Source organism: Macaca mulatta, chromosome 12 (genome assembly GCF_049350105.2).
Source record: "Macaca mulatta isolate MMU2019108-1 chromosome 12, T2T-MMU8v2.0, whole genome shotgun sequence".
NCBI lineage: Eukaryota > Metazoa > Chordata > Mammalia > Primates > Cercopithecidae > Macaca > Macaca mulatta.
Window position 1 is genome coordinate 11,428,184 of NC_133417.1, and position 144,179 is coordinate 11,572,362.

General features: G+C 37.5%; 1 pseudogene across 1 annotated transcript; it reads left to right on the forward strand.

The window, feature by feature from the left end:
* Positions 1–12,246: 12,246 nt before the first annotated feature.
* Positions 12,247–121,225, forward strand: LOC144333263 (uncharacterized; annotated as a pseudogene). The gene is made up of 2 exons (XR_013401822.1): positions 12,247–12,354; positions 116,667–121,225. The product of XR_013401822.1 is annotated as an uncharacterized LOC144333263 (transcript).
* The last annotated feature ends 22,954 nt before the right edge of the window (positions 121,226–144,179 follow it).

The window sequence follows — 144,179 nt, forward strand, 5'->3', positions numbered from 1 at the left end:
AATTTGAAGTACTGCAAGTCTAAACATTTTTTTTTGCCCTGCAGTATTTGTTTATTTAATGAATGAAACTTTATTGGGTATAACTGTGTGCAAGACACTGTTTTAGGAATTGAGGATACAGCAAAGAAGAAAAATGATGAAATTATTTGCTCTTCTGGCATTTACATTTGAATTGTCAATGAAAACAATTAAACAAATGTAACATTTAACAGGAAAGACATAGACAAATCCAGTGGAGCCCAGACAGCTACAGGGCTCAGGGAGTGTTGAGGTGGGCTTCAAACATGGTGGCGTGCTGCTGAGAAGTGAGCATTGGGCAAGTGTCTTCAGGCGATAGGAGAGGGGGTCACTAACATCTGTGAATGCAATGTCCTGAAGGAGAAGAGCAAGTGCGAAGGCCTCGTTCCAAGTGAGGACCACTTGGTATGTGGAGTGATACCAAGGAAGCTGCTGGCCTAGAAGGCCAGGAGCATGAGGAAGAGTGATGGGCAGTGATGACGAGGGGCGGTAGGCACTGGGGCGGGAGCATGTGGAGTCATGCAGGTCATGGTAAGTTCCTTAGCTTCCACTTTGAATGAAACGAGAAGCAAAGGGGTAGGTATGAGCAGAGGAAGGGCATGCTCTGGCTTATATTTTATGGGATGTCTCTGCCTAGCAAATGGAGAACAGAGAGAAAGAATACAAAGCAGCTAGCAAGAGACCAGGTAAGAGGCCCTGCAATCATCTGGAAGAGAAACATTCGCTTGATCATGGTGGTAGCTGTGGAGGTCGTAAAAATGGTAAGATTCTAAATCCATTTTGAAGATAGAGAAGACAGAAGTTTCTGGCTCATTGGATATAAATTGTGTGAGAAAGTGAGAAGTCAAAGATAACTCCAAAAATTGGGTCTTGTGACTAACTGAGGAATTAAGTTGTTATTAACTGTGAGTTGGCAGGCTTTTAGGAAAGAGCATTTGTTCAGCATTGATATATTTTGTTTGAAATACCTATTGGATATCCAAGTAGAATACAGTCAAATATACAGCACGATACATAAGACTGGAGCTCAGGGCCAATTTTCTTACTGGCCAGACTATAATTCATGGTTTACAGTCTTTTTTTCTCCAGAATCTATAGATATTGACATTTTCTTCTCACTTGTAGCTCTGCGATTAATGCCCCATAAAGTTAGTAACAGATTAAAAAACAAAAACAAAAGCTCTACAACATTTAGTGCACATCTGGAAAAAAAGAGCTATTAAATAACATTTAATAACAATTGTATATTCCTTTTAAAAAAATCTTAGTTACAAACCACTTTCTCAAATTACATTTATATTATGTGAGTGTGGGTTTCTAAACCTTCCTCAGATTTAAAGCATATTCAGAGTTTTAGAAGTATTTCTAAACCTTCTTCAGATTCAGTGTTTTGTGAAATCATAACAGATACAGGTTATTGGAAGTCATTCTCAGGGAGAAGATAACACTTTACTCTTCTAAATATAGACAAAGGATCTCGATCTCCTTTAATACTGTTGGCATGGACAAGCTTATATTAGAGGACTGTTGTAGAACTTTTGACTTTCGATATCTTATTTGATAAAATTTGTTTCATTTTCCTTTTTAATTAAATTGTATATTGCAAGATATCAATTTACTTTGAAAGTCACATGAAAAGCATTTGTCAGATACATATCTGGCGCGCGGTCATAGGTTCTTTTCAGTTTATCAGTCAGTTACAACTATTCCTGGAGTCACATAGTCTATGCTAGCGCCCTAGACATTTGACCAAATTTGCATATCATCAAGCAAAGACGTCATCACACAATCTTCTCCATCTATTGGTTTTCACGTTGACATGGATTCTAGAATTGTTCTCTTGCACGACAATCCTTCTCTGCATCTCTAACTCAATTTTTTGTCATGTCAATTCTGCCCTTCTTTTTCGAATAGTTGTCAATTTCTTACCAGTATTATTTTCCTAACTTAAAAAAAAAAACTCAGCTGGCTTCAAATTTATCTCAATTTGTTGTACTATCTCATTAATCATCAAGATGATGTTTCTTTGATGCAAATGCAAAGCAGTGTTTGTGTAAACTGTTACTATGATTTATGGAGCTAATTTCCATGAGTCCTTTTCACCTGTCTCTTACATGCTGTATTTATTTTTTCTTCTTTTATGCTGTAAACATTTTTTACAAGAATCATGCTTTTGTTTTATTTACTCAAACTCCCATTGCCCAGATATAACAAAATCTACTGTTTGCTTCAAAACAATGTTTGAGTTCTTCTTGAATCCCCTCCCTTTCTGTTTTCCTGAGCACTGAGGGTCCTTCATTACGAATTTAATGTGGAGTCCTAGATAAGTTAGATCTATATTATTGATTAAGAAAATGGGTAATGGCATTGGATCATGAGTTGTTACACAAAGTAACTTTGTTTCTGTATTTTTCTTTGGTTTCCTGGAAAGTCCATTAGCCAACCAGTTTTCTGTTGGGTAAATATGGGCTCATTGTCTGTACTATCATCAGTTGACAGAGGTGAACATGACTCCAAGCACAGAAGGATTCTTGTCTCTCCAATGTTCTGTCTGTTCTTGGTCCACTAGATTAGAAAATGTTCCTCATTATGGTTAGTACATTCTGTCCATGTATTAAAGAATCCTAGGGAAAAATATATACATATATATAGCTTCGTTAAATATCTCGTCTTTTGTTCCAAGTGAAATGATGTTAATATATGGTAATTTCCATGTCTTGTTCTGTACTTGCCCTTCCCAATTAGAGATAATGAGTTCTTAGTTTCCCACATTCCATTACAGTATATTGCCCTTTCAGTGATAATAGTTGTGTCTTATAATCTTGGGATCTTCTTTAAAATAAGAGAATTTCAATGGAAAGAATTTTAGGATCGTCTTTCAATTTTCATGCACCTCCACCACATTTGGGCAAACACAATTTTTGAATTTTGAGGATGTGTGCATGCATCAGGGTATTCATTTGGTATATTCTCTATTCCCCCAAATGGTCTCATATTCTTCAGGCCTGTGGTTTTCCAATATAATAGAATCCTGTTTTCTAGTTGACTATCTGAGTTGATTTGGCTAATGAAACAAAAATAAAATTAATATTAGTTTGGTAAGTTTCTCAGTAACATTTCTGAGCATATGTTTTAGGAGTTATGATGAGATCTTTTTTTCTCTCACTTTTTTCCTCTTGTCTCCTCAGATGTGAATCCTCATCTACAAGTAAAAATGAAATGAAGCAGAGCCACCCTAAACTGCAGACAATATTTGGTTTTTGCTTGTTTTGTTTTGTGTTTTATGTTTAGAGACAGGGTTTCAATCTGTCACCCAGGATGGAGTATGGTGATGCAACCATAGCTCACTGTAACTTTGAACTCCTGGGCTCCCGAGATCCTGCCTCAGCCCGCAGAACTGAGGGTACAGGTGAGCACTACCATTCCTGGCTTTTGTTTTTCTTTTTTCTTTTTTTGCACAGATTGGGGTCCTGCTATGTTTCCCAGGCTAGTCTCAAACTACTGGCTTCAAGTGATCCTCCTACCTGGTCCTTTCAAAGTTTTGGGATTACATGTGTGAGCCACCATGCCTGGTCTGCAGGCAATATTTAATATGAATGAAAGCTTACTTATTTGTTGTAAGCCATTGAGATTTGGGTGTTACTTGTTAAGTCAGTCTAATCCGACTGATACAAAATCAGTACTGATAGGAATTTTCCACATTTGTTTATTTTGGTTACTCAGTTGTTTCAGGAGTTTAGGAAGATTCTCTACGCTACCATTTTCCCCTATGATTACATTTAATTTAATTTAATTCAATAATTGAATTGAATTGAAAGACATTATTAAATTTAGCACATGCCTGTCAATACGTATACTCCATGCGCTGTGAGATAAATAGATTATTTTTGATTTCTGCCTATGTCTAATTTCACTTGGTATTTTCGCATTACATTTTTGAGCACTGTTAGAGATGAAAAATCTGCAAAACTCATATGCCTACTCTCAGATGTGACCGATAATTACCTCTAACTATGTGCCAGTCACAAAGCTTACCAATCACCAATCAGCACACATAACAGAGTCTTTGAGTTTGGTATCTATATGGCTCTTTATAGATAGTAAATCAACTGGTTTAGTAACTTTCACTAGTTTAAATTACCAGTAAGCTGGACAATTAAGATTCTAACCCAATTTTCTTCTGACTCCAAATCAAGTGCTTGTTCTGCAACAATGATGAGTTTCCTCTATATTCCTGTTTCAAAAATAAGGCTTGCACACATATTTAAAGAATAATATACATAATGTATGCATTATGTTAAATTGTAAATCTAAAATACATCATACTACATAAGCGTTGTACATCATCAAAAAGAGAATTGATCAGCATTGACCAGAACTGTCAAGCCAACCTGAAGTGAGATGGTGAGGAAATCAGTCAGCTGGTAGCAGAAAACATACTCATCTGTCTTTGGGGATCTGGGACTCTGTTTTTACTGTAAAGTGCACCAGGTATCAAATCTTGACAAGTAAGGAGAGACCGAATAATGCCAGATTTTTTGAATTGGTGACTACTGTCATTGGGAAGGCTATGTAACTACTTTGTAATAGAGAAAGTCATAAATGCTCTTTTTCTTATACATGTACACACATTACAGACACACAATACATGTATATGTATATACACACGCATACACACACACACACACACAGACAATACAAGGTGTTTCTGGAAGGATTATTTCCATTCTTAGTGAATGCGCAACTGCCTCTGACACCCACATTTCAGATAAAGAGGATCAAGTCACCGGTTAGAAATATCTGCATCCTCAACTTTTACCTTAATTGTACGTAGATTAAAAAAGCTCATGCCTTTGGGCATTTATATGTTACCTTTCTGACTGAATGTCTTCATCATTCTACATCATTGGCAAACTCCTTCTCATCTATTAAGGCTTATTTTGGGCTACATTAGGCAAACTCTTTTGTGTAACAACTGTATTTTCACAAAACGACTGGCTTTTTTAAGGAGTTGTTACATTCTGGTTTCAGAACTCCTTCAGAACTCTTAGTAGGCACTGAGTGAATATTTACTGAATGAGTGAAAGTTAGAGGAATAGAAAGAAGAATATTTTAGCTGCTTTGACTCCAATAGTAATTCAATTTGGTAAAGTCACAAACTGGGTTGACTTTCATCTTAAAAGAATTAATGAGATATCATTACAAACCAAGTAAATTTACCAAAATTTTTTTAAAAGACAATATTAAATGCTGGTGAATAAGCAGAGTAGCTGGAACTCTCACACACTGGTGATGTGAGGGCCAAAGGGTACAGCCACCTTGGCGTGCAGTTTCACAGTTTCTTACAAAGTTAAATGTAGAATCATCTCAAGACTGAGTGAACCTATCCCTAGGAATTTATCAAATAGAAATTAAAACACATTTCTCAAAAGACCTGTACATAGGTGTTTATAGCGATCTTATTGAAAATAGCCAAAAACCACCTAAACAACAATTAGTTGGAAACAATTTTGAGGTCCATCTACTGGTGAATGGAACCCATATAATGCAATATTCTCAGGAATAAAAAATGGATGAACTATTAATACGTGCATCAATAGAGATGAATTTCAAAACATTATCTTAAGTGAAAGAAATTAGAAAACACTGCATATTACATGATTTCATTTATATATTTTAGAAACGGCAAAAAAAAATCATTTTGCCAGGGGCCTTTCCTCTGGTGGAGGGAAAGGACTGATTAAAAAGGGACATTAAGTAATTGTTTTGGTATATGGGGCTGTTTTTTATTTTGATTATGATACTGGATAAATGACTATAAATTTGCCCAACTGAACTGTTTACCCTAACACAGTGAATATTACTATATGGAATTTATCAAAAAATATGAAAAAAGTTTCAATACGTGATGTTCTTGCCTCCCTAAATAAAGTGCAATTTTGTACGCATTTGTTACTTATATGCAAGTTACAAAGTTTGAATTACCAAATATATATCATAAAATTTTCAGCAATTGAAGAAAAAGCACATGTTGAAATGTGCCAGCATCTTGCAGTATTCTTTACCATACTCCTGATCCTTTAAACACCATGAGTTATAATTCCTGTTCTGCACCATGAGTTATAATTCCTGTTCTACGGAGAGGAGATCCAAAACCACTTAAATGCCTCACAAAAGGCAACCATTGGTACTGGAGCTCCTAATCAGATCCACCTGACTCTAAGTCTTCTGTGCTAAACACATGTGGTCATGGCTGTTTGACAGGCAAATTGTCATTCCAAGTATTCATTGTCACATATAAATAAGGCCCTGTTATTCTCCTGTCTAAAGCCTTTCCACTCATTTTCATTGCACACTGGAAAATATTCACACCCCTCATCCTTGCCTCTAAATTCCACGTGTGCAAGTCCCTGGCAAACTTTCCAGTAGTCTGCATTCCACACTTCCCATGCTCCACCAGGCTCCAGACAAGCACAGCTCTTCCCAGACAAAGGCATTTTCACATATTACTTCTAACTCTTGGAAATCCCTACATTCTACACTTTCTATAAAGTGTTGTTTTCCTTCTTCAGGTCTCAGCCTAAAGTCTATTCATCAGAGGTATCTTCCTGCACCACATGATAGAAGGGTATCTTCTCCCTTCCTATTATTTGTGTATCATCATTTTTCCCCAACAAACAAACTTGATATGTCTCTTGGAACTTATTAAATACTCAATCAACACTTTGAATAAATGAATTAATAAATTAATGAATTCAGATTAGGCTGCCAGCATCAGGCACAAAGGGAAAATCATTAAAACCTGGTGTAAAACGAAAGATCACCCAAAAGGAGAACTTTTGGCTAGCAAAGCTGTAATCCGGGGTCTGCATGTATTAACGAACATCAATAAATAGCAGTAGGCTTGCTAGAAAGACAGGAGCTGGGATTAAATCAATTAAGAATGTTGTCTCTATGTAAATTAGAAGCATCAACTAAATTAAACTGCTGAAAATGGAAGATTAAAAGAGTATTAATGAGCTGACAGAAACTTGATAAAATTTCCAAAACAGTTTGTTTGTGTGTTTGTTTGAATTCAGTGATGACCAAATACGGGAAAAGGGCATTTTGAATGTGCTGTCTGCCTTCTTAATGTCTCGCAAGCACTGTTTGCTGAAGAACAGTGCCTGAGGATCTTCATCAGCCAAGTCAAAATAAAAGGCTGAGTTGTTTTTGTCTTCTGCTCACATCAAGAATTAAATAGGAAACTTTCAAAGATTACTGTATGCCCCTGTACAAATGTCTCATGTTGACCTTATCTTTTTAATTTTAATTTTAATTTTTATTGTTTTGAGACAGAGTCTCACTCTTGTCACCCAGGCTAGAGTGCAGTGGTGCAATCTCGGCTCACTGCAACCTCTGCCTCCCGGGTTGAAGCAATTCTCCTCCCTTCTCCCTCCCTAGCAGCTAGGATTATGGGCACCTGTCACCACGCCCTGCTAATTTTTGTAGTTTTAGTAGAGATGGGGTTTCACCATCTTGGCCAGGCTAGATGAAACTCCTGACCTCAGGTGATCCATCCACTTCAGCCTCCCAAAGGACTGGGATTACAGGCATGAGCCATCGCACCCAGCCTTGACCTTATTTTTGAGGTACATATTTTACTATGATAGGCACTACAAAATATGGTACCCAAAGCCAACACCAGCAAGACGGAATGGTTCCGGAGAACTCTCCACTCCTCCGCAGGGTCTCATCTCCCTAGCGACAGAAACAGTTCCAAGCAGGAGGTGAAACAGCTGAAAACATTTTCTTATTTTCAGCTACTGTGGCTGATTCTCAACTCACAATACCCCTTGCCACCCCAACAAACATTTGCTCACACACATATTCTTAGGATGAATCCACTCATATCCTTCATCTGCGTTATCTCAGAGAACACATCAAATCCATGCTTCTTTGTCCTCTGCACAGGGATGTACACCCCCTAATTGGGTCCATTATGCCTCTCTCCCAATTCCCCTAAAATTTCTATTTTGTTTTCCAGAGCTTAGGGTCTGTCTTGAGCAATAGCTCCTGTTTCTTCAGCCTCTTCACCTTCTTGCTCTAACGTAAGTCTAGCTGACTCTCAAGATTCTACACTCACTAAAAAGAGGCTGTTCATTCTTTCTGGAGCCTCTCCTTTTTTACTAGCCTTGGAACTACAAGGTTCTTTAACAGTCTTTCCAAATAATTATCTATCCTTAAACCCTAACAGCCTTTCCTTTTAATGTATTTTCCTAGAAAACAAAACAAAACAAAACAAAAAACTCTTTGGTTAAACTTCCTCTGTGCTTCCTATGTGCCTTTATCAGGGCAGCTGATCATGTCTGTCAACACTAACATAAAACCAAAAAAATCAGGAGGCTGAGGCAGGAGAATCGCTTGAACCTGGGAGGCGGAGGCTGCAGTGAGTCGAGATCATGCCACTGCATGCCAGCCTAGCCATTTTGGGCAACAAGAACGAAACTCCGTCTTAAAAAAAAATGCCAACTGCTGTCATGTAAAGTATTTGATGTGATAAGTGGGCTCTCAGATTGCCCAACAAGCCTGATATATGTATCTCTTCTCCAAGCACTGTCAGGTTACTGAAAGACTATTTATGCTATATACAACTCTTCAAACTACCACCACCTATGGCCCTTTCTCTTTTTCAGCTACTGACTTTGTTCCTTTTTCACTGAAAAAAATGAAAGCAATTAGAAAATAACTTCACCCCCTTCAGTGAATCTTTCCCGACTTTCATGTCTATATGTTCTTTATTTTTCCTGTTGAAATGGATGCACTGCCCCATCACTACTGCTCCATTTCTCTGCTCACGTCCTCATGCCAACATTATCTAAAAACTCAGTCAATATAGACTACCTCCACTGGCTCACCCACATTTCCTCTGGGACAGTGGCTTCTACCACTATTCTGAGCAAGCTCTGATAAGAGGCACTAACTGCCTCAACAATGGCAAATGTAATGGTGAACTCTCTGTACTTACCTCCCATCACTTCAGAGCCAGTATTTTATGCCATTGATCATACTCTTTTTTCAAACAGTTCCTTCATTTGTCTGGCATGTCATTCCACCTTCCTCTTTTTACCTCTCCCCTCTTAGGCTTTTTGTGTGATGTTCTCTCCTCTCAATTGGCTTTCACTTTCTAGGTGATATCTATTAAGTCTGTGAAGTTAAAGGCCAGCTGATAGCCCCCGGATTTGTACCTTATCCATAGTGTCTTCCACGATTTTCAAGTTCATATAAGCAACTACACCTCACATTTCCCTGGGATATTTAATTGATGTTTTATGTTTGCCAACCTTTTCATGTCCATTTCAAACCTGGTTTGCCCTCAGTGTTCCCTGACTCACTAAATGACAGCAATATTCAACCCAATGCGTAGGCACTTCCTAACATTTTTCTTTTACAAACTTTGTGCATCACTTGCATATTCATTTGCTTATTGCTGCATGATAAACTACCCTGAATTGAATGGCTTAAAACAAATATTTATTTAGTGTCTCACAATGTCTGCGGGTGACACATCAAACTGCACCTGAGTTGTGGGATTCTTGCTCAAGGTCTGTCATGAGGTTGCAGTTAAGCTGTCATCCAGGGCTGCAGTTGTCTCCAGACTCAAGTGGGATGAAAGAATCTGCATCCAGGCTCACCTGTGTCATTTTCAGAAGGATTCCACTCCTCACAGACTGTTGGATGGAAGATCTCATATCCTCGCCTTGTCATTTGGGGCTCTCCATGGGACCGCTTCCTCTCCCCATGGCCGAGTGATCTCACAGAGAAGACACCAAAGGTGTAAAGATAGAGCCAGGAGAGAACAAGAGTGTGTACCCAAGACATAAGCCACAGTCTTTTAAAATAGGTGATATCAACAACTCTTCACAGATGAGGAAGTTCACAGAGTTCTAAGAGCAGAGATTTGGTTAGCTGAAACTCAAACTTATGTCTCTGTGGCTCCAAGGTCCAAGGCCATTGTCTTCATTTACAATTCCCTTCCTCTGTGAAGTCATCTGTGACTTCCGATAGTGAGGGAACACTTCCCCAAAAGCCTTGGATTGCACAGAGCAGAAGACACATGCACAAATGGAATCATCAGTTGACTTCACTGTCATCAAGAAACTGACCAGTTTCTTGAGGGTAAGGGTGGCATATCATTTACCATCTTATTCCCAATGTTTTGGATAATATTTGACACACAGGAGGGATACAATGCGCTATTATTGAATGATTCCATTTATTCATAATTGTCAAATGCATGAACCAATGAATGGATGAACACAATGCTGACTCCCCAGTGGAAAATATAGTTCATGAGGAAAATGCTGGAGGTTATTGATCATGAAAGTAGAATAAACAAATAATGGCAAAATTTTGTTACATTTAAGAAAATGTACAAATCATGATACAGAATTTGAAATTTCAAGGATATGGTATTATGTCTCTTTAAGACATAATATTTTGTGGAGCAAAATTTGTTCTGGTTATAAAGTTTTATTTTTGAAAATAAGTTGGGCTTCTCCATTTTAATCCTAATTTTCCTATGTTTGAAATCAGGCACATTCTTATCACTGTGAATAGATCGAGGGCTGGATGAGGGAGAATTCAAAGGATCAAATAAAGAGAGCTCAGTTAAAAAGAATGGAGACAGCACCATGTGTTAAGAGCAAAGCAGAAATCAATTCAATACATTAGTATTAAAAGTGCTTATTGAAAGAAAAGTTGTTTATAGAAATCTGTGGGTAAAGACTTTTGGGTAAATTCTTCATATATATAAAAGAGAGAATAATGGAAAATTCATTTATAAGCCCCTTGATCCAAGAAAAACATAATCTTAGTAAATAATTCAATGTTGATGGTAATGGGGGTGGGGGATAAGGAGATCTTATGGTTAGCAGTTTTAGGGGTCATATTGAGGGTCTAAACAAAATAAATGATTCAAGAAAAATCTTCAACAGACATGGGGAGACTTGCCATGTTTTTGTTTTGCTTTTTAATCTATATTCTTAGCGAGAAGAAGGAGCAAATTGATATGAGATTTTACAATAGATTTTTCATATATATGAATATCTTGAATCCCTTCATAATAAACACAGAGTGACTGATGTTACATTGTTAATGATGTAGTGAGATGATTTCTTTTGAGTAGTGGTTCTGCCATATAAAATCGAACCAGTTAATTACCTCTCTGGGCCACAACTTTCCTCATCTACAGAAGAAGGGATAATAATACATGGGAGGTTGATAAAGTATCTTGCACATTTTAAGTGCCTTTTAACAGAGATACATAACAATATTATTATTGTAAAATCACTAATTAAATTCAAATATTCATTTGGATATTTTGTATTTGATGAATGAACACTGTCTAAATTTACATTTCCTTTAAATTCTTTAAGTTTCATGGTTCTGAAAAGAAACATACAGAGTAAAATTTGGGGGTTTTTTGCTATGAAATTTACCTTTGGGAAAAAATAATTAAAACACTGAGATTTAAAAATTTGGCATCTCTCTTCCCATTCTCAGGTGACACGTAGCAAAATGAATTTTTCTCAGCTCTAAAGCTAAGTAGAAATACTTTTTAAAAATTAATTAACAAACATCAATATTTGCAAAATCATCTAATAATCAAATCCACAGGGTAACAACTAAATCTTCTTTGAAGAGGAATGGATATACTGGTTGCCTTCAAAGGCCTCAATTTAGAAACATGCAGAAAGACATATAAGGAAATGTGCCACTTGTCTTCTCTAGCACAGAAAAAGGTCTGGGATGTAGCAAGATAATGTTTGCTTTTCACTAGTGTTTTAAATCACATTTTGCTTTAAAGCACCTAAAGGGGAGGGCTGAATCTGGAGAAAATTAAAATACATGTCTTTGAGAGTTTAGGGGCTTGTCACAGAGCCCTGGCCTGTGACACAAGACATGGCACTGGCCATTCGGTCGTTGGCTGTGATCAGGGCATCCACACACTGCTCTCCACTTTTCCCACTTCTTAAGCCCATTCTCTTGTCTTTTCCATTATCATGTGCTACCTTCCCTTTCACAGGTGATTCATTTGTCATCTTCGTGCCTTAGAGAATTCCTTAAAGGCCAGGATGCTGTTTATGTGTCTCTGTGTTTATGTGTCCACCAAATGTTCTGTCAACGAGTCTTTTAATCAGCAGACATTAAGTAAGTTAATCACTTCCAAGGGAAGTTTAGTTGATGATGGTAAAGAATGCCAGTGTGGCCCTGGGCCAGAGGAGAGCACACTGCTCTAAGCCTGGAGCAGTGGAGGTCAAGAGGAGAGATTCCTCTGCTTCTCGAAAGGGGAAGGTAGGGTAAGAAGGACTTTTTCTTGTGTCTCCGGTGCCAGTTCAGCCACAGTACAATAGAGCACAAGAGCACAAGATAGATTCCTAAGATTTCTGACTCTGGGTCCTAGCTCCCAGATGGTATCTGGACCTGCCCAGGGCTAAAGGGAACTCACTATCCTGTAGGGAAAGATATAAGCCTGACTTCCTTTACCACATACTGATTGTAGAGCTCTAGGGCCTTGAGTGAACATACATAGTAGCCAGGCAATGGTGAACATGGAACTTGAATGACACCCATTGCTGTGCTGGTTTCAAGTCTGATTCAGCGTAGTCCCAGTGGTGGTGACTATAGGAGTGTGTGTGTGACCCCTCCCCTAGCTCCAGTTAGCTCAGCACAGAGAGACATTTCAATTGTTTGGAGGAAAGTAAGGGAAGAGAACTAAAGCTGCTGTCTGGCAATCCAGAGAATTTTTCCAGATCTTATACAAGACCACCAAGGTACTACTTCTATGATTCTGCAAAAGCCACAGTGTTACTGGGATTGAGGTTCCCCAAATGCACATAATGCTGCAGTGATTACCTTTCAAAAAATGACAGGTACAAACAAGTCCAGAATGCAAAGACTACAGTAAATAACTCTTCAATGCCCAGGCACCAAAGAACATCGGCAAGCATCAAGAGCATCCAGGGAAACATGACTTCACCAAACTAAATAAGGCACAAGAGACCAACCCTGGGGAAGTAGATATATGTGGCCTTTCAGAAAAGAATTCAAAATACCTGTTTTAAGGAAACTCAAAGACACTCATGATACCACAGAGAAAATTCAGAATACTACTGGATAAATTTAACAAACCGATTGAAATAATTAAAAGAAATAAAGTAGCCATTCTAGAGTTGAAAATTGCAATTGACATACTGAAAAATGCATGCGAGAGTTTCTTAACAGCAGAATTGATAAAGCAGAATAAAGAATAAGTGAGCTTGAAGACAGACTATTTGTATACACAGGCAGAGTAGACAAAAGAAAAAAAGAAAGAAAAAGATTGAAGCATGCCTACAAGATCTAGAAAATCGCCTACAAATGGCATATCTAAAGTTATTGACTTTAAAGAGGAGGTAGAGAGAGGGACAGGGGTAGAAAGCTTATTCAAAAGGATAAAGACAGAGAATTCCCAAAACCTGCAGAAAGATATCAATGTTCAAGTACAAGAATGTTATTGAACACTAAGCAGATTTAAACCAAGTAAGATTAAGACATTTAATAATCAAACTTCCAAAGGTCAAGCATAAAGACTTCTAAAAACAGCAAAAACTACAAACCAAAAAACAAATAAGACACATTGGAGCTCCAAAATGTGGGGCAGGAGACTTCTTAGTGGAAACCTTACAGGCTAGTAGAGAGTGGGATGATATATTTAAAGTGCTGAAGCGGGGTGGGGTAGGGGGTGGGGAGTGTGGAAAGCTTTTATCACAGAATAGTATATCCAGAGAAAATATCCTTCAATCCTGAAGGAGAAACAAACGCTGATGGATTTCAACACCACCACACTTGTCCTACAAAAAAATGCTAAAGAACGTGCTTCAGCCTGAAAGAACAGGATGTTAACGAGCAATAAAAAATCATCTAAAGGTGCAAAACTCACTGATAATAATAAGCACAAAGAAAAACATGGAATATTATGACACTATAAGTGTGGTATGTAAACCACTATTAATTAGAAAGACTAAAAGATGAACCCATTAAAATAATAACTACGACAACTTTTCAAGACAGTACGAGAAATAAAAGGAAACAATAAAAAGCTAAAAAGCTGAGGGAGGAACTTAAAAGTGTAGTTTTTATTATTTTTCTATTGGCTTGTTTGTTTGTTTCTGTAATCAGTGCTAAGTTGTAATCAGTTTTGAACAACGGGTTATTAGATGGTATTTGCAAGCCTCATGGTGACCTCAAAGCAAAAAACATACAACAGATACACAAAAGATAAAAATCAAGAAATTAAAAGATACCACCAGAGAAAATCACCTTCACCAAAAGGAAGACAAGAAAGAAGAAACGAAGGAAAAGAAGACCATAAAACAACCAGATTTTTTTTTAAATTGCAGGAGTAAGTCCTTGTTAATCAATAACAACATTGAATATAAATGAACTAAAATCTACAATCAAAAGACACACAGTGGCTGAATAGGGGAAAAAATAAATAAGACACAACAATATATTACCTATAAGAAACACATTTTACCTCTAAAGAAACACATATACTGAAAATAAAGGGATAGAAAAATATATTTCATGCAAATGGAGACCGAAAATGAGCAGAAGTACCTATATTTATAATAGACAAAATAGATTTCAAGACAAAAACTATGAGAAGAGAAAAAATGTCACTATATAATGATAATGGGGTTATTCAAGAGAATATAACAATTATAAATGTATATTCACCCAACACTGGAGCACCCAGATATCTATAGCAAATATTTTTAGAGAGAAAGAGAGAGAGAGACCTCCATACAGTAATAGCTAGAGACTTCAACATCCCACTTTCAGCTTTGGACAGATCTTCCAGACAGAATATCAGCAAAGAAACATTGGACTTATTATGCACTATAAACCGAGTAGACCTAAGAGATATTTACAGAACACTTTACCCAGCATATAGAATACTCATACTTTTCTTCAGCACATGGCTCATTCTCAAGGCTAGACCATAGGTCAGGTCATAAAACAAGTCTTAAAACAGAAAACCAAGAAAAAACACTAATAGTAGCAGAAAGGTAATAATAAAGATCAGAGCAGAAATGAATGAATTGAAACAAAGAAATTACAAGAGATCAACAAAACCAAAGGTATGCTTTTTGAAAAGATAAGCAAAATTTTTAAACCGTTAGCCAGACTAAGTAAAAAGGAAAGAAGACCAAAATAAATAAAATCAGAAATGAACAAGCTGATATCACAGCTGCTACTGCAGAAATTCAAAGGATCATCAAGGGCTACTCTGAACAACTATGTACTGGTAAATTGGAAAACCTAGATGAAATGGATAAATTCCTAGACATATACGACCTACCACAATTGAACCATGAAGAAATAAAACACCTGAAAATACCAATATCAAGTAATGAGATAGAAGCCATAATGAAAAGTCTCCCATCAAACCAAAGCACAGTACCTGATGACTTTACTGATAAATTCTACCAAACATTTAAAGAATACCAATTCTCAAACTATTCACAAAAATAGAAGAGGGACTTTTTTCTTTTTTTCTTCTTTTTTTTTTTTTGAGACGGAGTCTCACTCTGTGGCCCAGGCTGGAGTGCAGTGGTGCGATCTCAGCTCACTGCAAGCTCCGCCTCCTGGGTTCACGCCATTCTCCTGCCTCAGCCTCCCGAGTAGCTGGGACTACAGGCGCCCGCCACCTCGCCCGGCTAATTTTTTTGTAGTTTTAGTAGAGACAGCGTTTCACCGTGTTAGCCAGGATGGTCTCGATCTCCTGACCTCGTGATCCGCCCGCCTCGGCCTCCCAAAGTGCTGGGATTACAGGCGTGAGCCACCACGCCCGGCTGAGAAGGGACTATTTTCAATCTAATTCTACAAGGCCAGTCTCAACCTGATACCACTACCAAAGACAGATTAAAAAGAGAAAACTACAGACCCAAATGCCTGATGAACATTCGTGCAAAATCTTCAACAAAATACTAGCACACTGCATTCAACAACACACTTAAAAGATCACTCACCATGACTAAGTGGGAAATGTGCCAGGGATACAAGGAGGGTCAACATATGCAAATCAATCAATGTGATACATTATGTAAACAGAATTAAAGACAAAAATCATAAAACCATTTCCATTAATGCTGAAAAGTATTTGATAAAATTCAACATTCCTTTATGATAAAACCTCTCAAAAAACAGCTATAGAAGGAGCATAACTCAACATTATAAAAGCCATATACAACAGAACCTCAGCTAGTATCACACTGAATGGAGAAAAATAAAAAGTCTTTAAGATCTGGAACACTACAGAGATGACCACTTTTACCCCGGTTATTCAACATAGTACTGAAAGTCCTAGATAGAGCAATCAGACAAGAGAGAAAAATAATAGGCATTTAACTGGAAAGGAAGAAATCAAATTATCCTTGCTTGCAGGTAGTATGATCTTATATTTGGAAAAAACCTAAAGACTCCACCTAAATACTCTTAGAACTATTAAGGAAATTCAGAAAAGTTGCAGGATTCAAAATCGACATACAAAAATTAGTAACATTTCTATATGTCAAAAGTGAACAATCTGAAAAGGACATAAAGCAATCCCATTCATAATAGCTAAAAATAAAATAAAATACCTACATATTAATTTAGCCAAAGAAGTTAAAGATCTGTCCAATGAAAACTATAAAACATTGAAGAAAAATTGAAGAGAATAAAAGAAAAATTTAAATATATCCCATGTTTATATGGACTAAAAGAATCAGTAGAATTAAAATGTTCATACTATGTAAAGCAGTCTACAGATTCAACACAATCTCTATCAAAACACCAATAACATTCTTCACAAAAATAGAAAAAAATTCTAAATTTACATGGAGCCACAAAAGGCACAGAATAGCCAAAGCCATCCTGAGCAAAAAGAACCAAACTGGAGGAATCATATAGCATGACAACAAACTATACTATAAAGCCATGATAACCAAAACTATATGATACTGGCATAAAAACAAACATATAGACCAATGGAACAGAATAGAGAAACCAGAAACAAATCTATACATGTAAAATGAAGTCATTTTGACAAGTGTGCCAAAAACATACATTAGGGAAAGGACAGTTAGTTCAATAAATGGTGCTTGGAGAGGTCTTTCACTTCCTTGGTTAGGTATATTGCTAAATATTTTATTTATTTATTTATTTGCAGCTATTATAAAAGGGGTTGAGTTCTTCATTTGATTTTCAGCTTGATCGCTGTTGGTGTATAGTAGTTCTACTGATTTGTATACATTGATTCAAACACTGCTGAAAGAAATCACAGGACACAAAACAAGTGGAAACACATCCCATGCTCATGGATGAATAGAATCAATATTGTGAAAATGACCATACTGCCAAAAGCAATCTACAAATGTAATGCAATTCTCACCAAAATATCATCATCATTCTTCACAGAACTAGAAAAAAATTCCTAAAATTTATATGGAGGCAAAAGAGAGCCACACAGCCAAAGCAACAGTAAGCAGAAAGAACAAATCTGGAGGCATGACATTACCTGACTTCAAATTATACTATAAGGCTATAGTCACCAAAACAGCATGGTATTGGCATAAAAATAGTCACATAGACCAAAGAAATGTAACAGAAAACCCAGGAATAAAGCCAAATACTTACAGCCAACTGATCTTTGACAAGGCAAATGAAAACATAAAGTGGGGAAAGAGCAGCCTATTCAACAAATGGTGCTGGGAAAATTGGAAAACCATACAGAAGGATGAAACTGGATCCTCATTTCTCACCTTATACAAAAATCAATTCAAGATAAATAAAAGACTTAAATCTAGGACCTGAAACCACAAAACCACTGGAAGATAACATTAGAAAAAGCCTTCTAGACATTGGCTTAGGCATAGACTTCATGACCAGAACCCCAAAGTAAATGCAACAAAAACAAAAGTAAATAGATGTGACTTAAACTATACAGCTTCTGCACAGCAAAAGAAATAATCAGCACAGTAAACAGACAACCCATAGGGTGGGAGAAAATATTTTCAAACTACGCATTCAACAAAGGACTAGTATTCGGAACCTATACGCAACTCAAACAAATCAACAATAACAACAACAAAGAAAGTGAAAAGAGCAAATAATTCCATCAAAAAGTGGGTTAAGGACATGAATAGACAATTCTCTAAAGAAGATATACAAAAGGCCAACAAATATATGAAAAAATGTTCAACATCACTAATGATCAGGGAAATGCAAATCAGAAGCACAATCTGATACCACCTTACACCTGCAAGAATGGTCATTAAAAATTTAAAGAAATAGATATTGGTGTGGTTGTGGTGAAAAGGGAACAATTTTACATTTCTGGTGAGAATGTAAACTACTACAACCACTAAGAAAACCTGTGTGGAGATTCCTTAAAGAACTAATAGTAGATTTATCATTTGATCCAGCAATCCTGTTACTGGGTATCCACCCAGAGGAAATAAAGTCATTATGTGAAAAATACACTTGTACACTCATGTTTATGGCAGCACAATTTGCAACTGCAAAAATACAGAACTAGCCCAAATGCCCATCAATCAATGAGTGGATAAAAAAATGGCATATAGAGATATCCATATACACCATGGAATACTACTCAAACATGAAAGGGAATGAAATAATGGCATTCACAGCAACCTGGATGGAATTAGAGATCATTATTCTAAGTGAAGCAACTCAGTAATGCAAAACCAAACATTGTATATTCTCACTTATAAGTGGGAGCTAAACTATGAGGATGTAAAGGCATAAGTCTTGACATGAGTCTTGGGGACTTGGAGAGGAAGGATGAGAGGGGAATGAGGGATAAAAGACTACACATTGGGTACAGTGTACACTGATCAGGTGATGGGTGCACCAAAATCTCAGAAATCACCCCTAAAATCCTTATCCATGTAACCAAATGCCACCTGTTCCCCCAAAGCCTATTAAAATAAATAAATAGTGTTTGGAAAATCAGATATCCATATGCAGAAGAATGAAACTATATCCCTGTCTCTCTCCATGTATAAAAATCATACCTAAATAGTTTAAAGACTTAAATCTAAGACCTCAGACAATAAAACTACTACAAAAAATTGGGAAAACTCTCCAGGACGTTGGACTGGGCAAAGATCTTTTGAGTAATAGCCTACAAACAAAGGAAACTAAAACAAAAATAGACAAGTCTGATTACATAAAGTTAAAGGTATCTGAACAGCAAAGGAAACAATGAACTAAGTGCAGAGATAACCCACAGAATGGGAGAAAATTTGCAACTACCCAACTGACAAGGGATTAACAACCAGAATATATAAAGGATGCAAACAACTCTATAGGAAAATATCTAAGAATCTAATAAAAAATGGGCAAAATGTCTGAATAGACATTTCTCAAAAGAAGACACACAAATGGCAAACAGCTACAAGAAAAGGTGTTCAATATCATTGCTATCAGAGAAATGTACATCAAAACCACAATGATATCTGGGTGAGATGTCACCCAGTTAAAATGGCTTTTATCCAAAAGTCAGGCAATAATAAATGTTGGCAAGGATGTGGAGAAAAGGGAACCCTTGTACACTGTTGATGGGCATGTAAATTAGTACAACCACTATGGAGAATAGTCTGGAGATTACTCAAAAAACTGAAAATAGAATTAACATTCAATTCAGCATTCCCAATCCTAGGTGTAGCCCCAAAAGAAAGGACATCAGTAGATCCAATAAATATCTTCACTCACGTAATTTTTGCAGTACTATTCATTCGTAGCCAAGATTTAGAAGCAAACTAAGTGTCCATCAACAGATGAATGGATGAAGAAAATGTGGTACTTATAGACAATGTAGTATGTTCAGCCATAAAGAAATAATCAGGTCTTGTCATTTGCAACAACATGGATGGAACTGGAGGTCATTATGTTAAGTGAAATAAGTCGGGCACAGGAAGACAAATATCTCATGTTCTCCCTTACTGGTTTGAGCTAAAAATTAAAACAATTGAACGAATGGAAATAGAGAATTGAATAACGGTTAACTGAGGCTGGGCAGGGTAACCCATCCTGGCAAGGTTGAGGGAGTGGGGATGGTTAATGGGTATAAAAATATAGTTAGAAAGAATGAGTAAGCTCTACTATTTGATAGAGTAATAGGGTGATTATAGTCAACATTAATTTATTTCTACATCTAAAAACAACTAAAAGAGTATAACTGAATTGTTTGTAACACAAAGGATAAATGCTTGAGGTGACGGCTACTCCATTTACCTTGATGTAATTATTATGCATTATATGCCTGTATCAAAATATCTCATGTACTTAATAAATATATACACCTACCATGTACTCGGAAAATTTTAAACAAAAATGAATACCAGTGTGTAATAACATAAGACAAATAAAAAGAGCTGGATGCCTTTCTGTACATTTTGCTGTTAAAGTGGTCATCTTTTACATAATGATAAAGGAGGATAATAGCCTCTCTTCCTTCCTTCCCTCCCTCCCTCCCTCCCTCCCTTCCTCCCTTCCTCCCTTCCTTCCCTCCTTCCTCCCTTCCTTCCAGTGTTTCTCACCATGTTTCCCAGGCTGGAGCACAGTGGTTACATACAGGCACAATCAAAGCACACTACAGTCTCCAACTCCTGACCTCAAGCAATCCTCAGCCTCTTGACTAGCTGACTACAGACATGCAGCACTGAGTTCAGCTAAGACCCACTGATTTAGTAGAAAAAGCATTGACTTCAGAGTTAGATTGCAGCTCAAAGCCTGAAACTGCCATTTGATATTTAAATAACAGATATTTTTATATGGCATATAACTAGCAACTAGTCTCTGTGACTTGCAGGAAATACTGTGAAGCACAAGATAAAGACTCCTACGTTGGAATCCTAGATCCTTCACTTATTAGCACGGTGACCTTGGGCTAGTTACTTAACCTTTCTGTGCTTTGTGTAAAAGGAAAGTATTAATAATATGTTTTGGTTATTGAGACTGAGTTAAATGTTCTTAAATTAGTGATGTCAGAATGTAAGTGTAACAAGTTCTTCCTATTATAATTATTAATTTATGTTAATATAGGAAGATTTAATGGTATTATGGAATTTTGGAATCACAGACTTTGAAACCAGATATATCTGAATTTGATTCCACTGTAACTATACATAGTTATAATACAGTATCTAATCTGAAAACTATTATAAGGATTAAGCCATGTAAAACACATAACTTTTAATAAAAATATGCATGTGTATGTGTGTAGATGTATATACATATATATGGATACTTGCATATAATATGTACGTAATCAAGCTGTCAATGGAGGTCTTCCGGCTACTTTTCAGAATTAGGATCATCTCCTCAGCGGATGCTGCATTCACTCAAACGGACAACTCAAGTCCTTAATGGATATCATTTAAAAATAATCACAAGATAGATTTGATGACTAAAAAGCAATACGAGCCACTTCAAATGAATCATTTGATCACTTAAAATTAAAAATCCCTCTGCAATTTTACTGTAGAATTATCTTTGTCTTCTTCAATTTAGTTTTTCCTCTGACTTGATTCTCATTGTTTATTTTTCTCTCATCTCTTCTCTCTCCTATTCAGAAACAAAATAAAAGAGCTCACCTTTCATGCAAAATAATATGGGTGACTTTTATTGTCTTAGATAATTCTGACATTAGATATAAATATAATACATGTCTTAGAGAACTAAAATCATATTTCTCTGTTAATGTCTTTTTATTATTATCCCATGAAATGAGAACGGGTAATGACATCTAACTATTTGGGCTGGAATATTTAGAAAAACATGACAAAATTTTTTTAAAAATTAATTTTTTATATAAATAACTTTAGGAAGCTTCAGGGAATACTTAGGTTTTTTTAATTTTTTCTGGATATTAAGACATATAACAATTTTAAGAACTGATTTTAGAACTTTACATTTTTAAAAAATGTGTGCTATAATTTTATGAGTGGCAAACTGCTATCAGATGATAGATTATTTCATTTTTCTATTGTGGATACACATCAGAAATGGCAAGAGACCAACTGCGACCCCAAATATGAACATCAGCAAGAGCTGAAAATTAGAATCTTGAATGTCTCCAAGTGGTGTGACAATGAAGAGCTACATGAGAATAAGCCTTTTATTTTTCTCACCATGCAGAACATAAGCTAACCTAACCACTGTGGCTGTTAGGAAAATGCAAACTCTTGCAAGTGTAAATATCACTTAAGGGCAATGTGGGAAAAACCGTACACTAAAAGGGACAGGCAGCCCTCTTTCAGAACTTAATTTTGGTTGAAATTAAAACATATATTACTGAACCGCAGGTCAGTCTTCTATAAGAGGAGAGAACAGTACCACCTTGCAGGATGGCCATGAGTATTACGGGAGGTAACAAACCAGCCACAGGGAATGGGCTGGCATATTGTGCTTGACCAGTTTCTCATCATTGCTCTGGGGTTTTCTTCCCCTGTTTTCTTTGCATTTATTTTTCAAGGGCCATTTTCAACCCTCTAATGGAACGTTCCATGTTAATGGTCTTTTGCTCCAGAGAGGAAGTTAAACACGTGGATCTTCTATTGCTGTTGTCACGGCTGAAAAAATTACTTACTCCATACCTTGCCAATCCTGTCCCTCGTGTCCCTTTTTGATCCTTTGGTGTTTGGTAACTTGTTCCCCATTGTTTACACCCGAGGGCCCATCACGGTCACATCTTTGAAAAAAAAAGTCTAATTGAACAAAGGAAATAGCTTTGCAGTTTTTTCCTTGAATTTATTGTTACTGAACACATTCTGCCATGCCTAAGGAAAGCAACAGTTTAACAGAAAACTTTTTGTTGTACATTTTTAAGAGTCAAAAAGAGCCCTTTTGAAAGTGCTCAGTCTTCCTGAATGACGAGTTCTGCCAGTAGCTTTTGAGAGTAAACACTGGAGGTTTTCCACTGCCAGGGAAAGGCCATTTGTGAAGGCATGACCTCCAGGGCCTAATTGAAGTTCAGGATATCAGCTCATTTCCACCCGTCTGGTCTTTGGCAAAAGGTTGAGCCAGACTTCAGAAACATTTGAAATCAAGGTATAAATAAATACTAACCCCAAGGGAAGCATCCATTTCAAAAGCTCACAGGTATTTACTTGGTCCTGGAGCCTGACTGCATGTCAAGTCCTTTCAAGGACAGATGGAGCTTCCCAGCTAGTGGTGCTGTCTGATTTACTTTGTTGGAAGACATGGTCTTATCATTATTCTAATGCCCTTGCTGCCTAGTAACAGACATGGATTGATTGCTGCTGCCTTTGATTCACAAATTTGCATTTGCCTGGAGGATGCCAAAGCTGACCAAGGCTCATCCATCATTTTCCCAGACATGGTTTACAAATACACTGTAAGCCAGGTGCACAAAGCCAAGGAATGCATTTTGAGTGGGTATGGTGATGACTTTTAGATATGTTGCCCACTTTGGTTTCTTAGAAACAAAAATAGACTGGGAAGTAATAAATGATAGTTGTGATATGGACATTCTTATTCTTTTCAGGTTGTGTATTTATAATGCCATTTAATCAAAACATCTTACCTACAACATACATTCATGGATGTTCCCACTGTGAAGGAAGGCTTTCCGCAGCTTTTGCTTTTTGTCCCCTTTCTCTTTTTAAGCATATTGCTGGTTTACATGTTTTTTTCTAGATGGACCAAACACTCTTAAATTCTTTCTCAGAGGAAACAAAGGCAAAGCAAACTTTCTCTTAACTGTATTATATATCTCCTTTATATCCCCATAAAGCGCAGTGCTAAGATGCTCTTTCATCCCAACACCTGCGTTTTATGATTCTTATGATAGAATATATTTTATTTGTGACTCCTTAAAGTGGATTGAAATGCAAACAAAAGAAATGGGATTCATTTAAAATGAAAGGCAGATTGGCAATATGTTTATCTAGACTAATATTTTTAAATACCTTTCAACCCAGAAAAGATTAATATAAGCTCTAACAGATAAATCTTATCTGCCATTTATTTACCACTCATTCTTTTTATTACTGTTCAGAATTGCAAAGATTTAACCAACTATATATTGGCCTTTTAAATGGTAGATATTATAACATTCAAAAGGGAGAAATACCTGCCAAAAATCAAACAAAAACTATTGAATTCCCAACTCAGGTTCACTGCAATTGGACAATTGCCAATCAAGATAACAAGAAAATGCCTAATGGAAGTTGATTGCAATAACTCTCTTGTAATTTTTGCATAATGACAACATCAAAAGTGAATCTTCACAATGAGTTTCTCTCTCTCTCTCCCCCTCCTCTCTTTTGCTATGGGAGATAGAATCAGGAACAGAAACCTTAGTAGAGACAGTTTGCAGTCTAGCCTTAGGGCACAGAAGAATGTCAAAGGGGAAAATATATAAAATACATATATAAAAATATATAAAAAGAAACTAGTATTTTTTAAACAAAAGGTTTGGGCCAGGCATTGTGGCTTACACCTGTAACCCCAGCATGTTGGGAGGCCAGGAGTTCAAGACCAGCCTGGTCAACATGGTGAAACCCTGTCTCTACTAAAAACACAAAAATTAGCCAGGCATGGTGGCAGGTGCCTGTAATCCCAGCTACTTGGGAGGCTGAGGCAAGAGAATCGCTTGAACCCGGGAGGCAAAGGCGGCAGTGAGCCAAGATTGTGCCACTAGATTCCAGCCTAGGTGGCAGAGTGAGACTCCGTTTCAGGAAAAAAAAAAAAAAAAAAGGTTTGCCAAAAACTATACTTCTAATTAAATTACAAGACTACTTGAAGGAAAATTATCCCTTTGACCCACTAACCCTTCAGAATAATTCAGAACTGGATGTAGGTACAAGAATGGTGGTAATTGGCCAGGATTCACCTTTAAACATGATGGTCTTTATTTTTATATTTTTATAATTATAGCCAGGAAAGGAGAAACTATGTAATGTAGCCAAAGATAACCTATCGCTGTACTTTATGTTGTAAAACATTCTATCCTTACAAGATTGTGCTTTCGAGGTTCATTATTTGTAAAACACCATAAAGGAAATTTCTCCAAATAAAGAAGCCCCACATTTACATTTGGGGTTCAGTCTTATCTTAGAGGTATTATGCCTTTAACCAACATCTTATCTCTAAAGCCCAGGAAACCCATTTGGAAGATGGACATGAAAAATAAATCTAACTTATGAGGTCATTTGGTGAATAAAATATCAAAGTCCCTCATAAAACACTGCTGTTATGTTCTGGACTAGCTAGGAAGGTACACTGGCCTATTTCCTTATTAAAAAGAATAAAGGCTTATTTTTTGCAGGGAAGGGGTCCAGTGCATGATGGTGATAGTCTTTACGCTAAGAGTCAGTGGCCATTCAATCAGCACCACACTTGCTCAATGCAAGTGTTTAAAATGGCTCCTTTTCCCTTCTTCTTTCTCCTACGTTCCTTTGCCGCCCTCTCCACTCTGTCTCTGGCATCTCCATGCCCTTGGGTAGAATTTTATCTGGGACTACACATTTTTCAGTGTGGGACAACTGCACATACATAGGTCCTTGTTTTGTCTCTCTTGCTGATATAGATTACCTCTCTTGGCACTCTCAGGTGAAGGAGGCTGGAAGACAGGTGTTGGTAGAGATGAAACATCTTACCTGACTGATGAGGACAGGGAAGAACAAACGAGGGAGGTAAAGAAGACCTCACCTGGTTTCAAATCTCTGATCCACACTTGCTAACTCTGTGACTTTGGGAAAGTCACTTAACTCTCAGTGACTCCATTTCCTCATCTGTAAAATGGGTGGTATTTTAAGAATGCTATAGCAACAAGACGCTTAGAAACACTAAATGAGTTAATATTTATCAAGCACTTAGAATAGTACCTATAAGGGCTATGAAAATGTGGGTAAGAAAAATCAGATTATCTTTATTATGTATGCCATTTTCCCCTAGTTAAATTTGGCTTGAACTTTCAATAGGAGTTGGATTTCTGTAACCAGCCATTTTAAAATTGATTTGATTGCTGCCAGCTTTATCACAGTGAGCGCACAAATGGCTGATAAGATTCCATCCCTTTGATGACCTAATTAAAAAGAAACAAAAAAGCAACAAGAACAAATAATCCATCCTCTCACATTTCATTCACTTAGAAGGACCCCTTGGAGTGACCATTTGATATGAAATTAAGTTGCTGATGCATTGACCACAGGTAGGTATTAGATCCACGTAGTCACAGAAGCACATCTGAAGTTTCACAGACAAAAGCCACCTGCTCATTCTGGGGAAGCCCTGAGGACGAGACCAACACAGACTTGGGGGAGTTGCACATGGAAATTCACAAAAACATGGGAAGACACCAGCCACTTCAGGGCAGGAATCCTTAAGAGAAGACCAAACCTCATCTTTCAAACAGATAGAATACACTTTTTATTCTTTTCAAAGAGAGTGTTCTGGCCTCCACCCACTCAAAGCAAAAATGAAATTGGCATTTTCAGACTGCATTTTGTCTTCCTTTGAACAACGGTATGAGTTAAACTTTGTTTATTCCTTTCATTTGCTTCTAAGTAATCAGATTCTGAATAAAATGTATGTTTCACCTGTAGAATCGTAACAGTAAGAGAGTTCCATCTAATTTTGAAAGAGATTCATTTAGAGCAAATTGAAATGTGATGTGACCAGGCAAATAAAGAACAGGAGCCTTGGCCCTAGACAGGAACCTTTCTGCGATTCCCTTGGGAAACCTGGCCCTGCCCTCTGTGTGGCATTTTCTGTCTCCTGGCCTCTGTGGGCTCGCCTGCCAGATGATAGCACAAAGAGGTGCGGGAAAGATTAGGGGACATGTGTCATGCAAAGCACCTGTGATTAGACCTGACATTTAGTAGGTACTTAAAATATTTATTTCTTTCTCTTTACTACCATAAAAGGAAGGCAGAATATGTAAGTATCAAGTGCTAGAAAAAACTTAGTAAGTGCTTGTTAAAATTAGCTTTTAATGTTTTGGGTGCATGCATCTTGACTAATTTCATACGATTGTAGGTGGGCACCCTTCCCACTTGCCCCAGTAAACTATGGAAATTATCCTTAAAAAGTACTGAAGATAGAATTTTGGATTGAGTGAACTATCAGATTTTCAACTGTCCTCATTGATATACATCAATGAGGTATATCATTTTTAAAAATCTCTACGTCCTCACTATTCTGTAAGTCAGAAACCATATTAAGCTTTGGTATTTAGATGGAATCACACAACCTTTAGACATACCCCACTTTTATATTTGCAGATTTAATTAAGGCTGAGTGAGTAGAAAACTCTGCTTCAAAACTGCCAACCTACTAAAAAATGAGGAAATACATAAAGGGAGGGATTTGTATTCTGTGATCAAATTCATGGAAAACCTGCTGAAGTGGGAGATGTATAATGTCTCTCAGGATGAGCACTGTTCTACTTAATGGATTATCAAGCACTTATTAGTAAAAAAAGAAATACTGAATTTAAGCAGTGACTTCCTTTCAGGAATGAAGATGTAGTCTAAGATCACACAGACAGCAAGAGGGTGGTTCACGATGCCACCACCTGGCACCCTTGCAAGGAGCCAGGACATCATTCTGAACTCTTATTTTCAAATATTCTTCATCCTTTGTTACCTAACCCCACCCCCAGATAGGAGCCATGTCTTATCAATTCTGCTTTCTTAATTTCCTCCCTTCTAGGAGAAGGTAATCGATGAAGGCTTTTTTCCCTCAACTATTTCAACAGCCCTGTTCCGCCAGGCTCAGGCTGTGCCCACCAATCCCTCCCTGCACTGCCGTAATCTTGGGCCATCTGAAATGGCCTCCAAGGCCCTACTGAAAGTTCTTTAGTGCCTGGATCTTGGCTTGAGGTTGAAGTGTCAGCTCCAAGACAGCACTCAATGCTTCTATCTGGAGCCTTCAGTTCAGGCATCTCTCCTCCTAGCCATTCTTCCCCTGCTCTGTGCTCTGAATGTCCCATTTAACACGTGAGTGTGCCCCCACTCCTCCTGTTTGCTGACCAGTGTTGTTTCTTGAATGTCCTTTCCCTCCCTTTCTTCTTTTCTTTTACAAGCTCCTACACTGTCGCCTCCCCCATCCATCCCTGCCCCCTGCCAAAGAAACATGTCCACTACTCACTTCTTTATAAAGCTTTCTCTGGTGGCACTCCCAAGCATACTGCTCTTTGATTCGCACACACTTTCTCCTAAAAAACACTACAAAGACCCTTCTGCACACTAATGTATGTACATGTTTATTTCCTTGATGAGACCATAAGTGCTACTGAAGGAGGAAAGACTCAGATATAGCTGGGCATAAGGAATCTCTAGAATACAAATTGCACCAGAAATGCCCCATCTTGAGAAAAGGGGACCTAATTTTTGCATCCCAGGTTTAGTCACTGGCTGAGGTTAAGTAGGTATATTATTTCTTTTTGCATTCTCAGGACTCAGCACATTGAATATTTGTACTTTAAAGCAAATGAACAAACGAATAAAATAACACTTGGGAAATAGTTGAAATAAACTAATAATTGAGAAAATGAATGAATGGGTAAGTGGGTGAGTGAATACAAGAATGTGAATACAAGAATAGGAGATAAGCCTATAATGCCACTCTCTATGTGATTTTTATGTTTGCATGGCCCAGACTTTAATCTAGACACAACTATTGCATATTGCTGACTTTAGGTAACTGTGGATATGGGAGCTGATTACACAGATGAAGCTGGGTATGGAGAGTCCTAGAATGTGAATTGCACCAGGACCGTCCCAGTTTAAGAAAAGGGGGCCTAATTTTTGCAGTCCATGGCTAGTCTCTGACTGAGGTCTACCCCCATGGTAAGGAAGGGTGGTGTTAAAGCGACAGCTGTGAATTGTTACCAGACAATACCCACAGCAGCTGGGAGATGGGGGCTCTGACTGATAAAACTTTTCAATAACATATTATTCTTTAACCATAAGGAATGAGATACATGTACTGTATCTCATTTAATAAGGAAAAGAGATACATGTACTGAGATGCATGGTATTCCCTGGGATAGAACCCTATTAGGAATATCCTTGTCATTGCCCCACTGAAGCACCAGATTCAGCTCTCGGGGCTTTTCTTTCTACTTTGCATCATCTCCGTCTACATGTCCATACACAGACACAGGTACCATCATTCTTGAAGTTTTAAAACATGTTTTTATTAAGTGGAACAATTGTGAGTAGAAAGTGCTAAAGCCATGACATCAGTATTGAAGCTCTGATTGGAATCCTGGAGGCATCACTAACTGATATGCAGATTCTGCCACCGTGGTTAAATTACTGAGATTATGAGAATCTCAATTTTTCCATCTGTATGGTGGAAATAAAAATGCCTTATTATTTTTAATTAATAATTTATCACAGAGGATTTAACACATGTTTAAACATTTTTATCATCTTATTATTGCTGTTTTTGGGGTGTCTTTCTTTGGGGGCTTTTATTAATTTTATTTTATTTTACTTTAAGTTCTGTGATACATGTGCTGAACGTGTAGGTTTATTATACAGGTATACGCGTGCCATGGTGGTTTGTTTCACCTATCAACCCATTATCTAGGTTTTGAGCCCCACATGCATTAGGTATTTGTCCTAATGCTCTCACTCCCCTTGCCCTCCACCCCCCGACAGGCCCCGGTGTGTGATGTTCCCCTCCCTGTGTCCATGTGTTCTCATTGTTCAGCTCCCAGGTATGAATGAGAACATGCAGTATTTGGTTTTCTGTTCCTGTGTTTGTTTGCTGAGGCTGATTGTTTCCAGCTTCATCCATGTCCCTGAAAAGGACATGAACGCATTCTTTTTTATGGCTGCATTATTGTTCTTTTTATTCCATCTATGCTAACCTTATTTAAGACTAAATGTTCTTGAAAAATAGCATATTGTCTTCTGAACTCCCTGCAGATTTGCCCTGGAACACACTAATTCTGAAGGTGTGGGTATATATAATATATACATTATCATGTTAAAATTTAATACATTGGCTGAGATAAATTCTAGGAAAAGCAAGCCAGTTGAGCTGACGTCACCTTTACAGGATAAATCAGTAATTGTTAACCATCGCTATTTACTATTTTTCATTTACTTCTAATTGTGATGCCTCAAGGGAAATTTTGCATACTATAAAAACATTTTTAGTAGTTAAATATACTTCTTCAGAAATTGTTTAATTTTTTATCCTGTTCTTTTTTCAGATTATTACAACTGCATTGGTTTATTTGAAAAAGTGAAAATTGGGAAGAAACATATGAATGAAACAATAAGGATTCATTAAGTAAATTAAGGTATTTTCTGGAATACAAAGTATATATTCTAAAATTATGCTGTTGTATAAAATGATATTGAATGGCATGAAAAAATGTTTACAATATTTTAAGGAAAAGGGTATAGCTTATGACATAGTATATTAAGACTGATGTCATGCTTTTGACCAATTCATGGGGTGGAGGGAAAGATTCTGAAAAGATACACATCAGAGCAGTGTATAAGGCTGTAAATCTCTGATAACTTTTATTTTCATCCTTTTTGCCATTTCTTATTTTCTAAATTACATTCATCAAATGTATTATTTAATACAAAATGTTAAAATGTGGGAGACAGTTTGTGAGCATTGATTTTCAATGCACTGACTAATGAAAGCCTTTCCCAACAAGCAAAACTAATTCAAACTAAGTTAAAGTACACAAACTGGAAAGATTCTAGCGTCTTCCTTTAGTAGTTACTTTTAGGTTATATTTCTGCCACATTTCTTTCTAAGTACTCCTCAATGATGTAACCTGACCATTTCGAACTCGTCTACCACACAAATGTGTCACCCATTTCTATTTTTCTGCCTTCTATCAAGACCTATCATAAATCCCAGAACTCTTTTTTTTCTTCTTTATTATACTTTAAGTTTAGGGAACATGTGCATAACGTGCAGGTTTGTTACATATGTATACATGTGCCATGTTGGTGTGCTGCACCCATTAACTCGTCATTTACATTAGGTATATCTCCTAATGCTATCCCTCCCCACTATCCTCACCCCACAACAGGCCCCAGTGTGTAATGTTCCCCTTCCTGTGTTCAAGTGATCTCATTGTTCAATTCCCACCTATGAGTGAGAATATGCAGTGTTTGGTATAGTTTGCTGAGAATGATGGTTTCACTCTTGTATGGCACTATCCCTGGTCCTCCAGGCTAAAAGTGATCTCCTTTTACTTCTAATTCCTGAGTCACCAGCCATGGCCTCTTTGAAGGACTTGCAGCCAATCAGACTCCAATTCAGAGTTTAAATTCCAGATATGCCACAGAGTTACCTTCTGAGCATGGATAGGTTTATTTCTCTGAGACAGTTTTCTGACTAATAAAAATTGAATCATAGTTGCATTTGCCTTCTAGAATAGTCATAGGAATAATAAGATAATGAGATTACATGTTTCCCAGGGTGATTCTTTGCATATCCTGGGTGCTCATTAAATTTCTGTTACTTCCTTGTCCCCCCATTACCCTTGGCCTCATGCTCAGCAGTTAATCTGTTAGCATATTATTTATAGCTATTTTTAACATGTTATCCTTTCTGTTGTTTATGGCTTTATGGCTCTTTTTTAAATGAAAAGTTCAGTTCTGTTTTATTGGGATAGGTAAGTATACAGTCATTGTAAGTGATAAATCTACTCAAAAGCACATGGAGAAAGACTTAAGCGCAGACCCTCATGAAACAACCAAGGAAGTCATCCCCATGAAGTCTTGAGTGTGCCTTCTCAACTTCCCCCAAGCACAAATGAAATTACACACATCTAGCACATTTGCTACTGTTTTTGTTTCTCTTTTACAATTTGCTTTTCTCAATTTATATGAAAGCACAAAGGTATACACTTTTCAATCATTTTATAACATTTAATTCTATGTCTATATCTTTACCACTTTAATCATTAGCTCTTTGGTAAGCATTTCGTTTCTCATTTATGGCACTTCTGATTGACTAAAGTGCAAGTTCTCCCTTTCTTCACTTTTAACAATAACCCAATTGTGCAGCGAGGGGAGCAGCCTTCATCTAAGAGAATGTAGCTCCTTTTCTTTCAGTGGATGAGTTATGATTGCTCAAAATTAGTACTAGCTGCTTAATTCTCTTCTGACAGCAATGGGTCCAAGGATGGGAATGTGACTAGGTTCTTTCCAGTGAAAGATAAGAGAAAGTATAGTGGGCACTTCCTTTTCCAGATTAAAAAGCCACAGATTTGGTGAAGAAAACATGGTGGCCCCGTTTCTTCCTCAAACTGGCACACCATCATATGTGGCTTCTGACCATGAGGAAACCAGGCCTCAGCGAGCTATTACATCAACCATGAGGCTATCGAGCGTCAAATTTCCTGTTAATTAAACAATAAACAGCCTCAGGATGTAAAATTCTGTTAATTTAGCATTCTCTTAATTCCAATCAAAAGCCTATAACAGATACACATATTGTAGACAGTTGTAAGTGTGAATATTTCTGTCGCTCAGTTGAATGTATGAAGCTTACATACGAAAATCTGGTGACAGCTGCCTTCTTTATTTCTGTTGTCACTTGGCCTTTTGCAGTCAATGAAGCCCTGCTCCTTGGGATCATCCAACACATAACTGAGCATTGTGGATCCATAATTCACAGATTTGCAATCTCATACAATCCGTTGATAAAGCTAAACAGACACTCCTCAAAGCAAACTTGGAAATTAACACTTGGTATAGCATACATGCTATTGATAAAGTGGCTTTGGAAACTCATCTTAAAATACTGGTTATTATGCCTTAAGACATATTTTAATTACTTCCCCCTTTTTTCCTCATGAGCCAGGGTTGAGGCCCATCTTTGTTGAGGATCTTGATGAAATACAATAATGGACAGGCAAGAGTTCAGTGATTGTTAAATTAATGGTTTCAGGAACAATCCCATGCCAAGTGACCCTGGAGAAAGGGTCATTGCATAATAAAGAAGGATGAATGAGGTCATATAAATTGTTGTTTAATCTGTACAGTTTCTTTTTCTCTGGATCTGGCCAAAGAAACTCTTCTATTCTAATTTTAAATTATAATACAGCTTTGAGTTTATTTCTCTCTCTAGACATGGTATATTTTATTTTCTCAGGGGTAGAAGGGGATCTGTCACCTTTTGGTTTGAGGTGAACCTCCATAATGTATTGCTCCTGCTGAAGCAAAACATTTTAGAGGAATTGAAACAAAACCTTCACATCCCTATGGTTGGGGGGGTGCTCATGGAAGCTGAGCCCTTGCAAAGCGCACTGTGAGTATAATTCCTCGGGTCTACCAGGAATCATAGGTGGCAAATAATCATGGTCACAGCTCAAGGATCCCAGTGAGACTTGAGACAGTCTCTGAAAGTAGAATGGAAAAACATAAAGGAATGTAAGTGAAAGTCAGAAAAACAGACCATGGCAACCATTGCCCTTTCTCCCTCTGTAAGTGGTAATGTTAAACAAATGCCTTCCGAATTTGTGGGACAAGAACAGACAATGAGAAAATAGAAAATACTTTGCAGTTTTTGAAGAATAGAGAGCCTTTTCCTGAAAAGATCTGTCTGTAGGTAAAAAGTCTCTAGTTACGTACATTCATCTGTTCTTTTGTTTCTTCATGAATTGTCCTATTGTTTTTTTTACTTCAAGAAAACCTTATTGATGGGGGACTATAACATACACTGATAAAACAAGGCAATGTTTCTGTCCTTAATATACTGTCAATTAAATCTTTATTTTTCAATCAAATATTAACTTTAGTAATTCTTATAGAGTACTTATTTTTGGGAGAATGCCGTTATCTGCTGATAATATAAACAGATGTTAAAACAGTCCTTTTTGAATTCACTTAACTATTCCTTTAGGATTTTGTGATTTGCCTTTTGCCAGATTCTGACATCAAGTGTTGGCTCAGAAGTTGAAGAATTTATAGAGCTTATAGGAAAAGGGGGCAGTATTACTAAACTGGGATGTGCGAAGGAAGTGAAAAATGGGATGGGGGGTGTACTTTAGGCAAGAAAAAATGCATCAGCAAGCCACAGAACTGGAAAGGCACGAATCCTACATTGGCAAATAGAAGGAGGAGAGTTTGCAAGGCCAAGGCTGAGTCTGGTATGAACATTGAACACTTGGAAAAGCAGCTGTGCCATCACGTCTTGGTTTCTTCCATTTGATTGTTATATAAGTAAAGACCAAAGAAGAAATTCAAGCCCAAAGGGTCTTTTCAGCTGTGGCATGACTTGGTGGCAAGGAACTCTTAAAAACTAAGAGGGAAGAAACTTCTCTGAAAGGGAGAAACATAAATGTATCCATCCACCATTTATGTTAAACGCATTTAAGAGATGTGCAATGTAGCAGAAACACAGTGTGTAAATATGAATGACATCATCCTCTCCCCTTTCTCCAAAAGGTGACAGTCCACTGAAGAAGCATGGTCAACAAATGTGAAGGGGAATCACCAAGAGAAAAGTAAAGGAAGTAGCCACCTATTGAGAGGCCTCTCCTGTCATGAGTGTGGCTGATTTTGGGTGGTCCACTGCCAAGATTTTTAATGTGATTAGATGGTGAGTTATATAGAGAGCTGGCTCAGCAAACTACAGCGGATAGACCAAATCCAGGTCACCACCTGTTTTTGTATGGTCCTCAAGCTAAGCATAGGTTTTACATTTTTAAATGGTCCAAAAATATCAAAAGAAAAATAATTTTTCATGGCACAAAAATTTAATGTCTATTAAGTTTCATTGGAGCATAGATAGGCTCATTTGTTTATGGGATATCTCTGGTTGCTTTTGCATTAAAATGCAGAGCTTGGTAGTTGCAACTAAGATTACATGGCCTGCAAAGCCTGAAACACTTATCACCTGGTCCTTAACAGAAAATGTTTGCCCATCTCTAAAAGAGAATAATCACCAGCTAGCTGGTTTGGGCTTGAAGTGTCTGGGGTGGCTGCCCAGAAAGGAGTGAGGGAAGGGTACTGCCTTCCCTGGCCACCGTGCTGTGTAGACCCAGTGACCCTGTGCATCCCAAATCATGGTTCCAGCTGTGACTCTTCATTGCCGGCCTCCTGCTTTGTTCCTCACTCAGATGAAAGCCCAGGCTAACTTGGCCTTCTGGAGAGGACTTTCACTATTTCAAAGGAAAGATAAATTTTTACCCCTCTGTTAAAAGTGTTTCATCACAGGGGTGCTTTAGAATCAATGCATTACACTCAAGTGGGTCCCTGACCCCTGAGCAGCCTAACTGGGAGACATCCCCCACTAGGGGCAGTCTGACACCCCACACCTCACAGGGTGGAGTACACCCCTGAGAGGAAGCTTCCAAAGCAAGAATCAGACAGGTACACTCGCTGTTCAGAAATATTCTATCTTCTGCAGCCTCTGCTGCTGATACCCAGGCAAACAGGGTCTGGAGTGGACCTCAAGCAATCTCCAACAGACCTACAGCTGAAGGTCCTGACTGTTAGAAGGAAAACTATCAAACAGGAAGGACACCTACACCAAAACCCCATCAGTACATCACCATCATCAAAGACCAGAGGCAGATAAAACCACAAAGATGGGGAAAAAGCAGGGCAGAAAAGCTGGAAATTCAAAAAATAAGAGCGCATCTCCCCCGGCAAAGGAGTGCAGCTCATCGCCAGCAACGGATCAAAGCTGGACGGAGAATGACTTTGACGAGATGAGAGAAGAAGGCTTCAGTCCATCAAATTTCTCAGAGCTAAAGGAGGAATTACCTACCCAGCGCAAAGAAACTAAAAATCTTGAAAAAAAAGTGGAAGAATTGATGGCTAGAGTAATTAATGCAGAGAAGGTCATAAACGAAATGAAAGAGATGAAAACCATGACACAAGAAATACGTGACAAATGCACAAGCTTCAGTAACCGACTCGATCAACTGGAAGAAAGAGTATCAGCGATTGAGGATCAAATGAATGAAATGAAGCGAGAAGAGAAACCAAAAGAAAAAAGAAGAAAAAGAAATGAACAAAGCCTGCAAGAAGTATGGGATTAGGGAAAAAGACCAAATCTACGTCTGATTGGGGTGCCTGAAAGTGAGGGGGAAAATGGAACCAAGTTGGAAAACACTCTTCAGGATATCATCCAGGAGAACTTCCCCAACCTAGTAGGGCAGGCCAACATTCAAATCCAGGAAATACAGAGAACGCCACAAAGATACTCCTCGAGAAGAGCAACTCCAAGACACATAATTGCCAGATTCACCAAAGTTGAAATGAAGGAAAAAATCTTAAGGGCAGCCAGAGAGAAAGGTCAGGTTACCCTCAAAGGGAAGCCCATCAGACTAACAGCAGATCTCTCAGCAGAAACTCTCCAAGCCAGAAGAGAGTGGGGGCCAATATTCAACATTCTTAAAGAAAAGAATTTTAAACCCAGAATTTCATATCCAGCCAAACTAGTTTCATAAGTGAAGGAGAAATAAAATCCTTTACAGATAAGAAAATGCTTAGAGATTTTGTCACCACTAGGCCTGCCTTACAAGAGACCCTGAAGGAAGCACTAAACATGGAAAGGAACAACCGGTACCAGCCATTGCAAAAACATGCCAAAATGTAAAGACCATCGAGGCAAGGAAGAAACTGCATCCACTAACGAGCAAAATAACCAGTTAATATCATAATGGCAGGATCAAGTTCACACATAACAATATTAACCTTAAATGTAAATGGACTAAATGCTCCAATTAAAAGACACAGACTGGCAAACTGGATAAAGAGTCAAGACCCATCAGTCTGCTATATTCAAGAGACCCATCTCACACGCAGAGACATACATAGGCTCAAAATAAAGGGATGGAGGAAGATTTACCAAGCAAATGGAGAACAAAAAAAAGCGGGGGTTGCAATACTAGTCTCTGATAAAACAGACTTTAAACCATCAAAGATCAAAAGAGACAAAGAAGGCCATTACATAATGGTAAAGGGATCAATTCAACAGGAAGAGCTAACTATCCTAAATATATATGCACCCAATACAGGAGCACCCAGATTCATCAAGCAAGTCCTTAGAGACTTACAAAGAGACTTAGACTCCCATACAATAATAATGGGAGACTTCAACACTCCACTGTCAACATTAGACAGATCAACGAGACAGAAAGTTAACAAGGATATCCAGGAATTGAACTCATCTCTGCAGCAAGCAGACCTAATAGACATCTATAGAACTCTCCACCCCAAATCAACAGAATATACATTCTTCTCAGCACCACATCGTACTTACTCCAAAATTGACCACGTAATTGGAAGTAAAGCACTCCTCAGCAAATGTACAAGAACAGAAATTATAACAAACTGTCTCTCAGACCACAGTGCAATCAAATTAGAACTCAGGACTAAGAAACTCAATCAAAACCGCTCAACTACATGGAAACTGAACAACCTGCTCCTGAATGACTACTGGGTACATAACAAAATGAAGGCAGAAATAAAGATGTTCTTTGAAACCAATGAGAACAAAGATACAACATACCAGAATCTCTGGGACACATTTAAAGCAGTGTGTAGAGGGGAATTTATAGCACTAAATGCCCACAAGAGAAAGCAGGAAAGATCTAAAATTGACACTCTAACATCGCAATTAAAAGAACTAGAGAAGCAAGAGCAAACACATTCGAAAGCTAGCAGAAGGCTAGAAATAACTAAGATCAGAGCAGAACTGAAGGAGATAGAAACATAAAAAACCCTCCAAAAAATCAATGAATCCAGGAGTTGGTTTTTTGAAAAGATCAACAAAATTGACAGACCACTAGCAAGACTAATAAAGAAGAAAAGAGAGAAGAATCAAATCGACGCAATTAAAAATGATAAAGGGGATATCACCACCGACCCCACAGAAATACAAACTACCATCAGAGAATACTATAAACACCTCTGCGCAAATAAACTGGAAAATCTAGAAGAAATGGATAATTTCCTGGACACTTACACTCTTCCAAGACTAAACCAGGAAGAAGTTGAATCCCTGAATAGACCAATAGCAGGCTCTGAAATTGAGGCAATAATTAATAGCCTACCAACCAAAAAAAGTCCAGGACCAGATGGATTCACAGCTGAATTCTACCAGAGGTACAAGGAGGAGTTGGTACCATTCCTTCTGAAACTATTCCAATCAATAGAAAAAGAGGGAACCCTCCCTAACTCATTTTATGAGGCCAACATCATCCTGATACCAAAGCCTGGCAGAGACACAACAAAAAAAGAGAATTTTAGACCAATATCCCTGATGAACATCGATGCAAAAATCCTCAATAAAATACTGGCAAACCGGATTCAGCAACACATCAAAAAGCTTATCCACCATGATCAAGTGGGCTTCATCCCTGGGATGCAAGGCTGGTTCAACATTCGCAAATCAATAAACATAATCCAGCATATAAACAGAACCAAAGACAAGAACCACATGATTATCTCAATAGATGCAGAAAAGGCTTTTGACAAAATTCAACAGCCCTTCATGCTAAAAATGCTCAATAAATTCGGTATTGATGGAACGTACCTCAAAATAATAAGAGCTATCTATGACAAACCCACAGCCAATATCATACTGATTGGGCAAAAACTGGAAAAATTCCCTTTGAAAACTGGCACAAGACAGGGATGCCCTCTCTCACCACTCCTATTCAACATAGTGTTGGAAGTTCTGGCTAGGGCAATTAGGCAAGAGAAAGAAATCAAGGGTATTCAGTTAGGAAAAGGAGAAGTCAAATTGTCCCTGTTTGCAGATGACATGATTGTATATTTAGAAAACCCCATCATCTCAGCCCAAAATCTCCTTAACCTGATAAGCAACTTCAGCAAAGTCTCAGGATACAAAATTAATGTGCAAAAATCACAAGCATTCTTATACACCAGTAACAGACAAACAGAGAGCCAAATCAGGAATGAACTTCCATTCACAATTGCTTCAAAGAGAATAAAATATCTAGGAATCCAACTGACAAGGGATGTAAAGGACCTCTACAAGGAGAACTACAAACCACTGCTCAGTGAAATAAAAGAGGACACAAACAAATGGAAGAACATACCATGCTCATGGATAGGAAGAATCAATATCGTGAAAATGGCCATACTGCCCAAGGTAATTTATAGATTCAATGCCATCCCCATCAAGCTACCAATGAGTTTCTTCACAGAATTGGAAAAAACTGCTTTAAAGTTCATATGGAACCAAAAAAGGGCCCGCATCTCCAAGACAATCCTAAGTCAAAAGAACAAAGCTGGAGGCATCATGCTACCTGACTTCAAACTATACTACAAGGCTACAGTAACCAAAACAGCATGGTACTGGTACCAAAACAGAGATATAGACCAATGGAACAGAACAGAGTCCTCAGAAATAATACCACACATCTACAGCCATCTGATCTTTGACAAACCTGAGAGAAACAAGAAATGGGGAAAGGATTCCCTATTTAATAAATGGTGCTGGGAAAAATGGCTAGCCATAAGTAGAAAGCTGAAACTGGATCCTTTCCTTACTCCTTATACAAAAATTAATTCAAGATGGATTAGAGACTTAAATGTTAGACCTAATACCATAAAAATCCTAGAGGAAAACCTAGGTAGTACCATTCAGGACATAGGCATGGGCAAAGACTTCATGTCTAAAACACCAAAAGCAACAGCAGCAAAAGCCAAAATTGACAAATGGGATCTCATTAAACTCAAGAGCTTCTGCACAGCAAAAGAAACTACCATCAGAGTGAACATGCAACCTACAGAATGGGAGAAAATGTTTGCAATCTACTCATCTGACAAAGCGCTAATATCCAGAACCTACAAAGAACTCAAACAAATTTACAAGAAAAAAACAAACAACCCCATCAAAAAGTGGGCAAAGGATATGAACAGACATTTCTCAAAAGAAGACATTCATACAGCCAACAGACACATGAAAAAATGCTCATCATCACTGGCCATCAGAGAAATGCAAATCAAAACCACAATGAGATACCATCTCACGCCAGTTAGAATGGCGATCATTAAAAAGTCAGGAAACAACAGGTGCTGGAGAGGATGTGGAGAAATAGGAACACTTTTACACTGTTGGTGGGATTGTAAACTAGTTCAACCATTATGGAAAACAGTATGGCGATTCCTTGAGGATCTAGAACTAGATGTACCATATGACCCAGCCATCCCATTACTGGGTATATACCCAAAGCATTATAAATTATGCTGCTATAAAGACACATGCACACGTATGTTTATTGTGGCACTATTCACAATAGCAAAGACTTGGAATCAACCCAAATGTCCATCAGTGACAGATTGGATTAAGAAAATGTGGCACATATACACCATGGAATACTATGCAGCCATAAAAAAGGATGAGTTTGTGTCCTTTGTAGGGACATGGATGCAGCTGGAAACCATCATTCTTAGCAAACTATCACAAGAACAGAAAACCAAACACCGCATGTTCTCACTCATAGGTGGGAACTGAACAATGAGATCACTTGGACTCAGGAAGGGGAACATCACACACCGGGGCCTATCATGGGGAGGAGGGAGTGGGGAGGGGGGAGGGATTGCATTGGGAGTTATACCTGATGTAAATGACGAGTTGATGGGTGCAGCACACCAACAAGGCACAAGTATACATATGTAACAAACCTGCACGTTATGCACATGTACCCTACAACTTAAAGTATAATAATAATAAATAAATTTTAAAAAAAATAATAAAAAAAAATAAAACCAGAAAAAAAAAATCAATGCATTACAAATTGAAGAAAAATTATTGCTTTACATCTCAGTGTGCTTATATAAGCTGGGTAACTGCGATGACCTGGTGGGGATGGATAAATAAAATCCCTGATTCTCTTCCAGAATCACTATGGCCAAACCTCTGGCCTGTTTCTGAATTCAACTCATTCTTCCAATTCAAACTCTTTCTTTCTTCTGGGAGACTTCTCCCTCAGATCAGCCCCTCTTTGCAAGTGCCCTATTGTTGGGAGGGATGCCTGTCTCCTGCCTTCTTTTACTCATGTGCCAGTGGCTTTTCACTATGCACACAGCTCGGGCCATTTGCCCAGGAGCTTCCCGAGGCTCCCACTCACCAAGAAAACACAAATACAAGAAAGATGAAGTCTCCTACCATCATTTCTAGATAATATAAGCAACTTTGCTTTTTAGAGTTGGAAACTTTAAAAAAAAGTCAAAGCATGTATTTCTTTTAAAAACATAGATCTTTTTTAAAATCCTACACAAAAACAGAAGAAAATTAAGTGTAGTTTTTATAGGAAAGAAAAGAACAACATGTTTCATGAGCAATCGTTTCCTCCAATAAAGGTCGAAGTGATCTATGGCCAGTCTGACTCTTTCAGGAGCAGTTTATATTTGAAAAGACACGAGATAATTATAACCCTTTGCTCACAGACACAATTGTGCTAAGCAAATTTTACTCAAGCAATGGCTAAAATAATATGGCTTGACACTAATAATAAATTTCACAAATTCCTGCAACCTTCATCATTCTTATTTTGTATGAGATGTCATTCTCTTTGATAGGTATGGATGAATGGCTCAAGATGATGGATAGCGTGGATGGCTGTCCACTAGCAGAGTCTGTTACCGCATGCTTCAGTTCTCGAGGCTGGATCTTGGAAATTGTATCTTCCTGTTGCTTAAAAGGCATGTAGGAAAGGCAGCTTTGATTTTGCTATGCTGCCCATTTGTTCTTGTTTGGATTCTGTGTATTCCAGAATGAGTATTTACTTCCATTCTGGTGTTTCTACCCTCTTTATTACCCACGATTACATTTCAAATCAACGTGAAGTTTTTACTATTTGAAACATCGTTCTCCTAAGGATTTCTCATTGTGAAGGGAAACTGTTCTCAGAGTAGTTGGAACCGTATCATGGCTCTGCTACACCGTCAGACCTGAAGGAAACAGATTTTTAAAATATTTGTTACTTTCAACCAGTGCTATTGTAGTAAGAGAAGAAAGGATGTGGATACCCTGCATCTCAGTTCTGCTGGTGAAGTAAGCTTTGGAAAGGTTTCGCAGATCATTCCACTCAAGCAGTCAGGTTTTGTGGGGATGCAGAGTCCATCGGCAGCTAGCACTATGCCACACGCCACGCGGGGCTTTGTAGACATTGTCTCTTTACACATTTAATCCACTTGGTAAGGAAAGTACTGTTAGCTGCCTTTTAGCTACATAAAGCGTTCAGAGATGTAGGTGGCTTGCCTTGAGTCACGGAGCTTGCAGAAACCTGAGGCAGGGGTTCATCTTCCCATAGAGGGTTTTCTGCTACATGGCCACTACATTTGCCCTGGAAGGAGGAGCAGAGATGAACAGTGTATTCGGCTGTTCCTGGATCACTATAAAGAAATACCCGAGACTGAGAAATTTATGAAGAAAAGAGGTTTTACAGGCCCATGGTTCTGCGGGCTGTATAGGAAGCACGGTGTTGGCATTTGCTCAGCTTCTGAGGGGGCTTCAGGGAGCTTTTACTCATGACAGAAGGCGAAGTGGGAGCAGGCGTGCCACATGGTGAAACAGGGACAAGAGAGAGAGTGGGAAATGTTGTAAAGTGCCACACTTTACAACAACCAGATATGGCAAGAACTCACTATCATGAGGACAGCGCCAAACCAGAAGGGATCTGTCCCTATGACCCCAACACCTCCCTCCAGGCCCCACCTCCAACATTGAGGATTACATTTCTTCTTCTTTCTTCTAAAAAAATGAAAAAATAAAAATAAAAGGACACGTGCAGGTTTGTTACACAGGGATACGTGTGCCATGGTGGTTTGCTGCACCTATTGACCCGTCCTCTAAGTTCTCTCCCCTCACTCCCTGCTCCCCAACAGGCCCTGATGTGTGTTGTTCTGCCTCTGTGTCCATGTATTCTCAATGTTCAACTCCTACTTACGAGTGAGAACATGTGGTGTTTGATTTTCTGTTCCTGTGTTAGTTTGCTGAGAATGATGGCTTCCAGCTTCATCCATGTCCCCGCAAAAGACATGATTTCATTCCTTTTTATGGCTGCATAGTATTCCATGGTGTATATGTACCACATTTTCTCTATCCAGTCTATCATTGACAGGCATTTGGGTTGGTTCCATGTCTTTGGTATTGTAAATACTGCTGCAATAAACATACGTGACATATGTGTGGAGGGTTACATTTCAACAGGAAATTTGGTGGAATCATATATTCAAACCATATCAAACAGTAAACGGCCAGGCCCTCTGCAGAAGCATCACCTCCAGCACTGACTTCACCCTATAGCAACCCTGGAATAGAAGTGCCAAAGGTCCATGGACCTCCCAAAGCAAGGGAAGAACAAGTCCTCTCAGGGCTGCCACATATCTCACTTTCTAAGAGTCCACCTCTCAAGAGTGCCTGAGACTCACTCCCAGACACACACTGCTGAGTTACCTACTTCATAGCACTTTCCAATCTTTAATTTTACCTTAGGTTCTCATCTGCCCTCCTATAGAAAGTTTTTCTATTTGCCTCATAATAACTTTCCTATTTGCTTTCTAACTAAAGCTTAGAAAAGTAATTCAGTTCACACAATATATTGGTTATAACCTAACCTCTTAAATTCACCCTTCCTTGTTATCGAATCAGACCCTGTCTACCACCCAGGAAAATTCCCTAAAGGGCTACGTCTTCAGTAATGGAGATAATGAATCTTCCAGGAGACACATGAAGGGCAGGGGCCCCAGCCTTCTTTGTCCACTTCTGATCAGTATCCACCGAGCATTTGCTATGCTTTACCCTGTAACGCGTTCTCAGGGCACACTGAGATTATGACCGGATCTCTGTCCTCCAGATATGTGGAATGGGAAGAATAAAATCACCCCATGGGATTTTTGTGAAATTTAAATTTAAATAAGGTAATGTAAATTAAATTCCTAGGTCAGGCTATGCAGGCACGTTGCCAGCATTTTAATAGTCTTCAGGCTCCAGTTCCTCACGGGGGTACACACAGCTAAGCCTTCCGTATCTCTGGTCTGAGTGATGTCTCCTTTGGAATTCACGATCATCGAATCTTTGCTCGTAAGCTGCCGGGTCCCTCCTTCACTGTCTTCCCCCACAGAAGAAAACCTCGGCTCCCAGGTTTTCTCCTCACAGCCTGCTCCTTGAACCTCATGACCTTATCGCTATCAGAGTCCTAGCCAGAGACTGTGAGATTTCCACATTAAAATTATTAAAGAGGTTTAGCTATAAAGGTTTCGTTTTAAAGTTATGTAATGATAAAATTATTAAAGAGGTTTAGTTACAAAGTTACAAAGACGTTTCAGGTGTACACTGAAAAAGTTTCTTTTACTCAAAATAAACTACTGAAAAGGGTGTGGTTTCAGGCATGACTTTTCATACCTTTGCTTCTACCCCTGAATAAAAGGAAAAGGCAGACATAATCGATTACCTGCTGTCACCCTCCCCCGTGGTGTGGCCTCCTTGATCCCAAAGGCCCAGTTCCTTAATGGCCAACGGGACCTCACAGGCCAGCTATGATCTCACTCCCCCTTTCCTCTTCTTAGATGGCTGTTTTCTTTACTAACACCTATAACAAATTCTGCTAGCTGCATTCCCTCAGAGGTGTCAGTGATAAGCCATACATGATGATTTTCTATGGGGTATCTGTCTTTCATCAAGGGATATATACAGATTCCACGGGCATCTCTAAATAAGTCACTGCAGTAAGTTACTGTAAGTGACTACTGGGCAGGGGGAGAGCATCAAAGCATGTTTCTTACTCCTGAACTTCTCCTACCCAAGAGACCCCATTTCTGACTCCATCCAAGCTCAACCTCAGTTAACTCTTTTGTCTTTGGACAAAAGCATGACATTGGCATCTCTGTTCCTTTTTATTAGACTGTATGTTTCAAGATGATATGTTTAGAACATTACAAAAAAGCCTTGTGGGAACATGTACCAATTCACTTATTTTCATTTCCTTAGGATCTGGTGGGGAGGGGAGACTCTGTGAGCCTGGATTCTCTGGTTAATGAGAAGAGATGATTTGAAATAATTAAAGCTGACTGTGATCTTCATTCATTCATTCAGCACAAGTTTATCCAGGACAACTTTGGATATGGAGAACAATGGAGAACAAGACGAAAAAATCACACCCAGAGGGAATCTATATTATAGACAAGAAGACAGAAAATAAACAAATATGCAAATCAGTTAATGTCACACAGTAAAAAATATACTGAAGGAGTAAAGCTGGATGGCAGGGGAACAGAAACTCAGGTATTTTTGGAGTAGGAGGAGGAGATTGGTAAGCTTTGCTTTAGCAAGGTCTCAATGGAAAAACGACATTTGAACTGAAGCCGAATAAGAGTCAGACAATTAAAGTTCTGGGGGAAGTACAAATGGGGTAGGGGGCACAGCAAGGACACAAGGGGGCACAGCAAGGACACAGCTGAGAAGGATGTTCTTTTCCAATCTGAGGAAGGGAGAAGGTGTGGCTTCAGTGGGGTAAGCATCAGGTAATCTGGCATGAAAGGAGGCCAAGGCAGCAGAGGCCTACTCATTTAGAAAAACTAGTAAGAAACAATGAACCAAAAGGAAGAGAACTTTTCCTCAATCTTCAAGACCCCTTGCTATTGGAAACTGAGCTCTCCATCGACCTGCTCCCATCACCCCTTCTTCACACACGCTGAAAGTCTCAGAGAGCTGGAATACGTCAAAGTAGAAAGAGCTGTTTGCAATGGAGGGTAGGGTTGCTTCTCCATCCTGAGCTGATAAGCTCCACATACAACACAATCTTCCAATCTTATTGGAGAACTGACCTTTTTTCAACCTTCTAATTTCAACTAGGGTTCTCTGTACCCTTGCCAGTGATTTCACAGGAATGAAATCATTTCTTCACTGTTCCACAGACAATATTTCACTTACCCCTTAGCTGAAATGCCAGCTCTTTTGTGAAATCGACCCAATCTGTAGAATCATATTCAGTGCCTGTACCCACATTATAGCTCTGAATTCCCTTTATTAGTATCCCTGTACTCAACTTACTCTCATTATAGTTATGCATCTCTATCTTTGTTCCATTTAACTATGAATCTGGGAGTCCTGAGACTTCATAGCACCAACGTGATTTTCCGCAGTTTCTCCAAAAAACCTCTCGTGAACCCCCGAGGTGGGAGGAGTCCAGAGTACCCACTTTTGCACCAGAGAACTTGACAGTCTGTACTGCAATTGCTGATTTGCTTTTCTGCCTTTTGCTCATTTGAGAGAACTGAACTTGGCCTTCATCTTATTGATATCTACATGCCTAAGGCCCAACTGAATTTCTCATGACATGTAAATGCTTAATAAATAAGTAAATAATAAATGCATGAATGAATACAGGTTAGGGCTTAATAAAACTTTATTGGCTGAGTTTAATTTGAAAATTCAGTTAAAGTCAAGAGACATTTTTAAATATCTAGTTTGTACAAAACTTTATTAGACACTAAAAGCTAGGAATAATGTATTATTATGTTCTTACTTTCTGCAATAGGTTATTATGGAAGCTTTTATTATCTCTTCCCCAAATGCTTAAGGTTTGATTTCCCCCACCAAAGAAATGAGATTCCACTTGAATATAGAAAGGTCTTCTCTGATCTTAATGTTTATGCCAGCTTTTTAAATAAACAATAAAATGGATAATACTAGACTATTACATATAATTTATACTGTTTTTTTTATACTTGCTTAAAGCTGTATGATACTTTTATTTTTGTTCAATGAAAGTATTTTACAGATAAATGATATTAAAGTATTGGTATGTAGGATAATCAACAAATTATTGGTTGACTTTAGGACATAAAAATGCAATTGCGTCAGACTTACAATGAAAGGATTGTTGGTGGTTGGCTAAACCTGAAAATAATTTTGAGTCGGAAATGAAATATCAGAGCTGGGGAGTATAGCTAAGTGTTGATGACAACTCAAGAAGGAAAGTGACACTTCCCAGCGACAGGCGTGATGAGTTTGCTCAGGAATAACAACATCACGGCAGGCGGAAGTGGGTGCAGATGTATCATCACTACGAAATACAGGAGGTGTTTGTTGGGTGTACCTCTTAGTCTGCCTCAGCATTATTCTGTGTAGGATGCGCACTGTTATCCTTCCCCTGCCACCTTGATTTAAATCACTGGAAATGGTTATTTCCGATGCTCTGCCAAAGGACAGAATATGTGTTTGCTTCACAGTCTCATTTGCCCTCCGGCTGTTCCACATGCACCCTGTTTGCCACCTTACACTTGCAAATCCTGTTATAGAAGAAGGAGAGTCCCAGTTGCAACTCCCAGAGAAAGGTACTAGACACTGAAGGCAGAAAGACGTGTCGCTTCAGTGGGCATAGTACTGCCAGTAGCCAGCCATTGTCTCTCCCTCCTTCATCTGCATTTCCCTGGCAAAGTAATGGATAGATATCTGTGAATCTGTTTTTATTCTTTAAAATATTCAGCTCATAATGTATAATAAAAATATGTTCGCGGTTTCCCTCTGTAAGATTAAACTGTTCTCTTCACCTTTCTTTACAGAAAACACATTTCAGACTCAATGGAAAAGGCTTCTCCAATTCCTCTCATAGCTCAAAAAAGCCATATTGAAAACACTGATCCATTTATAATACAATACACTTTATATAATGCGATATGAATCATATTTTTTGTACCAAGTAGAAAGAGATTTGACAGTCTGAGATGGATTCCTCAAAACTGATGTTCAGGAAATTTCTGTAAAAAGAAATATGTTTCCTTAATCACTTCTCTTATAGTACTGGGGATGTGCTTCCACTGTAAAAATGTTAAGAGTCAACAGAATTGAAATTGAGCTAAGAGTGGAGTGGAGCTTGCTCTTGGCATGGGGGATATTATGGTAATGAGGGACTTTATTGCTTTTTTTTTCTCACATTGTGAATCTTTCTTCTCTGTCATTTTTCCCACATGAAATTTGCAAATGAAATTCCATTTCTCTCTCCTGTCACACCTGCGCAAGACTCCATATTTATACTCACAACTCCTAGAACTTTGTCTATCTGGAGAAGTAGTCACAAAAACCAAACCTGTCTAATAAAACCACAGCTTATATTTCAGGATTTGATCTGGTTTTTTTGTTATTTGTTTTTGTTTTTTTAATAACAGGTCAAAATTTTGATTTATCAAGTAACTGAAGCTATATTTTGTATACAGGAACATGGTCACGGATTTGGGAACTCAAGAGGCCATTATATTACATCTTAGAGCTATGCGGGGAAACCATATAGCTGAATTTTGGCACAATAACTCCCACTCAGTTTCTTTGTGACCTTGGATAAGTCACTAGAAATCTCTGCACCGGTTCCCTTGAATCTGAAATGAAGGGATGGTGTTAGATACAGAACACTCTATCCCTGGTATAAAATCATGGATTCCAAGTGAATGTTGAGGTTTGGAAAAGAATTTAATAATTCTGTTAACCTGATCAAGGTAGCACCCAAAAAACATGCTGCTATCATGTCAGTTTTGAAAATGTCCCAGTGGAATGGGAGGACATTAACAACTGTTGAGAGTATAGCCCTGTTAGAATGAGGAATCCTCCTTCATAGATGCAGCAGAGGTAAAGAGGCAGTTTGCAGAACACATTATCATAAGTTATTTCCCATTCCTATATCGAAGTCAGCCATTAAAAAGATTCCAACCACTCAACAATTGAGGAGAGTAGAGGTAATTGTAAAAATAGTTCCTAATATTTCCTTTTACTTGCACGTGCATATGAGCGCACTAAGCTTACGATTGAATAGTTCGCAGATTGCTTTTAAAGAAAAATTTAATGGCTTGGCAATCTTTATTAAAACAACAAGAAGAAACTCTTGAATTTTCTTAGGTGCTTCCACTGCTTAAAAAAAGACACATATTTTCAAACTCCACTTTTATGACCAGGCAGCTGTTCATGCTGCATATTGTAAAACATATTCTACATACTTCTGTTTTACTGCTGATGTTTATCAGTAAAATTCCAAGATATGTTTCAAAGCAACCAGCCTCCTACTTATTTTTTCTCCTTCAAAGTCAACAAAAATGGGCCAGATGCAGTGGCTCTCGCCTGTAATCCCAGCACTTTGGGAGGTTGAGGTGGGTAGATCACTTGAGGTCAGGAGTTTGAGACCAGCCTGGCCAATAAGGCGAAATCCGTCTCTACTAAAAATACAAAAATTAGCCAGGCATGGTGGTGCAGCTACTCTGGAGGCGGAGACAGGAGAATTGCTTGAACTCAGGAGGTGGAACTTGTAGTGAGCCGAGACTGGGCCACTGCACTCCAGCCTGGGTGACAGAGTGACACTCCATCCCCCTCCCACAAAAAAGAAAAAACAAAAAGAAGAAAAAGTCAACAAAAATGTTTCTTAGTCAATGGGTCAGGGATGAATAATAAGAATGATTTGCCTGGATAATTACTCCTATTGTCTTCTCATTTTGACAAGTTTAAGTAGTCACTGGAACTATTACCATTCTATGCAACCACTGATTTAAAAATGTGTACGCTATATCAACTTTCTAGTCTGCAATGCTTGAAGTTTTCCTGAGCTCCAGTAGTGACTCCTCTAATTCCTGTTGACTGATTTCTTTAAATCCCAGATTAACAGGAATTGAGGATTACAATGATAGTAAAACTACAGAACATGACTCACACATTGGAAGACGCAACGAAAAATTGTAATCTATTTGAACTTTTGCATTTATGCCTTTGTGGAATTTGAAGAAGAGTAGCTCAAGGCAAATCAGATGAAACAAAATCTGCATTTATAAGAAAATAAATAATTAAAAAAAATAACGCTTGTAGATGGTCCGATTATTATGAGAGAGAGGAAGCTCCCAAATATACAGAAAAAAACATTAATCAATCTGGCAGTGAGAGGCTGCTGATGACAGGGATTAAAGGAAGAGGTGGAGAGTCCTGTTGAGAGAAAAGTCAGTGTTTAGAAGGAATGAGGAAGCCAGTAAGAAGCTGAGGTCAGATTGCAGCTGATCACAGCCTTCCTGAAGAGCATGACCTCCAAAGCTAAGAGTCAACAGTGGCTTCTTGTGTGAACCCCAGATCACCCAACAGACCACTGAGTTTCAACAAATATTCCCACCAACCTTTACTGATTTTTGTTAACATGTCTTGTTACATTAAGTCTTACCTATTTGTGTTATGCTTTTTTCAGCCAAAAAGACTGAAACAAACATAAAATTTAGATAAAAATAAACATTAACATGTTACATCTAGCCATCTAATGAATATGTTTACTTTAAAATGTTGTAATTAATTTCTGTATCCCATTTTATTGTCAAGAGATATAAGGTTCATAAATCTTTCATTTTCAAATTAAATATCTTTGAAATCCAAAACCACCCTCTGCAAGAGTGCTTTTCTTCCTTCCTTGAAATCCTCGCTCTGATATAAAATATCTGGCATATGGGAGTCTGATCTAGGACTCAGCCCTGGCCAGTGGGCATGAAAGAAAGGCACAGGAACGCCACCTTCACCCTATGGCTGAGCCTGCCTAATTGCAACTGCTCTCCCTACCACTAGGTAAATGTGAGCTACAAGCCATCCAGCCCTGGTGGGTCCTGGTCACCTGGACTGTGGTCACACAGCTCTTCACCACTGCAGATTTAACTTCTGCAACCTGACTTGAACACTTCCCCACGTGAGCCCTCAGGACCAGTCAGTCTTCTGTTACCCGGACTGAAGGAAAGTGTTTTGCAGAGGCAGAGCAGTCTCCACCTTGCAGAAAGACATCATGTCTCTTTTTTCTGCTTCATCATATTCCCTGGGGGTCCCAGGTAGTCATGTCAAACTGATTAATTAACAACAATTATTATCATATTAGGTTTGTGCAAAAGTAGGTGGGTGCGAAAGTAATTGTGGTTTTTGCCATTGAAAGTAATGGCAAAACTGGAATTACTTTTGCAACCACCGAACTGATTATTATACAATGTTTATTACATAATAGAGAGCATTTAATACAATTTTCATGTTAGTTCTCACAGTTGTGTGGGGTTACTCTCATGGCCCTCATTGCACAGATAAGGAAACTATGAGAGAAAGAGAAGAGCAGTTTGCCTGCAGTGACACATCTGCAAGCACAATGGCTGGAATTTGACCAGATAACCTTACATTTGTGACTGTGCATTTACCCACACAAGGTAGTTCTTTTGTTTGGTATGCATGCATTTCTCCCAAGGTTGGATGCCGGCTGAATGGGTGTGGAAGGGTTCCTGATTCTCTCTCACTGACTGTCCTTAGTAAAGCCTGAGTATCAGTTATCTGGCAGACTCAGGAAGAAAGCCAGAAGGGACCTCACAACCATAAACAAGTGAGAAAATGAGGAAGCAGGGATTTACTAGGGCTAGGAGGAGAGAAACTAGGTAAACAGAAAGGCTGTCCTTTGACAAATATAGCTAATACAGTGCTCAGAGGCCAGAGCTGCCATGGGACTTGAATGAAGCCATGGGACTTGAAGGAACATATACAAGGCCTTTGATCTGACGAGTAGGGCCTGGAGTTTCTTGACCATGAGACAACCCTCTAATTTTCATTACATCTAAGACCACTTGAGAAGGGGACTGCCACGATACTTATCTATGAATGATCAACCCAGGTGGAAAATGGACTCCAGTGGCAGCCAAGGGAGCAGCGCTCTCTGTACATTGAACAGAGATAGACATGAGGTTTCCCTCTTCCCCAGTGCATTCAGATCCAGGGGTTTCCTCTTCATTTTAAAATCAATTATGAGATTCATTAACATAGGAGAAAATTATACAAAACACATCAGATTATATACATTGTTCTCTGCTTTAAAAAAACAATTATTTACCTTGCATATTGGCTACATTGGAACAGTTTAATAGCATTTCATCATATTTATGTGCCATAATTTCAGGAGCCTATTGATTCAAAATTTAATAGTTTTCAGGTTTTGCTCTGACACACCATGCGATAAGGAACATCTTTTAGATATTACATTGATAATATTCTGTATAGCAAATTGGAAATATGAATGCTTAGCAGTAAGATTGCTGGATAAAAATTTATGTGCATTTTTAATAGTCATGGCCAAATTGCCCTCCAGAAATTTTGCACCAACTCACGCCCCCATCAGCTGTATGAGAGGCCCTGTCTCCCCACACACTTGCTGGTAGAGGGAATCATTAAGATTTTTTTCTTTTTAATTTTTTTGATAAGATAAAAATTCTTATTTTATTGCTGTTATGATTTGCATTTTTTTTGGAGGCAGGTGATGCAGAACATCTTTTCATATGCTTATTGGTCATTGTTCTGAAAATGGTAAACTGCCTGTTTACAACTTTTGACCATTTTTCTTAGCTTGTTCATACTTTTCCTTATGAATTTGTATAAGTTATTTTAACTTAAGGAAATTAGGCTTTTATCTATTATTAAGTTATGATTACAACTTCCCACTTTGCTGTTAGTCTTTTGAATTTGTTTGGTGCCATATAAAATATTTGACAGGTAATAGTCTGAGTTATAGCTCTATTTTACCAGCACTATCATCTTGCACAAGTTATTTAACCTATGTGTGCCTCGATTTTTTCATCTTTAAAATGTGTATAATAAAAAACTCATAGGGTTTGATGAGGATAAACAATTTTATATACAGAAAATTGTATCATGTAGAACTTATAGTACTTGTATGTTAGCTCTTATTTTATTCTTCCATTATCAAATTTATCAGTCTTTTCCTTTATAGATTGAGTTTTTAATTCTTCTTGAAAATCAGATAATTTTTAATACATAAACTCTAAATTTGTCTGAAAAGAAAGTAATAGGAAAAAAACTACTCTCAGATTATTTAATTTATACTCTTATCTAAAGCTAATTTATTAAAAGTCTGAATCCTTTGTGAGGCTCTTTGATGTCCCAGCAATTTGGAATGTTTCAGACTTTGCACTCTTAGTAAAGAAAAATGCAGAAATTCTCAACATTCAGAAGTCACAGTCACGGTGATTTCTGTGCTGAGGCTTACTTTTCCTAAACCGGGCCTGAAATTTGTAAGAGACCTTCTTGCCCATGGTGGTTTTCTCGTGATGTTCTTCTCAAATAATAGGCAAAAAGGGACTAGACTTTCCTGCAGAGGACCTTGTTGCCTTTCCTTCCATTAAGCAAGTATTGTCTGGACACGCCCTTTACCTCTGTCACACTCTCGAATGTGGCAGCTGAAGCCATGCAGTTGGGTTGTTTTATTTAAGACACAATGAAGGGCAAAAATCTCCCACCGGTGCTGAGCGTGTCTAGGAAAAGCAATACCTGAGTTGCAGACACAGTGCAAATCTGTCTGGCAGGGCACTGAAGTAGGTGCTCCAGTGTCCAGAGTGGAGAAGCATCGCATGAATAGTGGAATCTGGATAGTTTCTCACTGGACACACTATACCTGGTGGTATAAATTGAGGCTTTTAAAGCATTTCCTACACAAATAATGATTGGGTTCATGAAAAGGGGAAAGACTGAATGTATTGTCAGTGTGGCTGTACACAGACAGACTTTTAAATTCTGTAAAAGTCCTAAAAGGGAAGCAGGAACTCTTCTATCCACCCTCCTCCACCCCAAGTGTTTCTCTGGAAACACTGGACTGGAAAACAAAAATAGAAGTGGACTCAATTTCTGCTCCTATCATTTAACATTTAGATTTATTTCCTTTAAATGTAGGTGTTGATATGAAACATCCAGCATTATTAACAGAATTAAATTACAGAAGAAACACATGTAAATGAAGTAGCCCATCCTCTGCCTACTAGAGTTTGTATTGTGGTTGTCCTTGTTAGTCGCCCTGTGCAACATCAAGAAAAGATCACGTCACAGATGCAAAAGGAGACTTAGTCCTCATGGCATATTTTTAAAAATGTTTTGAAAGGGCAGTGCCAATGTCAAAGGACTCTTACGGAGAGAGTCCACATGCCATTGTTGTCTTCAGGGACATCAAAAAAAAATGCTCCAGCAGGGAGAGGGAGGCAGGAGGGTATGACAAGCTTTTCTGAATCCTAACACCAATGGAATCCTCTGCTATCAGCCCACCCTTTTCCACAACAGCAAATTAAGTCTTGTTAAGTCAGGTGCCTTGACACTGTTATTTTCAACCTTTCAAATAGTAAACTCAGAGAGCACCTCCCGGGAGGTTTTAGAGTGACACAGTGAAAGAATACGGAAACGGAGATGGCCAGTGTTTACGTCAAATCTCAGCACTTTTCATCATTGATTAGCAAATATGTTTGGAACGTGTATTATGTGCGTGGCTCAGTGCTAACATGGCTCAGTGACTTTTACAAAGTTAGCAAATGAGAAAATTAAATATTTTAACTATACACAGGATTATAACAATTATATTAAATTAGATTATGTGCTAGAGAGTCCCTCGTGGTGCCCGTCATAGAGTAGGTGTGCGCCGAGTGTCAAGCAAATGTCATTGACAACATCTGCAATAAAACATATAATATATTTTAAGGCATTTAGTGTTGAGTTTGCCTACCATATCTGTTACATATAAATTTGTTGAAAATTAGTGGTTCATCAACCTTCTACATGGCAGAAACTTCAAAGGTGACAAAGGCCTTATATACAAAGAAATCTCCTTTTTATCATGGCAAAGTACTGAAAAGCTTCAGCGAATAGTTATTCTCCATTCACTACCATTCACTCTCCTTAAATATTGCAGCCTTAGAGGACACGTAAGAGAAGCATTTGATAAGAATATTGAAAAAATGAAATTCTATGAGAAAAGACCAAATAAAAAGAACTATTATTTATTTAAATGACTCTTCCAGGCATGTATTAAGATATTTGCATACTTGACTCTCAATAAAAACCTCATAAAATGGATAATATCTCTATTTTCCAAAAGAAAAATTGAAGCTTGGATAGGTTGTATACATTGCCCAACATTACCCAGCTAATAAGAGACATGACTGGAATCTGAAATCAGATCTTTAATTTAAAAACCAACAAGCAGGGAAAATAGTATTTTCAGGATGAGAGAAGGTGGTTATGGGGGGTGAGGATGGATAGGATGTTTTCTGCCTTTAGAGTGTGGCACTGTTAAAATATTTACTTATATTAGAATCAGAGCTCCCTAGAAGTGTGTCATGCATAAAAATAATTGATGGGAAAATAGATCAATGGCAAAACCACATGGCATAGAGGATACTGGAAAAAGCAAAGAATAATAAAAGCCAGGCAGTGTGTGAAGGAGCAAGTGACTGGCAGGCAGCAGGCTGCTGAGTGTAACTGGGTGACTGAGGTGCATTTCCTATAAGAAGCCTAGGTAGAAGCCACTCTCCGTCTCACAAACGAATATTGGAAGGAGCTCTTCTGGTGCCAGATTTGGCTGGGAGTCACTGTGGTGTACAACACTGAACAGGACTCTCATCTATTTGCAGGAAGGGTGGAGGAGGCCTGGGAGGTGAATGGGGACAGTGCTCCAGGCAAGGGCCACAGACCCTCACCAGCAGAGGTTGCAGGGGACCATGGCAGCACTTCACTCTGAAGGCTCTGCAGGGAACTGAAGAAAAAGGAGACCAGGAAGAAGATCAAGGCAAACTTGACGAGTAAACCTTCCAGCATTAGGAATCATGCCCGTCAAAAAATCTGGACATAAATGTGTATAGCAGCTTTACTTATAATCCCCAGATACTGGAAGCAATTAAGACATCCTTCAATAGATAAATGTGTAAACAAATTGTGGTACATCCATAATTTGGAATACTTTTAGTGATAAAAATAAATCCATAAAAGTGGATGAATCTTAAATGTATATAAGTGGAAAAAAGCAAATATGAAAAGATTATATACAATGCAATTCCAATTACATGGCATTTTGGAAAAAGAAAAACTATTATATAACAATGGTTAGAAAGGCAAGACTATAGTGATATGTAGGAATTCAAGAGGGCGGGCAGGAGGGTTGATTAGGTAGAGGACGAGGGAAATTTTAGGGTGGCAAAATCATTATGTATAATACTCAGATGGTAGATACATGACACAATGCATTTGTCAAAACTTATAGAATTCATAACAAAAAGAGAGGCATTTTTTAAGCATTTAGGATGTAGAGAAATCTCAGGATGGAATGCAGGATGAAGCGAGCAATCTAACTGTGTAACAAATGAATGAAATTTGTATGGGATGGGAAAAAAGGTGCCGACCTAAGTAAACTTTGGAAATGAGAATAGTCTGTAAGTCTAAAGGCAAAATGACCTGCACATAAACACTACACTTTAATTAATAAAATTATTTCCCATGGGGACAGGTTAATAATTCTGATCCTGATATACATGTACATTGGAATTGAACAACGAGCACACCTGGTGCTCAGATTTTACTCTCCAATATTCCCCAATAAAAGGATCAAGGGCTGCTTGGATAAATGACTGAGTTGGAGCAGGAAGAATACGGGAGAAGCCTGGAGCATCTTTGTAGTGCTAGAAACTAAGAAAGAGCTGAAAATAATCCCAGTGATGGATGTGTGTTGTGAAGTGGGCACAGGAGTCAATTGAAGGAGCTTCAGTTGTTTGAACTTTAGAGTAATTTGAGTCACAAAATAAAGTAGTAGTTTGGGGATTAAAACCCAAAACATAGAATAAGTATTCCATAAAGTATTTGGAATATTATACAGAATAAATAGTCTATATTATTTATCAGTCCTGGAGGCAGAGCAAGCTCACCACTGTTAAAACTTTAGACAAATTAAATGTAAGAGTTTAATTCAGCAAAGAACTATTCTCAAATAGAGCAAATAATTTCTCAAATAAATTATAACCATAAATATTTGTGTTGATTTATATTATGTATTTATTTTTTCAAATAAATTTTAGAAAATGAATCCATACGATAAAAATTATTGCATCAATAAATAAATAAGAGAAAAATCTCTTGTGCAACAGAATACAAAATGATTTATGCAAATGCTTCGCCTTCAAGAAGATGGAGCACCCCCCACCCCTTAGAAAGCGTGCAGTATGAAAGGGAGAGGGAATACATTTGCACAGGAGAAACCTGAATACTCCCTAGGCCAGATGGCCAAGGTTAATATCAATGGTTATGGTACATGTGGAGAGCATGTCCCTCTGATTCCATAAGAATGGCTCTTTACCTCTGTGGTCTTCTTACCTCAAATCACCCCAGTCTAATCATGATAAAAACATCAAATGTATCCCAATTGAGGGATAGTCTGTGAAACCCTTGACTACTATCCTTCAAAATTTCCATGGTCATCAAAATCAAAGAAAGTCTGAGAAATTACCACAGCCAAGAGGAGCCTAAGGAGACCTGAGGAATATATGTAATAAGATAGCTTGAAAGGGATCCTAAAACAGAAAAAGGCCAGGGGTGGAAACTGGAAAACTCTGAATAAAGTACGGACCTTAGTTAATAACAACGTATCAATATTGCTTCATTAATTGTAACAGATATGCCATGCTAAGATAGGATTCTGATAGGCTTGGTGTGGTGTATATGGGAACCGTCAGTGCCATCTTCACATTTTTCTGTAGATGTAAAGCTATTCTGGGTTGAAAAGTTTATTTAAAAAACAAAACAGTATAGAAAAAAAAAAAACTTTAAGTAAATCTTGTCTGTGAGTTTTGGGATTTTATAATTAAAGCTTTACTAATTTTATCAGAGTAATAGTGCCCTAGGAATAAGAATTTGTTGACTGGAAGATTTGTCTTATGAAACGTATAACCTTTTTATAAAAAAATAACGAGCAATATTTCAGCTTCATGGAGTTTTGCCGTATTTATTCAGGGAGAGATGATCCACAAGCACAAATGATTGGTCTTTAAAACACGAAGTTTGCACATACACACATATCCTGGCTCAGCACAACAGAGAAAATTTTGATATGCCATTATCTTTGAAATCCCATCTTCAGCCTTTTAGAACTTACGTGATTTTCAGTTTATACCCCTTTCTCCTTGAAAAGGCTCAATGAAGAGTGCAGCCCATGTGTTGCAAGTTTAGCAAAGAATCATGCTCCCTCCTTTTCTAGGAAAGATTAACAGCATTTGCAAAAGCAAAGAGGCACGAATTACCATTCTGTTTTAGAAAAACTGCAAAAACACTGCTACAACACAAGTGTGTAGGGAAAGATAAACATGGTAAATTAAATAACAAAGAAAAGCCAATTCTATGATGAGATTAAGTATTTTAGCTAGAGTTTTCATCTACCTCCTTCCTCACTTTTAGCAGGTAATCTTTTTCTTCAGAGAAAATAGATTATTCCAGAGTAATTTTAAATCAATTTTCACTCCTAATGTGAAGATTAAATAAGTTTATATATGTAAAAATTAAAACTCTCATTGTTACTTTATTATTGATAATAATTATCATTAGTATATGAAATGGACATCTACATATAAAAGTAGGTATATATAACTTCCTACAGGTATCTCAAATTCAGTGTCTATAAATATAAGTATCATGTTTCCCTCCAATCCTATTTCTCAATTAAGGTTCTTACCTCAGTGAATGACTGTAATTTCAAAATTCAGGAGCCAAATTAAGCACCAACTCTGCTGATTTTGCTTTCCAGCTCCTGATTTGATGACTTCACAGAGTCCCCACTGTTCCTACTTTAGTGGATCCTCTATAGACTGGTTCAGTCTTGGTTCCAGTTTTCTCATACATGTCATTCCACGTGCTGTGGACAAAGCAATCTCTCTACACACCCTCTGGCATGTTGCTTTTCTTGTCTTATGACCAGGCTCCTTTTCACATTTCCAGTCTCATCTCTTATTATACCTCATTTGTATCTGCCCTTCAAGCCCACCCGAGTTGTGTGTAATCACACAACTATCCCCTTATGATGTTCACTATCCCCTTACTAAGCAATCTATCCCCTTACTATGTTCATTCCCTCTGCTAGAATATTCTGTCACTTCCACTCCCAATGGCTAGTTCATATCTATCATTCAGAATTCAGCCTCACTATCATCTTGTCTTAGAAGCCTTCATAAAACCTCCAAACTGGGTTGATAACTGGCCCCTCAATTCTCCTATAGGCCCCCTTCCGCTGACAGCAGACAGGAATCACAGTGCTTACCACACCTTAAACCCGTTGCTCTCAAGTGTTGGTAACTGTCAGAATCACCCGGAGAGTTAATTAAAATACAAATGGTTTGATCTACTTCTGGAGTATTGGAGCCAGTCGTTTGGGGATAGAACTCCAGAATGTGCTTTTCTAACAACTTCCCAGTTGATGCAGATACTGCTATTCTGGGCTAACTTCTTGGACTCCTGATCCTGCTGGCTGAAGCAGTTTGAGTTCCCTAGGCTCAACCTGAATAAGGCATGATGTTTACTTAGCTTTGCCCTGAGAAGGATAAAAAAAAAAAAAAAAAAAAAAAGTCTGTGTAGGCGTCAAGTTCTGAGACAGCACTTAGTCTGAGGAGTCAGATCATTACAATTCTGTTGGACATTAAAGAAGAGAGTCATTTTCCTATACAAACAAAGAAAGAGTGTGGTCATTTCAGTATATAAAAACTCTTGATTATAACCCTTATAAATTATTATAATAATTTAGATATTGCAATGTGTTCTATAGGTGATATTGTTTACAAACGTTGTTTTATATTTAAAGATATCTCCATAGGACTATCTATATTTGAGGGAATATAAATTAAAATTGGGGATCAATTAGCTGCCTCCTTACATATTTTAAGTCTGACCTAAAAGTTTCTCTATACATATTGAACTGCAACCCAACTGCATGTGCAAACAGACTGCAACCAACTCTTTTAACAAGTAGGGGGAGTCACAGCCATTCACAGCAGCTGAGTTTCAGCCAATCACAGCTACCAACTCTCAGGCAATTGTAGCCGTCAAGTCTTAACCAATTATGACAGCTGAGTTTCAGCCAATCACAGATGGTGAATTGTTGAAGCTGTGTTCAAATAGGGCAATTACTGAACTGTAACCAATCCAGTTGTATTTTCATCTCACTTCGATTTTCTCTACGTCACTTTCCTTTTTCTGTCCATAAATATTATCTGACCAGTTGGCAGCCTTAGAGTTGCTCTGCAGCCTGTTCTAGTTCAGGGGCTGTTCTATTTGAGAATAATTCTTTGCTGAATTCAACTCTGTAAAATTTAATTTGTCTAGCTTTTTTTTTTTTTTTTTAACAGTGGTGAGCTTGCTCAACTCCCCGGACTAAAAATCATGGATGAAATACATTCTTGCAAAGGAATACTCAGCAGGCAACACCTGCAGCTGTAATCAGACAGGCAGGCCCAGGAGGCCCTCAGAAGAGTATGCAAAAGGTCAAGGCTTTAGTGGTTCAAGTGTTCTAGGCTTGGAAAAGATGGCAAGAGCAAGGCAGGATCCAAACCCTGGTGACGGAGCAATTGTGGAGCTCAAGAGTTAGATTTGTTTTTATATTCCAGATATTACTGTGATAGTTGTGATTTATAATAAGAAATATACATTTGTCTTCAGCCTGCTTCCTGGTACACAGTTCCCAAGACCCTTGGAAGTTTCAAAGTAAGTCTTTTTGCACGCTAATATGATGACTGATGTCAGGGGAAGTCTTGGATAGCCTCAGGATAGGGACTGGTTGCTGGTTGCCAGAGGAACCAACCATGTGCTTAGAGGGCTGGAACTTTCAGCCCTACCTCCCACCTCCCATTCTCTAGGTAGGGGAGGCGTACTGAAGTTTCAGTTAATTTCCAATGGCCAATGATTAAATTTATGATGCCTATGTAATGAAGCCTTCATAAAAACCCTAAACAATGGGATTTGGAGAGCTTCTGGGCAGCTGAACATATGGAAGTTGGTGTTACACAAGAGGGCAATGAAGCTTCATCCCCCCTCACTCATTCCTGACCCAGTACATCTCTTCCATTTGGCTTTTCCTTAATTTAATCCTTTTATAACAAATGGGTACGTGTTAGTCAACTGCTTTCCTGAGTTCTGTGAGCTGCCCTAGAAAATGATCAAACCTGAGGAGGAGGTTGTGGGAACCCCTAATTTATAGCTGGTCAGTGAGAAGTCCTAGAGGTCTAGACTTGCGATTGGCATCTAAAGTGGGGGCAATACTCTTGTGGGACTGAGTCTTTAACCTGTGGGATCTGATGCTATCGCCAGGAAGAAAGTATCAAAATGGAACTGAATTATAGGATGCTCAGTTGGTGTCCCCAGAGAATTGTTTGGTGAGTGGGGAAAACTCCCCACACGTCTGGTATCAGAAGCGATCTCTGTGGTAAGAGTATAGTAGGATAGACAGTTTGTTTCTTCCTTTCGCAGTCCCCACTGATCCAAGAGGCATACCTTCCAAGACCCCCAGTGAATGCCTGAAAGCAAGCATGGTTCTGAATCCTAGCTATACTGTTTCTTTCATACATGCATACCAATGATAAAATTTAATTTATAAATCAGGCAAAGAAAGAGATTAATATAACTAGTAATAAAATAAAGCAATTACAATATTATAATACAATAAACGTTATGTGAATTTGGTCTTTCTCAAAATTTTTTTTCTCCTTTTATTTGGTGTGCAATAATTGTACATACTTATGGAATACATGGTCATATTTTTGTAAATGTATGTAATGTTTAAATATTATATAATGATTAAATTGGGGTAATTAGAATATCATATACCTCAAACTTTTATTATTTGTGTTGGAAACATTAAAAATCCTGTCTTCTAACTTTTTGAAAATATACAATAAATTATTTACTATATTTTCTTTATAGTGCTATAGAGCACTAGAACTTATTTCTCCTACCTATCTGTAATTGTGTACCCATTAACCAACTTTTCCCTATCCTTGCCTCCCTGCTATGCTTCCCAGGCACTAATAACCACAATTCTACTCTGTGTCTATGTGTTTGACTTTTTTGAGCTCCCACATATGAGTAAGAACATGAAGTATTTAGTATCTTTCCATGCCTGACTTATTTCACTTAATACAACATCCTTCAGGTTCATCCTTGGTGCCAGGAATGACAAGATTTAATTTGTTATGGATGAGTAATATTTCATTGTGTATATATGCTACATTTTCCTTGTCCATTCATCTATTGATAGACATGGATGTAGATGTCTCTGTGATGTACTTATTTTCTTTCCTTTGGATAAATAGCCAGTAATGGGGACTGCTTGGGTCATATGGTAGCTGTATTTTTAGTTTCTTTAAGAAACCTGTATACTGTTTGCCAAGTGACTGTCCTAATTTACATTCCCATCGACAGTATATAAGAGTTCCATTTTCTTTGCATTCTTCCCAACATTTTAAAAAATCTTTTTGATAATAGCCATTCTTACTGGGGTGAGATGATATATTTGTGGTTCTGATTTGCATTTCCCTGATGATTAGTGATGTAGAACATTTTTACATATGTTTTTTGGCCACTTGTATGTCTTTTTTGTTTAGAAATGTGTGTTCAGATAACTTCTCCCATTGTACATGTTTTCTCTTAACTCTGTTGTTTCCTTTGCAGTGCAGAAGATTTTTAGTTTGATATGGTCTCCTTTGTCTATTTCTGCTTTTGTAACCTGTGCTCTTGAACTCTTACACATTAAATCTTTGCCCAGATTAATGCTCCAATGTATTTTCTCCAGCTTTTCTTCTAGTAGTTTTATAGTTTTGGACCTTACATTTAAGGTTTTAATTGTCCTTTGTCTTTGTGAGAAATATGGATCTAGTTTCATTCCTCTGCATATGGTTACCCAGTTTTCCCAAAACCATTTATTAAAAAGACTGTCCTGTACCCAATGTATGTTCTTGGCATCTTTTCTGAAAATTAATTGGCTGTACATATGTGAATTTATTTCTCAATTCTCAGTTGTGTTCAATTGCTCTATGGTGCCTACTTTTTCTCCAATAGCATGCTGTTTTGTTTGCTATAGCCTTGTAATATAATTTGAAATCAAATAATATAATGCCTCTATCTTTGTTTCTATTGCTCAGTATTCCTTTGGCTATTAGGGTATTTTGTGATTCTAAACATATTTTAGGATTGCCTTTTTATTTTCTTGAAGAATTCAATTAACATTTTGATAGGGACTGCTTTGAATCAGAAGATTTATTTGGATGTTATGTTAATTGTAACAATGGCAATTCTTCCAATTCATGAGTGTAAGATGTCTTTTTTTATGTACTTTAAATTTTATCTGTATTTTTTGGTTTTCATAGTACAAACTTTTCACTTCCTTGTTTAAACTTTCCCCTAAACTTTTATTTTACCTATTGTTAAGTAGGGCTACTTCCTTGTTTCTTTTACAGCTAGTCTGTTATTGGTGTTTAGAAATGCTACTGATTTTTGTATGCTGATTTTGTGTCAATTGGCAGAATTTGTTTATCAGTTCTAGCAGTTTTTTGGTGGACTCTACATTTGTGTGTGTGTGTGTGTGTGTGTGTGTGTGATCATGTCTTCTGCAAAGAGGGACTTTTTTTTTCTCTGAAACAAGAGTCTTGCTCTGTTACCCAGGCTGGAGTGCAGTGGCACAATCATGGATGATTGCAGGCTCTACTTCTTGGGCTCAGGTGATCATCCCACCTCAGCCTCCCGAGTAGCTGGAACTATAAGTGCACACCACTATGCCTGGCTAATTCTTTGTACTTTTAGTAGAGACAGAATTTTGTCATGTTGCCCAGGCTGGCCTCAAACCCCTGGGCTCAAGCAATCTGCCCCACTCAGCTCCATAAATCGTTGGGATTACTGGCGTAAGCCACCATGCCCAACCAACAGGGACAATTTGAATTTCTCTTTTCCAATTTGTATGTCTTTTTTTTATTTCTCTTGCTTAATTGCTCTTGCTAGGGCTTTTGGTACTATGTTGAATAAAAGTGGTGAAAGTGGGCATTTGTGCCTTGTTCCAGTTCTTAGAGAAAAAGATTCTAGCTTTCTCTAATTCAGTATGATGTTAGCTGGCTTTTATTGTACTGAGGTATGTTTCTTAAATCTAAATTTTGTTGCGAGTTTTTATCATGAAGTGACGTTGAATTTTATCAAATACTTTTTCTGCATCTATTGGAATGATCACATTATTTTTCTTGAACATTCTCTTGATGTGATATATCATATTTCTTGACTTGTGTAACTTGAGCCATCTTTGAATCCCTGGTATAAATTTCACTTAATCATGGTGTATCATCTTTTTCTCATGCTTTTGGATGTGGTTGGGTTTTTGCTGAAAAATTTTGCGTCTGTGTTTATCAGGGACGTTGACCTGTGCTTTGATTTTTGTTGTGTCCTCATACGGTTTTTATGTAAGAGTAATGCTGGCCTCATAGAATGAATTAGAAAGAGTTTTCTCCTCAACTGTTTGAAATAGTGTGAGGAGACTTGCTGTTAGTCCTTTAAAACTTTGGTAGAATTTAGCAATAAAGCCATCAGTCCTGAGCCTTTTTTTTTTTTTTTTTTTTTTTGGTGGGGTGTGGGGGAGATTTTTTATTACTGATTTAATCTTGTCCTTCAATATTAGCCTATTCAAATTGTTGACATTTTTTGGTTCATTCTTGGTATGTTATATGTGCCTCAGAATTTATCCATTTGCCCCGAGTTTTTCAATTTGCTAGTGCATATTCGTAATAATCTCTAATGATTCTTTGGATTTCTATAGGATTGGGTATAATGTCATCTTTGTTATTTATTTGGTTGTTTTTTTTCCCTTATTCTACTTAATGGTTTAATTGTGTTTATCTTTCCAAAGGACAAAATTTTTAATTCATTCATCTTTTATATTGTCTTATTTTTTGTCTCTACTTCATTTAGTTCTGCTCTGATCTTTATTTTTTCTTTCCTTCTACTAATTGGGGGTTTGGTTTATTTTTGCTTTTCTAGTTTGTTAAGGTGTTCCATTAGGCTGTTTATTTGAAATCTTTCTACTTTTTTGATATGGCATTTATTGTTGTAAACTTCTCTTTTAGCACTGCTTTTGCCATATTCTATATGTTTTGGTATATTTCCATTTCCATTTATTTCAATAAATTGTTTTATTTCCTCCTTTCTTCGTAGACCTATTGATCACTCATTAGCATATTGTATAATTTTCATGTATCTGTACCATTTCTAAAGTTTCTCTTGTTATTGCTTTCTATTGTTAATATCATGGTGGTCCAAAAGATACTTAGTTATTTCAGCATTTCAAAATTTGTTGAAACTTGTTTTGTGGTCTAACATGTGGTCTATCCTGAGTAATTTTTCATGTGCTGAAGGAGAAGAATATGTATTCTGCATCAGTAGAATGAAATGTTTTGTAAACATCTGTTAGGTCCATTTGGTCTATAGTGCAGTTTAAGTACAATGTTTCTTTATGAATTTTCTGTCTGGATCAGTCCCCTGCTGAAAGTGGAGTGCTGGAGTTTCCAACTCTTGTTGTATTATGTTCTTTCTCTTTAGTTCTTCTATTATTTGATCTATATACCTGGATGCTCTGGTACTGAGTGCAAATATAGTTATAATTGTTATATACTTCGGCTGAGTTGATCACTCTATCATTACCTAATGAATTTCCTTGTCTCTCTTTGTTTTTTGACTTAGTCTATTTTGTCCGATATAACTACTTTTGCATGTTGGTTTTTGTTTATGTTCGGAATATTTTTTCCTATCTCTTCACTTTCAGTCTATGTGTGTCTTTCCAGTTGAAGTAAGTTTCTTATAGGCAGCATATGTTGTTGCTTTTATCCACTGAGCCAGTGTATATCCGTTTGAGAAAATCTGTTTGTATTTAACGTTGTTATAAGTGAGGACTTACTATTGTCCTCTTGTTAACTGTTTTCTGATTTCTTTGTATATCCTTTTTATGTCTTATTGTTTATCTTTGTGGTTTGGTGGTTTTCTCTAGTGGTAACATTTGATTTCTTTTTCTCATTTTTATATCTGCTCTACCAATGAGTTATATGCTTTAGTATGTTTTCATGATAGTAGAATTTCTTGTAGGTCCAGTCCACTGGTGAATTCCCTCAATTTTTAGCTGTCTAAGAAATAATGTATTTCTTCATTTCTGAAGGTTAGCTTTGCTAGATATAGTAGTGTTGGCTGGCAGTTATATTTTTTTTCTCTCAACACTGAATAGATAATCCTATTCTCAGTTGGCCTGTAAGGTTTCTCCTTATAAATCTGTTGTTACTTTGAGGGAAGTTTATATATATATAAGTTCATATATATGTATATATATTTCTTTATATATATTTTCTATTATATATTATATATATTTCTTTTTTTTAATATATAGTGCTATATATATGTGTGTGTGTGACTTGCCACTTTTGCTATTTTGAGAATTCTCCCTTTGTCTTTGACTTTTGACAATTTAAGTATAGTGTTCCTTGGAGAGAGAATATTTTGGGGCTAAATCTATTTGGAGGTCTTTGAGCTTCCAATACCTGCATGCCTATATACTTTGCAAGACTTGAATTTTTTTGCAGCTATTTTATTATATAAATCTTTTAAATCTTTTTATGCATTTTCCCATATCTTCTACTTTAAGAACTCCCAAAATGCATTTGTTTCACTAATGGTGTCCATATGGCATACAGAGTTTCTTCATTTTATTTCATTCTTGTTTCTTTCCCGTGCTCCCTCCCTCCCTTCCTTCCCTCCCCTCCTGCCTTCTTTTCTTCCTTTGTTTTTTCTTTCTTCTTCTCTTTCCTTCCTTCCTTCCAACCATCAAAGGACATCTCTTCAAGGTCGTAAATTCTCTTTTCTGCTTGATTAAGGTTTCTCTGTATGTAAAGCTCTCAATTATACTTTTAATTTTATTTATTGAGTTACTCAGTTCCAAGGTTTCTGTTGCGTTCTTTATGGCCTCTGTATCTTTGCTGAATTTTTTTATTCCAATTATGAATCATTTTCCTTATTTCTTTGTTCTGTCCATTGGTGTTCTTGTGTATCTTGCAGAATTTCTTTAAGATTATTAGTTTCAATTCCTTTTCAGGTATTTTAATCATTTTCTTTGGGTTCGATTACTGGATATAATTATTGTGTTTCTTTGGAGGTGTCACATTTCCTTTCTTTTTCATATTTTTTTGTCCCTACATTAATATCACCACAACTGGTCTAATAGTCATTTCTTTGAATTTTATTAAATACTTTCATAGGGAAATATTTTTCTTGTAGATATATCTTTAGTATCAGTTGGGTAGGTTGCTTTCCCTGTTCTAGGTGGGCACAGTAATGTAGTCTTCATACGATTTCTTTGCCTATACTCAGTGTGTCAACAGTGTCTGTGAGTTCCTCAGTGATTTAGGGTACAGTTGCTTGTAGAGGCTATGGGGAAATTTTGCTGGGGAGAGGGATACTGGGTGAGCTGATCTTCAGACCTCTGAGGGGCAGTGAACACGGGTGCTAAAAGTGGTGGTGGCAGGACCTGGATGAGTTAGTTTTTTGGTTCTTGAGTGGCATGCATGAGCGCATGGTAGCTCCACCACCGGAGGGGGCATTATCAGTTTTGGTAGTGGTTGCACCAGGCATGTGTCTCTCAGGTTCTAGGGAGCATATGCTTTGAACCCCTATGTCCTAGGGTTAATTTCCCTGATGTGCTATACTGTCTGTCTCCTGGGGTATAGGACCAGGGTCACTGATCACCACGTGGTCCAGCTGATATCACATCATTGCAGCCCTCTGGAGGAATGCAGGGTGATGCCACAGGGCCCCAGGAATGTGAAAATGTGGGGGTTATTGGGTCCCTGGGAAGGATGTACAGTTGTGGTGGTTCTGCCTTCAAAATGTTGCCATGCTGCACCAGACTTGGTCTCAGGTGTTGGAGGAACTCAACATAGATTCATTTTCTGGGATAATGAAGTTGTATGGGATCAGGCAGCTCCTTATATGAGGCTCTGGGCCTGTAAGGGCTGAGTTGGTCTCCTTTAGTTCAAACTGTAGGCATCTGCAGTAAAAATGTGGACTGCCAGACATCTCACACTTATCTTTTCCCTGCAATTGGGAGTCTCTCTTGGCTCTGAGCCAGTCTAGGCTGGTTGGTTTGCTTCCCTCTCTAAGCTGCCATCTTGAGTTTCTGGGATTCAGAGGGTCTTCATCAGTTTCATGCTGAATTCCAGTGTCCTTTAGATGCTTAATTCTACATGTGGTTATCTATTTGCTGTTTTTATCCTTCTTCGTGAAGGAGGCATGTGCTGAATTCTTCTAGTCAGTCATCTTGATCTCAAAATATCTTATTGTACTGCACAGTGGGTAACAGAACCTGCAGAAAATAAAACTGTATAAAGCTACTTATCAGCTTTGTCGTCTTTCTTGGAACTACAGCTTTCTCTGATGTAAAATGGGCAATCAGTATATAGAGATCAAGGTTTTTGAGAAGTAAAAGAGATAAGATATAAACAGAGGCACATTGGAATAATAGTAAATTATAGTGTTAATTACCATTACTACTAGGTGGATAAGCAACATAGGAACCCAGGTGAAGCAGGGGTTAGGCAAGATCACAAAGTAAAAGTTTATTGCTAATTCAGAGGGTCTGAGATGGCCATAAAACTTGATTAAGGGTAAATAAACAGAGGTCTTTTCCTTCTGCTGTCCTTCTCACCTTTGTTTCTTATATTTCTTCATGTATTATTTAATCTTCTGGGGAATTAACAGAGCCACCATTTCCCCAGATAGATTTTTATGACTCAGGCTGGAGAAAATGCCCTTCCCCTGGGCTCCAGGATGTTATGTTGTGGGAGCTGAGTCAGGCTGGTAGGAAAAATTTTACTTATAGCCACAAACCCTCTTGGAAGGCACAAGAGATTGCATAACTTTGGTAATAAATCTGGCTATGGGTAGCCTAGTCCCCTTACCTTTAATTAAATAGAGTAGAGACAAAGGAATATAGTGAGTTTATCTAACTAACTTGTTTACTCATGTGGTGTTAAAACTAACCTTTTCTACTGTGGGTGCCTAATTGCTTTCTACTCAGGAAGTCTGCAATGTCAATTACCCTCTAGTGGTGTTGACTCAAGCCTTTGTCAATTAATTTTTACTGAATAAATGCAAGTCTTGCTGGCTAGTAGGAGCCTCGGCTGCTACTAAGGGCCTAGACACTCAGTTCAACTGGTAAAGCGGCATGTCTGTGTGTCAGTGTACTTTATTCATTCGTTGTTGGGTCAGCATCTGCAAAACAGACTCCTGCATTACATCATCATGTCATTTCTTTATATGGCAGTCTCCTCCTTCAGGGCAGTATCTATGTAGATTCTTTTGTTTATAGTCATTTACCATAGGCAGTGCTGTAACTGCCCAGTGGGTTCACCTTCCTGCTCCCTAGATGTGGGCGGCAATCCACCCAGGTGCCAAAGCAAGACACCGAGGGCACTAGCTGTTCCAGTATAATAAAGAAAATATATAAAATAAGAATAGTTACACTAGAAATAGATTATAGATATGATGGTATATGAATATTACTAATCATCAGTTTGTAGCATAACTCTTTATTCCAATATTATAATAATCCTTGCTCTACAATTACAACCTAGGAAAAACCAGGCCATACAAAGATAGGAGCTGAAGGGGCACGGTGAGAAGTGATCAGAAGACAGGAGTATCAGGTCTAACATTTAAGTCTCTAATCCATCTTGAAATAATTTTCGTATAAGGAGTAAGGAAAGGATCCAGTTTTAGCTTTCTACTTATGGCTAGCCAATTTTCCCAGCACCATTTATTAAATAGGGAATCCTTTCCCCATTTCTTGTTTCTCTCAGGTTTGTCAAAGATCAGATGGCTGTAGATATGTGGTATTATTTCTGAGGACTCTGTTCTGTTCCATTGGTCTATATCTCTGTTTTGGTACCAGTACCATGCTGTTTTGGTTACTGTAGCCTTGTAGTATAGTTTGAAGTCAGGTAGTGTGAAGCCTCCAGCTTTGTTCTTTTGACTTAGGATTGTCTTGGAGATGCGGGCTCTTTTTTGGTTCCATATGAACTTTAAAGCAGTTTTTTCCAATTCTGTGAAGAAAGTCATTGGTAGCTTGATGGGGATGGCATTGAATCTATAAATTACCTTGGGCAGTATAGCCATTTTCACGATATTGATTCTCCCTATCCATGAGCATGGTATGTTCTTCCATTTGTTTGTGTTCTCTTTTATTTCACTGAGCAGTGGTTTGTAGTTCTCCTTGAAGAGGTCTTTAACATCCCTTGTAAGTTGGATTCCTAGATATTTTATTCTCTTTGAAGCGATTGTGAATAGAAGTTCATTCATGATTTGGCTCTCTGTTTGTCTGTTACTGGTGCATAAGAATGCTTGTGATTTTTGCACATTAATTTTGTATCCTGAGACTTTGCTGAAGTTGCTTATCAGCTTAAGGAGATTTTGGGCTGAGACAATGGGGTTTTCTAAATATACAATCATGTCATCTGCAAAGAGGGACAATTTGACTTCTTCTTTTCCTAACTGAATACCCTTGATTTCTTTCTCTTGCCTGATTGCCCTAGCCAGAACTTCCTAGAAGAAAACCTAGGTAGTACCATTCAGGACATAGGCATGGGCAAAGACTTCATGTCTAAAACACCAAAAGTAACGGCAGCAAAAGCCAAATTGACAAATGGGATCTCATTAAACTAAAGAGCTTCTGCACAGCAAAAGAAACTACCATCAAAGTGAACAGGCAACCTACAGAATGGGAGAAAATTTTTGCAATCTACTCATCTCACAAAGGGCTAATATCCAGAACCTACAAAGAACTCAAACAAATTTACAAGAAAAAAACAAACAACCCCATCAAAAAGTGGGCAAAGGATATGAACAGACATTTCTCAAAAGAAGACATTCATACAGCCAACAGACACATGAAAAAATGCTCATCATCACTGGCCATCAGAGAAATGCAAATCAAAACTACAATGAGATACCATCTCACATCAGTTAGAATGGCGATCATTAAAAAGTCAGGAAACAACAGGTGCTGGAGAGGATGTGGAGAAATAGGAACACTTTTACACTGTTGGTGGGATTGTAAACTAGTTCAACCATTATGGAAAGCAGTATGGCGATTCCTCAAAGATCTAGAACTAGATGTACCATATGACCCAGCCATCCCATTACTGGGTCTATACCCAAAGGATTATAAATCATGCTGCTATAAAGACACATGCACACGTATGTTTATTGCGGCACTATTCACAATAGCAAAGACTTGGAATCAACCCAAATGTCCATCAGTGACAGACTGGATTAAGAAAATGTGGCACATGTACACCATGGAATACTATGCAGCCATAAAAAAGGATGAGTTTGTGTCCTTTGTAGGGACATGGATGCAGCTGGAAACCATCATTCTTAGCAAACTATCACAAGAACAGAAAACCAAACACCACATGTTCTCACTCGTAGGTGGGAACTGAACAATGAGATCACTTGGACTCGGGAAGGGGAACATCACACACCGGGGCCTATCATGGGGAGGGGGGAGGGGGGAGGGATTGCATTGGGAGTTATACCTGATGTAAATGACGAGTTGATGGTTGCTGATGAGTTGATGGGTGCAGCACACCAACATGGCACAAGTATACATATGTAACAAACCTGCACGTTATGCACATGTACCCTAGAACTTAAAGTATAATTAATAAAGGAAAAAAAAAAAAAAGAAGACAGGAGTGTGAGCCCTCTGTCACACCTGGACAGGGCCACTAGAGGGCTCCTTGGTCTAGCGGTAATGCCAGTGCCTGGGAAGGCAACTGTTACTGAGCTGACCTTGGTCTAGCGGTAGTGTCAGTGCCTAGGGAAGGAACCTGTTACTTAGCAGACCGGGAAAGGGAGTCTCCCTTTCCCCGGGGGAGGTAGAGAAGACTCTGTTCCACCACCTCTTGTGGAAGGCCTGACATGAGTCAGGCCCATCCACAGCCATCTGGAGGCCTAACTGTCTCCCTGTGATGCTGTGCTTCAGCAGTCACGCTCCTGTTTCACTTTCATGTTCCACTCTGTACACCTGGCTCTGCCCTGTAGATAGCAGTAGCAAAATCAGTGAAAGTATTAAAGTCTTTGATCTTTCTGAAAAGAGCATATAAGAAATAATGATGTAAGCTGTCCTCTCTCTCTCTGCCTTGGCTACCTAACAGGGAATGGCCCTGTGTCCAGTGGACACGTGACTCATGTGACCTTATCAATTGTTGGAGATGACTCACACTCCTTACTCTGCCCCTTTTGCCTTGTATCCAATAAATAACAGTGCAGCCAGGAATTCAGGGCCACTACCGGTCTCTGCGTCTTGGTGGTAGTGGTCCCCCAGGCCCAGCTCTCTTTTATTCTCTCTGTCTTGTGTCTTTATTTCTACGATCTCTCATCTCCGCACACAAGGAGAAAAACCCACAGGCCCTGTAGGGCTGGTCCCTATACCTAGACAGAGCCAATTTATCAAGAGAGGGGAATTGCAATGGAGAAAGTGTAATTCACCCAAAGTTGGCTGCATGGGAGATTGGAATTTTATTATTATCCAAATCCATTGTCCTGAACACTTGAGGATCAGAGTTTTTAAGGCTAATTGGTTGGGTTGGGGAAAGTCAGTGAGTTGAGAGTACTGATTGGTTGGGTCACAGATGAAATCATAGGGAATTGAAGCTGTCCTCTTGCATTGAGTCAGTTCCTGGGAGGGAGCCACAAGATCAGATGAGACAGTTAATTAATCTTGGTGGTGCCAGGTGATCCATCAAGGGCAGGTTCTGCAAAATATCTCAACCACTGATCTTAGGAGCAGTTTAGAGATGGTCAGAATTTTGTAGCCTCAAGCTACATGACTCCCAAACCATAATTTCTAATCTTATGGCTAATTTGTTAGTTCTACAAAGGCAGTAGCCCCAGGCAAGAAGGGTATTTGCCTTAGGAAAGGTCCGTTATCATCTTTGTTTTCAACTATAAACAAACTTTCTCCCAAGTTAGTTCAGCCTACACCCATGAATGAACAAGGACAGCTTGGAGGTTAGAACCAAGATGGAATTGGTAGGTCAGATCTCCTTCACTGTCTCAGTGACAACTTAGAAAATTTTGCGGTTTCAGTGACACACAGAAGTCATTCATTTCATATTTATTGAAGTGAACTAAATTCTCTGTGACTTGAAAAAAGCTGAGCCTGATGACCCTTTGCAAGACAGCAGCTCATTACAACATGTAGAACCAGCTAAGATCAAAGCTCTAGAGAGACAACTTTTCCTTACTTTCTGTCAAGTGTTCATTTAAGGAGTTTATGCCATATTCACGTATAGTATTCTGTAGGTTTCAAAATACTTCCTCATCACTTATGATGGTGTAGACCTAGGTTATGATGATAGAGAAAAGAGAAAAATCCCAAGGAACCTTAGCCATAACTTGGCTTTACATCCAGCAGCCAATTTATTTCTATTTCCCATGGCCCTTCGCCAAGGACAATGGGGAAGGACACTAAAAGTTGAGGTTCCTGAGCTTAAAAGTTGGAAAAAAAAAAAAAAAAAAAAGACACAGGAGCTAATAAAGCCTGCCACCCTTCCCAGAAGCAGAGTCCTTTAGTTGCTTTATGAGTAATTCCAAAGCCTAGAAGGCAAAGCAGTAAGGTAGAGAGAAATCTTCTGAGAAGCAGCAAGTCAGGCATGTGACCAGAGAATTTAAAAACCTAAATAAAAATAAACAAGCAAACATAAATTTCTCCAGTGACTCTAAAAGGAGGCATCGAGGGTAAAAAGCAGAGCGAAATCTCCTACAATTCAGAATAATAAATACTGGTCTTTAAAGAATAATAATAATTATTATCTGAAGACTTACTAGTGCTCAAATCCCTTATCTCCTGAAGGGACAGTGCTAACTTGACCTCAAAATGTTTAAAACTAGACTCACATTTTTATGATAGCAAACTAAAAGGATAAAGTTTTTCTTTCATGGAAATAAATATATATACTTCAGTCTTCACTACTGAATTACACACAATGTCTAACATGTCAAAATTTATAAAACATACAAAAGAGTAAGAAAAATATGACCTACATTCAAGTGGAGAAACAGTCAATATAAGCAGATCCACTGTTTGGAATTATTAGCTAGAGGCTTTAAAATAGCTATGATATATCTATTAAAAGGTCTAGTAGAAACGTGGGCAATCTGCATGAGCAGGTGGAGATTTGGCAGAAATACAGAAGCTATAAAAAAGAGAGAAAAAAGCAAAATGTGAAAAATGCATCAGAAATGAACCATATATCCAATGACTAAACAGCAGATAATACACAATGAACCTGAATGAAGAGTAGTATAAATTATCCAAACTGAAAATAAAAGAAAAACTACAAAAAATACAACAGCACTTGAGAGAAATGTTAACATTTAAAAATGGTTTAACACACATGTAATTGAACATAAAGGGTAAATGGTTTACCATACATATAATAACATAGATGTAACTAACATACATTTAAAACCATTTTTAAATGGTTTAACATTCCTATCTCAGAATACAAAACAATTAAAATGAAGATAATATTTGACATATAATTGATAAATGTTTTTCAAAATTGATGTCAGTCATCAAAATACAGAATCAAAAAAACTTGTGACATTCAAATAGAATAAATGCTAAAACTAAAACAAAACAAAATTCTTTGGCACATCATAGCCAAATGGTAAAAAATATAGAGAGGAAATATTAAAAATAGTAAAAATTATGAGAGATATTTTAGGCTGGATAAAAATGGAATGACATTTCTAACATACTAAATGAGAAAACAAAACTTGGAACCTAGAATTCTATATATAGTTAAATATCGTTCAAAACTTAAAGAGAGAAGATTTCTGAATCTGTCCATGAAGAAATAGCAAATCCAAAATTAACTTCTCCCCACAAATAAGTAAAAAATATGAACAAAATAGAGGAGACACTATTTACAGACATTGGCAACATGCAGTCCAGGACCTGCCTTGCTCTATTCTTTCCTCCTCTCTATTCTCAGGGAGAAAACACGTAAGAATGCCCAGACTTACTGCTTTAATACAATTTTCAGACTGGTGCAGGGAAGAACATTATTAGAACTTGGCCACCTTACAAAGGTAAGTTAATAGAGATTAGAATTCTGAAACACGGAGGAAGCTGAAATGTCCACAACAGTGTTCCAGAAAGGATGGAGATAGGTGGGAAGAGAGTTTCAGAAATCTGCATCAAGTTCACCTGAGTTTTCACCTGAATAAGAATATATACAAGAGTAGAGTAACATACTACAATACAAGTCTTCTGAGGAAATAACAATTATGAAGAAAACTGAAAGATAAGAAATCCCAGGACTCATTCCAGACTAGAAATTACTTGAGCCCCTTCTAGCCAGGGTGGGGAGATCACAGTTTATACTTGCGGCAGGCAGTCCTGACTCCAGAGAGACTGTGCACTGGAAGTGGGTCTACACTTGCCTGGATATAAATACTCTAGGTCTTTGACTTTTACTTAAACAGTCTAAAAACAAACCTCACAAATACCAATCTGTAAGAAAGCCATTATGTCTCTCTCAGACACACACACATGTCAGCACTCAGCAACAAACTATTGTACTGTCTAACATCTCATAAAATATTTTTGCTACTAAAAGGCTCTAGAAAATATGACCCATAACTGGAGAAGTATTAGCAGACAAACAGATTTTTAAAAATCCCAGAGATATTGGAATTACTATAATAGACAAGGATATTGAAACAGCTATTATAATCATGTTTCACCTGATTAAGGATGTAAAGCAAAATGTGAATATAATATGAATGAGATAGTAGAAAAACATATTTAAATGGAAATTCTAGGAATGCAAAAATGTTATCAAAAATTAAAAATTCAGAGGATGTTATTAATGGAAAATTAGATGTTATAAAAAAGTCATAAAATTAAATATTACAGTGAAACTGCCCATGTGAAGCTTAAAAAGAAATAAAGACTGCTACCTGCAAAACAACACCCAGATAATTAATATGCTTGTGATTAAACTCCCAAAAGAAGAGGAGAGAAAGTGGGACAGAAAAGAACACTTAAATAATGGCTGAAACTTTGTCACGTCTGATGAAACGTATGAACACAAAGAGTCAAAAAGCTCAGTGAACCTCAGCAGTATTAAAATGAAGAAGAAGATTACCAACACACATTATAATCAAATTTCTAAAAGTCTGTGCTACAGAGAAAATCTTTAAGGCACTTGGAGAAAAAAAGATAACTTCATGCACAGTTGAACAAAGATAATTGCTTAACAGAAAAAAAGAGATGAAAAAACTCACCAAAAACCTACTAAGCATAAGAAAGCAAGCTTCAGAACAATTAAAATTATAAAGAGAGAGAAATTTTTAAATAATGATGACATATCAGTCTATCAAGAAGACATAACATTCTTAAATGTTCAGGCACTGAATAATAGATCTTTAAGATAATTGAAGCAAAAACTGACAGAATTAAAAGAAGAAATAGACAGTTCCATAATTATAGTTGGACATTTTAACACTTTTCTCACTAATTGTTAAAGAAGTTGAAAGAAAAATCAGTGGAACTATAAAAGACTTGAATAATACTATACAGCAGCAGGACCTAACTGATATTTATAAGGTACTCCATCCAACAACAACTGAATATACTAGTTTCCAGTTTAAAAGAAACATTTGCCAAAATAGGGCATTTTGGGGCTTGTAAAACAACCTTAACAATGTTAAAATGTCTGAAATTATGCTGAATATGTTCCTTGACCTTAACAGAATTCAATTAGAAATTGCTAACAGAAAGGTGTCTTTAAAATACTCAAATACTTGGAAAGTAAGCAACACAGTTCTTCAAACCGATGTGTCAATAATTAAATCATGAAGGTAATTAGAAAATAACTTTGAGCTGAAGGAAAAAGTAAATTCAAATATATCAGACTTAATGGAATACAACTATAGGAAAATTTACATTATGAAATGCTCATATTAGCAAAGAGGAATTGTCTAAAATTGGTGACCTGTGTTTCCACCAGATTAAGCTAGTAAAGTAGAAACAAGCTAAAACAAAAAGAAAAACAAAAAAAGAAAAAAAAATTAAGAACAAAAGTAGATACAATAGAAATAATAAAAAGCAACAGGGAAAAAATCAATTAAGCAAAAACTTGAATTTATTTTAGAAAATATTTTTTACTTATAACAATCTATCTCTACCGATCAAGAACAAAAAAGATATAAATTACCAACAACAGGGATGAAAGGATGGAAAACAAGGTACTTTACTGTAGGAGGGAGTATTATAAACAACTGTCGGACAAAACATTTGACAACTTAAATGAAAATGACTAATTTCCTGAAAGGCAAAGACTAGCATGGAAATAAATCAAAATATTACATTCTATAAAGGACAAAAAAGAAAGGTTACATACCAATAGAATTCAAGAAAGCATTAGACAAAATTTAATACACATTCATTATGAAAATGTTTAGAAATACATAGAAGTGAACATTTTCCACCTGAAAAAAGTATACATAAATTTGTACAGATTAAACTGTACTTAATATTGAAAGAAGGTTCAAATTCAATGCAATATCATCAAAATTTCAGTAGTTTTTTTTTTTAAGGAATTGACAATTTGATACTACAGTTCCTACAAAAAAAGATAAATGGGCAGGGCATGGTGGCTTATGCCTGTAATCCCAGCACTTTGGGAGGCTGAGGCCAGCAAGTCAGGAGTTCAAGACCAGCCTGGCCAATATGGTGAAACCCTGTCTCTACTAAAAATACAAAAATTAGCCAGGCGTGGTGGTGGTCATCTGTAATCCCAGCTATGGGAGACTAAGGCAGGAGAATTGCTTGAACCCAGGAGGCGGAGGTTGCAGTGAGCTGAGATTGTGCCACCGTATTCCAACCTGGTCAACAAGATGGAGACTCCATCTTAAAAATAAAGAAATAAAAAGAAAGAAAGAAAGAAAAAAGATCTATAATAACCAAAACTATTGTGAAAAAGAAGAACACAGTTAGGGGACACACCCTACCTGATATTAGACTTAGTATAAAGTCCTAAGATTGAGTTGTATTGGTCAATCCACAGAATAGGGAGTCAAGAAATGGACTCCAGCATATATAGCTAACTGACTTTGGACAGAGGTACCAAATTCAAGGGAAAATGATTTCTTTTTTTTTTTTAAACACATGGAGATTCCTCAAAACTTCAACCCTTACCTCCAATCATATAGGGACAAAAAACAAACTAAATTTAAAAAAAAACTAAAAAAACTAAAAAAACTAAAAATAGATTATATACCCACAGGTGGAAACTAAAATTATACAACTAGAAGACATAGAAGAAATTTTTTGACTGTGAATTAGACAAATATTTCTTAGTTGAAGCTAAAAAGCATGAACCATAAAACATTGTGAATTGAACTTGATAAAAATAAAATCTTTTGTTCTTTGAAAAGCACTTCTGAGAAATGAAAATATGAGACATTGGTAGAAAATATTTGCAAATTGCATGTTCAATACACTAGTCTCCTACTGAGGCTGCAAGACATGAACAAAACCTTGGTGACTCAAAACAGCACAAGCTTAATCTATAACACTTCTGGAGGTCTGACTTCTGAAATCTGTTTCACTGAACCACAGTCTAGGTGGGAGCAGGATTTATTTTTGTTTTTATTTTTGTATGGGCACTAGCAGTCTATCCTTTCCCCTACCTTTTTTTTTTTTTTTTTTTTTTTTTTTTTTTTTTTTTTCCTTGAGACATCTCACTCTGTCACCCAGGCTGGAGTGCAGCGCAGTGGCACACTCTCAGCTCACTGCAACCTCCACTCCCCGGGTTCAAGAGATTTTCCTGCCTCAGCCTCCCAAGTAGCTAGGACTACAGGTGCCCGCCAGTAATCTTGGCTAATTTTAGTATTTTTAGTAGAGGTGGGGTTTCACCATGTTGACCAGGCTAATCTCAAACTCCTGACCTCAAATATTCCACCCACCTCAGCTTCCCAAATTGCTGGGATTACAGGCATAAGCCACTGCACCTAGCCTCCCCTGCCCTTTCTAGTTTTAGGAGACAGCCTGAATTCCTTGGCTTGTATCCACATCCTTGTATCCTCCAAATTCTTGCTTCCATTGTCACATATCCTACTTCCTCTTTTGATCTTACCTCTCTCTTATAAAGACCCCTGTGATTATATTTAGGCTACCCCAATAATCTAGGATAATCTCCCCATGTCCAAATTCTTCATTATACCTGCAAAGTCCTTTTACCATATAAAGTTAACATTCACAGGTTCCAGGAATGAGGATGTGGATATCCTTGGCCAGGGGAAGCATTATTTATCCTACCACATCTGAAAAAGTACTTGTGTCCAGAATATACGAATAATTCTTACAGTTTAAAAATAATAAGAAAAACTCCCAAATTACATGGTGTTTATCATAGAAAATGAAAACATTTTATTCACACAGAAACCTATACACAAATGTTTATAGCAGCGCTATTCATCTTCACTAAAATCTTCCCTCACTATTGTCCCTCAAGGGGTGAATAAACAAACTGTAGTACATCTTTATGATGGAATATTCCTCAGTAGTGAAAAAGAATGAACTATTGAGACACAAAGTAACTTGGGTGAACTCAAATACTTTAGGTTTGGTGAAATAAACAGACCCAAAATGTTAGATCAAACAGTAGTTTGATTACATTTATATTTAATTCTAGAAAAGCAAAGCAGTAGAGATGAAGGTTGAGAGAAATATTCTATATCATGATTTTGGTCTTGGTTACATGATGAATAAATTTACTTGAATTCATTAAAATGTTAATTAAAATGGGTTCATTTTAATGTATGAAAAACTGTCCTTTACAAACCTGATTATTAAAAAAGGAGGTAAAATAATTGCATTTGCCCCAGACAAAATTATAGGTATTTTTATATTCCACAGATTTGTACTATACAAATTATTGACTGTCTGTCTCTCCTCCTTACCTATCCATCCATTCATCGAACGATCTGTCATAGATACTCACTATGTATTCATACTGGCTTGTTCCATACTAGAGCTCCTTCTCCTGGCTTTTTATACATCACTGAGGGAGCACTTATCACACCCTAGTGTAATTGGCTGTTCTTATGTCTGATCCAGATGGCTTCCTGCTTCTCAAGGGTAAGGATTATGTTTGTCTATCCTACCAATGTTTCTGCAACAATTAGCACGATTCTAAGATGACCTAATACATGGATGTTTATGAAAGAACAAAATAAAAATGAATGACAATAAAAAAAAATGAAAGAAAAAGTTGGTATTTTGATGCTGAGAAAACGTTTCTTGCTTTTCATAAGAAAAAGTCATCGACAAGCCAGAACATAAAAGTCTAGTGACCAGCTTTCACACTTACTTTGTAGTAAAAAGTAGATAGAATTGCCATTCCTTATTAAATGTGCTATTCTATGGAACACAACTGACAGATACAGCCTCTGCATTTTAAAAGCTGCTAATCCAGTAGAGGTTGTTAAAAGGTCTACTCACATTATACATACCTGATGCTCCATATACAGTGAGCAGTGAGTAACCAGAAACCTTTTTTATTGAGCAGTGCAGCAGATTACTTCATGAGAGAGAATCATTCGAGTAGGACTTGCACAAAAGCAGAAAAGAGAGACCATATGCAGCTTAGCTCATAGATCAGTTTGAGAAATGATATTTGCGTTAGAAAATGGAGGACATTTTTAGAGACAAGGGAGACCAACTGAAAAAGAAACTGTTATATACAAAATATTTTGAGATAAGACTAGAAAAATATAAGGAGATCAGATTAAGAATAATGCTGAAGAAAGTGACAGTTACTTTATTTAATGACAGTTACATGATAGACATGTTTGGAGACTATTCCTTTAGAGTCAACCACCATCATTAAAAGTATTATCACTTCTCCCATCCCATCCCCATATTATTAGCAATCTCATAGTAACTTTTGCGTTTCATTCACCATGTTGGGTATTTTTACATGCTATTTTAAAAAAAAATAACTGTCATAACAACCCTGAACTGAGGCAAAGATAGTTTGCTGACTTCATCCAAGGTCACAGAGGTAGTGAGCAACAGCTGAAAGAAGACTAATTAAACTCTATGACTCAGGCTGGGCACGGTGGCTCACACCTGTAATCCCAGCACTTTGGGAGGCCAAGACAGGTGGCTCACCAGAGGTCAGGAGTTCAAAACCAGCCTGGCCAACGTACTGAAACCCCATCTCTATTAAAATACAAAAACTTGCTGAGCGTGGTGGTGGGTGCCTGTAATCCCAGCTACTTGAAAGGGTGAGGCAGGAGAATCTCTTGAACCTGGAAGGCGGAGGTTGCAGTGAGCTGAGATCGCTCCATTGCACTCCAGCCTGGGCAACAACAGCGAAACTCTGTCTTAAAATAATAATAATAAAATAAACTCTATGACTCAAAAAACTATCTGGGTCTCCTACTAAATATGATTACACACAATGTTGAGTGTTCTCCATATCCTTAAGGCTTCAGAAAGTTCTCCATGCCTTAATATTGTCACCAGATATGGTCAACTGAACTTTACATTCCCAATCCATTTTCAGTTCCATTTAGAATAACAATCATGGTACTACAAAAATCACATTTGCTTCTCTGAGTGCAGCCCTCATCCTTTAGCAGTCTCCATGCCTATCGGAAGATAGAACTTAATGATCTATGACAGGAAAAAATTACTGCATAGTTGGAAACCAACACTTCTGACAATTTCATTTCTTAAACTACTTGAAAGTCTCCAAGAAATGAGAGGTTTCTTACAGATCTGGCTTCTCTCACAGTTCCTGCCTCAACATCACAGTCTACAGAAGGAAAGACTGAGCTGTGTTCAAAGTGTAATTTTGGGGTTATAAGGTCTGCAAATTATTTTTTTACACAGAAATTTTATAAAACTTCCTTAACAGCCCAAATTACAAAATAAATGAAGATGTAGGCTTCTCACCCCATGCAGTTTCTCTCTATTTAGCAGAATTATTTCCTGGTTTCAGAGACACAGATCACTTTTTAATGATCTTTCCCATTCAGACATTTGATCTTTTAAAGAGCTGTTGGGTGTATTCAGTGATATTTAATGAGCAAGAGCTGCACAATATATAAAGCAAGGGAGGGAATGGTCCATTGACTCTGGCTCAGGCACCATTCAAATATTTCAAGACCTAATTTTCTACTTTGGCTTGAATCCTTTGAAGTTGTCTTTTTGTGATTTCTAGGACAAATAGCAGCCCCAGCTCACTGATTAGAAAGGCTCCGTCAGCTTTGTGGGCATTAAAGTCCTCAGAGCAGTTAGTTAAGGCGATCAGACACAGCAGGTTAAATTTCCCTTGGGGAATTTTTCTTAGGATGGCACATAAAGAGACAAATACTGTCACCGAATTATGTCTGTATCTTGATGGAAGACATGGGAAGAGAAAAATTATTCTCCTGGTGAATCCTGCTTAGGTTTCTCTGAGACGAAGCATTTTCACTCTGGAAAGAAGGCATTTTTCAGCATTGTCTTCTGTCGTGTTTCTCCCATTCACTTTATCCCACAGTGGGTCAGCATTTCACAAACATGCATTCAGCATTTATCTATGTCACTTTTCCATGAGCCATTGGAGAGACATATTAGGCATGTCATGGGTTCGTGTGACAGGAATATTGGGGTTTTCCAACAAAATGCTTACAATATCTTCAGGATGTGCCTAACAGACTAAGCCACATGAAGATAAGACTTTTTTGTTTTGTTTTGTTCTCAAGTCTTATAGGCATGTTAGCATGTCCTTAGTGTTTTGGAAGATACTAATTTTTCTGGCTTAAAGGCCCTAATTTCTTCCAAAATATTTTGGTGCTTTTTTTTTCAACTTGACACTAAATTTTAAGAATACATATATTGTACTATATGAATCTTATTTATCTTCTGTTACATCCAGATAATCATCTAGAACTTATTCTTTCTAAATTTACATTCAGACACATCATCTCAGCCTGTTTGTACTACATTCTAGAAAACAAATTTGATACATCTTCTAATTAACTCACTCTTCAGTCATATCCATTTTGCTTAACAACCTGTTAAATGTTTTAAATCTTAATTTTGCCAACATTTTTAATTTCTGATAACTTTAGTTCATAATTTATCAACTAGATGTAGTATTCTCTGGATATCTTGAAGATAGGAATTCTTCAGCTATTGAATATCCTTTTTGTTGATTTCTGTTATTTTCATATTGTTGCTTATAGTAAAGTATTGGTGAGTCTTAAGTATTGTTTCATCAAATTACTGCTTAACTTCTGAACTATGTGCAAAGCCATCCTGCTTAGCAGCCCAGGACACATGTAAATTAGTGGTCCTCTCAATTTTCCCTCTGGGTGTCAGGAATATCCTTGCTCTCATCCCCTCCATGAGACAGCAGTATTCAAGTGAACTCCCCAGAGTTCTACCCTCACCAATTTGTCCATTGGGCAGAAACTATGGTAGAAAGCTACTTTGTGTGAGCAAGGTGGGGGAAAAGAGCATCGTTTATCTTCTTTGAGTACAACCCCTTTAGCTTCTTGCCTTCTTATATCTGATAGTGATAAGTCCATAAAACTTATCCTTATTATGTTTCAGGCTGTGCTATTCCCTGGATTTATTTTCCAATGTATATAAAAAGTTTGCTTTCTAAAAAGATAAAATAATCTATATATGTAGTCCAATGACAAAGACAGTTAAATACTACCAAAATTAAAAGAAAGGAGGACAGAAAAAACACGGAAGCAAAGAAGGGAGAGGGGAGGTAAGGGAAAGGGAAGGGGAAGGGGAAGGGAAGGGAAGGGAAGAAGGAAAGAAAGGAGGAAAGGAGAGGGAGGGAGGAAAGAATGTAAGGAAGGAAGGAAAGTAAATAAAAAGAAGCCAGCAGGGGAAGTGATAAGAAGTAACTGGGATACCATTTAATACTGCCCAGAAAGCAAAGCATTTCTGAGGATGAGATATTTCAGCATTCATGTGAATAAAACAAAGGAAGAAAACATGGATATATATGGGAGAACAGAAACAGTGAGTGTGAAGCTCTGAGGTAGAGCATGCTAGGATTGGGTTGGGGTAGTTGAAAAACCAGAGTAGGTGGAGTTTTGCAAGCAACAAAGAAAAGAATATTAAATTAGCTTGAACAAATGACTTAAGACCAGGGCACATTTATGGAGTTTTTATGTGATTTCGCTTATATTATTGTCACATTAATATATCAAAAGCATATTACTGTGATAAACGGACTCAACTCTTTTTAACAGCATCTCCACTGTATTTTTCCTCATATAACATCTGTTATATATGTTATATATATCATATATATTAGATAATTAGTATTTTAAAGAACTACATATATATATTTAAGTCACCATAGGAACGATTTCTCTAAATAGTTGTGATATCATGATTTTGACCTAGAGAACAGACAAACATCTCCCAAGTTCAAATTAAAATGTCTTTCTATTACTTCAACTCTTGATGCAATCAAATATATTCAATTTCTTGCTCCACCTCCCTGCAGGATGCAAAATAATAACATGTTTTAGTCCACAATTTAAGAAATAGGTAATGATACAATTCTTTGGGAATTGATTTGTAGTAACTGGCAGCTACATAGCTCAAAGCCAAAATGATTTTTAACAATCAAGTGATGCACAAATATCACAGCCTTATGTGGAATTTGATTGTGCGTATGTTGATATTGAACATTCTGCATTGTTTCTAGTCAAAGACAAAAATCATTTATATTGTAAATGTTTTTACTTTCATTCCTTATTTTAAACATCTAATACATTTTTAAATATTTTTATTTTCATAAGAATATTATTTTTTAAAGTCAGTGTAATTTAGGAGAAAAAAATTTATTTAAAAAATATTTCTTCCATGTACCAGCAACTTGCTGTCCATGTTCACACGAGTTTAATTTCATAACTGTAAAGTAGGTATTATTAATTCCATTTTTACAAATAAGCTAATTAAAAATCAGTGCTCTCTTTCTTAGAAAATGCAGCAGGAAGATAGCAATCAAATTTCAAACACAATATCTAAGGCCAAAATCAACAAGAAGTTACATTTATTGACCCGTGTCTATAGTCAAACCATTCAAGAATGAATGATATAATACTTACTCTTAACAAGTGTATTGTTTAATGGAAAATAAGTTTAACATCCAGACTTGTACCTATAATAACTAAGGTGTTTTGCATTCATTGTAAAGTTTTAGTTTTCATTTTCAATAGCCCTAAACTTACAGATTAACACACAAAGGCTCTGGTGGATTAAATGATTTGCCAGCATTCCACACTCGCAGACTGACAGAGCTGAATCCCAATTTAGCCTCCCTGTACCTGTCCTTTTTCCACAGAACTCCTGCTGTCTCCCTAGGCTTCGCTTCTACCTATGCCCTCTGCATGATAAGCTCAGTGAAGCTTTCCCTCTGAGGTGAATTACCTATCGCTAGATATAAACCCAAGGTTCTCAAGAAATGAACACAGTCATGATTTTTGAAGATATATGTTGAACTGACGTATCCTGCCTGATCAATATATGAATAGAGCAGGGTAGAGTGGGGAGGGGAAATGTGCAAGAGGGAAAGAAAATAGCATTATGCAAAGTGAACACAGAAGGCAGTGACAAGTTCTGCTTGATTTAAGAGCAGAGAAAAAAGATTATTCTGATTTTCTTCAGGATGAACTCTCGGTCTGTCCTCATTTCAAAAGGGAACAGCATATCTCAGAAAATGAATGTATCTTCAGATTTTAATGTCATCACCATGGAAGTCACTGGAAGGTGTTGTTATGACCTTCCCCCGCACTGGAAGGGTTCATGATGTATCTTCTGTTGATGAAATTTCAGAAGACCAGGGGAGTCGATAAAATATAGCTAAGTGATTCAGAGAGTAAATATTAGGTTCAGTGCCTGATTGCCTCATATTTTAAATATTTCAGTGCTCCCTGCATGACTAGATGGGTGTAAAGTACTCACTATTTAGCAACTTCTGCCACAAAAACACCTTAATAGCATCATTCAAAATGTGTACTGTCCTCTTTGGAGTAATGGGCTTTTGATGATAGTAATCAAAGAATGCTGCCTTTGTATATTAGAGTCAGAGCCACATTGAGAAATGATGACTGTTAAGGACATTTCTTTTCAGTAATTATGTGCTTTTTTCAGTCCCCTTCTCTGATTTAAGATGAGTGACAGTGGGGTTGGAGCAGGTAGGGTTATTTCCCCCTAACGAAACAGAAATAACCTTAGAGAGGCAGATATTGGTGGCAGAAATATGCAAAGAACGTGATCTGAAAAAACAAGATGCAGCCTGCAAAAGCCAATGGGAAGATTAGAGATTAGAAAGAGGTTGGGTTCATACTAATGCAAGTCAAGATTTAGAGACCTGGGCTGTGCATCTGAAAAGCAGAGATCAGATGGAAAGTGTGATGATGGGGTACTGGCTTTTAACAACAGCTTCTTTAGGGAGCATACAAGATGTTCCTGGGACTTCGAGTTTGTTTCCACAAACTGCTAAAGCCAACATGGGGCCTAGCCAAAGGAAAACACAGAACTACTCCTGAGTTACTTTTGAAATCAAAGATATTGAACTGGGTAACTGCTCCTGCATTCATGGGAGTTAGACATTAGCAGTTGATCATTGATTTGTTTTCATGGTTCATAATGTGATTTCATAATTCTCCATGCTGCACTTGAGGTGCATCACTAGTTCATATGGGGACATTATTTATATATATATATACACACACACGTGTATATATACACATACACACACACATGTATATGTATGCATGCATGCATGTACAAAGCAGAAGTCAAAGTATAATCAAATACCTATCTTGTGTTAGGTATTATTTTAGGCATCTTACCCTTCATCATAATCCCAAACCCTCATGAAATGGAAGATGTTATTTGTTTAGTTTCTCTCTCTAGGATGAGTTTGAGGAACTAAATGAACAGCTGTATGAGAAGGTGCCTTGTAAACTCTTTGTTGCCTTTTCCCATTCATTGTCGTAATGTACGATGAAACCAGCTTTCTGGCTCTAACAGCACATTTGGATATGCTGCTTATACTTGATGCTCAGCCCTTATCCTCCTGTTAGCTCAGTATGTTATCTTTTCCGTTCCATGTGGCCAATTTCTGATAACACATGCCCAACTTTTTGCCCCAGCCCTGTTCCATTCTGGCTAGTGAGAGCCATCTTGCCTGGGTCCCCCAGTGGGAAGGGGTTCACATCATTCACATATTTCTAAAGTGTGTTAAAATATTTTTTTGAATGAAAAACTTTAAATTATTCAGATACGTTGCAACTTAGAGGAGGAATCATTTTTAGTCTCTAAAACATTATTTAGGAAGCACGAGATCTAATATAATGAAGCTTCTTTATATGAGTTATTCTGAAGTGATGTTAAAGTTCTCCACGTGGCACAGAATGAAACATTCTGAATTACTACGCCTGGTAGTCATTATTTATAGTCTCTGTTAAATTCAAACATAATACAGCCATAAAAATGGGATGTTGATTCTATGGATGCTGTTACTCCATTTACTTAGACAATATCAGTAATGTGGGCTGAGTTCTCATTTGACAAACTTATACCGACACAACTTATAGAATTCAGGGAATTAAGGCTTTTTTGGTCATTATCACATTTCTTCTTTCCTGATCTTTTAGGAATTGGCTTTCTGAATATTTCATATATCCATCTGCTTCATCCCTGTTTACCTGTGGAAACACAGGCTTTGATCTTCTGCTTGGGACATTGTGAGAACTCTCTCCCTGGACTTTCTTCTTCTGTCTATCCTGCTCTGGTTCCCTCTCCATCCACACTGTAGTAAAAACCACCTGAGTAATGTGCAAAGGTAATCATGCTATCTGCTTAAAAACCATTTAATGGTCTGAAGTTAGTAGGATCTGAGATGAGGAGGGGTCAGAGGACCAGGGAAGATTCACAGGGATGAGAAACAGGGGTGACTTCAGTGAATATGCATTAGAGGTCAACTCTTGGAATGTGTTTTGTATGCCCTTCAAAATACCAGGGTGGACTGTGCACATGCACCCTAGAACTTAAAGCATTAAAAAAAACAAAACAACAACAACAAAAAAACACGCAAAATACCAGGGTGGAAAAACCATCTGTCCAAGGTGCTTACACTGAGGCTTGGGAAAGGAGGCTCTGGATTCTACCATCTTTCCTTTTGATGAATGACTGTTAAGGACATTTCCTTTCAGTAATTACGTGCTTTTCTCAGTCCCTTTCTCTGATTTAAGATGGCGACAGTGGGGTTAGAGCGGGTATGGTTATTTCCCCCCCTAACAAAATAGAACGTAACATTAGAGGTAGACAGTCGTGGCAGAAATATGCGAAGAACATGATCTGCAAAAATAAGATACAGCCTGAAAAAGCCAATGAGAAGATTCAAGATTAGAAAGAGGTTGGGTTCATACTAATGCAAGTCAACACTTAAGACACCTGGGCTCTAACTCTTCTAACTTCTCATAACTGTTTTTTTCTAATTATTTTCTTTGTCCTTATGTCATTTAGTTGTAGCCAGATTGAGACCAGATAGGGAAAGACTCAATCTTGAATGAAAAAGTAGGCACATATATGACATCGGAAGTTATAAATCCGTGTTTGCTAGGCCTTTGTCTTCTTATTTAATATTCCTCCGGGGTTCTTCATCAAAGTCACATCTGTGTTTATGCCAATAATATCATTCTTAATATTCCCATAAGGAAACTATGCACTTCTTCAAGGAGTTTTTTTACTCAGTGTCTGTACATTGAGATCTAAGCCCACTTTACTAAGCTGGATAACCACAATCTTTATTAATAGGTGCTACACTTATTACACTAAACACGAAGGGCTTTCAGTGAGTAGGCAGACAGTTTAAGGAAAATAACCTGAGACTCCCACACATACGCATCTTTGTGGTAGTAGAGAGTATGAGAATAGGCATGAGGACAGAATGGAGGCGGCAATCAGTTGTTTTAGTAATTTCTCTACAGGTCAAGGTAAGTGGAGGAATGAAGCTCCTAGACCTTTCCCTTTGCATCACATGTGCTGCTGCTCTTACTTTATAATTAACTGCAGTGAAGGCTGTCTCCTTTAGCAGGGCTGTGGACCATCAAAAATAATGTGTCTCGAGTTGATGGGTGCAGCATGCCAACATGGCACAAGTATACATATGTAACAAACCTGCACGTTATGCACATGTACCCTAGAACTTAAAGTATAATAATAATAATAATAATAATAATAATAATGTCTTGAGTAAGCCTAGGGAAAAAGGGGCAGCCTACCTTTTGCTAAACCGCAGATCATTTTTGTTGGTCCGTTGGTCTGTTGTTTGTGTTCCCCTCTGCATGGCTCCAGCCACATTTGCTTCTTTCTCTCAGTGAACTCTTTCTACCATTGTGCCCTTCCAACCTCTAGTCTGCCTGTGATCGCAGCCCTGAGCTGCCCAAGCATCTGGTGCCTGCAGGTCACACTCCAGTTCCCCAAAAACCAGTGAAACCCACAACAAAGCCTTTACTGGAATGTAATAATGTTCCCATTTTGCATGTTTGAGACAGCAAATTATCAGGATCTGATGGTCCCTCATGTTAATCTATATTGCTCTCGCATACCATCTGACTACAAATCAAGGATGCTGAACAAGTTTCCAGAAATAAACATTGCATAATTTCTTTATAATTGACATTATTAAAAGTGTAACCCTATTAAGTGATTTTATTCAAAGCTGATTTGTGGCTCATACTAGTTTTCTTAAAAAGCTACTTGTTATTTTATTCTCCAAAATGTGAAATCAGGATAAAAAATGCAAAATAAAATAATAAAATTTAACTTCTCACTCTTTAGCTACATATATATATATTTCTACATATATGTTTTATAGCAGGCAAAAGGCGTTTAGTGTCTTTAAAACTACAAAAAATAAAAAAGGCAATCGGCAATCGGCAATCAAATGCCTAGAAAAGCAGGCAATTTGAATATAAATAGGCAATTATAAAGAAATATGAACTGTAACACTACATGGAATAAGATTTTCTAAGTTACTAGCAATCAGATAAATCAGATTAAACAATAACATTTTCATATACCAGAATGCAGACATTAAAGTTTTTGAAAATATGAAATTTTGGTGAGTTTGTTGGGAAATTGATACTCCTATATCAATTCCTTGTGAAAGAGAAATTGGGAAATAAATTGCTGTGGAGAAATAAATTGATAGAGGGGCACAGGGAAATTGAGTGGCAATTTGGAATTGCTATCAAGTCACAAACACCACAGGACTCAATAATTCTCTAAGGCACCTTTATTAGATAAGAACTCGTACATATATACAATGAGTCTGATGGAGAACTGGTATTGAAACAAAAAAACAAAAATAAAAGTTTATTAAGATGATAATAACTGAATAAAATAACCATATTCACACTTTAGAATTATGTAGTATATTAAAAAATTGAAACAGATATGTATTGTTGAAAAGAAGCAAGTAAAAATTGATATATACTGAATACACTTTATGAAATTAAATACTATATATTTTCTAGGTACATATACACGTGCATGTGTATAATATGGATGTCAATACATTGTAAAGGGTATACAGAATTGACACTAAGCTAATAGCAATAATGCCTCAGGTAAGTAGAGAAGAGAAGGAGGGGTGTGGGTTTAAGGAGTGTGGCAAAAGGAAAACTTTGTCTTATCAATACTTTGATTTTTAGTAAAAATAATATGTTCATATGTTCACTATGCTATTAAAAATACTAATTTTTATTATAAACAAAAGACTCTAAACAGAACAGCAAATATTACAATTTCTGACATGTTTTGAGACTGCAGATTTTTTTCTTTTTTTTTTTTTTTTTTTTTTTTTTTTTTTTTTTTGAGACGGAGTCTCGCTCTGTCACCCAGGCTGGAGTGCAGTGGCCGGATCTCAGCTCACTGCAAGCTCCGCCTCCCGGGTTCACGCCATTCTCCGGCCTCAGCCTCCCGAGTAGCTGGGACTACAGGCGCTGCCACCTCGCCCGGCTATTTTTTGTATTTCTTAGTAGAGACGGGGTTTCACCGTGTTAGCCAGGATGGTCTCGATCTCCTGACCTCGTGATCCGCCCATCTCGGCCTCCCAAAGTGCTGGGATTACAGGCTTGAGCCACCGCGCCCGGCCGACTGCAGATTTTTTTCTTGCTATTTTATGTTAGTGCTTTACTGATTATCAAGCACTACTGAAGTACACAGGCAAAATAAGTGAGGCTGTATGGCTTCATGGCTAAGTATATGTGTTTTGAGGTCACACTGTTTTTTTCTGGTACAACTGCTTGCAGTTGATCAACTTGGTCAATTATTTAACCTGACTTTGCTACAGTCTCCCCATGTGTTCAGCAAGAACGAGCATAAGGCAAGCAAGCACATAAACAAAAACGACCACTTTTGATAGTGGTGAATATTAAATGAGATCCACAAGAAAGCTGTAGAACAAGATGAGACAGGTAGTGAGCCCTCAGGACACAGGAACCACTATTAGCTCTTGGCTGTGCAGAAAGCTACCTGTTCTCATAGGTTTACAGATTTCTTTACACACACACACACACACACACACACACACACACGATGAAAGCTAAAATCTCATTCCCTTTTTTCCACGAACTTGAAAAATCTCATCACTTAACAGGAAATTTGAATAAATCATAACTTTATCTTATGTAAAGTGACACAGAACACCAGGACACTAAATTCAGTCCATTTCAAATAGGCTTCAATAATTTACAGCCTGCAAAGCTTCAAACTCTTCATCTATTTTAAGTTTGGATTTGTTGCACTCTGACATTTTCAGATGTTTCCGAAATGTCACCATATTAGGGCAAAAGCAGCTATCTATCAAGTGCCCTTGAAATGCTTCCAACTCCACATTCTGTGTTAGTTGTGCTTCATGTGCATGACTGTTACATAGAAAAGAAACATTTTTTTTTTTTTCAGGATAAAATGTTAGGTTTGGGAAGTCAAAGTTTTGTGAGGCAAAAAGCTTATCTTAAACTGATTCCTTCAACTTCATGAATCATTATTGAATGCTAATAATCACACACATACAAACACCCCCCCACACACACCTTTCTGGTTAATAGGTGACTTTTACAACAATTCGACCAATCAGGAGTATCTGCTGGTATAAATAAAAAATAATTTCTAGATCTTCAAAATCTTCAATGACAGCTGAATTCCTAATTTCTATTCCAAATTCTTCTTATAGTTTTAAGGTTTTTTAAAACAACCTATTTGATTTCATCTTACCTATATAATCTTACTTTGTATGATTTCTCTACTAGTACTCTTCTTCTGAGTCTTCAACGAGTTTACTGCCACATGAAAATATGATGCTAATGTATTACGTCTATGTTAAGTGGGAACTGGCTTTTCTGTTTTTCAACCATTGAAACATTCAATCATCTTTCAAAACCCAGTTCACTGGGTTTTCCATGAAGTTTCCAGGCTGCACTATTCAGCCTTCTCTGAACGTGCGTCACACAGAGTCTCCATACCAAGTAGCCCAGAACTTTGTCTATACATTTTGTTGGCTGAAGATCTATGTGTCTAACTCTCATCTGCATAATTTGAATATAAAATCCCTGAGGATAGATATTTGGAAACTGTTCTGCATGTAAATGATTTCATTCCACAGAAGTACAAAAAGAAGGTGAATTGGTTACATTCCATAATCCAGAAACATTTTTAAAGGCATCCTGGGACGGTGGCAGAGAGGAAGACATCAGCAATCTAACTCTCCATGTGGACAACAATTTCACAGACTGTTTGTTGTGATTTTTGGAACTCCTAAGTCTATCAAAGGCTTGCAAATTCTTGGGAAATGTGTGGACAGTAAATTATGTTTAATATGAACCAAATTTATCTCTTAGTTAAGCAGAGGCTACCTGTTATTTATCCTATACCCTTGTGACAGGCAGCTGTGCATGTGTTCCTGGAGTATCTTGCACAGAGCTTGTGGAAACCAGAGGGGACGAAAACAACCCTGCTTTTTGAATATCAAGGATCTGTGTTCCGATTATTGACTACTGGAAAAAGGTGGAGAGCCTTTGTTGTTGTACCTTTCCCCAGTATTGCAAGCACTTCCCTCCCTGGCTAAATGACTTTCAGGAAATATAAAGGGACACCAAATTTACCCCCCTTTTTTTTTCCCTTTTTTTTTTTCCTTTCAAGAGTAGACAGTGATGACTAGGGGCATTCAAAAGCAACTATACATACAAAGGAAATTAGAAAGTTACCATCCATGCCCAGAAAAAGGTTCAGGCTCTGCAATGACCTGAGAAGACCACAAGTTTGCACTCTAGGTTGATCTCTGGCATACATACAATGCAACACTATAATCAAAACAAAAAACAATAAACAAAACAGAAAACCAGCAGATTCTGGGGGAGGGAGGAGAATTAAATTTCCAGAGTTAATCACATTTTAAAATAAAAATATTTGGCTTTCAACAACAAAATCAAAAGACATACAAAGCAACAAAAAAGTATGACTTATTCAAAGGCGAAAAATAAACCAACAGAAACTGTCCCTGTAAAACACCTGACGGAAGGGAATATCTACTATGAAAAGACTTTAAAAAAAATCTCTTAAGATGCTCAGAGAACCACGGGAAGACTTGGGAAGGTCCTGAAAACAATGTGTGAACAAAATGGAAAGATCAATAAAGAGACAGAAACCAAAAGGAAGTTCTAGAGTTGAAAAGTACAATAAATGAAATCAAAAATTCACTAGAGGGACCTCATGACAGATTTGCATAAACAGAAGAAAGAATCCGCAAACTTGAAAATAAGACAATGGGAATTACTGAGTCTGAGGAATAGAAAGTAAAAAGATTGAAGAAAAATAAGCAGAGCCTATGGATCCTGTGAGATTTTAACAAGACTAACACACTGGTTGTGGGAGTCCAGATTACAAAAAGAAAGAAACAAAGAAAATATTTAAAGAAATAATGGCCAAAAATGTCCCACATTTGATGAAAGATAGGAACATAAGCATCCAAAAATCTCAATGAACTCCAAGGAGTATGAACCCAAAGATGTCCATTATGGATACACATTATAATCATCAATCTAAAGTCAAAGAATTTTGAAAGCAGTGAGAAAAAAAAGCAAATCATGTACAAGTGATCCTCGATAGTATTTGCAGCATATTTCTCATCAGAAACTTGGAGGCAGGAAGGCAGTGGGCTGATATACACAAAATTCAAAAGAAAACAAAAAGAAAGAAAGAGAAAGGAAAAGAAAAGAGACCTGTCATTCAAAATCACAACATCCAGCAAAACTGTACTTTGATGAGGGAGAACTGAAAACATTCCAAGGTAAATACCAGTTGAAATTGCTTATTAGCATATGCATTCCCTGCAAACAATGCTAAGGAGACCAGCAGATTGACATGAATGGAAACTAGATAGCAACTGGAAGCTTTATGAAGAAATAAAGATCTTAGTAAAGGTAAATACCAGGGCAATTATAAAACTAACATTATTGTAATAATGATATGTAACTCCACTTTTTGTTGGAAAAATGTAAGAAACAGGTAAGATTCAGCTTTCTGAAATCAGATATGAAGGTGGAAACATGGGTTGGAATTGGAAACCAATTCTACAACAGTTCTATGAGCAATTTTATGCCAACAAATTCGGTAACAGAGGAAATAAGCACATTTCTAGGAACATAAAACCTACTAAGGCTATAAACTATGAAGAAACAGAAAGCACGAATACACCTGTAACTAGCAAAGAGAGTGAATTCATAATGAGTAATCACTAATCTCCCAACAAGGAAAAGCCCTGAACCTGATGGTTTCACCAATGAGTTCTACCAAGCCTTAAAAAGAAAGCAAATTCTTACGTAGCCCATAACATGAATGGACCTTGAGAACATTATGATGAATGAAATAAGCCTATCACAAAAATATAAATGCTGCATGATTCTAGTTATATGAGGCACTTAAGGCAGACAAAATCATAGAGACACAAAGTAAAATGGTGATTGCCGGGGGCTGGGGAACTGGGGAACTGAAGAGTCATTGTCGAGTAAGCACATAGTTTAGAGTTTCAATTTTTGCAGCTCTTTCCAAGAGTTCTGGAAGTGGATGATGTAAAGGCTTTTGTGATTACAGAAAGGTGCTTTGATGACGTAAAATTACTACCTTAACTATTTTAAGCCCAGTGGCATTAAGTACATTCACACTGTTGAATTCACATTGTTGAACAATGTGAATGTACTTAAACTTAATGCCACTGGACTTAAAATAGTTAAGGTAGTAATTTTATGTTGTGTATTTTCCAAAACTTTAATACATGAAAAGAATATTTGAAATTTATTCTGTCAAAGAGTCTTTTTTTATAATGCAGTAATTAGTCAACACTTATTTTGAGTCTGTAAATCACTAGGTCTTTTGTTAGGCCCTATGGCTTTGTTAATGTAGAAATCAGACTTTTAGCCAATGCCCTCAAACTTCTTACAACTCATGTCAGGAAACTGGCAAATAATTAGGGTCCATGCTACAAAAGAAAAATTACTGAGATCATCCAAATAAGAAACAGCCATGCTATTCTGGTGCCTGGTTGGCCTGGAGTCCCAGGTCTGACATCAGTGCTAAAGCTTAAAGGAAATATGAGGATATAAAACAGCACTGAATGAAAAAATGAGGACACATATTCCTTCATAAGGCCATTGTCTGTGTGGTTACACACAAATAATGTCACTACACTGAGTTTCTGGAATACTCAATCAAGTCTATAATAAATTCTATTCAAATAAAGAACATTAGATGAATATTGAGCAACAATACAATTTAATCTGCAGTGCTTGGAGTTAAAGCCTATGAACAAACAGCCTGCTTCATACATCGCAGGAGGTCATACCAAGAACCATCAAAGTTCTTCCTTGCCTGGCTTTTGAGCTTACTCTTGTTAGCCACTCTCACCTCCCTGGCCATATAGATGAAGGAATAGTCTTGCTTAAAAAGAGACTTTGAACAAATTTCTAGTTTTTTAAATAATCTTCCAGCATTATAAACTTCCAAATATGGATAACTTAAGAAATATTGATTACATAGATCTTGATACTGCTTTAAGAGGTAATGGAAATCACCACATAAATGATGTGCACTATATGATTTAGATAACAAAATTAATTTTTGGTAATATTTTCTGAATCTATTATCTTTTATTTGACTAATATTTTGCCAAATATTAGTCACATAAAATCATAGCTTCATACATTTTTAACATAATTTTTAAAAATAAAGGTCAATTTACCCACTTAAGATTCTAGAAATGTTTTAACTATCCGTTAGCTTGATTTATACCATTTAAATATGAAGACTGTTAAATAAAATACTTTAGACAAATTAAATGTAGCAGAGATTATCTGAGCAAAAATGATTCATGAACTGGGTAGCCCTCAGAACCAGGAGTGGCTCAGAGAGCTTCACCCAGCAACGTGGGTAGACAGTTTTTATAGACAGTTTTTATAGACAGACAAAGTGATCTACCAAAAGCACTTGATTGGTTACAGCCTCACATTTGCCTTACTTTCCATTGTGTGAAGTGACGTTTGCTTTGTTTGGATATGTGCTGATCATTTAGGCATCCTGTGATTGACTGAAGCTTGGCTGATATGATTGGCTGGAACTCAGCTACTTGTTACAGGAATATGCTCTTAGGCTGTAATTTGTTTACATAGTAAGTTAGTTGCAGTGCAATACTGAGAACTCCAAGTATGGAGGCAACCTAGGGCCAGATTTAGTTTAAAAAGACATATGGAAAATGCACATCCATATACAGTCCTCACCTGAGCTATGTGAATGCCAGTGGCCATATCTGAGAATATCGATCTCAATCTCTATACAAATGAGAACTGCAGATTGCCAGAGAGGGGTGAAGTGGTGGGGTGGCAGCTGGTGAAGAGGAGAAAGAGGGGAAAAATTTGAAGTAACTTTTAGATTTTTTAATTTCTAGGCTCTAGGTGGTCACGATAAACTTTCCAAGAAGCTAGATATGGGGATACCAGCAGACCAAAGCTTCAAAACATCCATAGAGCTCATATCTCCTGAGATGCAGAGGACTAATTTGAGATGAACTGGATACATCAGGGACACTCAGCATCTCTCTAAAAAAGGATGCTCCCCTTTTTGATGGACAGGAATCAGCACAAGGAAGCTATATAGTTTTGATGGAAGTGAATAACATGACTCTAATAAGCAAAGCTTCACAATAAATAAGGTTAGTAAAATTATTTGGGAGATAACTATAAAACTAAACAAATAATATAAGTCATGCCTTTAATGGATTTTTCAATACCAGTGAAGTGATAACTAAAGCAGGATACATCTCATGTTGGGTATCTATATGTGAATGTCATAACTTCTTTTCTCATGAAGAATTTTTTTTCGGTAGATACATCATACTTACAATAAAATTCCAGAACATGGAGCATTGATTGGCTAACTCAGTATTTTGATACACATTGAAAATAAGACAGACCTCAGTTTTAACATCTTAATTAATCCTAGATTTAAAGTCATTTGCAAACAAATAATTTCCTGTTTCTCTAGAACATATGCACAGTAATTAGAATGCTAATGTAAATGTTTTTGGAAACTATTATTGATGAATGCAGTTCAGTTCCGCCTTGAGTATCATCCCAAGTTTTCTTCCCAATACACAGGGCTGATGCTTTTACGTTGTAACCTAGTGGAGCACTCAAACTAGGCACACTTCAGCTTCCTTTTCCCAACAGGCTGGAGTGTAGGGTCTCGGTGTTAAGTATCAGCTCTTATTCTTTTGTCAAGACTTGTTATCTGCTAAACATCCTTTTTTATTTTCCCTCAGCCCTCGATTTACACTTTTTCTATTTTAATTAACAACTTAATTTTGCTCCCTTAACAATTTTCCTCATCATTTTTGGAAAAAATCTCTCTTTGGAGAAGCAGTTGGTGCAACCTGCAAACCATGAAGTCAGAAACTCGTGGGATCTGTTTTGGCCACAGTCACTTAATCTACCAAAGTTACAGTTTTTGTGAAAGGGGATGATAACTGCATGCAAGACATGTAGGTAAATACAGTATCTGCTTTATAAGGTTCTATAAAAATCATAAATTAGTTAACACGTAAAGTGCTTAGCATAGTGCTTGGTTCACTATAGGTATGATGATCTATTATCAGTATTATTAAATAATATGTGTAAATGCATGACTCCTAGCAACTGTTCCACCAGTAACAGCGCCCATTACAGCTCTCATTTGACTTTCTCTTTAGTTATGTTCGTTTTGTAGCTGAATTTACTTGCTATGACAAGGAAAGGAAGGAGGAACCTCATATGTAGCCTTTATAATTCATTCATTTATTTATTCATTCCCAGAATCATGTATTTAATAAATATTTATTGACTACTTATTATATTCCAGACTCTGTGCTGGATTCTTATAAACATATATTACCTTACATAATTCTCAAGATAACTGGCTATGTAAGGCATCATAGTATCTATTTTATTGATGAAAATAAATGAGAAGTCAAAAAACCTGTTGAGGTTCATTTGAAGCTCAGAAAATCTGATTCCAAATCTGGATTCTTCTCACCTCCCCCCATTACCTTTGGCTGAGTTTCTGCCTGTTATGCTGTCCAAAGCATGCACAGAACCCAATTACATTTTATAAATAAGAATGTTTTAAAATCTGAGAAAGATGATTAGTCTCTGTAACTTCTGTATACATGAGAACTTTATTATTTCCCCACATGACAATTCCATGCTAAGAATCCAGCCTCTGAAAGTGATGCTACTGTAGACTGACTCAGCAGTCACAGGCAGCCTCTGAAGTGAATGTTTTTCATCTGGAATGGTGTTTCCGGCTGTATTAATGGGCACTTTCTGCACTACTGATCAGTTTAGCTGGGTGGTTGATTTAATCTGGTCAACACAGCCATAGAAACCAGATGCATCACTTTGTTTCAGTTGACTGTTGTTGAACAAGCAGAGCCATAAGCTTACATAGGGTGTTACCAACCCTTGGATTAGCTCCACACAGACGTGGATTATTGAGAAGCTCACTCCTTCATTGAATTACCTGCAGTGGATGGAAACTGAGAGGGAGATGGGGCTGGTCATTGTATGTGATACTTTTTTATCAAGGAATTCAAGCTATACATATTTTTTTTTATGTCTTGGCAATGTTTGAGTTCTCCCTATGAAGAGGGAGTAAGAAATTTTTTCCTAACTTTCAATCAAAACTTGAAAATGCTTAGAATTCAATTTCTTTTACACCATGGACCAGGTTCTTTTTGTTGAAGTGTGAAAGCAGAGACTTGTGCCTGAATGAAACATTGCTAGTGGAAGGTTTTTCAGCAACATCTATTACCTCGTTTTCTTTTCTACAAAGACAGTTGTTATTTAGGTGAGGCTTTAATTTTTGCTTCTTGGTTCTGTGATAATATTTAATTGGCTACCAGAAACTTATGTAAGGGGAATTTTGTCATTTGGGTTTTTGTTAAGTTTACTTTTATACAAATTACTGTGTTTTCCAAATAAAATTCATGCATGCATTATGATCAAGATTTTTAATTCATTTAGACATATTCAGAGATGCACAATTACTACTTTTTGGCTTTTCAATATAAACTACCCAGACACTTCTCTTAAGTCGTCGTATTCACTGTATTTGTATTCTTCAAAATAATTAAAGCACGGGTTAAAAAGCCCAGGAACAATAAATGAGCCATTAATCAATGAATAATTATTTTTTTCATTTTCAGATATAAATAAATATTATCGTTATTATGTGGAAACCATAACAGCAACATGCAAAACGTAGCATATTCTGTTTTTCCTCAACATACTCTCCAACAGATATGGACCATTTCAACAATATAACTTGGTTTCAGCATTGCCCAGGATTTCCCATGTCCCTTAATGCCTCATATTCACAACTACTTGATGTGTCCTGTATCTCAATTAACGTGACTCAAGCTCAGGCTTTCATGATTTTCATTGTATGTATGAGCTACATTTTAGCTTGAGGTCACTGCTCCTGAACTTGTAAAATAGCTTTATGAATAAAACAGTGTTGAATATACGCAAGGCATATTTCAGGTTGCTATTTTGCTAGTGCACCACATCAAGATGCCTCCTTCATTCTTTTTGATTATTCATTGTTTTCCTTTAAACAAATATTCTCAGTCACATTTCGTGCCCTAAAGTTTCCATCATGGTCACTCTGCCATCACAGAACAATAAGCACAATTGCCCATTAGTTTAACCTCATCATCTCTTTGTTTGAAATCACACTGTAATAAGAAATATTCTTGTGAGAGATCAGCTCACTGCCAGGCTTTCTTTTCTCAAGTTTGCTGCTTACTACTTAGAAAAGTTTTAGCTAGATGTCTATAGATATGTGGAGAGAGATACTCCACATTCATTTCTGTACATCATTCTTTCTCTTCTGCAATTTACTTACTGTTTTACTATCTTGAAGCTTCTGTTTCCTCAAATTTTGAGGTAAGTAGCATCAAATTTAAGTGTAGAGCTTTGATTTTGTGTCTATAAATTCCATGCCACTCACTTTCTCTCATCTCTCACCTTTGTTTTATTTCGTTAAAAAACCTATACATTTTTCCTGGGAAACCTTAGCCATTTAAATTCATGTTCAAAATCAGAATACCATAACCTCTCCCAAAAGCAACATGACAAAATGTATCAAAACTTTTAGTATTGTTTATGACTTTTAATCTAGTACTTCAAAAATAAATGATAGTATATATGCATGACGCAATGTTATTCATGGTTTTTCAAAAAATGTTGAATTGTAAATTTATCACAAAATATTCAACAAATATTGAACTCTACTGCATGACAGTCGCTGTTTCAGTGGTAAGTGAAAAATTGGTAAGAAACTGTATGACAATAGTACAATGATTATTTGTAACTAAATATGAAGGACATGTATCAAAACAGAGAGACCTGGAGAATCTGTAAGTATGCTTTTCATTCTTAATATGTTTTTATATTCTTCATGTTGTACAATGAGTATGTATTATTTTATAATAATAAGAACTCCACCTACTTGTTTCAAAAAGCAGAAAACTTAGCAGTTAATCCCACTTGCTCCATGTACTTGATCAGGAGGTAGAGTAAGGGAGATGATTATTCACAGAATATTACAAATACGGAGCTGACCTCAAGCATAGGTGCTTTCAAACTAATACACACTTGTGGCGATTCTGACACCTAGTGACTGAGTGCCTGCATCGAAATCAGCAGGGGGCTTATATTAAATATATATTCTAAGCTCCAGCCCAAACCCGTATTTAGTCAGACACTTGACATGGGAGCTTGAATTACTCAATGTAATTCAAGTATACACTGAGTATAATAATTTGGTATAATAATTTGGTATTATACCAAAACTTGGCTATTTATAACAAAACATGTTTGTTATCTCACACAGCTTCTGAGGGTCAGGAATTAGCAGTTGTTGGTGGGTGGTTCTGGCTCTGGGCCTCTCATGAGGCTCCAGTCAGAAAGTGCGGTTCTGCAGGACCAGTTTCCAAGATGGCTCCCCAACATGGTTGTTGGCTGGAAGCCTCACTTTCCTCCTGGCTGTTAAAGGAAGCCACAGTTCACCAGCACACAGGCCTCTTGGTAGATTGCTTAACAGCTGGCTACCTCAGAGGGAGTGATTCCTGAGAGAAAGCAAGAGCAAACTACAATGCTTGGTACCCAAGTCACACAGCATCACTTCCAATGAATTTTATTCTTTAGAAACTGTGTTAGGGTTCTCCAGAGGGACAGAACTACTAGGATATATGTATATATGAAAGGGAGTTTATTAGAGAGAATTGGCTCATGCAATTACAAGGTGAAGTCCCACAATAGGTAGTCTGAAAACTGGGGAAGAAAGAAGCCAGTAGTGGCTTAGTCTGAATCTAAAGGCCCCGAAAGCAGGGAAGTCAACAGTGCAGTCTTCAGTCTGTGGCCAAAGGCCCAAGAGCCCCTTGCAAACCACTGGTGTAAGTCCAAGAGTCCAAAGGCAGGAGAACCTGGAGTCTGAGGTCCAAGTGCAGGAGGAGTGCAAGGAAGCACCCAGCACAGGAGAAAGATGAAAGCCAGAAGACTCAGCAAGCCAGCTCATCCCAACTTCTTCTGCCTGCTTTTTCTAGCCTTACCAGCAGCCTTTTGGACAGCACGTACCCATCCACACTGAAAGTGAGATTCCTTTCCCAGTCCACTTACTGGAATGTCAGTCTCCTCTGGCAACAACCTCACAGACACTCCCAGAAACAATACCATTACCTAGACATCCTTTAATCCAACCAAGTTGATACCTAATGTTAACCATCACAAGTTCACCCCTTGTCAACTTGGCACCCATACACATCTCCTGAAAGCATACATAATCTCCAAATAATGACAATAATATGATCATAATTACAGCTAACGTAATACATCTATCCTTCGTACAACTGGAAGTGCAATAATCCTAAATGCTATTACATAAAGTTAACAACACTCGAATGCTGATATGAAGTCAGTAAATGAAGCCAATTACTCAATGTAGTCCACATTCAAGAAGAGGGAAATTAAGCTCCAACTCTTGAAGGAGTCTTAAATAACTTCTGGATTTAAAACCACCACCCCACTGCCTCAGAATCTGTTGCTACAATACAAACTCTTTCTCTCCTAACTCTAATGCACGAGTAGTTTAGAGACAACCGTCACATCTCTCTTCCAGTGCAGTGCCCATCTCTATTTCATCTCTCCATCCTTACTACACAAAGGGTGCCTGGGCACTTACCCATTCCTATTTTAAGACTTCACATTGTTAGGAGGAGGGCCTCATCTCACTAGATGTCCAATTATCTCTTTGAACAGATTTGATTTACAAGGTTTTTTCCCTTCATATTGAGCCAATGTCTATATTGTATAATCCCCTTTTATCACTTCAAATTTTCTATATCTAGACTACATTTTTAAAAAACACACTATGGTTTGTCATCAGGGATTTTATTCTTGTAAGATTTTGGGTGCAGTTTTAAAATCTGCCTAGGTGAGTATCATAAAACACAAGTCTTGATAAATGTGGGATTAGCTGGCAAACGTCTCAGAATAAGATGGAATAGATAAAGATCTAGAAAAAATAAAGCCTGAAATATAGATGGAATGTTTAGAGAAGGGAGTCATGCCTTAAAATTTTTTTAAAAAAGAAAGAAGATTCAAAACACATCCTCAATTTAATTTTTATATATATGAAACATGGTGATAGAAAGTACTGTCAACAGTTCATAACTGAAGAAAAACACATTTCTTCCTCAAGTTTTGCCAAGTGGAGTCATTTAGAGAAAAAGAAAAAAATGCATGTATTAGTCCGTTCTCACATTGCTATGAAAAAATATCCAAGACTATTTAATTTATAAAGGAAAGAGGTTTGACTCTCAGTTCTGCATTGTTGGGGAGGCCTCAGGAAACTTACAACAATGGCTGAAGGCAAAGGAGAAGCGGGCCCCTTCTTTACAGGGTGGCAGGATGCAGTGGGTGAAAGCAGGGAAAATGCCAGACACATATAAAACCATCAGATCTTGTAAGACTCACTCACTATCATGAGAACAGCATGGGGGAAACCACCCCCATGATCTAATTACCTCCACTTGGTCCTGCTCTTGACATGTGGAGATTATAATTCAAGATGAGATTTTGGGTGGGGACACAGCCAAACCATATCAAGGCATGACAGCCAGTATCGCACTGTCCATATAAAAAGGTTTGAGAGAAAAAGGAAGTACTTGAAGGTATAGGAGAAACTTTGAGTAGTAAGCAATGTTTCCTTGTCCCTGATGGATGTGGGGAAAAACAGAGGCACCATCCATTTGTTTCCCTTGAAGTTGGGGTTTGACAACCAGCATATCTGCAAGAAGGAGGCAACTGCATTTCAACCTCTGAACGAAGATACGCTGAACTTCAGTCCATGTGCCTCCTTTTCATTCCTTATGGAGAATGGTGAGATGGACTTGGAAGGAGACATAGCAATTAAGCATAGGGATAACAATATTTTTCTTGGTAAGTGTGGTGTGACAGATGTGGAAGGAATTCCTTGGGATTCTGCAAATCCAGGCTAAATTGTGGAAGAAGCTGCAGCCAGCTGTTGGTTACTCCCCATCATCCCAAAATACTTCCTGGCTAGTGGCACTACGATGTAGGGTAGACATCTGCCATTAGAGAGAGGCAGTGGAGAGGGATGGCAGCTGTGCTCTCAGAACTGACTCATGTCCCATGTCCATGCAGGAGACCATCTAGTTGATGACAACAGCACTTGGAGACAACAGAAAATGTACTGTGCCTTAGTTGCATAACTTCCCCTATGAGCAATGGATTTCTCCTGGTCCATCTCACCAATTATAGGATCATCACAGCTAGGGGGCACCCTATCTGATCTCTTAGAGGAAAATGCTAACAAGGAAGTGACTGAAACTTATACAACTATAAAATCAATGCCAGAAGAGCTGACTGTGGAGGGAAAAAAATCACCCATAGGTACTAAGATGCCACTTACTAGCAATTTTATTTTTTCTCTGCCCTCCTTCTTTCACAAAGTATATTTTGTGCCTTGTGGGTTATTACACTGAGAGCTCTGAATTAGGTAATTTAAAAAAATATATACATACACAAAATTAAACTCTTCCATAAATTGGCAGTTGAGACTGCCAATTTAAAGCTATTAGATCTGAGGGTGAACCTGTGTGATGCTCAGGACAAACTGCTGCTTCCTTGACACCACATATGATTACCAAAATAATGACTGATAATGTTTACTGATTGCTTAAAATGTACCACCACTGTGCTAAGTACTTTGCAAATATTATTTTATCTGAGCTTAATAATTCTATGAAATGACACAGATATCATCCTTCATTTAAAATCACTGGAAACCAAGATACAAAGTGGGGTGCAGGAGCGGTTAAAGCCAGATAGGTAGGCAGTGTCCAGGGTCCTAGGAGGAGAGGCACAATAAGAATTTGAGGGGCCGGGCGCGGTGGCTCAAGCCTGTAATCCCAGCACTTTGGGAGGCCGAGACGGGCGGATCACGAGGTCAGGAGATCAAGACCATCCTGGCTAACACGGTGAAACCCCGTCTCTACTAAAAAATACAAAAAACTAGCCGGGCGAGGTGGCGGGCGCCTGTAGTCCCAGCTACTCGGGAGGCTGAGGCAGGAGAATGGCGTGAACCCGGGAGGCGGAGCTTGCAGTGAGCCGAGATCCGGCCACTGCACTCCAGCCTGGGCGACAGAGCAAGACTCCGTCTCAAAAAAAAAAAAAAAAAAAAAAAAAAGAATTTGAACCCAGGCAGTCTTAGTCCACAGCACAGCTTTAGTCTTTGCTTACTTTATCTTCTTTCACTGGAACTGTAGAATGAAATCAACGCAATTGCCTCTTGTTCAAGTAGGTACTGCCAGTTAAATGACATGCTCTGTTTATTTTTGGAAAAGTAAGTTTTCCTTTCAGCCCTCTAAAAGGAATAGCCACATAAACATCAAAGTTGAACCACTGATTAAAATAAGTGAATGTACTGCTAATTATTTTCTTTCTGAAACAGAAGTGATGGATGCTATATGCTTGGAATTGAATATGGCTCTTAAGACATTGACAGCTTGCATTCATTTTCTTTGCTTAACTTACATAATACATTTCATAATTAAAATATAATGGTGCTTTGCTACTGCACCCCTCAAATCTCACTGCATGCTCTCATTCACTCATTCAATCAATCACTTATTATTAAATATTTATAGCCTCAAGAAGTATCTATTGTGAACAAAACACTATGCAAGATGCTAAGAAGACCAAAAGAACAGATAATAGATTTGATTTTGAATTCACTGACCCATTGATTCTTAAGCTTCCTGAAGATTTAATAGGAACAAGCTGAAGAAGAATGGGGACGAGTCTTCCAGTTAAAGAGAAGCTAAAGAGGAAGGGAAGTATCTCAGGGCATAGTACAACACTGTTATTTCAATTATTCCAGTAAGACTCAGAAACAAAGCTCCATATGAAGATGCTAGGATAGTGGATACAGTCTGAACACTGATGTGCAGAATTTGAATTCCATTTGGAAAGAAATGGGAGTCATTGAAATGTTTTAATTTTATATGTGATGTGATAGATTTGATCTTAAAAATGTGACTTTCATGTACAGTGGTTTACAGTAGATTGTTATATAGGGCAAGAAACCAGTCAGAAGGACATGGCAAATTTAGATTACAAATTATGAAGAGGACTTTAGTGTGATCCAAGATGTAGTAAGAACCAAATTTACCCTCATCACTGTAACAACTAATAAGTGAACAAAATATATAAATCCACCTTTTTGAGGATAATGGGTATAAGATAATGAAGGACAGTGATCACCGTGAGGAGAGAAATTAAGGAAACTGTATGAGTGTGCCATCTTCATGCATTGAGACTTTTTAGGCCATGGTGCAGGAACGGGTAGCCCAGCCAGAGCCCAGCAGGCCCCTTCAGTTGAGAACATGGAATTGCAGCTTTTAACAGAGCAAGGCAGTTAGGTTTCCAGGAAAGAATACTTGAGAAGAGAAAGTTTTTCAAAGAGAAACGTCCAGAGATGTACAAAGAGTCTCATTCACCACATTTTTAGCTAAGTAATGCTTAGTACCTACATTTAAGACTACCTGAGACAAGCACAAGATCCATCTGGATGGATTACAGTCAAGAGTATCCCGTGTGACACAGCATCATGAATAGTGCCAGTTTCTACAGGCTGGACTGTGAAACCTCATGATTCACAGGGCGCTGGGTAGGGCACATAGAAGGGTATTGCCTTAGTCATGAGAAAGAAATACTACAGGTCTGAGAATTGCTCCAGTATCACCTAACAAATTGAATAAGCAAGACCTGAGAGACCCAGCTTTTTCTAGGTAACTTGAATGTATCCTAGAACAAAGCTCAAGACTAATATGAACACAAAAATATCATTCAACATGGTAAAAATCAGAATGCCTGGCAAACAATCAAAGATTATCAGGCATGAAAAGAAGGAAGAAAAAATATAACCCATAGTAAGGATTTAAAAAAAATAAATCAAAACTAACAGAACAGATATAGATTTTAAATTTAGCAAAAAAGTTTTAGAATTTATTAAAATTATATTCAATATATGCATACAACTACTGGCTCAAAAAATTTAGAAACATGAAGAAAATCACACCAAAATCAAATTGTTTAAAACCAATTAAAAGATAAGAAAATATTAAACCTATCAGCAAAAAAGGGCATATTATGTACAAAGGAATGAAGATAAGAGTAATAGCAGATTTTTTATCAGAAACAATGCAACCAAAGATAGTGGAGCACTATCTTTTAAGTACTAAAATAAGGTACTATCAACCTAGAATTCTATACTCAGTGAAAATGTATTTTAAAAATGAGGAGGAACTAATGCCTTTTTGAGACATATAAAAGCTTCAAGAATTCATTACAAACAGACCCTAACTCCATACAAAATGTTAAACATTCTTTAGGCAGTTGAAAAACGAACCAACTGAAAATCTAAATTTACACACAAAAATGAAGAGCACCAGAGATAGTGACTACATGTGTCATAAAAAAAAAAAAAAACATTGCGGTTTCTGTCTTGTTCTTTTGGATTGTTTGTACTGGAAATCCAGTTGATAATGGTGAATCAGTTCACTTGGTGTATAATCATGGGAGGAACTTTGACCTCACACCTATAACCATATAAGCAAGTTGTCCTGGAAGCAGATCCTCCAGGCTCATTCAAGCAATCAAATGACTACAGCTCTGGCTGACATCTTGACAGCAACGTTATGTGAGTGCCTGAACTAGAGACGTTGCAAAATTTTTGACTTTCAGAAAATGAGATAGTAAATGTTTGTTGCTTTAAGAACTACAATAACCAAAACATAAAAAAGACACAATAAAACAAATTCACATGTACTTTAAATTATTCAGCTTTAAAGGATATACTTTACAGATATGTTAGCCCTTGTCTACAAATGCATATAATAGCATTGTCTGTAAGAACAGAAGAATGGAAATAACTGAAATGTCTAAAAATAGGAATTGGTTAAGTAAATTATGGTAAATCCTTAAAATGATGATAAAACCATCAACCACAATATTAGCAAGCAAAATTGAAGCAGAAAAACGTTTGCAGATCTGGCACATATTTAGGTGACATAATCAAATATTAAATGTTCAAGGTGAGGAAAGTGTAGCAGCTAAGGATAACAGCCTTTTCTGTATTTCCCAGTGTCTGTATCATTGTTTCCTACTTTAATTATTGCAACAGCCAGCTATCCCGTCTCTCTGCTCTTAATCTGTCTCTGAAAGTCAATCTCAACCCATTATCAAGAGGGCCTTTTAAAAGAGTAAGTTGAATTTCATCATTCCTCTGTTCAATCCCTCTAAAGACTCACATTTTCACCTGCTCCTTGTTATTTTTCTTGCCTTCTCTACAACTTCTTTTCTCTTGCCCCTGCCTTGACTCATTCTGTTCTTGCTATAAGATGCTGCTTTCTCACTTTTTGATGGGGTTGTTTTTTTTTTCTTGTAAATTTGTTTGAGTTCTTTGTAGGTTCTGGATATTAGCCCTTTGTCAGATGAGTAGATTGCAAAAATTTTCTCCCATTCTGTAGGTTTCCTGTTCACTCTGATGGTAGTTTCTTTTGCTGTGCAGAAGCTCTTTAGTTTAATTAGATCCCATTTGTCAATTTTGGCTTTTGTTGCCGTTGCTTTTGGAGTTTTAGACATGAAGTCCTTGCCCATGCCTATGTCCTGAATGGTATTACCTAGGTTTTCTTCTAGGGTTTTTAAAGGATATGAATAGACATTTCTCAAAAGAGGACATTCATACAGCCAACAGACACATGAAAAAATGCTCATCATCACTGGCCATCAGAGAAATGCAAATCAAAACCACAATGAGATACCATCTCACACCAGTTAGAATGGCGATCATTCAAAAGTCAGGAAACAACAGATGCTGGAGAGGATGTGGAGAAATAGGAACACTTTTACACTGTTGGTGGGATTGTAAACTAGTTCAACCATTATGGAAAACAGTATGGCGATTCCTCAAGGATCTAGAACTAGATGTACCATATGACCCAGCCATCCCATTACTGGGTATATACCCAAAGGATTATAAATCATGCTGCTATAAAGACACATGCACACGTATGTTTATTGCGGCACTATTCACAATAGCAAAGACTTGGAATCAACCGAAATGTCCATCAGTGACAGACTGGATTAAGAAAATGTGGCACATATACACCATGGAATACTATGCAGCCATAAAAAAGGATGAGTTTGTGTCCTTTGTAGGGACATGGATGCAGCTGGAAACCATCATTCTCAGCAAACTATCACAAGAACAGAAAACCAAACACCGCATGTTCTCACTCGTAGGTGGGAACTGAACAATGAGATCAATTGGACTCGGGAAGGGGAACATAACACACTGGGGCCTATCACGGGGAGTGGGGAGGGGGGAGGGATTGCATTGGGAGTTATACCTGATGTAAATGATGAGTTGATGGTTGCTGATGAGTTGATGGGTACAGCACACCAACATGGCACAGGTATACATATGTAGCAAACCTGCACGTTGTGCACATGTACCCTAGAACTTAAATTAAAAAAAAAAAAAATGCTGCTTTCCTCATTGGTCCTCAAGCATAGTAGGAACACTCCTACCTTTGTGAGTTTATCTGAGCTATCTCTCTGCTTGCAATGCTCTTTCCTCAGAGTCACAAAGCTGACTTCCCCACCTGGAAATGTCCATCTGATACCGTGTTCTAAGAATGACTACCTTATATTAATATGGTGACCTGCCTTCCACTATAATTCAGAATTTCCAATCCTATTACCCTTCACTACTTTTCAATTCTTTGTTGCTTGTCATTGCTGAAAAATGTAAAATATCCTTTTTTTTTGTATTTATTGTGTATTACCTATTCCACTCCTACAACATAGGATCTACAAGGAAGAAATTTTGCCTTATTTATGTATGTATGTGTTTGTTTATCTTCGTTGCCGTATCTGATTTTAAAAACCTGCTAAAAAGTAAGGACTTAATGCATATTTTTGTATGAATAACATGTTTTACTTCCAGTCTAATTGCTTAGTGACACTCTATCCACTCACATCATAGATGTCAAACTTCTATTAATTCAGTTAATATTTATGTTGGCTTTTGTGGTGGTGACATAACTGTGTTTCCTCATTCTGAAATTATTTTTCAGTTAGAACCTTATGAAGAAATGATTGGGAATCATTGACAAAGATATTAAAGTTGTGCAACAACTAAAAATTACCTTTGAAATGCAGTATTTCAAAATAGAGTTAAAGCATGGTGAGCAGTTGCACATACAGCACAGATTTTGTAAAAATGAAAATGTATTTGGTTATTCAATGGTGCAATCTTAACTTCAGAAGTAGCTTTGGATTTCGGACCAAGTGATTGGGACAAAGTAGCCCCACATAGGTTGATGGCCCTTAAATAAAAAGGTAATTTCACAAAACCAGTAATGTTTCATAGGCCCCTTCAGAGTTTCCAGATATTATTTATTGCATTCATTATTCTTTTGGTATTATGTTTATTGTGCTAATTAAAATGTAACAACAATCGTATTAAAACATAAAATATGAGGTTCCCCAAAACAGTGAAAATGTATTGAAATTTGAATCTACAAACATAACATTGTGAAGTGGTGGTATTTTATGGAAGACAACATTAGGAGCAGGTAAGAGCTGCATCGGGGACCACACAAACTTGACATCTCTGGAATGAAATTTTTTTGTTTGTTTGTTTGTTTTTGTTTTTTAGGCAGAGTCTCGCTCCGTCGCCCAGGCCGGAGTGCAGTGGCGCGATCTCGGCTCACTGCAAGCTCCACCTCCTGGGTTCACTCCATTCTCCTGCCTCAGCCTACAGGTGCCCGCCACCGTGCCCAGCTAGTTTTTTTGTATTTTTAGTAGAGACAGGGTTTCCCCGTGTTAGCCAGGATGGTCTTGATCTCCTGACCTCGTGATCCGCCCGTCTTGGCCTCCCAAAGTGCTGGGATTACAGGCGTGAGCCACTGGACCCGGCCAAAATGTTATCTTAAAGTGAGAATGTGTGGGCATTCCCACAGGGTACTACCCTACAAAGGAAAGTGAGGAAATGCCTAATTGAGCTTAGAGCCTTATCATTGCCGTTGGTGTTTGTGTTTTTAATTTCTGTATTGATGAAGATTTTGCAATTTTTATTCTGACACAAAAAGTAAAGTCTTAGTGTGATGTTTTATAACTAGTTTGGGGGACTTAACATATTCTTCCATTCTATTGTGCATTTGAGGATTACTGGGCTTCCCTTCTCTGGAAGCTTTTGGAAATTAAATCTTAGCCTGAAGACGCAGATTGTCTTGTGGAATAGCCATGCTTTTGTTCACTCTACTTCAACCACCACTCCTGGTTACCACCACTTCTACTCACTGGCAATCGTCTCTCTGCTATGGGATAGAGAATTTGAAATCTGTAACCTACTGGCACACCAATTCACTGAGTCTGCTTCCTTGTGGGAATTTATGAGGTGTCTATTTTTCTAGAAGACCAAAACAGACGGCACTACCGTTCCTAAGTTGAGTCAGGTCCGTTGGTGTTTGCCATAACAAAAATATTTAAGTACAAATACTTATTGAGTACATTTATTCATGCAACATTTTATACAGTTGACACTCAGACTAAATTTCTCTCTTCACTTGAGTTTATAACCAAGTTTTACACTATAGCTTAAAATGGGAAGTCTACAAAATTCAGGAGTTTAAATTCAAAAAATGAATTTGTAAGCATTCTCAAGTAAAATTTCAAAACTTCATACTTATTTAATTCGTTGGTGTTTCTTTTAAATTTTATAGATAATGTATCTTTTGTTTCTTGTTCATATAAGATGAAGACCCTTCCCCTAATGGGAGTTACTTAGTTACAAACATGGAATTTAGAGTTTCAATGTTTGTTTCTATAGTTAAACGAGTTATATGTAAATTTGTTCAGTAGCTCAAAATGGATTACCTTCATGTTTTGGTTAATATGAAATGCTATGAGAATATTAAATAGTGAAGCTTATAACGATGCTATTAAACAAAGTTTTCTTTTTTGTTTAAAATAAGTTATAACTAAGAATATAACAATTTATATGAGAAGTACATGAATTCAAAATGTCCTAACTTCTTTCCAATATAATACATATGCCACAATCTAATTTATATATTCAGTTGAGTTTTCACAATTTTGTCAGGTTTAACATATGAAAATATTTTAGTATGTTTTAAAGTGTGTAGTGCAATAGGTTGCATGTAATAATAGATCATAAATTTACGTGTAAAATATATGTATTGAGTACTTGTTACAGGTGTTCAGTGCTTTCAAAGGTAATACATGATTCCTGAGTCCATAAGCTGATGAGGAATGTGAACTGCATGTTTGAAGGCAGGTGAAATTGGGAGAAGAATCGTTTTTGTAGAAGGCAAAACTTAAGTAAATGCACAAAGGTTGAGAAACAAAGGGCATGTCGAAAATAACAGAACATGCCCCTAATATAAAGTGTATAGTATGGAGGAGTTAGAGATAAAATCTTTTTTTCACTTCTATTGGTTATTCATTTTGCACTAACCACACATAGTGAGGAAACATTATGCATCAACTGCACATAGTGAGAAAACTGGATTAAATCTAAGTTATATTTGGTGTATGTTCAAGGAATGTCTGGTGGAACTGGGGAGTCATGAAGAGGAGGTGGTGTAGCAGTGAACCAAAAGTCTATCTACTGAAGGGTGTCCCATATGGAGATTCTATCTTGAGAAAGATGGAATCTGACTTATGAAAAGTCTCAACCATCAAGGAAGAATCAAGGCGTTGAGCAGAGCACATTTTCTTTTACATTGTGTGCTTCCCAACCCAACTCGATGATATGCATGAGTGAGTCCTATAAAGCATGATGTGGCACAAAAAACTAAAAAAGAAAATATTTTGCCAACATCAATATTACTTAGAAAAGGAAGAAATGTGTATTAAGTTATCTAACAGAGCATAACACACACACACACACACACACACGAGTGTTATTTCATATTTTTTTAACCACAGACCAGACTACTACGCCAGTATGTGGTGACAGTGCCCAGCAGAATGATGAAAGAACAGATGTAGTGGCATCCAAAGGAGGAGATGGTGGTAGCAAATACATTTTGTGATACCCAGTGGATGAAGTAAGGTGAGTCTGATAAGGCACTGCTGAGTGCCACATAAAGGAGTGGGAGGTCCTGTTGGGGGTATGGTACTTAGCAGATGTGCAATACCCAGTTTATATCCAGAAGTAGTCAGCAAATAGAAAATGTAGCAATCATCAGTGAACCCAGCCAAGAAGCAGTGACGGCTTGAGAAAAAGCAGCTTTGCTTCACCTATATGTTAAGCTAAGATATTTGTTAGTAATACATATTCTGGTACTTCCAAATTAATCAACATATAAGGAAAGAACTACAAGTGAGATTAACATAAAAATTAAAACTATATGTATATATATACACACACACACACACAGTTTGCTGAGGCATGACTGCAATATACAAACAACATATTCACTGAATAAAAAGGAGAACATTTAGATAAAGGCATTACTTATAATCTTACTACCAAGATACACTAATTATTCATACAGATTCCTCTACAGTTGTTCAAAGTATATAAAAAGAGAGGAGAAAAAGAAAAAAAAAACCTCATATTTTAACCTGATTTTGTAACTTATAAGTAGCATGCATAATATCCTAAGTTAGGAAATAGAGACCCTCTCATTTATTTATTATAAATATATCGTAGTCTATTTGCTCTCTAGCTAGCTAGTTAGTTAGCTACTTATTATTTGTGTGTGTGATGGTTAATACTGAGTGTCAACTTGATTGGATTGAAGAATACAAAGTATTGATCCCGGTTGTACCTTTTAGGGTGTTGCCAAAAGAGATGAACATTTGAGTCAGTGGGCCAGGGAAGGCAGATCCACCCTTAATCTGGTGGGCACAATCTCATCAACTGCCAGTGAATATAAAGTAGGTAGAAAAATGTGAAAAGGAGAGAATGGCCTAGCCTCCCAGCCTACATCTTTCACCTGTGCTGGAAGCTTCCTGCTCTCAAACATCAGACTCCAAGTTCTTCAGTTTTGGAACTTGGATTTGCTCTCCTTTCTCCTCAGCTTGCAGATAGCATATTGTGGGGCTCTGTGATTATGTAAGTTAATACTTAGTAAACTCCCCTTTATATATATGTACATAATCTGCCCACTGGGAAGATTTCCCTTCATCACTGTCCTTCAGGATGTCCTTAAAAGGGGCTGTAGTGTTACAGTTGTCCAATTTTGGGTGGACATATCGTGCAAAGCCATCTCTGAACCAGGCCCTAGTCTTCTTTTTCTCTGTCAACTGATCATAGGAAACTCCCCCATGAGGCCATTGGTGCAGGCTGGGGAAGAGAAGGCTTCTACTATATATATAGTATAAGCCTTATATATACATATATGTATACATAACATACATATAACTCACATACACATATATGTATATATACACATATATACACGTGTGTGTATATATACACACACACATAAATGTATATATAAGTTATGTATCCTATTAGCTCTGTCCCTCTAGAGAACCGTGAATAACATGGATTTTGGTATGAGGAGTGGTTCTACAGGAACAGAATATTAAGGATGGAGTTCTTTCATTTGGTTTTGGGATTCCTGGAGTTGGCTGCTTAATATGATTAGACCCCAAAATGCTAAGGACTCTACTTCTAATAGCATGGAGACCTATTAGATAGTCCTTAGATACTGCTAGTCCTTGGTGTGAACTGTTTAGAGAGTTATGCAAAATAAATGCATTTGACACTCCTGATTCACTGCTCATGAGAGACCAGGAGTTTAGTGACTCTATACATAATACCTTTGACCATATGTGGGGAACCAAGCAACATATTGAAGTTGGTTGGTTGCTCCTAAGTTTAGTGGACAAAGTGATGAAAGAAAAGGATGAACTCAGAGATTCTGTCTCCAGGCTTCAGAAGCAGATACTTAGCCTCAAATCTGCTGATGTTACCCTAAGTGAGAGGCTTATCTCCTGCAGAGAAGTAGCTGAAATTGTGGAAAAACAGACACAGATTCTTATGCTAATGGGTGACCTGCAACAAAAGATGCATGCACAGGCTTGCCAGGTATCAACTGTTGAAGTGAGTACATTAATTGGGAAAGAACGGGACTCGGCAACTTGGAATGGGATGTGGAGGAGGACCCTGATGAAGCTGGGGGCACTGAGTTTATAAAATCTGATGAAATTTTTTGCCAGAAGGAACATCTTCCCCATCCCCAGTAGTGGAAACATTCCCTCCTTGACCCATGCTGCCATTAGACTTTCCACCCCTCTGTCTGAGAAGATAAACCCTGCACTGCCTGAGGCAACAGTGATGGCCTTCCCAGAGGCAGCTGCCAGACAAAATAATGTTGATTCTCCTCAGGAGCCATACTCAACACCCCTGTTTACTTCTAGACCTATAACTAAAGTCCCAGTGGGTCCCTGGAGGTGAGGTTGATAGGAGGTACACTACACTCAAAAAGAACTGTTTGAGTTCTCTAATCTATAAAAACAGAAATCTGGAAAACAGTCATGGGAATGGATATTAAGGGTATGGGATAATGATGGAAGAAACAGAGTTGGATCAGGCTGAATTTATTGATTTGACCCCACTAAGTAGGGACACTGTGTTTAATGTTGCAGCTCAGGGAATTAAAAAAGGTTCTAATAGTTTTTTTGCTTGGTTAGTTGAAATATGAATTAAAAGATGGCCCAATGTGAGTGAGCTGATCTCCTTGGTTTAATGTAGAAGAAGGGATCCAAAGGCTTAGGAAGACTGGGATAGTGGAGTGGATTAGTCACTTTAGACCTACTAATCCCAGCTGGGAGGGTCCAGAAGATATATCCTTGACCAATGTCATGCAAAATAGATTTGTGAGGGCAATACCTGTATCTTTGAAGGGTCCTGTAATTGCTGTTCTCTGTCAGATCTCACAATGGGAACCACAGTCACTCAAATACAAAGCTTAAATACAGTGGGAGTAATTGGATCCCGAGGTAGCAGGGGCCAAGGGGTGGCAATAAACCATCAAGGACAAGGTGAGCATAGCTACCATAATGGACAGCAGAGGCAACATGGCAATAAGAATAGCCTGACTCATGTAGCTCTGGTATTGACTGATTAGTCATGGTGTTCCTAGAAGTGAAATTGATAGGAAGCCTACTGCATTTCTACTTAATTTATGCAAGCGGAAAACTTCTAGGTCAAATGGACAAATACTAATCTGAATTATGAAATCAGAGAATGATGGCACCTCAATCAATTTCCAGACCTGAGCCAGTTTATAGATCCAGAACTTCTTGAATGAAGGGGAGGCCAGGTTCCCTTGAGAAAGGACCGCACTATATTACTGACAATTTATGTAGTGAATCTTTCTCCCATTCATCTCCAAGAAGACCTCTAGCCTTTTACCAAGGTAACTGTGCACTGGGGAAAGGAAAATGATCAGACATTTCAGGGACTACCAGACACTAGCTCAGAGCTGACACTGATTCCAGGGAACCCAAACCATCACTGTGGTACTCCAATTAAAGAAGGGGCTTATGGAGATGAGGTAATTAATGCAGCTTTAGCTCAGGTCAAACTTACAGTGGGTCCAGTGGGTCCCCAGACTCATTCTGTGGTCATTTCCCCAATGCCAGAATGCATAATTGGTATATACATACTTAGCAGCTGGCAGAACCCCCACATTGGCTACCTGACTGGTAGGATGAAGACTATTAGGGTGGGAAAGGCCAAATGGGAACCATTAGAGCTGCCTCTACCTAGAAAAATAGTAAATGAAAAACAATATTGCATCCCTGGAGGGACTGCAATGATTAGTGCCACCATCAAGGACTTGAAAGACACAGGAGTGGTGATTCTCACCACATCCCCGTTCAACTCTCCCATTTGGCTTGTGCAGAAGACAGATGGATCTTGGAGAATGACAGTGGATTACTGTAAGCTTAACCAAGTGGTGACTCTAATTGCAGCTGATGCACCAGGTGTAGTTTCATTGCTTGAGAAAATTAATACATCTCATGGTACCTGGTGTATAGCCATTGACTTGGAAAATGCCTTTTTCTCCATTCCTTTCCATAAGGCCCACCAGAAGCAATTTGCCTTCAGCTGGCAGGGCCAGCAATGTACCTTTACTGTCCTACCTCAGGGATATATCAACTCTCTGGCTTTGTTTCATAATCATATTTGGAGGGACCTTAATCACTTTTCACTTCTGCAAGACATCACACTGGTCCATTACATTGACGACATTATGCTGATTGGATCCAGTGAGCAAGAATTAGTAAACACACTGGATTTATTGGTGAGACATCTGCATGCCAGTGGCTGGGAAATAAAATTGACTAAAATTCAGGGATCTTTTACCTCAGTGAAATTTCTAGGTGACCAATGGCTGGGGTCTGTCAAGATACTCCTTCTAAGGTGAAGGATAAGTTGCAGCACTTGGCCCTTCTTACAATCAAAGGAGAGGCACAATGTCTAGTGGGCCTATTTGGATTTTGGAGGTAACACATTCCTTATTTGGGTGTGAAGCTCTGGCTCATTTATCAAGTGACCCAAAAGGCTGCCACTTGTGAGTGGGGTCCAGAACAGGAGATGGCTCTGCAACAGGTCCAGGCTTCTGTGCAAGCTGCTCTGTTACTTGGGCCATATGATCCAGCAGATCCAATGGTGCTTGAGGTGTCCGTGGCAGATAGGGATGCTGTTTAGAGCCTTGGGCAGGACCCATAGGTGAATCACAGCAGAGGCCCCTAGAATTTTAGAACAAGGTCCTGCCATCTTCTGCAGATAACTGCTTTTCTTTTGAGAGACAGCTCTTGGCCTGTTACTGGGCTTTGGTTGAAACTGAACGTTTAACTATGGGTCATTAAGTCACCATGTGACCTCAACTGCCTGTCATGAACTGGGTACTTTCTGATCCATCTAGCCATAAAGTGGAGCATGCACAGCAGCATTCCACCATCAAATGGAAGTGATATATACGTGATTGGGCTCTAGTAGGTCCTGAGGACATAAGTAAGTTACATGACGAAGTGGCTCAATTGCCCAGTCTCTACTCCTGCCACCCTGCCTTCTCTTCCCCAGCCTGCACCAATGGCCTCATGGGGAGTTTCCTATAATCAGAGGAAGAGCACCCTAGGGCCTGATTCAGAGATAGCTCTGCACAACATGGCCACCTGAAAGTGGCCAGCTGCAGCACTACAACCCCTTTTTGGACATGCCTGAAGGACAGAGGCGAAGGGAAGTCTTCCCAATCGGCAGAACTTCGAGCAGTGTACCTGGTTGTGCACTTTGCATGGAAGGGGAAATGGCCAGATGTGCAATTGTATACTGATTCAAGGACTGTAGCCAGTGGTTTGGCTCGACGGTCAGGGATTTAGAGGAAGCATGATTGTAAAATGGGTGACAAATAAATTTGGGGAAGAGGTATGTGGATGGACCTCTCTAAATGGTAAAAAACTGTGAAGATATCTGTATCCCATGTGAGTTCTCAGCAACAGGTGACCTCAGCAGAGGAGGATTTTAATAATCAAGTGGATAGGATGACCCGTTCTGTGGATACCACTCAGCTCTTTCCCCAGCCACCACGTCATCGTCCAATGGGCCCATGAAAAAAGCGGCCGTGGTGGCAGAGATGGAGGCTATGCATGGGCTCAGCAATATGGACTTCCACTCACCAAGACTGACCTTGCGACGGTCACTGCTGAGTACCCAAACTGCCAGCAGCAGAGACCAACTAATCCCTCGATATGACACCATACCTCAGGGCGATCAGCCAGCTACCCGGCAGCAGGTTGATTATACTGGACATCTTCCATCATGGAAAGAGCAGAGATTTGTCCTCCCTGGAATAGACACTTACTCCGGATATGGGTTAGCCTACACTGAACGCAATGCTTCTGCCAAGACTACCATCCGTGGACTCACAGAATGCCTTTTCCATCATCATGGTATTCCACACAGCATTGCCTCTGAGCAAGGCACTCAACTTTACTGCTAAAGAAGTGAGCAGTGGCCTCATGATCATGAAATTCACTGGTCTTACTATGTTCCCTATCATCTTGAAGCAGCTAGATTGAGAGAACATTGCAATGGCCTTTTAAAGTCACTATTACAACAACAACTAGGTGACAATACTTTGCAGGGCTGGGGCAAAGTTCTCCAGAAGGCCATGTATGTGCTGAATCAGCATTCAATATATGGTACTGCTTCTCCCATAGCCAGGATTCACAGGTCCAGGAATCAAGGGGTGGAAGTGGAAGTGGCACCACTCACCGTTACCCCTAGTGATCCACTAGCACAATTTTTGCTTCCTGTTCCTGCGACATTATGTTCTGCTGGCCTAGAGGTCTTAGTTTCCTAGGGAGGTACTCTGCCACCAGGAGACACAACAACTCCATTGAACTGGAAGTTAAGATTGCCACCTGGATACTTTGAGCTCCTCCTACCTTTAAGTCAACAAGCTAAGAAGGGAATTACAGTGTTGGCTGTGGTGATTGACCTGGACTATCATGATGAAATCAATCTACTACTCCGCAATGGAGGTAATGAAGAGTATGCATGGAATACAGGACATCCATTAGGGTGTCAGTATTACCATGCTCTGTGATTAAGGTCAATGGGAAACTACAACGGCCCAAACCCAGCAGGACTACAAATGGCCCAGACCCCTCAGGAATGAAGGTTTGGGTCACTCCACCAGGAAAAATACCACGGCCTGCTGAAGTGCTTGCTGAAGGCAAAGGGAATACAGAATGAGTAGTGGAAGAAGGTAGTCATCAATACAACCATGTGACGAGCTGCAGAAATGGAAATGGTTTCATCATATTGGCCAGGCTGGTCTCAAACTCCTGACCTCGTTATCTGCCCACCTCGGCCTCCCAAAGTGCTGGGATTCCAGGCGTGAGCCACGGCGCCTGGCCTGTTCTTTTTTATTTGCAGTCTTCGAATGCCATGCTGGAATTGCTAAGTATTTGTTTGATGATTTGTCTCTTATAATAGACATTTATTTTAGGGGAGCTTTTGGCCAATGTTCAGGAAAATTTCCTTTTCCTTTCCAGAGCAAAATCAATGAATAAGTTTCACATAATATAGTAAGTGGATCTTTCTGATATCTCTATTTATTGTATTAAGACAATATTGAAATATGATCGTGTATTACATGTTTCTCAGACTTCTGGTCAAAGCTCACAGGAGCAGTTGACTGAAAGAAATGCATTCAGTCCCATGGACATGATCTGGCTGATGCCACTAGAGATGATTGGCAGTGGTCCCTAGTAATGTAAGTCTGTTTTACTACAAAGTATCAATTCTTGGAAAATTCTCATTACAAAGAGCAAGGCATAAAAATCAAATAACAATTTATGCATCTTACTGTAAATTATTTAAATTATTCTATGAAAAAGCAACAGCCTAAATTGTGCTCTTCTAGTGACAGATGAAGAAACATTGTCACACAGCAAAAAGCGAAATCCTTGACCCACTGAAACAAGGTCACTCAAGAACCCCCTAGCAAAACAATACAGGTCACTATACTCAACATGCATATTCCTTTTGGTTTTATTAAAAATTTTAAATATGTTTGTTTCTATTATTCATTTTCACAATCCATGTGGTTCAAAGATAATTGAAAAACTGGACTCCATTTTTAGGTTCAACAAGTCAGAATCAAAAAGAAAGAAAAGAAAAAAGTATTACAACTTATCTTGCTAGTTCTTCATTTAGATAAATTAGGCCTGTGGTTGTAATTTAAACCACAACCTCAAGGAAAGACTGTTAATAGTTTCTTGAAAAGTACTTTAGGTATAGGAGAGAGATGGGAGAATTCTAAGCAAATGGTGGCAGCAAAGTAGTTTTGGAATCTCCCTGAATCCTATCTTCCCCAAATTAATGAAGAAACCAGAAAATTAGAACTAAAATTTAGAGATAGCATCACAAAGCAAACAAAACACTGTATTATGCCCCATGAACCCCAAAATAAGAGAAGATGATGGCTCACCATAGCTGCACAATCTTCATGGCATAGAAATTGTGTGGGAGGGAGTGGAGGAAAGTCTAAGAGATATGCTACAGCCCTCAGAGCTCCTAAACCCCTAACTAGCAGTCTGTATACAAACTAACCACAAAAGAAATGCTACAAAGGCTGTCTCATGCCTTTCATCCCAGCACTTTGGGAGGCCAAGGTGGGAGGATCACCTGAGGTCAGTAGTTCAAGACCAGCCTGGGCCTGGCCAACATGGTGAAATCTCGTCTCTACAAAAAATACAAAAATTAGCCTGGCATGATGGCGGGTGCCTGTAGTCCCAGCTACTCAGGAGGCTGAGGCAGGAGGATTGCTTGAACCCGGGGGAAAGTTGCAGTGAGCTGAGACTGCACTATTGCACTCCAGCCTGGGTGACAAAGTGAGACTCTTGTCTCAAAAAAAAAAAAAAAAAGAGAGAGAGAGAGAGAGAGAGAAACACTACATGCAAAGGAAAGAGAAGATCCTCCTAAAAGTGAAGGAGAAGAGGGAGAAAACAGAAAGTAATATTTTTATCACTTCATGAAAACAACAGAAGAGGGAAATTTAAAGATGTTAAGCTAGAAGTTATCTTGGCCCAATTCTTCCTAAATGTGCAAGAAAACAGATAACTTAAAATGAATTTCAGACAATATTCTGTTCTTTGACTTTTACTCAAAGTTATCATAAGAAAAAAAAGGCAGAGTAATTTTCCCACTGATAAAAGCAATCTAAAATGATAGATGAAAATTGTAATCTAATATTTCAAATGTAGCTAAATAAGATGAAGGAAATGACAGAAGCTACAGAAAGACCAAACAAATCAGAATTAGAAAAAAAAATTCTCAAAAAAAAGAAAGCTAAAAAAGTCAGAAAATAATAATTGTATTAAGAAATGAAGACTAAAATACAAGTATCATTTCAACATAGAAGATGCCTTAGAAGAAATTGAAAAAGCAAAAGAGGAGGCTTTTATAAAAATTAAAAAATGAAAAAAAGCAATAAATTTAGAAAATGTACAAATATATTTTAATGCTATAATTAAGAAAACTTTCTGGCAATTTAGTGGAAAAATTTACACTAAAATGTTATACCACATTTCTTAGAATTTCAACCCCAAAAAATCAAAGTCAGGATATGTTTTTCTGAAATTATTTAAGCTTGAGGAGAGGAAAAAACTTGTCTTCAGACATTTCTACAGCAATGCTTTGCGCTAGAAGACAGTACATTATACAAGTTAATGTACTCAATGACCAGAAATGTGAGTCAAAGATTTTATATCTCACAAATGGATCTTCACATATAAAGGAAACAGAAAAAAAATGGCTGAACACACAAAAGCTTAGAAAATGTGTTTGCTGTAATATTGCCAAAGAATCTACTAAAAAACAAACTGGGGCAACAAAGATGACAGTGGTGATATTGGCATAAGGACTTGCACCGAGCATTAAATGGGTAACATTCTACAGTAATAAAATTAAATTGTAATTGTAATGGATCCAGAACATTTAATGGCTACATGTCTTTACAATGTAAAAGTAATAGGGGAACGGGTATTGGGGAAGAGTATATGAAAACATAAATAAGCTCCAGATCACTTTACAGGAAATAGCTGGGAATAATGAGATATTACTTGAAATTAGTTATCGAGGAAGAGGGATGGGGAAGAGAAGTTATTAGCTAATAAGAAAGGGTATCAGCTAATCTTATTCACAGTAGAAAACCCAAGGAATATAGCACCTTCCCCCACAAAAGAGAGAACCCACAGTTATTCTTCAATAGTATTCAATATAACAGCAATCATGAGCATAAAATAAAAACAAAAAGCCTTTTCAATATCAACAGTCAAACCAAAAATGAACATTAGGAGGTAGACCACAGAATGGAGGGCTATATAAATAAAACACACTCACACAACCACACATACACACCCCACATCACATTATATGATACAATTCTAGACAACTAAAGCTAAATTTTGCAAATGTGCTTAATCACTTTTAAAGAGAAAGTGTAAACATTTTCATATTCACTAACAAAGCAAAATTCAACATTACACATTAGGAATAAAAAAAGAAATTCATAAAGATTTTAAAAATAAGCAAGCCATAACAGGCAAATACAAATAAAAACAAAAAAAAATCACAATATTGATATCTGTCAACATTGTATAATTAAGACTAGAAAGCATTAAAGAAGATATAAAAGGTGATATAATAAGGCTAAAGTCTATAGTTTACCATGAATACCAGTTATTCATACTTGTGAATACAATTAAAACAGTGATAGTTCTCATAATAAAAACATGTATGGAGAACAAGAAATCAAAACTTACTGGGAAACTTTAAAACACCTTTTTCAGTTTCAGGCAGATGCAATGTTAAAAAAAATTAGAAAGATCATAGAAAACCTAAATTATATAATCAGTAATATTTTATACATGTTAAAAGTCTGGTAACATCAAATAAACTGGAATCCAATAACTTTTCAAAAAAAAAACTTCCAAACTTTTAGGCTAGAAATTCAAAGTGCCATTATATAACTTTTGAATCAATCAGACAACTGAAGAAAATAGTGTAATTAATACATAAGTCCAAAATATGACTTTTAAAATAAATTGACAAAACAAAAAAACACTATTTAAACTAATCAAGAAAAAGCTCACATACAAAATTATGATATGCCCATAAAAAATAACCATCAAAACACAAGAAATTTTAACTCATTAAGAGAGTAGGTAGCACAACTGTATTCAAGTATAAAAATTGAAATCAAGTAAATTTTAAAAGAATAACACTTTCAAAATCTGATTCTATAAAGAGAAAGTTACTATTTATGAAGTCACACCATCACAACCCTAGGCCCAAATAATTTCACAAGCAAATGCTACAAACCTTTGATAGACAACCCAGTGAAACCATTAGAATTATCTACCACTATGTGGTCTTTAAAAAAAGAAAAAAAGGAAAAACATCCAAAATCATTCTATCAGGTGAGTACTAATATACTTTCAAATCTGGAGAAAAAAAAAAAAAAAAAAAAAACCACCAGAAAAAAGATGGTTAAAATTTAATCTTGCTTATGGACAATTTTGAAAATTCTTAACAAAGACTAAAAAAAAATCCAACAGCAAATTAAATATTTTATCCATCATAACAAAAGATTCATTCCAGAATTTCAAGAATGGTTCAATATTAGAAAATCGATTACACAATTCTATTTAAATTTCACAGATGCAGAAAATGCTTTTTTAAAAAGGGTAACACATAGTTATGTTAATACATAGCTATGTTAAAATCTCTCAGTATACTAAGGTTCAGATATAATGGCATACCATTTTATAGATCAAGAAATTGAGTGGGATAAGTAGGCTATTGTAAAGGCGTACTTAAAGGATCTTGGTGACACAGTATTTTGATGCGAAGGATGTGGGAAGAATTGAAGATTCCAAATTGTCCAGCCTGGATGTGTGTACTCCAACAAAAGGAAAAATGGGGAATCTATACGACATATGGATTTTTAGGAACAAATTATAAGTTTTGTTTTGGTGTTCTTGAGTTGAAGAACCAAGGCAATGCTGAAGTATTCATGTCCCAGAATCAGTGAGAATTGGGATCTGGCCTATGGAAAGACATAGCCCTGGAGACATTTCATTCTAGCATCATCAGTTTAGAGATGAGATGTGATTTTAATTTATGTTTTGTAGAGTTATAGTAATACATATACGAAAGAAGTATACGGGAGCTTTTTCCGGATTGACAAAATTCCATACACCCTTTTGTCTCTTATAGACATTCACTTTCCTTCTGTTTAACGTAAATGCTATTCAAAGCTGTAAAACATTACTACTGTTCTTATTACATAGCTTTTAGATTTCTGTTTATATTTAAAGGTATTTTGCAAGCTTTAATTGAAATATTAGATACTGAGAAGTTTTTATCCCTTGTAAAAGGTAGGTAGTCACCCAGAGATGTGTTAAAAAGAATAGGGCTGGGCACGATGGCTCAAGCCTGTAATCCCAGCACTTTGGGAGGCCGAGACGGGCGGATCATGAGGTCAGGAGATCGAGACCATCCTGGCTAACACGGCGAAACCCCATCTCTACTAAAAAATACAAAAAACTAGCCGGGCGAGGTGGCGGCGCCTGTAGTCCCAGCTACTCGGGAGGCTGAGGCAGGAGAATGGCGGGAACCCGGGAGGCGGAGCTTGCAGTGAGCTGAGATCCGGCCACTGCACTCCAGCCTGGGTGACAGAGCGAGACTCCGTCTCAAAAAAAAAAAAAAAAAGTCTGATGTTTATAACTGGAACGATCTATTTTAATTTACATATGTTGTCTCTACTGAATAAAGGAGAGATGTCTACTTTTTTAAGTGACTCCTTATGCCAGGCACTTAGCGTTTCTATTTATGCTTGAGAAAGTCCAGGGTTTGAGCCCAAATCAATCTGACTCTCATTCTGTGACTCAACAGTAAGGTATTTTTTTTTAATTATTTTACTCTTTTTTTTGTTGTTTTTCTGAGATGGAATTCTGCTCTTATTGCCCAGGCTGGAGTGCAATGATGCGATCTCAGCTCACTGCAAGCTCCGCCTCCTGGGATTCAGTGATTCTCCTGCCTCAGACTCCCAAGTAACTGGGATTACAGGTGCCTGCCACCATGCCCAGCTAATTTTTGTATTTTTAGTAGAGACGGAGTTCCACCATGTTGGCCAGGCTGGTCTCCAACTCCTGACCTCAGGTGATCCACCAGCCTCAGCCTCTCAAAGTGCTGGGATTACAGGCATGAGCCACTGCACCCAGCCCTGAATTCTTTTACCCTTAACCCAAATTTAAATAGCTAGATCACGTAGTAGAGCTAATTTGTTTGACATTATGGCTGGTATGAGTGATTATATTAATAAGGATAGCTACCAATTATTAAAGGCCTTCTATTGCTAGGAATAGTAAGAACCCTATTATTTTCTAAAAGAGATGCTTAGAAGAAACCCAATGAGAGATTGATAGTATCATTTTACTGAAAGAAATCAGAATAAAAATTATTAAGTAATGTGCAACAATACTTATTTAAACCTGACACCTAATTGGTTTTGGATAATGAATAAATGGATGGCGAGTGCCAGGGCCAGAATTTAAGCTTGGTTCCTTTTGAATGCAAAATGTGTGCTCTTCCCTTTGCTTGACAATCTGGTAGGTTTCCAGACTTGGCTCTATTTGTCATCTGCTCACCTTTGATCATCATGCCTGCTTAGTGCATTGCAGTTGTATTCTCCAAGGATGGAAGTCACATTTCCTTCCATGCCACATTCTCTTCTAGAAACCTTCCACTTCCCTATCAAAGAGTATAGTCTAATTCCATTCCTTTGATTGTGAGTGGCCTTTATGCTGAGTAGAACACAGTAGAACTGTTGCTATGTGAGTTACTTTAGCATACTCTTTGCCAACTGGAATACTCACGAGAGCAGTAGTTACCCTTCAAGCAGTTCAGTACCACCAATGCCACCATGGTAGGAGGAAATCTAATCTAGCTTAAGTGCACAGGCAGCATCTAACTGCAACACCTCCAGCCACTGCAAGTGCAGAAGAAACTCTAAGCCAGACTTCTCCCGTAGCCTCCTCCCCATTTTCTTACCCACCAAAACTGAGAGACATTGTTGACATAAATCATAAAGTTTCAACTTGATTTCTTGTGCAACAATCGTTTTAGAAATGGGTACTTATGGGCCGGCTGCGGTGACTCATGCCTGTAATCCCAGCACTTTGGGAGGCTGAGGTGGGCGGGTCACGAGGTCAGGGGATTGAGACCATCCTGGCTAACATGGTGAAACCCCGTCTCTACTGAAAAACAAAAAAATACAAAAAACTAGGCAGGCATGCTAGTAGGCGCCTGTAGTCCCAGCTACTGGGGAGGCTGAGGCAGGAAAATGGCGTAAGCCTGGGAGGCGGAGCTTGCAGTAAGCTGAGATGGCGCCACTGCACTCCAGCCTGGGCGACAGAGCAAGACTCCATCTCAAAAAAAAAAAAAAAAAAAAAAAAAAAAAAGGCTAACTTATGACAAGGGTTGATGAACCACAGTAGGCAGGCAAAATCTGGCCCAATGCCTCTTTTTGTAAATAAAGTTTTATTAGAACATAGCTACATTCATTTGTTTACATATTGTCTGCTTTAAGCAGTTTAGTAATTTCAACAGAAATGCCTTTTAGTATTTCCTTTGATTACTGAATCGACCTTCTCCAAAAACAGTGGTGCTTATATGTTCCCTAACAAAATACAATGGACTATTTTTGAGCTTAGTTGTAGTGTCCTCCACAAATTCCAATTTCCCTTATTTCTTTTTATTTTTGTAATGTCTTTTAATTTTATAAGTTGACAGATAATTGTATGTGTCAATATAGCAGCATCTTTATTTCCTTCCTTGTATCCATGCTTTTCTGAAGGTTCTTCACACACTGATCCCAAGAGTGTTCATAATGTCAGTGTGGCTTTCTTTGGCCAGTGGGACATTAGCAAATACAATGTAAACAGAAATCTGGAAAATCATTACATACTGCTGCTTGCACTCTTGCTATAGTGAATGCCCTGTGGCACCACCAAACCAAACCTGAACTCACCCCCCTGAGATGCCCCGGATCCCCAGCTGGGGACTCAGAAACATTAGTGAGGCCATCCTAGGTCAGCCAGACCCGGACAATCCAGCCTAGGATCATAAAACATGTTCATATTGGCTGTTTTCAGCCATTGAGTTTTGGGATGGTTTGAAACACAGCAAAGGCTAATTGGTACATCCACAAAGTCAGCTTCAATGTTTTCTGCCTCTACTCCTTTATGTAACTGGGAATAAATTTGCTAAAATCACAAGGCTCAAAAAGTAATATAGGTTAAAAGTAAATATGAGTCAAAGTAAAATTCTTCAAACTCTGTAGTAATATATTCTTAATTCTTTAATAAGAGAAGCTAGGAATTAGGAGTTTGAGGTAGAGAAGGATGATGTTTTACATGCCTAATTTTTGAGTTTAATTACAAAGTCTTGGTAATTAAATCTTTTTGTTCTGAACCAGGGAGGCCTAATTTAGGGTTTCATGGGTTTAAAGAGACATAACAATCACGTGGAGAAGAATCAAGAAGATACAAAGATTTTCAGATTAAATCAAAAGGTAAAGAAACTTTTAGGATGAAATATTAAAAAGCAGATGATTTTACAACTTTAAGATGATGAATTCAGTTGATTATAAACAAGTTAACACCAGACTCTGGGGCCAACAAATCTGGTGGCCTAGTGAAAAATCCCTTCTCACTGCCTGCATTTTTTTTCCTTAAGAGAAAGATATTTATATATGTACCATTACTAAAATCTTGAATAAAATGATCTTTCAGCAAATTACATTTCTAGCATTTCATTTCCCAGCGGTAATGCCAAATAAAATGCAGATAAAAACATTAAATGTAGCTACCTACTGCTGCAGCACTGGGTAAGATTCCATCCGCAGGCATTCTAATAGGCTCACAATGAGTGCTTTTTGTATTGCTGAACGGTACTGTACAATCACAGGATAATTTAGAACAAAAAGTAAAGGTCAGACATTTAATGCTTCTATGAGTGACCTTTTCACTCCCAACCCCTTTGTACAAGCATCTGTATTAGCAAGTTTAGATGCGTCTTTTAAGGAAGTTGTACAATTCCCTCCAGGAGCTATGTTTCCACTTTGAAAGGGCCTCCATGGGGAATGGAGTTTCGCTGAAACATTCACAGGGAAGCAAAGTCCTCATTGTCCCCCTGAGAGATTCAATAAGAAAAGCTAAGTACAGTATGAGAGCCGGCAGTTTCCATGGTAAATATTAATGTTCAACATTCAGGTGCTTATTTGGATCGGGGGAGTTCAGCCAGAGCCTCTCCTTCTTCCTCCTCAGGAAGAATGTGGGGTCTGCCAAAGGTCGGCTGTATCACGAGCTTCGGGTTCATAATGTACTTAAGTGGCTATTATGCCTGTGTTATTAGATGACCTTCTGCTACAGAATGAAACTTCCTCTTTAACCCGAATTCCTCCTAAGGTCACATGAAATAAAAATAGCATGCTGTAATAGTGGCTGGAATACGTGCTTTTTCACATAATGTTCAATAAATGTTACTTGAATTAAATAAATCACTTATTTCATTTCAGGTAAAAACGTGGGCACTAATCCTTTGAAGAAAAGAATGTGAGAAACTGCACTTTCCCTCAGTTGAAGATGCAGCAAATATTACTGAACCCTCCCCTGTGCCTCCTCCCAGCCCTGTGCAACCCACTATGCTGCTAATAAGGCTCAGAACAGAGCCTCCTCCCTTGCACTCCTCACAGCCAGACATCTACGCACACGGTTCTTCCTCGCTCTCCAGCTTATCAAGCACACAGGAAGTTCACTACAGTTCCTTTTTTAGAATTTTTATTTTTTTTTTAAGATTCATCAGTGACCTCTGCATTTTCATATACAAAGACACAACTGTGTTCTCAATTTAGTCTATTCATCAGTAGCAACAGATATTACTGACATTTTAGATCTTAAAACACCCACATCCTCTTTTAGTAACCCTTTCCTCTTAGTCTCCTTTGAGTTTAAGGACAGCTTCCCTCTCCATTAGTACTTTTCCCTAGGTAATTCCATGGACTTTCATGGCTTATTACTGCAGAGCTTGTGTTTCCAGCCCAGAAGTCACTTCTCAGTACACCTTTGTCCATCCATTCATTAATCCATCCATCCATCCATCCATCCATCCATCCATCCATCCATCCAGAAAATATGATGGAAGCAGTAGATATTTCTAAGTATGTTAAATCAAAAAATCAAGGTGCCTTATGGAGTTGTCTTGAGAGCTGCCAGAAAGAGCTGAAAGCAGAAAACGTTGAAGGAAGGTGACTCTGGGAATTATTATAAGGATTTAGGAAAGATGAGGCATCTATCTTTCTCTTCATTATAGTTTTCTCCATTCCTGATGATTCTGAAAAGGCTACTCTCATGGACCATCTCATCAGAGTCAGTATTGTTAGTTGTTAAAAAGATGCATTCCCAAGACCCTAAACCAGACTTACAAAATCAAAACAGCTGGGGGTTACTGACAAGCATGAGAGAGTTTAGGTAGTATTGTTTTAAGGCTCCGAATCTGCTTTTAAATATCACTTTTCCCTCATTCATCTGTTTGGTGTGTTTTATTGTGTTTGTCTTTATATACCTAGTCTTTAATTTGAACCTTGATTTTGTCATTTAACCAGGAGATACTTGTTTTGTTGTCGGCTAAATATTTTTTGGTACTTTTGTTACTTTATGTTTAGGTTTTTGTTGTATTGAACTATGTCAAGAATCTGAGACATTTCTATATTTCGATTTTAGCACTTTAAAAATAGGCTTTGTTTTTAAGAGCATTTTTAGGTTCACAATAAAATTGAGTAGAAGGTCCAGAGATTTCACACATACTCCCTCCCTTCACAGATATACAGCCTCTTCCATTATCAACAGCATTTTTTAAATTTTAAATATTTAGCATTTTTAACTATAGTCTGTAGTCTTGAAATGATGTTGGTTTTCTATTTGGCATAGATTTTCTATTATGTAATACATATTGTATTTTTAAAATCTCTCTTCATTTTATGTAGTTTTTTCTATTATTCTACTACTCTTTAATATACTAAGGTATTAAAGGTATAGGAAACTATATTAACATTCTTCATTACAGTAAGTATGATTTTTTTTCAATTTTGCCTTACAGTTCTAGCCGGTTTTACTTTATATATTTCATTATTACATTTTTGAGTGCAAGAAGGCTCTTGACTATTATATCTTTTTTAGAGATTTTACCTTTCATGATTATAAAATATCCCCTTTGTCCTTTTTAATGGTTTTCACCTCAAAAGCTACTTTCTATGTTATAAATATAACCACACCTGCTTTCTTTTCTATCGAGTTTTTATTAGACTGAAAATCTTCATTTAATTGTCTGTATGGGTTCAACCTTTATGTGCCATTTTGCTTCTAATGATTATTATAATGAAAACAAAGATACATATTCACAGAATATGAGAGTCTAAGTTATTTAAGGTACAGTTGTTTTCTTTAATGACTGATTTGTCATATTTTCAAGTCAACATGTTTTTCTTTTCAATTGATTGTTTATTAATGTTTATTGGTGGGTTTCATGTTTCTACTTTGGTAAGTATTGGTTTTAATATGTTTATTCATTCTTTTTGTCTCCTGCATTTACATTTTTTGTAATTCATTATCAAACAATGAATTAATAACTTTTTGCCACGTTTTTCTCCTACAATGTATATAAAAGATGTACGTGGGATATTTGTGGTTAGGTATTCAACATTACCTCTCATCCACTGAATAAGTTCCAGGATATATCTTTTGTACTTATATTTTGTTTTAATTTTGGTCATCTTTATTGATGCTTTTCATAATGCTCTTTTTACATAAAAGCAGGCCCTTTATCAGAAACCAAATCTACCAGTGCCTTCATCTTGAGTTTCAGCCTCCAGAACACTTGTTAATAAGCTAGTTTATGACATTTGTTTTGTCATCCTGAAAAAACTAAAATACTGCTATATCATTTGTGTTTAGAATCATGCCTGACAAAAAATATTCACCAAGTTTTTATGAAAAAAATGCATATATCAGGGACAAGCAAATAAACATCATAACAAGTTGCTACTTAACACAATATTGACTGTTTTCTTATTTTCTTACTTTTTGTATTCTTGATGCTCTGGCATCTGAGCTCTTGCTAATCCATGAGAGAATGCTTTTCCAGGGTGAGCGAATTTCTAGACATAGCAAACCACACCGCCCCCCCACCCCAAGCAGCATTCTTTCCATCTGCAAATGTGGGCTTTGTACTGGTACATTTGAAGCTTCCTGGTTCATAGGTAGTGCCTCCTTACTGGGCCCTCTCAGGATAAAAGAAGAGAATGACCTCCCTTGGGCCTAATTTTTAAGGACCTTAATCTCATTCATGAGAGTTCTTCCCAAAAGCCTCATTTCAGATACCATAACCTTGGGGGTTACGATTTCAGCATATACATTTTGATGGAATGCAAACATTCAGATTATAGCAAGCAGTGACCAACCTCCCTGCTCCTGTGCTGCTTAACAGCCTGGTAGATGGCATAGACAGTCATGTAAAAAAAAAAATTAAAGTGAAATTCTGTAATGGAAATCAAAGCAGAGTCACGTGAGTAGACCAAGATTGGTATTTTTAGCTAGGAGAGGAGAATGCCTAAAGCTTCCATAAGGAGATGACCCTTAGCAGAGACCTGAATTACAAGTGAAAACAACCATGTAAAGATCTGAGGAAAGAGTATTCCAGGCACAGGGGGCCGCTAGCGTGGTGACAATCTTGAACTGCTGGAATCTTGGAATGTTCTATCTGGGAATGTTCAGGGAGCTGAAGGTTGGTGGGTGTGGTAGGAGCCCAGTGATAAGGAAGAGAATGGTGCAGCAGGATGAGTTCAGAGAGAAAGCAGGAGCCAGGCCATGCAGAACTTTGTGCAGGGTGTGTGTTAGTTTCCTAGGGATGCTATAACAAAGTTCTACAAGCTGGGTGGCTTGAAACAACTGAAGTTGTTAGTCTCATAGTCCTGAAGAATAGAAGACCAAAAGGAAGGTGTCTTGAGGCCATGCTCCTTCTGAAACAAAGGGAAATGCATCTTCGCTTCTTCCTAGTGTTTGGTGGTTTGCCGGCAGCCTTTGATGTTCCCTGGCTGGTAGGTGCAGCATTCCATTCCTCCATCTTCACATGGTCTTCTCCCTGTGTTTCTCTGCCATCACATGGTGGTCTTCTTATAAAGACATTGGGCGTATTGGATTAAGGATGCACCCTACTCCAATATGACCTCATCGTATTGTAACTAATTATGTAGTCAATGTCTTGATTTCCAAATAAGCTTACATTTTCAAGTACCAGGAGTTACAACTTCAACACATCTTTTAAGAGAAGGACATAATTCAACCCCCAAAAGAGGTGATTGCTAAACTACTGAACAGTTCCTACAATGTGAAACTTACAGAATTTGCTGATAAAAAAAGATGTGGGAGTATAAAGGGGGAAAAAAGGCATTAGAAACAATTACTAGTTTTCAGTACCTAATACCTGAACCATTAGTGTGGCCATTTAGCGAGATAGATAAGACTAAGGCAGGAATATGTTTGATGGTGTAGAGAAGTCAAGAGTTCCACATTAACATAATAAGTTTAAATGCCTGCTGTACACTAAGTGAATAAAGCTGTTGGAATCCCACATCTGTTTCTCCGATAAGTGTTTTAGGTTGGAGATTATACTTGGGGTTCACTGGCATTTCTGACAACATTGAAAGCCTTGGGGCATCACTAGCAGGGTAACGAAGGTGGAGAAGAGAACAGGCCGCTGGATTCAGTCTCCAGCTCACCAATATTTAGAGGAGAAATAAGCCATGAAGGATACTGAGAAGAAAAATTAACTGGTTCAAAACAATCAGAGACTGTTGTATCTTCAATACAAAGAAAAAGGTGTATCCAAAGCTGGTGCCTGGTCAACCATATGAAATGAGATTTCAAAACCAAGTAAGGCAATAATGGAAATTTTTGACTCATCTAAACTGTCCTGGGTCAAAGGGGATTCCAAGTGTGTAATGCAGAAATACCCTTTCACATATTCAATACAAGTTATTAAATTATGCACACAGAATAAATTTTGAGTGTATGTTTTGCTTTTGTTTTAGACTGCGAATGTTTTTTCCAATGATCATGTTGAGCACACTTTCATATACCTGTTTGCCAATTGTGTATCTCGTTTTGAGAAATGTTTAAGATCTTTTGCCTATTTTAAATCAGATTATTAGATTTTTTTAATAGAGTTGTTTAAGCTCCTTATATATTAAATTCAATAGAAGGAAAATAAAAATAATGACACTGACTTAAGTGTTGTAAGGGTTCCTCAGTGGCATAATGATGTTTGGGCAGTAATTAGTTGGATAAAAAGGATCCAGGACTTGTCAGAAAAGAAATTAGACATAAAATTGCACACAGTAAGAATGTCCAAGGAACTGTGATTCCACATCTCTATTCACACTGTTCACATGTTCTTTGTATTCTGTTATCTACTCCACGCCCAAGTTTTCCCCACAACCTTTAACTTTGTGACATTTCAAATGCCACGGACTCTTGACACCAATGTCAGGTTAAATATATCCAGGAGTTATGACTGAAGGGTTTTGTTATTTCAATTGATCTGTATTACAAAATGCTCTGTGTATATGAATCTTTGGCCTTTGAGATACTGATCCTGTTCCTAATTTTCATAGTTTGACTCCGACACCTACTCTTGAATTCTGGCAGGTCCCATCCCTGAGGGGAGAGATGGTTTTGGAAATCTCCTTCTCTCGTTTTAAATATCCTACGCATGGCAAAAACATGCTAAGATACACAAAAATGCTTTGTAGAAATTGAGAAATGTTAAAATTTTATGTTTGCAAGAACATAAATCATTTTCAAGTAAAGCTAATCTTTTTATTTTTGTTAATATAATGTTAAATAAGGGTCATTATTAATGTTATTGTCAAGTATTACCAACAAATTCTTCCAAAGTTTTAAATAATAATACAGGCTGGGAGCAGTGGCTCACACCTATAATCCCAGCACTTTGGGAAGCCAAGGCAGGCAGGTCACCTGAGGTCAGGAGTTCGAGACCAGCCTGCTCAACATGATGAAACCCTGTCTACTAAAAATCCAAAAAATTAGCCAGGCATGGTAGTGGGTGCCTGTAATCCCATCTACTCAGGAGGCTGAGGTAGGGGAATTGCTTGAACCCAGGAGGCAGAGAGTGCAGTAAGCTGAGATGGTGCCACTACACTCCAACCTGGGCGACAAGAGTGAAACTCCGTCTCAAAAAAAAAAAAAAAAAGAATACTACAAAATAAAATACTTAAATTTAGAAATGCTGCATGTTTATTTTCTAATTTTAATGTGGTGTTGTAACCTCTGTAACAAATCTAATGAGGAAGTCTTTTACTACAAATATAAACCAATCCAATTTTTGGATAGGATAAAGTACAACAGGTTGAATTCAATACTAACTCATCATGACCAAGTACTATTCAAGCCAACACTGCAAATAGGACTCAATTCTAAGAAAGTTGACACTACATCACATGAGTATGCCAAATAGCTACTAATAATAGCAATTGCTACATGCACTTTCCATGGGACATTCTTCTCACATTGAATTGCGTAATTATCCAAGTTTATCTTTGCTATCACTCTTCACAGCAGAGAGAAGTAATTCATAAATCACAGAAAATGCTCTTGGTGGAGAAATAATCCAGGCAGTTTGAGTCTACACTAGTAATGCCTCTCATAGTGAAATCACTTATAATCTCCTTTACAACTTTTAACAATATAACTGTCTATAAAATTCCTATTAATGCACTTAACCTATCATCTAGGTTTTGAGCCCCTCATGCATCGGGTATTTTTCTGTATACCTTTGTAACAAATCTGCACGTTTACACATGTATCCCAGAATTTAAAGTAAAATTTTTTAAAAAATAGAATATCCATATCCCATTAGATATTTAGCTTCATGATATTCTCTTGTCATTATAAAAAAATTCTTCTTAATGGAATAGCACATATGATAAAATGTAATACTACAGCCACTGGAATTAAAATAAGGAACATAACTATGTGAACTCCTACCTTTGAGTCTTAAACATTGGCCTGAAAATCCCAGCCAATTAAATGAAACACAAAAATGTAATTTTAAAAAAGATCTATTATATATTTAGCTTAAACTGAGGATTAAAAGAAATTCTAGATGCATTAATGAATAAAAGTGGAAAATAAAGGTAAACACCTATTTGATACAAGAGGGAAAAGATTTGCTAAATGTAAAAGAATGGAAATAATATGAACATAATTAATTATATATTTTTAAAGTAGTCTGGTAAATGACATTGAAAACAATCAAATATCAAATAACAAAATCAAATATTAAATAAACTTACATAAATTGACAAAATAAAGAGGGATATTGTAAATTCCTAAACACCTTGTACATATTGGTAAACAAATAACATTACCTTATTAGAGATGAACAATACACATTTTTCAAAAAAAGAAATAGGGTTTTATGTACAAAAATGTTTAGCTTTACCATCAATTGAAAAAAAAAAAGTTTTTGCAGAATGTCCCCATTTTTTAGCTGTCAAATTTGTCCCCTCATCCCAAAATCCAGTTTTCACATAATTATATGTCAATAATTACTTTCATAAATAATTGATCAGGGACTAAAAAAATAAACTTTCTGAAAGACAATTTACCAATAATAATTAAATTTTGCTTCTTTGTTTACTTCTTTGACTCAGCAATTCAACTTCTAGAATACAAACATCACTGGGCTCAGTGACTCATGCCTGTAATCCCAACGCTTTGGGAGGTCAAGGCAGGAGGACTGCTTGAGCCCAGGGATTTGAGACCAACCTGTATAACATAGTGAGATTCTGTCTCTAATTAAGAAAACAAAATTAACAGGATGTGGAATAATGTGCCTGTCCCAACTACTTCGGAGGCTTAGGTGGGAGGATTGCTTGAGCTCAGGAGGTCAAGGCTGCAAGTGAGCCATGATCGCCCCACTGCACTCCAGCCTAGGTGACAGAGCAAGATCCTATATATAATATGGGAAATGTAGTATTAGGCATTTGACATAATACTTAAAACACCTAACAACGCTGCTGTTCAAGGTGCCTCATAGGAAAGCTTAGTCTAATAAATTATTCTGCAATGGCTGGTGTAGCGCATGTCATATGTATGCATTTTTAAATATTTGGTCCATTTGCATTTTCTAATATTTGTAACATAAAGTATATTAACCCAAAGTAAAAAAATCAAGAATCCCTTCATATGTGCATATATATAGCACACATTTAGTATATGTAATAAATAAACAAATGAGGTTGAACTCAGACTGCTGACAATGCTTATTTATGATGCCATTTGAATCTTTTTTATAAGGAATATAGTTAAAAGAAATGCAAATCCCAATGAACACATTAAAACCATTTACACTTCCTACCAAAAGAAAAATTAAGACAACCATGATAAAGCTTTTTGAAATCAGCCCAATCGTCCCACAGAACTGATATTCATGGTCTCTGTTGAATAAACATAGAAATTTACCCTCCTAGTCTTGAAACTTGAGAAACTCACATTTGTCTTATCTAAATTCCTTTCTCAGGAAACCAATCATCAGGCTTCCCAGATGGCATCAAGGCACTGAAACTTAGCAGGTCACCACATCTGGACAATGAGACGCCAGACCCCTTCACCTGTCATGACTGTCTAACTGACCACTGGCTGCCTGTAGACCAACTCCTTTTCCTTACCTCTCCCTCGTTCCTGTTTTCCCACACATGGTAACGTTTCTTCTCTGATATACAATTCCCTTATTTTAGTTGCTGTGGGAGATGGATTTGAGACTGATCTCCCATCTGCTCAGGTGCAGCACCTGATTAAAGCCTTCTTCCCTGGCAATACTCATTGTCTCAGTGACTGGCTTTCTGCGCAGCAAACACCAGGACCTAAACCAAACCCCTGGCATTTCGGTAACATTTTCACCAACATTACTAGCATTTTAGGGGTGTATATACATATATACACACACACACACACACACACACACACAAAATACACATACATATATATGTATATGTGTGTATACATACAATATATATAAATTATACATATAGTCTCCTGAACTATATATTAATATAAATATGTAATTTATAATAGAAAATATTAATTTTGCATGTATATAGACATGCACACATATATATGTAAATATATACACACACACTTAAAAATCTGTATTATTCATTACATAAGATGATATACAATAACTAATATGTGGGCATATATACATATACAATAAGGCAAGGATGCTTTGGATGGTATTGTAGCAATGCTTCCACAGAACTCTGACAAAATGTAGTATCGCCGACCCAGTAATATTATTTACAAAGATCTTTTTCTCATAACTGATGGTGTAAACTAAGACTTACGTCAAGGTTGATCATAGACAAAAGGTGGAAAAGACATGAAGTTGCCACTTATTTTATGCAGGTTTTAATCATGGCTCAACATTTTGTTAGTTCTGTTGTGCATACCACTTCACATGGGTCCTCAGATTCCACATAATTAAAATGGGAAAGCAAATAGTGCTGGGGCTGAGGAAAAATGCCTATCATAGGGCTTCCGTGGCCATCAGCATGGACCCCATGCAGGTTTTGTGGTGGCTATTCCTGTGCTTACTACTGTTGCTGAGGAAGCACTATAAACTACCTAATTGCTTAATATGAAACAGTTAAATTTATGTAAAATATTTACGTGAGAAAACCCTCATATGTCAGTGTTTTATATATACATATACACATATACAGCTACACACACACACATAAAACCAAAATACTAAATAGTGGTTAGTTGGAAGTGATGAGATTATTGGTGATTATTGTATGTTTCTTTAAACTTCCCTGTATACTCTACAATGAGTAATGTTAAATGAATTGTAGAAAAATAAGCCTTGTTCTTTTTTTTTTTTTTTTTTTTTTTTTTGAGACGGAGTCTTGCTCTGTCGCCCAGGCTGGGGTGCAGTGGCCGGATCTCAGCTCACTGCAAGCTCCGCCTCCCAGGTTTACGCCATTCTCCTACCTCAGCCTCCCGAGTAGCTGGGACTACAGGCGCCCGCCAACCCGCCCGGCTAGTTTTTTTGCATTTTTTAGTAGAGACGGGGTTTCACCGTGTTAGCCAGGATGGTCTCGATCTCCTGACCTTGTGATCCGCCCGTCTCGGCCTCCCAAAGTGCTGGGATTACAGGCTTGAGCCACCGCGCCCGGCCTGCCTTGTTATTTCTTAATGCTTACTTTTATTCCTCCAACTCTAATATAATTGGTTTCATTTTTATGCGTTCCCTTACACTATTTAATCTGTTACCACACGTGTTACGTAGATAGTTCAAATATACATAGTTTTGTTTTTAAAAAATTTTATGCATTTAAATTTTTCCATGTTACCTTTCAATCTTTATATTCATCATTTTAATGACTACACAATGCAGCCTTGAGTTAATACGGAATATTTAACTTATGTAATGGTATAAGTTCATCTGTTTTCCCCATGTTTGTGCCTTAAAAATTAAACTGCTATGAAAATATGTTTTAAAAATTTATTTTACTTCGTCCAGATTCTTTCCTTACAATACCTGTCCAGCAGTAGGTGAGTGATGTTAAATGTGAAGAACATTTTCTTCTGACTTCCATTACCTATCATAATACTCTCATATCTAAGAAAATTGCTCTGATGCACCACACTCGTGGCATTGCGAAACTGTATTCAGCTCGCTAAAGCCTTACCAAGGGCTAAATACCATAGATTTTTTTTTAAAAAAACAAACAGTAATATATGCTACATTGACAACATAAGAATTGCCTTAATAACATAAATATTACCTTAATATTACTTTAATTGTATTGAACATTTGACCACACTTCTCACTCTAATATACTCTTATTGGAATTCTTTTTAAAAACTATGTTAATTTTTCATTTTAAAGTCATCTATAATCATTTTTGGATCTTGATTTAAAAAACGATAAAAATAATTTTTAAAACATATTTTATTATAGACTAATATAAAATTTTAGAAAATATTTAATTATGTCAGGCAAAATAATGTCACTGTGGTTTCCTAAGAAAACAGTCCATGCTTTTAAAGGATTTTTATAGAAATATCTAGGAGTGAGAGAGGCTTTGGGTCTGTGCTTTAAATGCTTCCACAAATTAAAAATTGCAGAAAAAAAGAAAAGCAACACAAGAGATAAAGCAAAATTGCCAAAATCATGTCATTTGTATCTTGTTGATGAGTTTATGGGGATTTATTGTATCACTTTCTTTACTCCTGTATATCTGCCAATATTTACGTATATTTTTAAATACACTAAAAATGTATAAATATTTGAGTAGACTTTTAAAACATTTTATATAGGTGTAACCCTTTGTCATATTTGTTGGATAAAGACACAGGCATATATTCTTTCTTTCAGATTTGGAGACCTGATATGTTAAATACCATGTTTTAATTTTTTCAGAAAAATTGGTAATAAGGTTTAAAGTCCTTGAGTAGTATCTTTCTTTACTTTTTCTTAGAGGGTGAGCAGGCATCTCAGCAGCAACCTTTCCACAAAAAACATGTTTGCCTTTCTGTCATTAACATTCACTTTCTCTGTTTGTGATTCTGACAGCTCAGAGGATTAAATTCTCCACGTATTGATTTTGATGTGCTCCTTGTCATGTTTTGATCAAAAGAAACATCATTTTCCTTCTGCAGTGATAAGGTACAAGTAGCTAGACTTCATAATCTTTCACAAAAGCCATTTCCAAAGTCTTTCCCCTTTCCTGACAGCCACATATGTGTTATTTCTCCTTTTGAATTATAAATTAAGGTGCTGCCATTTATTAGAGATGAAGATGATAATTTTTTTTTCCTTTGGGTAGAAGAGGCCAAAGAGATTCCTGAACCCCAAACTCAAAGACAGTTCCATGGGCAACAGTTTAAGAATAGCTATTCAGAACCAAATTTTAATTGACTTTTTAAAGAGTCATCTATGGACTCAATCAATGGGTAGAGGATCAAAGACATTATTTTGGTTTTTAAATAAATGTGCAATTCACATGCCTTCAGTGGAAAAGGAAAAAACCGGTATTTGAGGCCTATGCCCTAAGTCACAAGCATTAGCTCTGTAACTGGGACTTGAGCATTAGGTAACAAAGAAAGAACCAAGGGACTGTGCAGTGTTGCATGGCTGAGTGACGGGTCTGTTCTGAAGCCCTCTCCTGTCTCATCCCAGACTCTACTGAGCAATTTTCCTTTGTAATGAGGAGGATCTGGGTGGTGATCCCCAAATTCACTCACTCCTGGTTGGGAGGCAAAATTTTACTTTTCTACCCACTAAGAATTTTCAGCCAGGCTTGAGAATTAAACTGATATAAAAGAGATTAACAGGAAAACAAGCATACAGATTAAGTTTTACATGACATGGAAGCCCTTTTAAAGAAATGAAGACCCAAACAAGTGGCAAAACCTAATTGCTTTTATATTAAGTTGGATAAGGAGCAACTACTGTGTGAAAGTAACTAAATTATGTGTGGAGGCTGAAGGAAGGTAATTCTTTTAATAAGATTCATTTGTACAGAATTTTTTCCGTTTCAACTTCCCATTGCTGATAAGGTTAGTCTCTTTTTATGGATGCGTAGCATTCCATGGTGTATATGTACCACATTTTCTTTATCCAACCTGTCTTTGATGGGCACTAAGGTTGATTCTGTGTCTTTGCTACTGTTAATAATGCTACAATGAACAAGAATGAGATTATGTCTTTTGCAGGAACATGAATGGAACTGGAGGCCATTACTCTTAGCAAACTAACAGAGGAACAGTAAATCAAATACCATATATTCTCATTTTTAAGTGGGAACTAAATGATGAAGACACATGGACACAAAGGTGACAACAGACACTGGTGGGGTCTACTTGGGGGTAGAGGGTGGGAGGAAAGAGAGGTGAAACAGAAAAGAAACTATTAGCTACTAGGCTTAACACCTGGGTGATGAAATATCTGTACAACGAACCCTCAAGACACTTGTTTACCTATATAACCAATCTTCACATGTACCCCCAAACCTAAATTTTTTTTTTTTAACAGAATTACTCTGTTTCTGGGATTGGGAGGATGTCTTTCATATGGAAGTTATATCTCCTGCTTTCAGGAAGAAAAAGCAGGTCAGATCACCTTTCTTGCACCTACTATATTTTTAAGTGCCTTTAGTTCAAAATAATCCTTGAAAAAAAGTAGCATATTTGGGAGAGCATATTGTGCCACCCTTCAATCTCTTTGGAATCTATGGCCCAAGTAAATGACTGCATTTAAAAGTCTTAAATATGAATGCAAATGCACCTGCAAGGGCAGTAAATCCATTCTAACTTGTTAAATGTAAGCAGAAGAAATGATACAACATCCTGTTTTCCAGACAGCAAGCCCTAAATAAGAAAGACAATGCTCAAGTAGATTCCTCACTCCTTTGTTTCATTTCAAAGGGGAAAAGAGGACTTTGGAACCTTGGCATGAAGATTCTCACCATATCTTCACAGTAATAAATATTCCTGTTTCCTCACCTTTAAAATGGTATAGATACTTCTATGGTACCATTTTAAGGAGACAGATGGTACACCTAAAATGTATATTTTGTAATCCTATTTCATAATGTTATGATATTAGTAGATAGGGACTTTGAGACAATTAATGATGGCAGAGCCCTTATAAGAAAGTATTAATGTCCTTATTAGAAGAGGCACCAGAGCATTGACTTGCCCCTTCTACCACGTAAGGACACAGAGAAGGTACCATCTAGGAGCCAGGAAACAGCCAGTCACCAGACACCAAATCTGCTTGTGCCTGGACCTTGACTTCTCAGCCTCCTGAGCTTTGGGAAATAAATTTCTGTTATTTTCAGCTATCCACTGTATGACGTTTTGTTATAGCATCATGAACAGACTAAGAGGGATATCTTCCCTGCCAAACTTGCAGTATTGTTAGAAGACTCAAAATAAAACAAGAAATTAGATGTTAAAATCTGTGCAAAATATAAGGCCACTTAGAAGTAGATTATACTTCTGCATTTAATGCTGAATTTTGGCCCAATTAATTTTTAACAATTGCACTGTTTCAATCCTCATATTTCTGGTCCAATATTGCCTTAAATGGTATTTGTTACATATTCAGTGAATTTTGGGAGTAAGAGATAGAGAATCCTCCTTTGTTGGGATTGAGATATTCCTAGTTATGCCCTAAGCCTTATACCCCTATGAAAAGATTACTGTGCAGGAAGATGGAGGGTGCTACCCTAAGCAGACAAGCCAACAAATGATCCTTTGGCAAGTTGCCACCCATGTGATCAAACGTGGATTTCATTAGCCAGACCTATTGTGCCAAAAATAATGTAATTCTTTTCTGGACCCTAAAGTGTTTCTCATTTTCAGGGGATTCTTGCATTTGTTGAACTGTCCCTCAATGCTCATTAATTTTGGTGTGAGGTAAATGTCAGCTTAAAACTAAAGGTGACCTAAATGCCAAGGCACCCTAAGACTATTAAAATAAAGAGTGTTCATGAGTTAATGAGCCTAATGGACACTCATTCTATATGCAGAACCTGAGGCTGCAGCTCCCTTTGCCCTCATTCACAGGCTCAGGAAACCCAGGCATTCCTTAGCCACCAGGTCACAGGGTGCAAGAGAGAGCTATTTGGTTATGAGTTACAAAACGAGTTGGCATTATTATTTTAAATGTTAATCATGCACATCAAAAGCACTTGGGCCACTTCCCAAAATAATGTAATTCTAGTACAAGGGGAGGCAGTGGCTGTGGTGGGAAGAAAGCAGAAATGGCCATGGGAGTACTGAGCTGCCTATATTACCTTGGTTACTAACCTGTGCTTAGAAAATACAACTGGATCCTCCAGCATTTCCTCAACCCTGCCTCCCCCTTGCAAAAACAAGTAAGTACATAAATGAAATGAAGTGTTTAAAATGAAAATGAATCTTTTTCTCAAACCTTCGTGCACTCATTGCTCTCAAGATATCACAATGACAACTACACATCACCCTCACAATAACACCTAAAGACAGCCAGCTTTATTTTTGCATTGAGTGTAAATTTCTTTGGTAGTTGTCTACATATGCATAAACATGCACCAGTCTTTTTATTTGCAAATCAATGGTCAGCAATAATGGCGCTGTGACAGTGCCAAAGGTCTACAATTTAGCTCATGTACACACAGCAACACTTTCTTCACTCTGCTCTGGAATTTTGAAAGTTA